At 42.1% G+C, this 111,851-nt stretch overlaps 3 protein-coding genes across 8 annotated transcripts; 1 reads left to right on the top strand and 2 right to left on the bottom strand.

Moving 5' to 3' along the window:
* Positions 1 to 334: 334 nt before the first annotated feature.
* On the bottom strand, positions 335 to 22,648 carry RGS10 (regulator of G protein signaling 10). Of its 2 annotated transcripts, none has more exons than XM_055721223.1 (5): positions 22,483 to 22,648; positions 16,424 to 16,542; positions 14,861 to 14,947; positions 7,973 to 8,116; positions 335 to 3,672 (listed from the first exon to the last, which is right to left on the bottom strand). In XM_055721223.1, exons 1-5 carry the CDS (start codon positions 22,529 to 22,531, stop codon positions 3,526 to 3,528), a joined length of 546 nt encoding a protein of 181 aa, XP_055577198.1. In that variant the 5' UTR covers positions 22,532 to 22,648; the 3' UTR covers positions 335 to 3,525. The 2 variants fall into 2 exon arrangements, with proteins under 2 accessions (XP_055577198.1, XP_027667971.1); XM_027812170.2 differs by lacking the exon at positions 22,483 to 22,648 and adding an exon at positions 21,226 to 21,382.
* An 8,936-nt stretch (positions 22,649 to 31,584) lies between these two features.
* TIAL1 (TIA1 cytotoxic granule associated RNA binding protein like 1) lies at positions 31,585 to 54,192 on the bottom strand. Of its 5 annotated transcripts, none has more exons than XM_055721221.1 (12): positions 53,852 to 54,192; positions 46,707 to 46,803; positions 43,266 to 43,415; positions 42,900 to 42,954; positions 42,502 to 42,589; positions 40,528 to 40,603; positions 37,219 to 37,327; positions 36,836 to 36,931; positions 36,665 to 36,749; positions 36,249 to 36,372; positions 35,632 to 35,771; positions 31,585 to 34,690 (listed from the first exon to the last, which is right to left on the bottom strand). In XM_055721221.1, exons 1-12 carry the CDS (start codon positions 53,878 to 53,880, stop codon positions 34,573 to 34,575), a joined length of 1,167 nt encoding a protein of 388 aa, XP_055577196.1. In that variant the 5' UTR covers positions 53,881 to 54,192; the 3' UTR covers positions 31,585 to 34,572. The 5 variants fall into 5 exon arrangements, with proteins under 5 accessions (XP_055577196.1, XP_055577197.1, XP_027667989.1 ...); XM_055721222.1 differs by having other exon boundaries at positions 43,266 to 43,364; XM_027812188.2 differs by lacking the exon at positions 53,852 to 54,192 and adding an exon at positions 49,939 to 50,033 and having other exon boundaries at positions 43,266 to 43,364.
* A 15,988-nt stretch (positions 54,193 to 70,180) lies between these two features.
* BAG3 (BAG cochaperone 3) lies at positions 70,181 to 88,266 on the top strand. Its single transcript, XM_027812174.2, has 4 exons — positions 70,181 to 70,440; positions 81,751 to 82,107; positions 84,198 to 84,578; positions 86,888 to 88,266. The coding sequence occupies exons 1-4, from the start codon at positions 70,255 to 70,257 to the stop codon at positions 87,656 to 87,658; spliced, it is 1,695 nt and encodes a 564-aa protein (XP_027667975.2). The 5' UTR covers positions 70,181 to 70,254; the 3' UTR covers positions 87,659 to 88,266.
* The last annotated feature ends 23,585 nt before the right edge of the window (positions 88,267 to 111,851 follow it).

Below are 111,851 nucleotides of genomic sequence, written 5' to 3'. Positions count from 1 at the left end.
CAGTTTTTCAGACCCTCCTTCTCCACATCAATGGGTTAGCAACTTGAAGCAAGCACGATGCAAAAAATGCAACAGGAACAAAGAAATGGGAGGAGATGGAGGTACAAGAAGCATCTTCTGCTGTGCAGGTGACTTTCTGAAATTCAGACAACAGCTCACTCGGAACTGAAACCCATTGTGACATCCCATCTTCCTGTCTTCCAAGAGAAAAACGGACCATGTATGATAGAATGTAAGCAACTGTGTTAACAGGGACTGAAAGCAGAAAATGGGATAACTAAGTGATCTTGGCCCAAACTCTGTTCAAAACATAAAAGAAGTGCTAGCACGTGGATTTGGTGTATTTGAGAATATTTTAATTTTTAGCTGAGAAATACACAAAAGGGTAGAGTTTAAGGCATGCAGTCAGGCACGAAACTTCTCTTGCTTGCTTTTTGTGCACATACCTTCAGTGTAAGTTCTATGAAAAGGAGTAGATCCTATCTTTAATCTCTACATAAAGCAACTCCGAGTACCCACTTACAGCCTGAGGTTTGATGCAATGTTTACAGTTGTTCCTGGAATACAGGATTTGCTTACAGGGAAACTCAGTTCTTTTTCTGTCTGTGCGATTTGTTCTACGCCACACAAAGAAAATGTCATATATTTCACAAAGTAAGTTTGATCAGTGATAATACCAACAGAAGCAAAATAACCTTCTCCACATATATACATGCTGCACTTACAGACATCTGCTTGCACGGTTTTACTTTGATTGCTCTTTTACTGGAAAACACATATAATCTAGGACAGGAAAAAAACTTTGATTTCTGCACCATGCAAGTCTAGTTGTTGGTTTTCTTTTGAAAAACAAACCAAACTCAGACATCACAAATAAGACAGCCAAATGGTGCAATGAACTTTCACTGCTGAGGCAAAAGAGCAATTCAAAGATTAAGATTTTTGTGGATTTAGGCATATTATCTTTGAAACATCATAGGTATTGAAATAAATATCATAGGCACTGAGATGCTGCTTAAAAATACATTTCTGTTTGAGTAGCTTTTGGTTGGTAGTAGTTTAAAGCACCTTTGTGTCTACTCCTATGGGGCATTTGCTCTTAAAAAGCAAATCAGACAGTACCTGATAGGGAGCATATTCCCAAGCGAAATGTTGTTTATAAGCAGCTACAAAGGAGTGCTTTCTCTCCTTAATGCACTACCATTGTTCATACAGCTTCTGGTTTTATTTTTTATTATTATTATTTTAAAACATGATAGTCAAAGACTCTTCTCCCTTACTCATGCGTTTTTAAAATCAATATGATTAAAAATGAATCTACTGCGCATCCATGTGATGAATGTAAGAGCTCATTCTGCATTTTTCCCACAAAGGTCCCCAACCTGCATTTTTCAATATCACTTAGACTTCTGCTGCAATTACTGGGAAGAGACAAATCCCAACTCCTAAATGTGTTTAAGCTGTGCACTCCCAAGGACTTCAACGGTATCAGAAGTTCCATCCTCTGCAGGTGTATTAAGAGTTCTTTATTACAGTGACTTTTCAAAACAGGTAATCCTGAGATTACAAATAGTTGGCAAGTCCAGAACAGGATGGTCCCATTTCCTAGGCCCCATCGCAACAAAAGGGTCCATGCATGTGTTTACTTTGTTCCTATCCAGCAAAACATTGAAATACAACTTAAGCATGAGGTCAAATATCACTGAAAGTGCCTCAAGCAAGATTATTACTTCACCATTAAATCTTTTGAGAGCATAAAACGAAAAGTAACTCAGTGTGTAAGAATTAAATCTTAAAAACATGCACACGGAGGCAATGACATCTTTGATTTTCTAAAAATGAACAGGCCATTTAGCCCTGGGGGAAGAATCAGAACTCCCATTCCCGCTCTTACTTCTAACTAGGGAAGAGCCTATGGAAACAGTTTTCTTTACACATTACCTGCAAAAGTGGCTCAGAGTTAAAAGAAATAATCATGTCTACCAAGTGAGTCTGCATCCTCAAAAATTACAATCTAGAACTTAGTTTTAAAACACTGATAGCAACCATAATGTATAAAATATATCTGGCCTTTCTGACAAAAAAAAAAGAACTACAAAATTATCAAAAGCTAACTGTGCATTTAGATTAGCCAGCACACAAACAAAAGTTCAAGAAAAGCAGTGCGAAAAATGAAAGAGTAAATAATGAACGTGAAACAGCTAGGCTACACACTGCGAAGCTTGTAAATAAGAGCATGTAGCTAATATGAATTCCCAACTTCAACTGCAATTTAGTAACACTGCAGTGAATTAATTACAAAAACATAGGAACACATGAAAAATTGTATGCCAAAGTGTGCTTTTCAGCTCTGACATGGTCCCAGGACATATGGAAGGCTCATTGGGAGCATCTTCCTTTACCACCCTGACATTTCATCTTTGATTGCTCTGGCCAGAAATAAATTCCCCCTCCCCTCAAGCCTGATGTGAGAATGGCTAAACCACAATGTCTACCCCCTGTTCCACTGCAGCTATCGAAAGTTACAATTAGGAAACCCTGAAATACTTCTCCAGGGCCAACAAAATTAGGCAGGGTGATTCTAGTAGAAAGACTCCGGTAAAACAAAGCCAGACTTTGCTGGCTGGTCCTTTGCCAAAGTAGTCTCGTCACACAGAGCAGGATTGCTCAGAAGACACAGGAGAGATCAGATGTTTCTCAATACCACCACCTGACACCGACATTATGCTGACATGCAGGACATGCCCTGGTCAAGCTTTGCTGAAATCAGCGTGCCCAGAGCGGTTTATTAGCTGTCAGGTTTCCTAATGGCTGTTAGAAGTTCTTCAGATACTCTATCTTAGAGCTTTTGTTCCCAAGGGAATACAGATTATCCCATCCTCTGAAGAAGGTGATTGTCTATTGCAAAAAAATGGGGGAAATTTAAGAAATACAGAAACAAAAATCATGACTAGACAAGCATTGTGATTCAACAATAAAGGCAAAGCAAAACACATTATCACCTTGAAAGAACAACGTTAGATAGGAAGGGATCGGATTCTATTGAGCTGAACCCTGAAAGACACTGTCCGTTCATGATTAAGTTTGCTATGAATGACTCATCCACAAAGTAACGTGTAATGTACTCTTCAGCAGCTTCTCCCAGCAGTTCAGAACATAAAAGCCAGTCACAAATAAAAATTATAAGGCAAAAATAAAAAAACGACCACCCTATCTCCCATTTCTCATCATCATGACGCCTCACAAAAGAAAATACAAAACCTGAAAGCATTTTAATTTGTAAAATATGAAATGCAATTCATGCTATGGAGGAATACCTCAGCCTTTTAGCAAGGAAACAGTCTTCCCATGGGTGTTTGGTTATTAGCTATCATGCAAAAACAATTAGTCATTCAAGCAATTAAGGTAAGTATCTCCTAAAAAGGTTCTGAGCTTTTCAAGCCCTAAATGCAACTGCTATAAACCTAGACTGTTCCTGAGTGTGATTTAGTTATTGTACTGGCTCTCCTGAAGAGATTAATTGTATCATGTGTTGTAAATTCTTGATGCTCTTTTAGCTGCGGTCTGAGCCTCTGGTGAATTCTCCTCTTGCTCCTCGCACTTCTTATGGTTTAGGAATATGTCTGATTTTAAGAAGCGGCTGTAGCTGTCGTATTTCATGAGATTGAATATCTGGTAAGAGGTGGAAATAAAGATAAAAAAAATTACCTAAGTAAAACTAGATTTTAAATGAGAAGGATAGTATATGAATTATAAGGTATTTTTCTTCTGTTAGGACTAAAGCATTACTGAAAAGCATGACATTAAAATACACTTCAAACTCTCAAAAAGGGCTGAATGTAGCAAACAATATTGTAGGTTCCATGGTCACTGTTTTGCAATAATGTCTTTAATAGTTTAAGAATCAGATCATGGTTTTCACAACAGCTAATTGTGACAACCTAATACTGAAGGTGGGAGGTGATATACCATGGTCAATACATAGGATTTTACACCTGATGATCAGGTAACTGCACATGCGGACAAGCCAAGACATTACCTGGTCCCCTGCCACAGCAGCCTCAGGCCTGCAGAGCCACCAGCAGTAAAACCTAGTGAGGGTATGCTTCTGGCAGGGTGATTGGAAGATACTCAGAGGGACAAAGCAGAGCTGAAGAAGAGGTACCTTTTAGGCACCTTTCTGACTGCAGTTACTCTTATACATTACAGAATAGCTCACTATAAAGGCAGAGCATCTGGATCACAGCATCACAGAGTGGCTGGGGTTGGAAGGCACCTCTGGAGCTCATCTAGTCCAACCCCTGCTAAAGCAGGCTCACCTTGAGCAGGTTGCACAGAGTCGTGTCCAGGCGGGTTTTGAATGTCTCCAGAGAAGGAGACCCCGCAGCCTCTCTGGGCAGCCTGTGCCAGTGCTCCGTCACCCTCCAGGTAAAGCTGTTCTTCCTCATATTCAACAGGAACTTCTTGTGCTGCAGTCTGTGCCCGTTGCCCCTTGTCCCGTCACTGGGCACCACTGAAAGGAGCCTGGCCCCGTCCTCTTGGCACTCGCCCTTGAGATGTTTGTAGGCATCGACGAGCTCCCCTCAGCCTTCTCTTCTCCAGGCTAAGCAGCCCCAGCCCCCTCAGCCTTTCCTCATACAGGGGATGCTCCAGTCCCCTCACCATCTTGGTACCCTCCGCTGGCCCCTCCCCAGCAGTTCCCCGTCTCTCCCGAACTGGGGAGCCCAGTATGGACCCAGCACTCCAGGGGCGGCCTCGGCAGGGCAGAGCAGAGGGGGAGGATCACCTCCCTCCACCTGCTGGCCATGTTCTTCCTCATGCCCCCCAGGGTCCCACTGGCCTCCTTGGCCACAGGGCCACTGCTGGCTCACAGGCAACTTGCTGCCCCCCAGAACCCCCAGTCCTGTCCCCGCAGAGCTGCCCCGCAGCAGGCCAGCCCCAGCCTGTGCTGGTACAGTAATTAAGAAAAGCCTCTAAATAATTTACACAAATACTGAAACTGCAAACTGAATCCAGACTGAAATAACTGGTTTAATCAATGTTTCTTAAACTTCTGCCAATTTTCCGATCCTTTTTAGACTACTACACAACCAAATGCCAAGACTGGTCTTGGGCAATATCAGATAAGTTGCAGGTTCCTGCCTCAAAGAGCTGATCGGGTACAGGTGTAATTTGCCAGTTAAAATGTGGTTTAAAATTAGTGATGGATTCAATTAGGCTTTTCGCTGGCCCAAGACCTGCCCTTTTTCTCATAGCCAGTATACAGCTAGCATGGAAGAACAACATCAGCGCCGAGTATAGCTTTTCTCTCCCAGGGCTTGAGTTTAGGCTTATTCCTCGACGTAACTGCTTTCTCTTCTATTTATACCCATTTAAGACAAAAAAATCTAGAACTCACTTGGAGTTTTCTGAAAACAAAATGGCTTGGGAGAGGAGCCTGGAATCTGTTCAGGTGTCAAGGTCAGAACTATATTTTGCTTGGTCTCAAAACAGAGGGGAAGGAAAAAAGTAAACCTCAAAACTGTAATTGAGGCAAAACCAAAGCCTACATCACCCTCTGCCTATTATTTCACTGGCAGAGCCTCTCTGAGTCATGCTTCATGACTGATTACATTTTATGGTACTCAGAGTAACTAAATTTCCAAGACAAGTTTCTGGATTCTGACCTGCATGTGTGGATTACTAGAGCTTTACCTTTACATGCCTCGTTTCTAACTGATAGTGCAAACACGTAACAAAACTGTTTGTTAGGGGTAAAAAAAAATAACAATCTCAAACTGCTTTTTCATTTCACATCCTCAAGGAACCTGGACAGATAAAGGCAAACACACAAAACTTCAGTGTTCTTGTCTGTGTGTTTGCTGAAATAGCTCCATTGCAAGTAAATTATATGAAGCATGTTACTAACCATTGTTCGTTTACATTCTTAAGTATTTAAGTTCACATTTAAAACAGTGGAAACCTTGCTTTATAAGCTACATATTGGAAGACTAAAATTCCCAAAATACTCTCTCAGTGTAGACCCAAATCAATGCAGTTAAGCAAAGTTAAATTACACCTCCTGGCACTGGCTTGCTACAATATAGTGAAATTTATCCAACCAACTCAAGGGGGAAAAAAAAAGTAAGGAAGACATTGCTTGTTAAAACTTCATAAGTCAGTGTTAAGAACTTAGACCCCTCTTGCTCCTCGTATTATTTAAAGCATCTCCCAGAGAGAAAGAGCTCTGTAAAATCAAAATCTTCTGGAGTCTGGTCAGCCAAATGCGCAGAACAGAAAGATTTTATAATCATGTGCAAAAGCAGAATTCTCTTTTTCCCTCCTCTCATCACCTCTGTGGAGCAGGAACATTTACCCTGTAAATATTTGGAAATCTAGAGATTTCTAAGACCCACTCTAACACCATTTCTTTGTTTAGCATGAACAACTGCCTCCAAGTTACTTATTTAAGGCCATCCCATGAGCACAAAAACACACCCCGCAAGCAGCCCCATTTAAATCAGTAGGTCTCTAGAGAACTGAAGTGCTAGTTACCAGCAATGCCATAGACCAGACTGGCTTTCAAGCTCTGCCTTTTTATACTTCAGACACACAGTGCCAGCAGTAGTTAACACTGTTCTTTAGAGAACGAATTATACCACTCATCATAACTTTATAAGGATGAAAAACTAGAGAAAACCATAACTCTTCCTGAACTATTATCTAACAGCAATAAACAGAAGCTTCAAGCAGTGGAAACCTGCAACAACCCATAAATGCTCTGCATTTGGATTTAAAAGTTCACAGACTTTCTTCCCACACTAGTGGGATTCCTCTACCCCTGATCTAGCATGTTTCCAGTTCAGGTATTACTATTCCCATGCTGTTCATGTGCATACTCGCTTGCAAAACCGCAAAACCTTTTAACTTCAGTAGTCTCTCTAGCTTCACCCACCCTGAACCGCACCGCTTAGATTTACCAGAACATTTTCTTTCCCCTCCCCCAAGTCTGAAGTTCTTCCACAAAAAACTTTGCTTCTTCACATAGAAACTGGGTTTCAGACATTTCCACTGCTAATGACTTAGAATCTGCTTGAAAGACAGCAGAGCCTTTGCTTCTCAGACCACTTCAACTGACCCAGTCGCTGTGCAAGTAACATATTCAATGCCTGATGTGAAATGGGTTGAAAACACTATTTAAATCAGTGTGCTTTCTCCACAAAAGACCCAAATGGAAAATACAGGTAGTCCTGAGGATGGTACAGAAATTAAAAATAGTACAGACTACAAGTGCTGGAAAGCTGCAGATAAGAATGACTCACTTGGTAACTTATGCTTCAAAATAAGCTAAATATCAAGAAAATTTACCACCAGAAGACATGCCTGCAAAATGTCATCTAATTTCTGCCAGACCTCCCAAGTTCTACAGAAAAAGGCAAAGCAGATACTAACTCCTCTTTCGAGTTTTGTGGGCTACAGAAGTGGAAGCTTTTCAGAAAATTGCATTATATTTAAATCAATACAAATACCAAAACAAAACAAAGTGAAGAATCTTGAGCTCTCAAGGAAACCAGTGGCAACGACGGAAACAAACATCAGCAATGACTCAGTGCAAGTGAATACACAGGAAAACGTAGGCACAAAGTTAGTCAGCTGGGTGATTCTCAAGCTACTGGCAGAGGAACCCAGGAGAAAACTTCATCCCATTTTCCAGGAAAGTCCTGCACTAGGAATTAGCATAGTTGTGTTGAGTCTTTTAACTAATTGGCGCCAGTTAGACAGGGCCAAGAACCTGGGGTATGGTGCATCCACCCTCAGAGCAGCTGCACTAATATCCCAAACACGGAAGCAACCCAGCTCTGTGCTTACCTGTTCCCTCCATACCACAGCAGGCAGATTCTCAACTTCCCTACACTAGCTTGGGCTTAGAAAGCAGAGTCCATTAAAAGCAGATAAAACCCAAAGAAACTGTTCTTGCAGAAAATAATTTTACCTGGTCCTGGAGCTTCTGAAACATGAGAGGGTGAGGTGTCTCCAAAATGGTCTCATTCAAACGGGACTGCCCTTCCACATTGACTTGGGAGGAAGCTTTACTGGACAGGAAAGTCATATATATTTCTTTAGCTTTTTCTTGCATCTGCAAAAGGACATATTTATTTAAAGAATTATTTGCTGTAGGAATATTCTCTGTATTTGCTATGTTTTGTTGGAGACTGCTCTAGGTCACCGAGTTTTTCAGGTTCACATTCTAAAACCAAAAATTAGTCTGAATTAAAAATGAAAAGTAACAAAACAAGTATATATCAATTAGCTTATTTGCGTACCTTCATTTGAACTGGAGGAAAAACACCTCTGTAGGCCAACTCCTGAACTGGCAACATTAGTGGAAGCTATCAGTACTCAGCACTTTGGTTAAACAGTAGGTTGCAATGTTTGAATCTGAGTATCCAGTGTAAAACTGCCCAGAATCATCAACTGGGCTTTGTCTTTACTATTTAGAAGGCTATTTTTACTAACAGATAATCACTATGTGCAAGGAACCCAGAGGAAAAAGCACTGTGAAAACTTAGTCTTACTGCAAGGCAAAACCAAGCAAAGTTAGCACGTAATCCATACTACTGCTAGATAACCTCGTCATACTGCATGCTTTGTCCTAACTATGTTTTTACCTCAGTGCAGCTCACGTGCAACACTGACTAGATGATTAAAAAACCCAACAACTTTGCTAATAGTAAAAATAAGACTCTCAGGAGCCTCTGAAGGCTAATAAATAAGGGTAGGTGTGACTTGCATTAAGCTGTTTGTTAGCTTTTGCCCTGATTTCAGCAATCGTGCTTCAGTGTTCTTTTCTTGATAAATCAGTAACAGTGATAACGTTTTGACCCAGCCCAGCATCTTTAGGCTTCAAAGCAGTAAACGAGTGGTCACAGTCTCAGAAATTCAATGCAAGCTCCCCCTTGACCAGAAGGTTGGATAAGAGGATGCCAGTGGGGGAGAAGAAAGACAAGCCAGGCAGGAGGCAAGCCTCCCTGCTGCAATCTGCATTCTGCACACCGAAAGCAAAGCCCATGCAGCAGCAGGCGCTGTACGATCCCAGGACATGGGTACTCATCAGTGCTCCCCACTGCACATCTAATGAGCAACCACATGTCCAGATCAGCACCAACTCAAGGGCTGTGTCTTTGATGGGAAGCGAGCCTGAAGAAGGAAGCATTTAAATCCTTGTCCATGAAGGAGTCACAGAATTTCTTTCATGTTTTACAGCTGAGAATCAACATTTGGGGATAATTAGAAGAAAAGCTACACATGTTTGACAATTCACAAGACCTAAAGAGTTAACTCTCACTGCTGAAGGGGACACACATTTTTCAGGAGTATTCCTTTTTAAACCAGATTATTAATCTGATAGGTCATGTGTCAGGTGCATTAGGTCACAATGAAGTGTTTTTAACATTTTCCAATCTTTCCAGTTTCACAGGCCAGCCACATCTGTTCTAAATGAGCAATTAATCCAATTATTCAGAGTTGCGACTGCTTTAACTAGTAAAGCTAATACCCTAATGCAGAGTAAAGGTACCTTTAGCTATTATTGCATACAAGCAAGCACAAGTGATTGTACTGACTCAGTCCTACCTAAATAACTTTTGAACCTGCTGTCCAATTTCAACCATATTTAAGAGACGGGCAAAGGACTGAGAAATAATTACCCTCCTATTGATTCAATGGAAAAGAGCAGCAAGAGAAAGGAAAGGGGAGGAACAGCAGCACATGCACCAAGGGAAAAGCTGCAGTATAGGACCAAAAGTTATGTACTTGAACTGCTAGCTAATCAACGCACACATAGCTCCTTGTCAGCCACAAGATGCTGTTCGCCCATGGAAAACAGGAGCAAGCTGGGCACTGTAGAGAATGAGTAGAGGAAGGCCTGAGGGGAAACACAAAACTAGAAGTACTGTGAGGAAGTTTAAAGAACACGGTAGAGGAACAAGAGGATTGTGTGGGAGGTTGGTGAAATGGGGAGGATCTCTGGATTTTGTGGGGAAGAATGACAAAGAAAGGAAGTGAAAAAGCTGTGGTAGGGAGAGGGGGTCATTGGAGAGACACAGGGGACCTGACTTTATAGTAATGGGGAAATATGGCAATGCACAGCTAAACTTCACAGGTCTGCTGCATGGGGAACAACTGTTACGCTAAGTCTGTGCTTTAGTGGCAGAACATCAGTTTAACTACATTTAAAAAAAAAAACAAAAAACCCCCCAAAAAAAACAAAAAAAAAAAAACAAAGAGAAGACAGTACGGTTAAAGTTGCCAGTATGTTTATACATCCCCAAATGACATTCAGGGAGAGCTGGGTTCAAGCAGAGGAGACAGCGATGTTCCCCACTCAGTGGGTGGCATTCTTTGTTCTGCGTCAGCCTGAAACTAATGCCTCAGCACAGGGGACTCTACTCTGGAATTTAAACAACACTTAAACTGGGATCTTGTTCACAGGTGGTTATTAAAGGATTTCTGGCACTTTTCACTTACATCTGTGTGCTCACCCCAGCATCCGTGCCAAATTCCCATTTGGAGAACAAAGTTCTGTCTACAGAAACCCCCCTCACTATTTCAAGTGGATACAGTATTTTTTCCCACTTCCTTTCCTAAGGTCAAATTCAGCTCTCAAGCACGCGTGGCTCCCAAATGAGGTGAATGGAAGTCCCAGACGCTCATCAGAACGAGCTCCAGCAGTTAGCAGCTGTGCAGCATTACCCAGTCCTGCTTAACCATTGCCACATTCCACATAGGAAGTGGCAGAAGAAACTCTTGAATAGGTACACTTTGTTCTGAAATTGTCCTCTACAAAACTTCTCAACACAGGCATTTTGGTGGGTTTTAGCAAAAGCTGAAAAGATTTCCTGTTGTTTGAAGCATTTGTTACAATCCGTAATTTACAAGCTGCAAGAGAAGAAACATTTAACCCTTGGGAATTAGCGCAATGGACATGTTTATTTCATTGACAGTCACAAATGCAACAGCATATGACTAACTCCAATAAAATATTTAAAGTTCAATTTTATTCACTTATCCCCACCACTCCCATTTCAATAATTAAATGTGGCCTAAGATGAGAACCATATGGGTGGCAGAAGAGATCACTGCTACAAGTGGACTTGACCTAATTCCTTCCTCAGTCTTTGCTAAAAATCACTTTTCTATTTTAACTTCAATTTTAAAGGGATATCCTTTTTTTTTTTTCTTTAACTGCAGAGATGTGTCTTGAGTTGAGGGGAGGAATTTGTGCTTTTCTGCTGCAAGAAGATAGGCTGAATTCAGCCCATCTAAAATCTGCCTAGCCCAAGTATTTCAGTCTGCTTGCTGCCCAGCTCCGCAGATGCTGAAAACCTCCCCTGCTCCCTGAAACACGCCTGCATTTTGTATAGCCCACCCAAACAGGAAAACAAATACAAACTCACAGAGCAGTCTGGTCTGAATTCCATTTCTGCCTGCTCCTGACTAAGCATCCTCACCACTAGTCTAAAGCCAATACAACAGCCAAGAAGAGCCTGGCTGACCCTTGCCAGCCCTCCCTCCGGTCCGGTGATCTAGCAATCCTGGCCACGCGGCGGCTCACATTCAAGAGGAAGGGGACAGAGAAGATGTATCTGCACGGCATCTTGCAAGATCTGCCTGTGTTGGCTTGATATAAGTCAGCTTCTAGGCTGAGCCCACGTGACTGTGGTTAGAGTAACAACTGAACCGAATTTAGTAAGTCTTGAGGAAGGGCCCAGGATATTTTCTTAGAATGGCACTAAGGCAGTGAGACAGTTTGCAGCCAACAGAAAGCCGCAGAGCGAGCCTGCACCTACCTGCAAAGACCAGAAGGGAGGGAAGGGCAGAACATTTAGTGAGCCAACCACTCTGACGACGGTACAACAGCCTGTACAAAACCAAACACTGCTCCGGGCTGACATCGAAGGGATGACAATAACACTAGACACAATGAATACTTAATCCACTGGCCAGGTGTGGTGACTTTTGTGCAAGTTTAAACCAACCAAGAAAAACTCCACGCTAACACTCTCACATCAAGTAACAAAACATTTATCTTATACTTTAAAAAACAGAAAACAAAAATCCCATTCAATCCAGGTTAAATTGAAATCGGCTTCATCTGACCAGAAGTCTAAGTATCTATGAGCTAGTTTCTGTGGTAAACCAGTTTTAATGAGAAGCAGGTTATAAAACAAGTAAAAAGTTGGTTTTAGAATACTTTGCTCACATTAGATACAAAATGATTTCTGCAAGAGTCACTTTCAGAAGACAAATTCGTGCTTCATGCTATCATAAACACTGGGAAGATTTCTGGGTTTAGTGCTTTTTCTGGCTTTGTAAATGATCTAAACAAATCCATCCATAAGCAGTAGCTCTAACTGTAAGTCTGTGTCATTCTAAAGCACATTTATTCTAGCCAGCCATAACAGCTTTGGCAGTAGTAGATTCCAGATTGACCATACTGTGTAATGATCAGTACTGCGTAATTTAGCTAAACTTAAGTCTCTGTCCATTCATTTGGCAATTCATTCAAGAATTCACTAAGTTACTATCTCTATACATCAGTTTACCATTTCCTGTACTAGCATGTGCAATCCTAAAATAGCTAAAAAGACGGAAATTATTTAGGAAGGGAAAATACAGTTATTATCCCACTGCAAATGCGGGACCTTACAGAAGGATTTTCCACTTTCATTTCCATTTCAAAATGCAGTTTGATACCTGTCCAAGGGGTATCAAGAAAAGGCTACATACCCCCTGGCAAGGACACTGTACAGGGTACAAAGAAAAAATATCTGCCCTGTACAAAGCAAAGGGTTCTTCCTATTTGGTCATGGACTGTTATGCTGGCCTCTACTTCACCACCTCAGAAAGCAAATGTTTTTAACAGAGTAGAGAGATCAAGAACACCTAGATCCCCAGCCCATCATACTGAACACAGCCGCCAAGACGCTGCATGGACATCTGGGGACAAAAGAGAGGAAATGCTTTGTCACAAAATGATAATAATGAGATCTGCAGCTTGTGCCGAAGCAGAGCCAGGTCAGTGGGAGCGACGGTACCACATTTGCCCAAGCAGGAGGTTGGCTTCCAGTGCAACCCAGACAGGCAGCAGCTGAAACATTCCCTTACAGGCAAGGGGAGAGGATGACTCCCAGCCCCACTCTACCTGCTGACACTGCTGCCATCATAGTGGCATCCAGCACAGTTCTCTCTTTTATCCCATATCATTTACTTCCTTTCCCTTTCTCCTTACATCTTACAGAAAAATAGCCTGATTAGTTATTCTTTTCTGAAGACTATCTGCATTTGTGGACCTTAACGAGGAAGGGAAGCAATGAAATACACAAAGCTGAAATACTGCTAAATATTACAAAGTGCACAGTCAAATTGAACACTTTCCTCTTCTTGCAAATACTTGTCTTCTTTTTTTTATGGATCTATCAATATACAAAAATATTCACAACTGAAACAAGCAAATTGTTTTAAGGGGAATGCTTTTTCAGTGCAAAATATAGAATATTTACAGAAAGTAGACTCCTCCCTCCCCCCTCCTCAAAAATATGTTTTGTTGAAAATCCAGGGAAATTTTTTGTTGAAAACCTGCTGGAAACAGTTTTAGCTGACAATATTGACTGAACTTAAGAGAGGAATCCTGCAGTCTGGATACAGCTCTCTTATGCCTGCACTCTGTAATACCCCTAGTAACACAGTCCTGCCACCTGATTCCTATTCCTTGACATTTATGACGTTACTAAAAGCATGTATGGTCCCATTTGAACCAGGTTTAACTGGCATTTTCTCAGCCTCACCTGCTCATGGTACTCTACTTTGGCCAGAAGATTGCAAAAGGGGCTGTACATTTGTACCCGTTGCCTTCTAAAATGCTCCCTTTGGCAACAAGAGCTGCAGACACGTGAAAAGCGTAAAGGTGGGATTTCAAAAAAAGAGCTTATGGGATTTAGGAGTCTGACTCTCAAGGACAGCGATGCTCAGTTGGAGTTTTGAAACAACTTCATTTCATGTTCACGGAATCCTCATCTCAAAGATTAAATAAATTTGGAATTTCTCAAAAAAAAAAGAAAAAAAAAATTACAAAACCTTTTCCAGAAAGAAGCAAACAACACACGGTACATATTTTAGGCCTGACTCTATAGGCTTCAAACCCTAATTGTGAAAGTGGATCCTGTGTTCCTGGTGGGTCTAAACACAGACCAAGACTCAAGCAGTGAAAAAAATTCAATTGACATAGCTGACTGAAAAATTTCCAATAGAGTATTTTCTACTAGAAAATTATAGCTTTCATGAAAATGAAAATGATCTGTAGGTATCAATTTGAATAAATACTTAAATGGAAATGTCTAAATGGATCCTCAATTTCTTTTGTTTTGCAACTTGTAATGTGATAAGGCAAAACTTTTCTTTTTGGCATCATAAAACGTTTTGTTTGTGCTGTTTGTTATTTTTATGTCCTGCTAAAATATTATAATGGTATATATTCTCATGTAATGAATTTTCTATGCTTTAAAAAAAAAGTCCTGAATTAAATATCTTTATATTTTCAAGCAAGATGGTGCAATATCACTGAATTAAACCTTTTGCTATTGCCAAGCAACAACAAAAGTTCAGTTTTCAAAACATGAGAAACAACAATTTCAGCATTTTGTTTTGATTCGAAATAAAACCAGCTTTGTTTCCAAACAATTCCACCACAATGATTTCAGCACAATTCCTTCAAATATATTTATTTGCACCCACATGAAGCATGTTATACAACAGAAACATTATAGCTCCAGCTCTGCTACGGAACCTTTGTTGAAAAGTCAAATTCATTTCAGAAACATACCTGTTTTTTTCCCTGTGTTTTCTTAAATTCTTCACATGCTAGCCAGAACAAAACATTTTCTTCACTAAATTCTTTCTTTAAAAACTCCTAGGGAAGAGAGAAAACAAATAAAACTTAGGATCCAATTTCTCAGTTGTTTTTCTCTCTTCCTGCTATAGCCATTAAAACTAGAAGCTGCCTACAGCTAGCTTTACCAGGGTGTGAGTTTACATAATACGGTGTAACAGAACTACTGCATTAGTGCATCTGCACACTACCAAGACACAAATGTAACAATCAGATATTTAGCACTTTGAAAGCACATTCCAGGAGAATGATGAGCCACATTTAATCTCAGAGCATATCAGTAACTAACAAAAAGGGATTCTTCAGTCTCCCCTAAATAACTCAAGCAATGTTATGGTCATTACTCAAAGGAAAATCCAAAAATATATGAATTAATTAGCAGGTGAGTATAATGACTATTCTAATAAGAGTCACAGATCACTTTAGATTCTCATCTAGTATCTTTCCGGGGTTTTTTTGAGTAAAATCTCTACAAATAAAAATTTCTAAACATGATTGTCATTGGCAATAAATTCACTTCAGCAAACTAAAGCAGAAGATGTATTTGAGTTCTCTAGACAGTGTTTAAACAAAGCACATTCCTCCAAAAGTGAGGCGTGTTTTAAAATGGGGAAAAATGTACACTAAATTTCTTTTTAAAATGTAAAAACCGAAATATTTACAGCTCTGAGATCAGTTTTCTTAAAAGTGTTAGAAAATAGAGACTAAGTAACGCCAAGAATTATATAGCACCAAGATTTTTATTTTTTTTTTAAATATTCTAAATCACAGTGTTTTGTAATTCTAATGTACATCACATTTCCAACCAGTCTGGCAGGAAACCATTTTATCCCAGGGTATTTTATCAGTGCTCGGTATAGCAAAACCATACTCAAGTAGGTAGTTCCCATTCCTACAGCTAATATGGCGAGAAAGCTTTGCCTTGAAAAAACAAATTCGCCACCCTCACCTAATTAAGCCTCAAGCCTGCATTTTGAGCTGCACAAGCCCACACTCTGTAGTAAACTTAAAGGGAATTATTTTCAGTACAGCTGCTGCAACACAGAGTAAGAGCCACATGCAGTTATGGGGCTCAGGAGCCGTTAGTGGTAACTCACTGTTTAAGTAAGGACAATGTATGAGAATAAAGAGTGCAGGATCAGTCCTCAGTGATAAATAATGCTTGGCAAGAGAGACCAGCGGCTCAAGGACTGTAGTTTATCCAACAGTAACTTAATCCTTGCAACAGCTGATAGATCCGATTAGAAAAATGCAACCAAAAGTCTTCCATGTGCCTTACGAGAGCAAGCTGCAGTGGTAGAAGGCAAAAGGCACTACTTCAGAAGCTCAGCAAATGCCACAGCTCCAGTTCTGCCACCTCTGCTCAGGGTACGTATCTAGAAGGATGCACGCCTATGCGTCTACAGCACTGCCACAGCGGCACCATTCATGCTGCGACTCATTCAGCTTTAAATGCTAATTTCGCTTTATAAAAAAATCCATAGTTAATATAGCAACCCTAAATCGTTTCACTCCTTCTGGATCTTCAAGGAGGTTCTCCAGTGATGTAGCCCATTTTGAGGTTCCTTTCAAGGTTTGGTGGCTGCTGCTTGGGTGACCCTCACTGTCATTTATCTCTGGAAAAAAATGAAAAAAAAGCCGTCTTAGTTAGAAGTGATGAATTTCACATGCATTTCTTCCCCACTGCCCTCTGCATCCTTGGATTACAGCTGCTCTCTTTAAAGGAAACACCATAAAATTGAAAATAAACACACACACATACTTGAATTGTGCTTTGCCTGCAAAGAGGCAAAAATGCCTTGCAGTTATATAATTCATGAGCATGTAAGCAGGCACCGTCGCTGTTTTATAGGAGTTCAAGCACCTTTTGCATGTGGAACACAATGACCGCAGCCTGTGTAGTAAAAGGACCATTTGCCTTTTTTTCTGACACTGTCGGCGACATTGGCTTCTAGAAAGCAAATCCTGGTCAGTCACACACATGACATTTATTTTTAAGAAAGGAATCACCACTGGAGGTTGGGAAAAGGCAAAGAGAGAAAGAAAAATAATGTTTTGTTTAGCAGAACAAGTCCAAAATGTTAACCTAGTCTAACGGGAGGAAAGACAGCTGGCAGAAGAGCCTCATTCCAGCTGAGTCAACCTGTTATTGGGTAAGTGGTATTTGGGTGTTTTTTCTGTTTGCTTGTTTGTTTTCAAGTCTGCCGAAGTCCTGCTTTTATAAGGTGTACTGGACTGTACCCACATCTTATCTGCCAGCCAGCCTTCTCACAAACAGGAGAGATGGTATACATTTTTGAATGTTTTTATCCCAGGGACAAGTACGTTACATCCAAGGCTGGTGATGCCAAAAAAATTGTTTGCTGGCTACTCATCAGAAAACCTATTACTTGGGAAGACTCCAGGAATTTCACTGCTGATCTGAAAAACTCTGAAACAGACATAAAGCACTTGGCGTCCCTTCCTCTCACACACAAAATGCCCAGAGAAGACAGCAGGAATGCAGGCCATGAGAAGTCAGGCTAAGAGCTTTCCACACACTGGAAAGGTGCACAAAACTCTTACTGTAATCAGTACAGTTTCTATTTATTTTTATAACTCCTTCATTTCTCCCTATCAACTTATTTGAAATATGGATCTTAGTAACTTCTGCTTAAGTTCCGTCAAAAAAACCCTTTTTCCTCCACCATGAAACTAAACCTCAGCAAGTATCTGAAAAAACTATCTATGCAGATATCTATGCAGATGCCCTTTTCAGCTGGTAGCTAGAATGATAAATGCTAAGGCTAAAGCCCTACAAAATATTGGCACGACAGCAAAGCCTGTTGAGTTTTGGTTGGTAGCAACCTGTCGATTCCATTTGTTTTTCTAACAGTGAGAAGGACCACTGTTTTAAATGAATTAACATCTCCTCCCTTGATAGCAGTGGTTTTTTTACACAGGAGAAATTACAAGGCTGGAAAAGAGGTAATGGAGCCACCAAGAGATCTGCACTTATGCCCCAGGTAAATACAGATGTAAAAGAAAAGAACGTTTCTGAAACGATCGAGCAAACAGTCACTGCAGGCTACATTTTTCATGTGTAAATCCTGTCTCTCTGTTGTCTGTCCTGCTCTCGCTCTGTGGTGCAGTGACAGCACCAACTTTAGACTTCTTACACAATGAATGCATGACTCCATACCTGCACTAAACCTTCCAGGATCAAAGATGATAACCAAGTTGGGTAAGCACTGTGACAGATTGGTCCCCAAAGCAGCAAGAATAGCTACAGCTCTGTGTGAGACACAGTCTGCTAGTTAAAGGTCAGGAGTCAGAACCTGAGGATTGTCTCCAAACCACTACACTGCAGGCTTCATGTATGACACAAGACTACAGTGAGTTAACTCTGCCTCAGTTTCCTCTCCCCTCATGCAAAAGGATGTGATTCTTGATTACTGCCTGCAAAATTTATTTTAGGAACCTGACTCAAAGTATCTCAGCATCTAACCTCACTAAAATCTGTGAGATTTAAGTGGGAATAACCAGGTACATTGAAGCAGAACACAATTGCCTCTGAGGAGCTTGAATCTTTTGTTATCTGAAGCTCTTGTTTTCTGAGGAGCTGCAGAATGGCAGCTCTGTGTGTACGGGTGCTAACGGCCTGAAGAACCAGGCCATTCCCCTATTTAATATATGATTTAGCACAGAACTTATGGGAGTGAGATTTTATTTCTAAGGGAGGATGTACATGACTTCTTCTTATGCCTGTTCTGCTACACCTTGTGGTACACAACTCTGTCATTCGTTTCCTCACTTAACCAGCTCCCCGCAACCCAAAGAGTACTGTGATTCTGAGATGAGGCTTGCCCGTCCATTGCTTGTACAACGCAACACTTTAATTTACCCTTTGCCTCGCTTTTATTCGAGCTGGCCGTTCCCCAGCACAGAGGGTTTGGGAAGCTGCAGGTGCTGGGCAGCTCTGCTGAGCCAGCATGGGTGCCACCAGCAACCATGATCCCAGCTCAGCCCAGGCTACAGCTCCCAGCATCAGTCCACACTGAGGCAGGGGACACCAGCCACAGTGTCTCAGTGGAGGCAGACGCTCAGACCGCCTGCACATAATCAACACAAGGTCAGAGAACACTCCTGGACCCTGCTATCAGGTACTGCAGCACAGCTCCTGTGCTGGGCAGTCCCCCCAAAACACAGTTACTGCATCCAAACAGGCTGCTGGGGACATCACCTGCCTGGTACCACCCTGCCAGCTGTGCCTGGGGCAACACAGCTGGCAGGGGCCAAAGCCACGCCAGGGATTGTGCCAACAGCTCTGGAGAGCTCAGGTCTGTGTGCATGGCACTGATCAAGCTCTCTCCCTCCAGGCTGACCATTCATCCCTGTGCTCAGGATCCCTTTGCAACCATGATAAAACATTAACACTCCCCTTCAGTGAGAATGTAAATACGCTGCATGTGACACATGACAGCGAGAAACACCCTGAAGTTTACGGGGATATTAAAACCACTGGGTATTTTTATTATACCCCATCAAATATGCCATCACAAATATTTTTTCTAATACAAAAGCGACCCCACCTCCACATGCTGTTTTTATTTACCCAATTTGATGTGAGATTTCTAGATTTTTTAAGACCTTAAAATAGGAAAGAGGTTTTCCCCACAAATGACTCAAGAAGATAATGCCCACATGCACATTTCATAACGTGTTACTGAATTACCTTAAAAATTATACTTCCGCTGAAGTACTATTTAATGAAAGTCTGAAACAATTTATTTTAGAAGCAATACTGCAATAAATGTAATTACATGAATGACCCTCCTGAAACCTATTTATCTCTGTTTGCTATTTATAAAGATAACTTTCGCCTATTAAAATCACCTAGCCAAAAATTTATGTAAGATACACTGGGAAACAAGCTCAATACCAATGTTTACCAACCAAAACATATACATCAGCATCATCATTTAAATGAGGAAGGCAGACATTTTCTGTTACTGAAAACCAGGAGGCAATTTTGTGCATCAAAAATTATTACAAAATGGCAGTTCTTCCACCAATATTTCTCTAAAAGTAACACAGAGAATGTACAACAGATGATAAATATGCTAACTACATTTCTTGATATCATAGGAGAGTGCTTGCTATCTTTTATACAGGTCAGAAACCAAGAGGCAGAGAAAGCCAACAACGGATTCACTGCGGAGCACAGTTGTAGAGTCTCTGCTGAAGCAAACCTTCCACTGAGCATATGACCATAACACAACTGCTAACATGATGTGCAGTGGCCAGCTGCTCCTAAAAGCACAGCAAATGATTAAGTGCTTATTTTAACAGCACCGTTAATTTAGAGAAGAACCCTGTACTTCTCTAAATTAATGTATTTGGAGCCAACTAATAGGCACTTATATTAGCTGGAGCATTACTTCAGAGAAGAGTCCTACAGAAGCTGCCTTCCCCCATCACACAATAGCACTGCCACATTAAGAGTGTGGATAAAGGCTCTTTGTAAGCGACAGATGTAACAGTAAGTGCAGCACTAATAACACTGTAATTATTAGTTGAAGTGTGGTATCAAAAATGGCAAATATTTGCCATTCTCCAAACAAGCACTTGGACTGAAACCACAGAAAGCATCAAGAGCATCGAATTTACAACTCAGGTCAAAACTCATGGTTTTGGCCCTTGCTTTCGACAAGCACAAAAAAAATGTGGGAACCCATCAAACTTTTAGAGACTCAGCCACAGCTAATTGAGTTAGACATGCTAATCCGTCTGCCTTCCAGAAGGGCTACACGCTGCAACGGTTTCCCAAGCTGCTGTCACTCTCAAACTGTTGATACAGTGGCCTACGTGGCACCATATCAAACAGCACAGGCTCACAGCCTTCACAAAAATCCTGCTGAATGCATTGCCTACCTAACTGCCTCTTTCCCACACACACTTTTCGCAAACTCTGTAACAAAAGACAACCGGCACACACATATGACAGAAGCACCAAGTCAGCATATTCCCTATTGTGTATTTAAATGTTAATAAACAAAGTTAAGAAAAACCTTCTCAATTTCTTCTTGAAGAACTTTGGATTGCACCGCCTGCATTTTCCCCTTTTTCACCTGGATTGTAAAAGCTGCGAGCCACAAACCTTTATTATTACTTTAAAAGTACCCGGATACCTTGTCTTTTCCTACCGTCACCAGAGTGCCTGTCCAGCAACAATCACCAGTCCAGAATTAATACATCCAAGGTTACGAAACAGTGGGAAATTTCATAAGCAAGCAGCTGAAAAGGGAAAATTCCCTTACTTTCCATGTATCCATGTGCCACTGGATGGATCCTCACACAACAAATTTTTCCTAGTAGCAGCTGAATTGTAGACCTTTTCGCTAGAGAAAGGCTGTCCTTCACATGCTTTGGTTGTTCAAAGCATGAACCTCAACATCCTCTTTTGTCTGTCTCTTACCAACAGATGGCTACTGGATTCCACTTTTAACTATAAGGAAGGAAACTAAAGGGACGTTCCGCTTTTGTAGCATCTCTGGAAGTGTTTGCCAGACATACGTCCCTTTGAAAAAAAAAAACCAAAACCAACAAAAAAACAACACTAGACAAACACAGCGTTTGGCTTTTCTTAGAAAGACTGTAACTTCTTATTGCATGTTATAAAACGGGGCGTTGTTTTCGGGGGGTTTGAGTTTGTAACTTCGACTCCAACTGTTTTAGCAAGTTCCCGGCTTTGAGCCGGCCGGCGCGGAGCACCGGGGAGCGCGCCATGGGTGCCCGTACAGCACAAAGGCGTTACGGCGCCTGCTGCGGGGCGAACGGCGAAGCCCTGCGTTTGCCGCTCCGTGGCGATCTCCGCTCCGGTTTGAGGCGCTCCCTCCCAAGGCAAACTCCTCAAAGCCCCTTTAGAGCTCGAACAACCGCGCACTGCCGTCCCGGGCTATCGCCTCGCTACCGGTAACGGCGACAGGCAGAAGCTCGCCGTGAAGATCTGGCTGACGAGGCGTCAGCCCCGGCAGAGCCCGGCTCCCCCCTCCGTGCGGCCGCCGGAGCGGGGAGCCCGGCGCTCCCCCGCGGGCACGGCCGGCCCCGCAGCGCCCCGGCGGCAGGCCCCGCCGCCAGCCCGGCACAGCCGCGCCCGCCGCCATGGAGAGCCGCGGGACAGCTCCGCGGCGCGGCGGGACCGCCCTGCGGGGGCTGCAGCCCGCCCAGCCCGGCCGGACGCGGGCTCCAGGGAGCCGGCGCGGCCCAGGTAACGGACCTGGGCGGCAGGCGCTGCCGGGGCGTGCTCCGCGCTCCCCTCAGCCGGTGGGGCCGCGCCGGGGGCAGCCGGGCTGCCAGGAACCGCCGGGCCGCCGAAAGGGCGGGAGAGGCGCTGCCGGCCAGGCCCCCCCGCCCCGCTCGCCGCTCGCCGCCCTCCGCCCCGGGAGGGGGCTCGGCCCCGCTCTCCTTCCCCGGCGCTCGGTGGGAAGATGAAGCGCAGCCCTTCCCCTGCCGGCGGCGCTTCCTCCGGCGGGAGCGGCCGGGGCCGGGGGCCGCGGGCACCCCCCACCCCTTACCTGACGGCGGGCGCTTCCTGCTGAGCCGGCTGACGGCTCGGTTAAACATCTCGGGGGCGGCCGCGCGGCCCCGCGCTGCCCGGAGCCGAGGGGGCGGCCGCGCCTTCCCCGCTCCCCTGCGGGAGGCGCCCCGCGCCGCCCCGGCCCGCCCCGCTCCACGCTCCCCGGCCCCGCCGCCGAGCACGGGCCGCCCCCCGCCGCGCCCCGCCCGCCGCCCGTGAGGGGAAGCGGCGCCCGCCCCCCGCGAGGCCGCCCGGCCGGGGCGCGCTGGGGGACGGGGTGGCCGCCGGGCTCAGCGACCCGCGCACGGAGACGGGGCGCGCAGGGCCGGGCCCGCCGCCTCCGCGCTCCTCCCCGCGCCGCAGCCCGGGCTGAGGGGAGCAGCATGTCCACGGCACCGGCAAACTTGGCGACGGCGGGTCCCGCCGCGCTGCCCTTTTCCCAGCCCAAGGCCCTCCGCGGCCGGGCCTAAGGGGCTCCACTCCGTCATCGCCACTGCCACCTCCCTTCCCTACGCCCCCCCGGGCACCGATACTCAGGTCACCCACGTCCCTCTCCATCCCGGCTCCTCACCCTCCCCGGACCCCAGGCAGCTCTCTACCCCCAGCACTCGGCCACCAGCCACACTCGGGCTCCGCCGAGCAGGTGCACGAAGCAAAAATAGTCTCAAAAACACTCCCCCACGACAGTCACCTTCAGGAACTGGTATACTTTCTTACCAAAAGGGCCAAGTTCCCTGTGCTGGAGTGACTCCTTTGCTCTTACCCAGCCACAGAAAATTACTTCTCAACCAGAAAAGCTAACTTGAACACAGGTATTTGCACCTTCAGAAATAACTTTTTACTAGAATACCTAAAAAAAATATGCAGCACTGTAGCCAGCATGAGAAAACTGTGTAATTCTGAAAAAATCGTTAAGCCGTCCACAGACAATTATCTCAGGAAACACAGAACAGCAGCAGTGGGAAGCAACGAGTGCTTAAATCCCACGGGAAATAGCACCAACACCTAAGATGTCCCCAAAAGCACTGCTAGCAGACAAGCGAGCACTGGTTTTATTCCCACCGAAGGCAAATGCCATCCTGCACACACAGCGACACGTTTACAGCTAGCTCTGTTCGCTGAGGGAACATGGATGGGCTCCCCGTCTCGCAGAAATGTATGGATGTTTTTCACTGATGTGCATGAGGCCAAGATCTTGTTCCTGGGAATTGGTGACACCAGAACACTGAACACAAGAATAAACTGCATCTGCATTTCCAAAATAAACAGCAGCACAATACCTTCCAGCTGAAGTGATCTGGCCTGCGCACCACTGGACTTCTGCCTTCAGTACCAGGGCCAAAAGCTGTGTTCACTGGTAGAGATTTCTTGGCCCTTTGTGTGGATAAAAAAAAAAAAAAAAAAAAAACACACACCAAAAACAGGGGAGGAAGGAGGAAGAAAAGTTTGCTGTGCTGCTGGGGGAACTGCTCAACAGCTGCACGTGGCATTTCCAAGCAGATGTGCGCTCTGGGACCCTGTCAGGGTCGCTGACCACGACGCCTGTTCTGTGTGTTCTGCTCTCCTGTTTAAGACTCAGCGCTTCGTTAGGACATAATGACATGAGGCAATCTTCCTTCCAGGTGAATCCAATGGAGATATTCAGGCATGGTTCACTTGCTGGGGCTTTTTTCGTCTTTTTCCACCAATAAGCTGCAATACCTGTATATAGCCACATGCAACTTTAATTACAACTTTATTCATACTGTTCCAGCGTCCACATGCTGCATCTATACATTAAGTTGGTTTTTTGACCTTGCATCACAACTCTTACCGACGTTTCCTTGATTTCACAGGGTAAAGCTTAAAAATTAAGCTGAAGTAACCCACAAATTCATTTGTTAACATTTGGCTGTTAAACACAAGTTCCCCAGACAGCAGCCATGCCAGGCAATATGAACAGATGCACTCTGTGTACCTACCAAGTCATTGTACTTACATCTAAAGAACTGTGTACCATTGAGACTGAAATGTACTGAAATTTAGAGATACATTTAGTTAATGAAATCACACCATCTGACTATTTTATGTTCAGCTTTTATACCCATTTTCAAGACTACTCAATAATGGTCAAATAGTAAAGTACACAAAACTGAAACATAAAAGCTTTTATGAGACTTGTGTCTCCTGCTCCATTCTGTACACACCTGACTCGTTAGCATACTGTGTAGCAGCAAACCTGGGACAGTTTGCAATCCTAAATGAGGGCAAGTTTTAACAATTTGGAGAAATTTCAGCAAATTTCCCACTGAATGTGCAAGACATCCAAAAAGGCAGAAACACTTGCTTAATCTGTGATTTCAGGCAAAGATATTTTATTTTAAAATTGTACTTGTATTGTGAAGAGGAACTGGTGGACTTAAGTGTAAATAGCTGGTTTGGAAAAGAAATGGAACCAGTCATGCTTAGCTGTTGCCACTGCAAAAATCTGTTCTGGAACATAACAAACTATGAATAACACCACAAAAAATTTGTAAAACGCAAGGCTCAACACCAAATTGCAGTTGAAAGACTCAAAGCTGATCAGCAGACTATGAGAAACCTGACTCATGACTTAAAGCCCTGATTTAAATTTACACCAACACAATGCAGCGACTGATTTCAGTAGAGGTGGTAGTCAAATCTGAAATGTTAACAATAAGGAGAAGCCTTTCAAAGTAGGAAACTCCCATCCGCTATACAAAAGACCCTTTAGAATCTAGTTTTAGACTTGAAAAGTTTATTTTCCAGCTATTCTGCACATTTTTCTAACACCCTCCAAGAACACAGCCTTGCATAGGTGTTACTATATACATTAAGAGGCCAGACTCACAGACCTTGGTTTACACTCTACTGCAATCACCTGTTCTGGAGATGATGCTCACACCAGTAAAGTGTTTTCTGCTGCCAAGTTTCCTTCAGTTACCCAGGAACAGCTCTCCTACCAAGCTGCAGCAGTAGGAGCTGCTGATTCAGCATGTTCTCCAGCTGCCATCAGATTCATGTCCCACCTGGAATCATCCTCTGGCTCACACAACTTAGTACAAGACTTACACCACCACTGTCCCCAGCCAGGGCATGTAGTAGAACAGACAGTATGAAAGACCAGAGCTCACATGAGAAATCTGAGTAGTGTGATTCAAAAGCCCATACGCTGGGATTTCTACTGGAGGTTTCTTGCTTGTACTACTGAACCCAAAGCATCCTTGCAAAAAATTTTTTCTTCCCTTCTAACAATCATGGCTCATAACTGGCAATGAGATTTTAAGAGCTGCAAAGACAGAAGACAAAATGTTTGTTTCTCAAAAATCTCTACAGCAAATTAGCATGGTTTTGACTGTATTCATATCTAAGAAAGTGTTTTCACCTGAACCCAAGGACTCTAACCACTTCATCCTTACTTCTGTAAGAGTCAGAAAGAAAACCCCAAACAGTACTATAGTTTTACAGTAATTTTATAAATTTCAAAGGACTGTTTGAATATGGGTAACAGTTCAGCATTTTGCCCAAATATTTTTTCACATGAATTTACACAGAAGTGATGTGTTACTATACATTCTATACCTGGGCAAACCTAGCCTCATATAACGTGACAGTACAGGCAACAGCAGAAAGTAAGACTAGATGCCACACTGCAAACCATATGCTGGCCAGAAATCACAAAGCATTTTAATCTGTAAGAATACATGCATAAAAATCACAGACCGTTCAGAGTATCATAGGTTCATAAAACCAGGTTTCAAACGTCATGAACATTCATCTTAAGTGCTAATGATGGGTCAGCAAACATGGCTTTAAAGTGTTTCCTTCCAAATCAGCCAGTATTGAAATGTAGAGTATCATGAATGTAGACACAGAGGGACTCAATTTTGGGTTTGGGTTGGTTTTTGTTTTGAGGGTTTTTGTTTGTTTTTTGGTTTGTTTTTTTTTAATGCAAGTATTTCAGCCTCTGTTTTCACAGTTTAAACAAAGAAATCAGTGACAGGCTCACTGCTAGAATACATTAGCGTGGTTAACCCTGCTCCTTTTGGAGAAAGCAATGCGATTTGATGTTATTAAGCTCTGGGCTGGTTTGGCTTGCTGATTTTGTTCTTCAGTTCAAAGCCGAAAGTTACTTTTTAGTTATATTAACCTTAAACCAGCAAGCCATTTTTAGTTTCAAATCAATTCTTTTAAGTCTTAGCTAAATGCATTTACTAGCTGAAAATTCACAAATACCAGAGTGAAACAGCAGATAATAAAACATGTTTTAATCTTTTAATGAGATACACACAGGGAAAAGATAAACATATCCTTCCTGTAAGGTACAGAGCATAAAACAGCTTTGAAGAGAATTCTCACGGAAAACTATTTTATTTCAGGCTTGCCTAAATAAATCAGGGGAATTTGTCCAGCACCCTTCACACAGAACTCGAAAGAAAGCTCTGACTCACTCCTTTGTAATACTTTCTAGTACAAGGAGGTTCACAGGGTCAACTTTTATCCCTGATCTTGTGGAACATTCCTCAATACCTCCAACTCCAGCAGCTGCATGCATGCCAACACACAGGCTGCAAAACTCCAGCAGCGACATTTAAACATGCAGAAACTGAACTACAGGCTAAGTAATTCCAGTAGTGCTCCTACCTCATGTCAGTGATACCTAGACCTCTCCATAAATTGCACTGAGAAAAAAAAACAAGACCAAGTATTTCACAGCTTGCAATTTAAGTGGGTAATTTTTTTTAAAAAGCAAAGTTTTATGTTCTTCTTTGCATCTGACAGGGAAAAAGTAAAACTGTTTTATTATGTTAGTATTTAAGTTTGATGAAACTTGAGAAGATTAGCAGTAAGGTTTTTTTCAACTTTGTTCTATAAAGAAGAATTACAGTGCATTTTATTTCCTTTTATATTGCCTTTAGATTAAAAAAAAAAGGGCAAATGTCTTTTTTTTTTTTATGCACCAGGATACCTTCAGAATTTAAAAACAGCTTTCAGAAAACAAAGTAGCCCCACAAATTAAAACTTGAGATGAAGAGCTATGGTTTTCAATAACAAATTTTAAAGCAATAAAAAAACCTGACTTGGTAAAACAATATGCATATGTTCAACCAGAAATAAATGAAGAAATCGTCATCAAAACCTTAAAAGCATTCTAAGCCCCTGTGGACTATATGTATTCAGGATTGATCAGGGGGGTGGGGCGCAGTAAAGAAATCTCAGTTTTTGTGAATTATGTCCAATCTGGTATGAACCTGAAGATACAAAAAAAAAAAAAAGAGAGGTACTTAACATGCTTTCAACATCCACCTGTAAATATTAAAACATGCATAGAGTACAGAAATCAAAGATTTTTCCAATACAGGGAAATATTAAAAATTATACCTGAGGTCAGTGTGTGTTTCTGCTAAGAACCCGATGCAAATGCAACAGATTGGCTTCTTGTGCATGAAAAGCAAGTACAACTCTGTTGACTAGAAACATACATAAAGTGAGAAACACAGCAAAATAGAGCATGAAAAATGAGATATACAGGCTTGACAATAACCAAACTACAGCCCACAATTTAAGTATGTATATGTATTTTCTACAATTAAAATAGTGACGAAGGAATGCCTGTTTCTACAGCCTCAGTAAACTAAGATTTGGACATACCTGGGTACTTCTAATGAGACTGCCTCTTGCCTTCCTTTTATTTAGACAGACAGAAAAAACTTTGGCAATACCTTCCAGTAAGATTTTGCTGTAGAAGCATTTTAACAAAACGTCAGCTTTCTAACCTATGCAGCTTGTCAGACACTTGTTGCAAGATGCTGTGACCTTGTAAAACGTACTTAAATCTTATCACATACCTTGCCAAATTTCCACGTATACATCTCGGAAGACAGGTTCTGTATTGTTTCTTAGAAGGCCATAAAGCAAAAAGATGCTGGAAGGAATGCTCTCAGAAGACAACGTGAACACAGCACCTTGTACACCGGGCTTAAATCTTCTTCGAAATGCAACATATATTCAGCAATACATACTGGTCCTCCAAACTCAGGTATTGACCATTTCAAAATGTATTGGCAATACATTATGAACAGCTGTTACACTTCTAGAACAAGATCTTGTTATGTGCACACTGCAAGTCTATAGTAAAATGCTCACTTCAGAAAATGTCCCTTCTGGGCGATTTGACAGACGTTTCATAGACTTCCATATCCTTATTCCATGGCATACATAAATCCAAGTAGGAGGCAAGAGTCATCTAGGAACAGTGTCCTAAAAACACTGGTCTTTTGTTTTTCTTGAAGTCTGTCTGAAATTAGCCATTTTTTAGATAGTCACAAATACAATGTGTCTCCTACAAAAACATAGTGTATACCTGTAAACGAAAGAAGCCCTATCTGATGCTAAGATAGCAAGAGTTGAGAAAATGTTGGACCTCAGCCTTCTCTGAATATTTGTAAATATACAGCACAGATTTACTCTCTACAGAGCACAAGCTTTGAGATTAAACTAAAGCAAGCAGCAAGGCATAAATATTTCCAGTATTTGACTGTAGAACAGCGATCCAATACAGTAGCTGTAGCATGTAACAGCAACTCAAAGAGGCTGATTCCATCTTCACAGTCTAAGATTTATTTGTGTAGCTTCCTTGCGCTTTCAGGTGCAAGTAAAACAAGTAGGAATTATTCTACACATGTATACTGTAAAATCAAATGGTCCTTTTAATAACTATGAGGATTATCTTCCCCATAAGTCAGTATCTGAGCTGCAAGATCTGAACTAAGCAATAAATTCTATCAATTGATCTTTCCCATCATGCTTGATAGCCCAAAATTAAAGAGAACAAATAACTTCTGGAATGGAAAAGATCTGCTTCTTTGCAAGGACCAAAGAAACCGCAAGAAGCAGTTTTCATGGAACAGCACCCCAGTAACAATTCTTCATTTATTAAGGTCGAAGAACTAGCTACTCAAATGGTGCATGGCAGCTTTTCATCATCACCTAAGTACTTGAAACTTCTACTGAGCTTGCTCTAGTAAGTCAATTTCCATCTAGGAAATGTAAGCATTATTAGTGTTTTATGTGGTAGACTTGTGATTTCTATTCAATTACTACCCACCTCTGCTCCTGAAATTATACATTTAAAGAACGGGAAGACATTCAACAAGCAGCTGTGCATTTTCCAAACTATTTCAATTATACAAACAAAAGGGTCAATACAGGCAAACAGCAGAACACCAAGCGAAGAGGTCTACAAATTCAGGTGCTTAAAGCAATTTCCTCCTTTAAGTTTTCTTTAGTTAACTTAGATATTCGAGCTTGGCTGCTCAATGTGCATCTATTCTCTCAGAAAACAAAGAGAAAACAGCCAGAGGTTATGTGTTCTCTATTTTTGTAATTTTAAAGCAACGTTATTTTAAGCAAGGAGATAGAGCAAGCTTGTATCTGAATGGTCACAATCCTTTGGATACTGCCGCAGTAGCTGTGCAAGCCTGTCATGATTTTATATGTGTTTGACAATACAACTTGACACTGATGCTGCTGCATCACACGCACTAGTCTGGCATGCATACCATCTAGTGTCACCATTTTTCCCTTTCCTTCTCTTTCCATCCCTGCAAGTGGCTGGGAAAGATAGCTGCCAAGTACCTGGGATCAGTGAGGACCTGGTTTCATACAAAGAACAGTGACCGATCCCTTGTTTTCAAAGGGAAACAGTCAAATGTTATCAGCCATCACTATGGAAAAATCAGCTTACACTGACTTCCCCGACAGACCTCTGTAAGTGTTTTTCTTCTACATGAAAAAACACTGCCTATCCAACTCTGATGTCTTATTGACAGCTTGAATATTAAGATACAAGGGTAAACCAATGTTTCTTCCCACAGCCTACCAGGAATATTTTAATAACCAGCAAGATTCAGATTAGCTTTAATCAAAGCATGAGTGGCTGTGTATTTAAGCAAGAATAACTTGTATTCAAATAATTATTATTGATGTCAAATTTTTGAGTCATGACACTTTAAATGTCAGTGAGCAGAGCATGTCAGTCACACCCATGATCTAGATCAGCATACATCCCCTGAAACATGACACAATCAATATTCACCCATCAACATAAAGTCCTGTTTCTTTTTGAAGTAAAACATTCAGTAAACACTTCACCATTTTCTTTGAAGTGGTGGTGGAAATTTTATCCATGTGACACTGAAAAACACTCTTCTTTTTTTCAAACAATCAACTGGATTCACAAAAGCTGGCTGAAATGAAACACAACAAAGACCTTCCCAGCAGCTATCACCTTGCAGATGCCTTTTTATGAACAGAAATGCCATTACACAGTGAAATCCCTACATCTACCAATGTTCAACAGGCACCACATGCAATCAGAACAGAGTCTCACTGAAGTTTCAAAAGAACAACTTCCTTTTGCTACTACAGCAGCAATCCAGATCCAAAACTGTACCTATTCAAGCTGGAACAAGGCAGTTCTTTACAAACCCCATGCATTTTTTTGAAGTATACTGAATAAAAGATTGCCTGTATCTTGCAATGTAAGAACAGTGCAACAAAATTGTTTATTGCTGACCAGGAAACAGTTCCATGTGATTAAAACAAAGACTTGTGCCCTTGTTCAAAAACAGTCAGATAATTAAGAAGATCAGACACTAATCATGTCCACACAGTTTGAGTCTGCTTCCTTGTGTACAAACACAAGAAAAACAGATCACTCATTTTCTGCAAAACTAAGCCTTATTCACTGTGAGACTTTTTTGGCGAGTGAAATGAAGGAAATTATTCTGATACAGTGAATAGCTGTCTCATGAAGTTATCTTAGTAAGGAAGAAGGTTCTACCAGAAAAGTATGTCTGAAAACTGTTAACAAATATACACAAGGAGGCAGGACTGATGAAAAGCTACATGTAACCTTAGATTTACAGCCTTACTACTGCAAGTCTGCAAAATACAAAACTTTTTTACGGAAAAAAATTAAATAAACCATCTTTTACATGATTGCAAGTGCATAGTTTACAAGTTCAGCCTTGTATGCCTGTTGTCAGTTTTACAGCAAAGAGGGACAATGTTTTGACAGATGACAATACAGGATAAGCCCTTTATCATGTTTCACTTTTATTTAACATTTTCTGCAAATGCAGATTACAACCTTGCTTCAGGTTGCACGCATCAACTTAAGCATTGATAAATCAATACTTTTTGAAACCCAAATCCTAGGGGTAAGGGGTTAGGTAGTGGTTGATTTCTGTAGTTAGAGAAATTACAACAGTGTTAACAGTCACTCATAAAAGCAGTATGGTGCAAGAGGCTCTTTGGTGCCAAAAAATTGTCAGTGATGTATTTATGAACGCTACTGAGCAGAAAGCAATCCAAATTACAACCGTTCCTCGCAGTGCTATAGAAACATTAAAGGACACTGGAGACTCCTGTATCTTGAGCAGTCTATGAAGAAACATCACCATTAAAGAAAAGCTGTATAAAAATCAATGACAGAAGACTTAAATGAAAAAGTATATCCTAACTTCCATCCTGAAATACATACAGGTCAGGTACGGCCCAGCTCTACAGCAGGCATATTAAATAATATAGATTTAAGGTGACCTACACATTGAGACCTGAAAGATCACTGCCTTAATCCTACACCCATTTATATGGGCATTTATGTGGCAATGTACTTGCATCATCTTCAGTAGCGCGTAAAGAACATACTGCTTACAAACCAGCATGCATCCAAAACGTAGTCATATGGCAAACGCCTAGAATTATGTAGAAACCTCAATTTTCAAGTGAAGTCTAAGAAATCCTAAAGTAACTTGCAATTCATATATCTACTGACTCGTGATTTTTTTTTTTTAAACCAGGTAAGTATAACAAAAATGCAGACTTACTTGTGGGGATTTTTTTTCCCCCCAAACTACAATGTATAGGCCGATCCTCGCGTAGATATACACATATATACAAAATTTATAGAAAAACAAAATTCCTGTAGACAAGGTTCCTAACTTGAGGAGAAAAACATTACATATACCATAAAGGAGAAACAGAGATAAAGGGCCAATTCTGTCATCACAAGCACTTATGGTTCCACACTAACTTCAGTCATTATTGCATGCATTAGTTGCCCAGAGTTATAAGTATCTCTGGGTACAGTTGCACCAACGGACTAAACTGCTCTTCCAGTACATCTCACTTTCAACCTCATCTAAAAGTCAAGGTACTATTTTGCATGTCAAGTAGAAGAGGAGGGGGAAAAAACCTCATGTGATTTGCTACAGCATTAAGTGTAGTTATTTGCACAACCTGGCTGGGTTTAACAAAACTGCAAGTTTCCATTTCAAAATCTATTCTAGCTTGCAACACCTGCATGGTAAGAAACAGAAAAGAGAAAATATACTCATTCAGAACTATCATCTCTCAAATCAAACATTCTGTTTCTTCTAAAATGCAAGTTTGCTTCACTAAACTATCACTGCAAATCCTACATCCTTTTTTTAAATTGTGCCTGCCTCAGCGTATTTCAGTATACAGCTGAAACATCTGCACCCCCTAGCTGTCACAGGTAAGACACAGTACTTATATCTAACTTACATTCATTTTAAACTTCAAATTTATTGAGGCAGTTTATATCAATGTATCCATAAAATAATTCAGAAATAACCCAAGTATACCATTTAAACATCTTCATGACTTATCCATTTACACACTCAGTACACAAACAACCCAGCCTCTGTACAGGTTCATCACATGCAAACCACCCATAAAGACAAAAACTTTAATTAAAAATAAGTCACAACTCAGTGTACTGTTTCAACTGCATCTCCATTTACCAAATGGCACATTGAATATTCTCTAAAATAAGATGTTTTTAACAATCTTGTTAAAAAATTCTTGGGCAAAATATTTCTAGACTTAAAAAACATCAAGATTTTTCAAAACACTCAAGATACTATACAACTTACAATAACCTTGAAATAGGTTTACAAGGTTGTTAACCAAGGTATTTACATACCAAATAATGTAAAGCAAAAAATTTGTATTTCTAATGACAAAAAGGTGATGCATTAAAATTTATGAAATTAAAATTAAGGCTCTTTGTTATAGTTCTTTATGTAACTTTACATAATAGCCAACTTTGGAAATGTCAGTCTTGCACATTCTTGTCAATCCACTGCATTTAAAGCAGTAGAGTATATTAAGTATTACTTTGAATAATTACATTGCTACTTCTATGTTTGAGCATGCTTTTGAAACACTGTAATTATGAAATATTTACAATGTGTAGCCTTCAAACGTTATGTAAAAGCACAAGTATGACTGTCTGATTTGAATACAAACAACATACTTGCAAAAACGTTTTTACTTCTCAAAATTAAATGCAAATCACTACAGTCTTAATAAGCAAACCAGCGCCGTAAAGTTTTAATGTGTGCCTGAATGTGGACAGTAAAAGTTATGTGAAGTTATCAAGACAGTACTGTTTTTCATTTTAGACTGAACTACTCTTTGTATCAGACTGTTTTCTTTAAGCATGTAGAAAAAGTATTTTTTTAAAAATTATTCCAAGACCTACACATACTTTCTGAGCTATGCCCATAGGTTTCTTGAAAAATCAATACTGTCTAGCAGGTTGTAATGATTGGTCCACAGTTTATTTCAGGATGTTATGTTCAACTAAAAGCAACTTGCTGCTTTTCAACGTCATTTCTCTTAAAAAGCACAGTGATATAAAACACTGAAGACAGAACCAAAAAAAAAAAAATGGAATGGTAACCTAAAGATCAAATCCATTAGCCATTTCTCCTACTATATCAAAATTTGTAGTCAGAATTGTCTTTATTGACTTTATTTTTAATTTTTGTACACAAAGAAAAACATGTCCATATCCATCATGAACAAAAACTTAAAAAGGCAGAACTAGAAGACATTTGTGTCCTTCACCAAAGCAAAGCTGTGCTAAAGGTTCCAAACATTTCCATTTTTAAAATAAATATTTTCTTTTTTCATTGTCTACATTCCAGTCTTCAGAATGTCACTGGAAACTGCAGCCTATCATGAAATACACACTTTTAAACAGAGTCCCAGCTCACTGTGTTTGGTAGCTTGCCATACCATATCCAGCTTGGTTAGGTATTACAGGAGCACCTTGTCCCTGGGCAGGCTGAGCACCAAATCCACCCATCCAGGCAGCAGATGGAGATTGGCTTAAAAAGAAACAAAACAGTTAAAAAAAGGAAAGGAAAAGAAGAAGCAAAATAATCATGCAAGCTAGTCAAGTTGTTTACACAACAGACTTAAAAAACCCCAAAACACAAGAACATACTTCCTACACTACTATTCATACCAAAACAGAACAATTTCTTCTTCTCTTTAACGAGTAATTCAGGTTAAGTGCTATAACATGTGATTCTTGAAAATATCATAAGCTTTTTAAGAACAAAAAACAGCCCCACAATCCTTGGGTACTACTCGCATTGGACAACTGCCTCCAAAGGCAAGTACGCAGGTGGCTATAAGTCAACATCAGTGATGCAGAAATGCAAAAAAAAAATTCAACGTCTAATTGGCACGAATACCAGCGATAGGTTTAGCAGGGCTTAATGTGTTTAATTGGCAAGAGATTATGAAGAATTACATAAACAAAGAAGTTATTTTTAAAGTATGTTAAAACAAAAAGTTGTTGTACAGACTTTAGTCTTCAAGAGATCAAGTATAAAGCCCACCCAAATTCTGAAACTGCACAAGTGAGTGTCAGTATACAGTTTCTTTCCTCCAGGGTTAGGAACCCTTTAGGCAAACAGCTGGGCTCCCGGGCTCACACTCTCCAGTATTCACCATCTCAAGTCAGAAACCAGAAAGTTTTTAGGTATCAGGCAAGACCACCATCCAAAACTCTACTGCTGAAAGCAGCAGGTCTTTGTGCCTTCAAGTCTCAAAATACCTATATACATAAAATGTGCAATCGAAGTACAGGTCAGAGTGACTCACCCCATTATTTGGTCCATGGAAATCATTAAAACAAATTTTAAGCATGTGGGAGTCCACCTAAGGCTTGAAACCTCGTGCAAACCTTGAACCAAATGAGCTTGAAACTCAGATATAACATTCTTGGAATATTCTAAAAAAATTAAATACAATTACTCACTCTACTCCAAAACCCTGTTGATTCCATGCTTGGCCATACATTCCATATGATGGTACTTGCCACCCATTAGCCATATATTGCCCATACTGTTGTGGATTTCCATATACTTGGCTCCATTGCCCCCACTGACTGTAATCCACCTATAGAGAGAATAATTCATAGTACTTCAGGTTCTAGAGATGACTTATGTTCCTTTTGTGCTGCTGAAGGCACACTTTTTAGCTGTATCAATCACAGGGCTACAAGCAGCAATAATGAGATCAGAAAAATAACACATCCCCGGGACTTAATTAGATCCTTGTACTGAAAAACACAGCTGTGTGTGTTTGAAATACTAAAGAATATATGGTTGGATAGTAACCTCATCCGCAGTTAGTGAATGAGCAAGAATCATTACTTCACAGTTTCTCCCTATCTTGAATCATATCCAGAAGACAGTAACAGATATTCCATCAAAATTGCTAGCCCAATTTGATGAACAACTGGAACATAACTGAGGCAGAACATGGAATTTCACAAAACTCTACCACAAAATATAGCTATTGTAACTGGGAAGGCATTACAGGTATATATATAACTGCTTTTGCAATACGATGAAAAGGTTAAAGTGCAGTTACCTGTTGGAAGTTTTTAGTCATATCAGGGGATTCTTTACCCCAATAACATTTAACAACATGTCCTTCAATTGTGGTTCCATTAACTGAAACAATAGCATGTGCTGCACTTTCATGGGTTGAAAATCTAAAGGATATAAAAACAAACTAATGTTATGTTTTATAGTACTCTCACCTGATTGTTAAACAAACAGTAACTCCATACATACAGGAAATCCAGAGAAAAAGATTTGCTTTCACAGATATTCATCTTCTCAGGCAAAAAGATTGGTGGCCACTTTTAAAAATTCCAAATTTTTCTATGAACATATGGTGACAGCTTTTAACATATCAGCAGAAGTTCAATCAAATAAAATTACAGAAAGATGAAACACTACTACATGAAGAAAATCACAGATTTTCTTTTCCTCTGTCCATACCTGACAAATGAGTAACCTTTTTCTGGAAAGACCCTTATTTCCATAATCTGTCCAAATGGTGAAAAAGTCTGTCTCATAAGCTGATCTACAACATAAAATGTTTTTGAATTAGTCACCATCTTGGCATCCAAAAATGCTTCAATAATAAAAAAGAAATATAACAAATCATACCTGTTAGCCCAGAGGCAATTCCTCCACAGTACACAGTACAATTTTTTGGACTTGACTGATTTACTACATCTTCAAATCTCAATTGTTTTGTATTATCTATAAAGAGAGAAGGCTGGTTTTAAGCAGTAGGCTAACAGCAACCACAGAGTCCCAGATACTTACCTTGCACACAAGTATGAATTACACATTTAACAAACACATCCAGTATGTTATGCTAGACCAGTAGCACCACCACTATGTTGATACAATATACCAAAAAGTCTATTCCTTAAGATCTGGAAGTCAAGCCAGATATGTAATTAAGTGACAATTTTGGCAACATCATGCGTTATTCCTCCATTGAAAGACAGCGAACACAACATAACATTAAATGAACGTCTTACTTTCTTGTGTACTTTTGGGGGCTGGTGGTTTCCGTGTCGCCCAGTTAGTTCTGATCTGACGGCCTCCCAACCACTGGCCTCCCATGTGTACAATAGCATTTTCTGCATCCTAAAGAGATTAAAATAAAGATTGTAACACATCCAAACAAGCAGTATGTACAAGTCTACTTCTAAGACAGACTGGTTGTCAGTTAACTCTGTTGACAAAACCAACAATAGCACTAAGAAGTATATAAAATTCTGAACAACCACAGTAAGCAGCCAAAAATGAAGTAACATAAAGCCCACCAGTTACAGAGAGGGCCCTCGCAAGTGATTTGGTAAAACCTTCCTCCCATCCCCATTTCCTACACAGACATTAGAAGCCAACCAGTCATATCTATACTACCTCTACACAACAAGCATCAGCATTAAAATATTTGAAGGCAGCGCAAAAAGTACGAATTCATACAGACGTCAGAAGCAATTACCAAAATAAAACAACTATAATTTTAGTTGTATTAAAAAAAAAAATCAAACAATTTTGCCAATTGATTGTATTAAAAATATAATACACAAAATGTATGTAACAGTAACAGATGAAAAGTCAGGAAAGACTTTAATTATCAAAATCCTTCACTGAACAATTTCTCAGATGTAACCCAAGTAACACTTAACGATGCAGTATGTGTTTGCAAAAGACATTGTATAGTTTTTTCAGAATCTTAATATGCACTCAACACAATACATCAAGTTTAGGCAGAAAAAACCTAAGTTCAGGAAGGCTGAATGGTAGTTACTAAGAGACTGTAATGCTGAGATAGAAACAGATTGAGCATGGAAGTTTTCTTTTATTTATTATTTGCACACACACACCCTGTCCCATCCTCTCTTCTGCCCTCTGGAGGCATACAATGTATGTCTGGGAACACTGCTTTGTAAGTTCTCTAAATATTAAAGTCATTGTATGAACACACACATGTACAAAAGAGTCCATGGTCTGCGTGGCTTAACTTCTTATCTTAAGCACAAATTAGAAGACGATCTTTAAGTTCACATTGTAAGCAGCAACATCTAGAAAGCAAAGCAAGGGAGAAGTTTGCTAACACTTGCAAGAAGCAGGTTTTTCCCCAGTCACTTTGAAAGAAGAGAGGCAGAGCAAATAGTATTGTATGTTTGGAATGCTTTCCCAAGGGCACAAAGCTTAAGAAAGAAAACTCCAAGCACAAGGGACCAAGAGAACATATGGACAAGTTAAAGGTGAGGAACTAGCATCGTCCTGCCTCACACCGAAGGCTTCCAGCTGTAACAGCCTGGTCTCAAAACTCAAATCACTCAGGACCTTGATCCTCCTAAGTTGTAATTACACAGGGTATACTCATTTTGAAGACAATACATAAATACAAAGAAGAAATTATGAGAGATGACCTATAAGAAAAAAAAACACACTTAAAAGACAAAAACAAACCACCAGACAAAAAAAACCCCACAAACCGACAAAAACTTATCCAAGCACCCTCGCTCCCAAAACCTAACGAGTAAGTTACAAACTGACTAGGAAAGGAAAACTAGCTCTAATGAATCTTGCTGCCAGTCTTGAGGATCACTGCTACAACAAAAAAGGAATGGAGCTCATGCCATAACTTCGGGTTCCACGTAGGAGCTTAATTTTCTCCTGTGGTGTGCATGAAGACCTGAGGCTGAAGCACCTAATGCCAGAGTACCTGAAGCCTGGGAACATATCCCACTTCCCCAAATCTAGCAGGATGACAATAAATTCTGAAAAACGGGCCTTAAAACTATCAGCTCAGGATGGCTGTACTGTAACCCTATAGGTGCAGGTGCTGTTTGAATGAACATCAATCAGGACATACATTTTAGAAGCACTATTTAGTATTACATTTAGAACTCATCTGTTATTTTTGCCGAAGAAATAGATTTTAAATTAGGAGGTTTTATGGCTCAGTCTTAAAATAATCCAGTACTCTGCATTCTGTATGACGGTTACAACATTTCCCCTACAGTCACAGAAACCAAGCACAACTCTGTGATAAAGGGAAGAGGGGTACAAAGAACTAAGACATCTATTCCTCTCGTCTATTTCAACTGCAACACACTCTGAAACAAGGCATCCAATTATCTTCTGACAGTTGCAAGTCTGAAGAAAAGGAATTACAGCTTGGTCTTTTAAGATGCATTTCCAGATAACTGATGCAGAAAACAGAAAGTGTCCTGACATGTAGGCCCTTCTGACCACACAAACTGGCTTATACACCCAAAATCCTTAACCGTGTGTTTTTCCTATACAAAATACTTAAGGGAAACAGTTTACAGTTTCCCTGTGTTATCCTAAGTGTACCCTTAAACACATACCACTCAATTTTCCAAATAATTCTCACAAATTTCTTATGCTGTCAGACATTTAAGTTCAAATTACCAAGAATTATTTCCTGAGTCCATTGTATTGTTATAAATGATAGGGCACAGCACTATACTAATTACATTCTACAAACATCATCCTTAAAAAAGGGATACTAGTCACTTGTCAGAAGCATTTTTTCCTAAGCATATGTAACGTTACCCATTACGTATCACCATCCAACACAAAACCAAGAACCACCTTCAGTTTTACAACACACATAAGCAAAATGCTTTAGAAGTACAGAATCAACTCCTAGTTGCAAATTAATTACTCAAGACAAAGAACCATCTTAGATTTCAAAATGTTCTAAGAAAGCAAAGGACCAACCGAGGGCTTTACTGCGATGCAGAGCTCAAGCAGTTTATGACACACTTGGTTGCGTTACGACCCCAGGAAGACTGAGCTTTGGCATGAACCCCAAACCTGGCAAACACCAAACCCTGCTGCGCAGCATGGCACCGCACTCCTTCGGACTGAGGGCTCCAGGATGTCGTTTTGCAGGGTCTCCTACCTTAACACAGGGAAACGCACTGGACCTGGCACAATGCCTCTCCGCTAAGCAACCCAAAGTGCTACTGAGCGGACCAGGCACCCAGCTCACTGTAGGACAGACAGTTCCACAGACTAAGCTGAACTACCCTGACACACCTAAACAAGCTCTCCGCATTCAGGAATCTTCTTTCACAATGTTCTCTCATCTTTTTTCGCAATATTCACACAGCATCACCGTCATCTGAATTGTTTCAGCCCTTAACCACAAATAAGTTATGGACTAAAGTCAATTTGTCCCATACATGCAAATTTATTTCCCTTGGGGAAGTCTGACACATAGCGAACACATAAACTGAGAGGCAAAACCAGAAGTGGGAAACAGGCAATTATTTTAAATCTACATCATGATTACTCACCAGTTTGTTATAAAAAGATACAAAACCATAGCCTTTTGACTTTCCAGTTGCCATATCTTTAACTACCCGTGCATCCCTGTGAAAAGAAGCACAGCTATATGAGGGTAATATTAATAACCTGCAAAATAAAAACTAAAAGGAACCACACACACTGTATTGTGAGCATAATTTTTTCTTATAAATTCAGTTAGCCCTAAAACTACAGTCATTCCTGAACTCTCCCTATTGCTTCTTTACCTGTTAGAAAAAAGCAGTAGGACAAAAAAAATAACATGTAATAAACATGCAACCTATCCACATAACCTATACTGGCTAAAACTAGAATGTTCAAATTTGAAGTATAAGAGAAACAAAGTTTCCTTTTCTAATATTCTATTGTCTAGGGTCCGCTAAGGTTTACTGTTCTATAAATTACTGTAACAATTCTATCTAATTTACCATGCATTTTCTAAATAGTTAAATGTCTTCTGCCTAGTGATACAAAATATATGAAATATTTAAAAAATCGAAAAAGAGGAAAAAATAGGAATTAAAAGGCATACATGGCCTGTTAACAGATTTCTTTATTTTTCTTGGTCAATTCTCTACCATCATTTTGGAGTTTGGGTAGCTGTAAATTTTGAAAAATTGACATTTTCAGAAATTTAAGAAAGGAGAATAAAACTAACAACAATGCTAAGCACACCAGTACGAAAACAACAAATTTACACAGAAATTTTAGTGAGTAAGTTAAAATGATTGGAAATATAGAACTGCACTGAATATAGAATGTTAAAATGTAAATACTAAAATATGTATATATAAATAATGTATAATAAGAATAAATAGAAATGAGAAAAAATCTACAACTGAGTTCCAGTGTGCACAGTTCCTTGCAGTTAGCCTTCAAGATCCTGTCCATTCTTATGAGCAATTCTGCAAAATAACCAGAATGCTATTACTTTTAATTGTGACTTGGACTTTAGAAAAACTGCAGGTCTCAGGTATAAATATAGATTGAGAAACAGAAACCTGAATTATTCTCTTTAAATTGATTTTTAAAACAGTACTACTTACCACATTAAGAGACAAAAAAGCAAAGTAAATAAAATAGCAGAGGTAAGAAATAAGATTTATGATTCATTTAAAAATATGCGTACAGAACAAGAGAAAAATAAGAATTTTGTTCTTAGAAATACATTCCTGTAAAGTAGTACAAAAACATTCATGTGCAACTTTGAAAGATTTTAATAAACTGATATAAGATTTAACAGACTTATGTAGCAGTACTCTTAAGGATAGACATTCTTTAGCACTCAAGGATTCTTGTAATGTTAAATATGTTCAATTAAAACACCAGGTGATGTAGTATCACCTCCATTATCTATTAGAAGTTTAAAGAAACATTCTCTTAACTGGCAGAAACGTGCACATATTGTAAATCCACCATTCTTTCATTTAAATACTATAATCTTAATTTATCCCCTGTTACCATCCAAAAAATATTTCATTCTCATAAGTATTAGCTTTTTTCAAAACATTCACAAGTTATTCAACTAGAATATGATTTTAAGTAGCTAATTGCCCATTTTCTGTACTGCCTATGAAGTGCAGTATGCATGCATACAATACACACTGAGGATGCAATATACACCAGTTGTCAAGTCACTACTCTGTACACATTCTGAACAACAAAAAGTCACACTTAGGAACAGTAATTAAATATTAATAAAAAGTTGAAGTACATTAACATATAATTAGGTTAAAAGCACATTGCTTTCAGCAAAACCAGAGCATAATTACATTACTGCATTTACAATCATGACAGATACTGATATGAAACAATAACCCCTCTTTACTCCCCACCCAACATAAGGAAATTAACATCAGAAAAATGATCTAAATTTTTTTAAAGAAATAACATTTCAATTCAGAAACAAATTTTCACTGTAATATTTTCTAACTGATACTGGAAATGTTTATAATGATACTTACGATATTTTACCAAAAGGAGCAAATGCTGACTTGATGTCTTCTGTTGTTATTTCTGGACTTAAATCCCCAACGAACACATGGAAGTGATCTGAAAATAAATAATTTACTAATCAAATATTTAACTGCTATCTAAAATTTCAGCTCCTGAGAAAGTGATGCTCTGCACACAGCACTGGGAACCAGGAACACCCAGGATTCCATTTGATGAGTAGCAGCAATTTAATCTGTCCACTCCAGTTTCCCCAGTTGTAAAGCAGAAACAGAAGAATTAGTTTGTAAAATTCTATTAAACACAAGATGGGAAGGAGAAAAGTTATGTTTAAATGCATTTAGGACTAATTATTACCACATTGTGAAGTATTTGTGTAGAAGTTATACTGTGGCATTACTTTACTTACTGGATGTATCTTTTTTCTGGCTACTTGGTGTTGTTGCCCAGTTTACTTTGACCTCCTGAAAATAAGTATAAGATTTAGTATAAATTCACAAAAATTCTTACATTTCGTAAGTTCATTCAGGGGTGGGTTACAACCGCCAATGTTTACAAATCATCATTCCATACAAAATGCTGTTGTAGTTAGAACATCACAAATGATAACATTTCATAAACAAGACTCACTTTTTTAGGTCAGTATTTTAAAAATATTATTCTAACAATATTTAAACTTGGTAAACATCTTCAAAACATGAATGGCCCACAGTTCTATCATTTTTTTTTACAAACTATATTCCTTAAATCTAAGATTACAGTGTAAGCAACTTACCTTTCCCAAAATTTTTCTCCCATTCATAGCAGCTAATGCAGCAGCTGCATCTCTGTGTTCATAAAATTCCACAAAGCAATAAGGGTCATTGCTTGTATGCTGCAAAACAGAAAATCCAACAGAAGAGTTGACCCTTCTGCTATCGGGTTGCTGAGAAGAAAATCCAGGAAAATATATTACTTATAGCTAGAAACTTTAAGAACAATTTGCATTAGATTTATGAAATAGCCTTTGACACTACACTTAAATGCAAGAATGATTAAGATGGAATTTTTATTAAAGGTCTAGTAATTGCTGAAGTATAATTTACTTTGTATGAGGGCTCAGTACTTTTAAGTTTAGTAAACTAACAGTAATTCTACTAGAAGAGTGATCTGCAGACCGGATGGAAGGAGGAAAAAGGGGAAGAATGGAGAGAACAAACATGATCTTCTGACTCATAAGTTTGTTCCCCAGGTACATTTTCACCAATTTCCTCTCTTCTCCTCCTTACGAAGTCTTTCCTTTTATTTGCCTGAAAAATTACTAGCAGACAGCAAAGTTGCATATTCTCAGTCTCAAGTGAAAAAATGTTATACCCAGCAACTGGGAAATATCCCTTTAGAAGGGCTCAAAACAGTTTGAGGGAAAAAGATATTCATCAATTGATTATTAATTTTAAATCTTGGGTATAACCTGTTTTTGTAGGATGGCCTATCAAATCACTAACAAAAATACTAATTGACAAACCTCACTGACATTAAACGTACCACAGCATTAAGTGCAAGGAGCATAAAAGTTTTCAGGTAAGTTGATCAAGTGGAAATGATTATTAGAATGCCAACTTTAACACTGGATTTAATCTGCCTAAAAGATGTAAAAGACTACAAAACCTAAAGCCTTACACCAAAATAGCTACATTAACTACATGTACATGGACCAAAAGATGATAAACACCAATATTAAACTAAACAAATTATTTCTTCAATGGACAGGAAAGGCTCTAGCACATAAGGAAACTGCTTTGCCATCAGTATTCTTGCACATCAGCCTCCCCCAGTGTCAGGTAAAGCACAGCTCTAACACAAGAGTAGGCCTCCACCAGGTTTAACTAGTTAACTTCCGAAAATTCACACATGCTTACGTGGATAAGAAAATTTTAGTTCTGCCTGGTAAAACTGGATTTTACATCTTCAAACATCCTTCTATCGACATCTGAAGAAGGGAAGCTATTAAGATCCAAGAGCTGAACTGATCCTAAGACCTTTCTATATCTAAAATGATCAAGTAGTCTGAAGTCATCCTTCTAAACACTGTCAGTTAACTGATGCAAAACGAACATGAGAGAAAATACACCTGAGATCCTAAAAAAAAAAAAAATTGTCACAAGAGCCATGAAGTGCTCTAAAAGCACATTCATCCCAGATGCCCCAGAACAGCAAGTCTTAATTCACCCTGCTTCCCACACTACTCTCCTGCTGCAATGAACACAACATTCGCGAAACACATTTAAAACCTTAGCAGATTTAGTGCAGTTTATGCTTCAACTGAAGTGCAATTCTGCTTTTAGATTGTGGGGAGTTCTCCTTTAGCACTAAGAACTTGTCTGAACTTAAGGGCCTCTTCTGCAGATGCCCAGATCTTTACCTGTAAATGCTTGTCATACTACCCCCTTGAGTATTACATACCCCCAAAATAAGCTCTTGAAATCTCTAAACATTTGGCATGTTCATGTCACGTATTCTACAAATGAGGAGTGAGCAAGCAGTTAATACGCCTGGCTAAAGGGGCAGAGGGATCACAAAAGTTTTGAAAACACTCAGTTATAAACCTGACTGATGGTGGTAGTAACAATGGACAGGTAAGAACCACTTAAATATAACTCAGTACCTATGAAAAGTTTACAACACACTGATAAGGACAGACTGGACAGGTATTTTGACAGTTAAAAAGTGCTGTAGCTAGAGGCCAGTTGCAGTCTAGAATCCAACCTGATCTTGCTGACTGCTCGGTGACAGGTGCTAAGGTCAGCCCAGTGCGTTCACCTCCATACAACCTAATATAGCTGCAAGTAGCTTTTTGTTTATCTACTTATTTCACAAAGATCTCTCACTTGTTATTTCTACAGTTATGTGAAATCTTAAAACCACAATGCCTAGCTGAAGGTAAAATGAGTGCTGAAATTTCTTATCTGGTTCTCAGGAAATCAAACTGCTGCTAACAACTCTTGATCAGCCAAAGGTTGGAGCAGCAGTACCTTATTTCTCAAGTGTATGACAATCAAATCTGTTTCTTCAGAGAAAAACTAATAACCATGCTTTGTTATCCTTCTGTTATCTTTCTCCAGATAATGTGGCAGAGCTCTTACCTTCACCAAAAAGTTTTAATAGAATGCCACCAGGCAAATTATTAGTTAAGACAAAGATCAGAGTGATTAACAAGCATCAGGTGGATAATAAGCAGCCAAAAGCCAAAAAAGCAGTGGGTCACACTGAAAGGAATAGACAACCACAGAGGAGTTACTAGTAGTGCTCCTAAAGAAATCTGGTCACAAGACTTGCCTTTTGATACCTTCATTAACAATCCTGACCAAAAAAAATACGTGACTGTACTCAGGAAATCTGTAATTACAAGTTAGTATGAAGCACATGAAGTAGTAAAAAGTAGGGAGAGCATACAGAAAACCAGAGTTGAAGAACCAAAAACTAAACCTAGCAAAAGTTCCAATTAGTCCCTGCCTGCTCAAAGTTTATCAATTATAAATGGGCACAAGGAAGGAAAAATATTAGGGAGCAAGAAGTTGCCTAAGATGTGTGAACAAGATCACAGAAATGGCTACCAACCCTAATCGTATCAGAGTATTTACAACAGAGGGAAGAAAGTATTAATACTTACCAACACTTTGTAACAAAGACCTTATTATCTGGAATACTATGGAAATTTTGTCACTTTGTTTCAAGAAAAAAATTAAGGATAGGTGAAGAGAAGAGCTATTCACACTGGCACAGAAGAGGCTCAGGAAGAGCAAAACTTATTTTGATGCATTTTTTACTTTTCATCCATGGTGACGAAGCATTTATTCAAGAGGGAAGATTACTGAGGCTTATGTTAAAATAAAAGTGAAAAATGTACAAAATAACCATGAATAACACTTGAAGTAGTAAGGTTTCTGATAATCAGAACAACATGGTTCTGAAAAGAGGGATAACAGTCACTTAAATAAAGTGGACTCTCATCATAAGCTAATAAAAGGTATGTCAGGGCTACAGGCTAAAGTACAGGACTATACACAACAACAGGTCTCTTCTGCAAAAACTTGTCCCCAAAGCCACACACACAATCAACCTAAAAAAAACCCCACTACCAGTAACGTCAAAAGCAGCACCCAACTCCATTTATTTTGCACAACTTTATCCTAAGTTACATTATATTTGCTACCCCCCTGGATGTGGAAGGCCTTACCTCTGTTATCATTTTACAGCTTTTGCATGGTCCAATCTGGCTGAATAACTGAAGTATGAGAACTTCAGTCACATCTCTGGAGAGGTTTCCTACATAGCTACACAAGGAAACAAAAAACCAGCATTTTAAACCAGTGATTTTCATCTTTTCAAATGTAATTATGATTTTAAAATCTTAAATGACAATGAAAAATCTCCCTTTAAATATCCCGGGTATCTTAAAAACAGTATTTACAAATTATTTCATGATATGGTTTTAATGCAGTATTCATGTGGTTTCTAAATTATAAAGCTGGCCACAAAAATGAGAATATGAAGCTTGAGTCAGACATAATACTGGACACCAATATCTAGTGCCAATCATTTCTTTGGCAAAGAAATGTCAAAAGCATGAAGAACATTGCTCAAGAATGTTGGGTAGAACAAGCAACCAACTGGGAAAGACGTTTTAAGTTTCACTTCCCACTGAGCATCTAATCAAGACTACTTCTGAATTTGGGTACGAACCCACATCTAACTCCTATTAGTTCAGTAGTAGCTATCAGACATTGACTGTGCTGCCTTGCAAGCGGCCAACTCGAGTTTTCTGTTCTCCTGAACATTTGGAAAACCAGCCCGCTCACCAATAGGAAGGTAATTTATGCAGCATTATGCCATAGAAATATTCTGCACAGCATCTATCCCAACAGCTACCAACTCTGTAAAACTCCCCAAAATTTTGGCAGTGTTATGTCAATATCACCCCTGTTGCCTGACATTTTTATTTATAAAGCCTTAGAAATAATTCCAAGTTTTGAAATACCTGTCAAGTTTAGATAGAGCCCTAGATTTACCCAGACAGTCAGAAATCAAATAGAGTTTCAGAACTACTTCTAGATACTCTGCTACATTTCACACATAAAAATTAAAACCAAGTCACAGAGATGGCTGACAAAGTCATGAACGAAAAACTGAATTCTTAAAAAAAAAGTGACTAATTTGTAACCAACTTGTAAACAAAGCAATCAGTTAAGAGAAAGGCTTCTGGCAGCAACAAAACTCAAAAGTCAACAGCACAGGGTCATTCATTATCTTTACACGTAAGCCTGTCAAGACATTAAGTATTCAAATGCAACCAATAACATGAGCAGAACTTTTTGTGATTTAGCTGCTGAAACAATATACATTTTAGTCATTTTACTCTGATCTACTACAGAATGTCACAATACAGTAAACTGAAGTCAGTCTCAGCTGTTCATCCACTTTGATGAACATAAATGTAAACTGGCATTTCTTACATCTTACATAAGGCAATTTTTTTAAATTATTTTTTTTTTTTGAGTACAGCAATTTGCATACTACTTTTTCTTAATGATACTACTTTTGCTTAATGGGCATCCCTTTAAAATTTTTGAAAAGCAATTTCTGTGTTTGACAACTGGACTTTCACCTAGCTTCAGCAAAATTAAAATGGACATTATTTGTTTTCATCTGAACACCACACAGTGATATCAACAGATTTTTGGTTTTGTTGTTATTCTTTCAACAACTATGGAACAGTTCCGCACTTTCTCAGTCAGGACTTAAATGCTACACAATATTTAGAGTGAGCTTCTTATATATCACACCACCTGAACATAGAGACACCCATTAAAAGCTTTCAGGTACTCCTTACTTTCTTACTAAACATGTATGAATTAACAAAAGTCATTAATAGAAGCCTGTATTGTTATGAAGCATTTCAGTAAAGAAGTTAAGAACTACAGAATCCTCTAAGACCCACTGCAGGACAAATTGCCCATCATGTTTTAATTCTCTATTCTGAAAACTTTGCAGTTAAACATTTATCCATACCTTCTTTCTGAAACCTTAACTAAATTTTTGTTAATCATTCACCAAGATTAAACTGTAAATCACTCATAGTTTGAAACTGAAATATTAACCTTTGTAAATACTATTAAAATTGGATGGAAAATGCAATTACCAGTAGGAATTTCCACATAAAGCATCAGTACTGCTGTGAACTTATTACTAGTACTTGCTTCCTTTGTATGTCATAGAACAGTTACTAGTTAACACTATGCCTTAACAGCATGCTGATATACACACCTGTACGGCAGCACTGACATGAAATTAAATACAGTGAAGTCCTATTAACATTATTTCTAGTGCAAAATCAGATACAGTAAGGAGTACAGTTAACAAGCCTCTTCTGCATAATTTTAGTATGTACTTTGGAAATGTAAGAACTCTGAAAAGCAACCTGAAGAATTCCTCTTGGTCTGACAAAAAAAGCCAGGAAATCCACTCCTCAGAAAGTTATTCCATTAGCGTAAGATAGATTACACTAACTGCTAGGAGAGATATTAGGTGGTTTTCCAACACCACTGTGTCTTCATCAAGATAGCTGTGAGCAAGAACGTTGCACTATAAACTCACGGCACTAGAGATGAAACAGGGTGCCCCTTCATAAAAATCAGCAGTGTGGTTCTGGATGACCTGATTGATAGATTCAAATGGGATGTAACGTCCTAATGATACACTTAGAGATTTAATGGACATGATAAACACTGCCTTGATGTTGATTATCACCATAATCAGAAGGCATTAACACCTTTCACAAGTTGCTAACACTCAAACTTGAGCAATACACAGGCTAAAAATACTTCACAATAAAAGGTTCAAGGTAACAAGGACAACATCCACAGAGACCTAAATCTCTTGAACTGCATATAAAATACGGGAATACAAACCTCTACAAATCTGAAATAATACACTAAAAAGTCGATGGTTACTTTCATGTCATGAAGTACAGCAGGTTGCAGAACCATTACCTCCTTCAGTACAGTTAAAGATGACTTAAAAACATACAAGCAAGCATCTTCACTGTACAGTGTTTCAACACTATATAACTAAGGAAAGAAATATATTCAACACATTAGGAACAGAAACCTTACCTTTCTGGAAACACAAAGCTTCCCTCAGCTGATGCTAATCATCCACCACGTATGGTCAGCCTATTGGTGCACACAGTTTTCCCCTTTCTATCTATATTTATACATGATATAACATAGCACAGTATTTTCTATTCTACTTAATGAAATCAAAATAGGTAGAACCACCCCTAAAAAAAGCATGGCTTTTAACATGCTATTGCATGGTATTTCAACCTTCTTGTTTTGTAACATTCTAGAGGATATATTACTCAAACTTTTAAAAAAAATTATAAATCCCAACAGAGAAGAAGCACTTACTATACTTTTATAGGCTGTTGTCTTGGTTAATGTGACAGGGCAGCAAAAGTTGTGGCTTTTTGCATACAGGCAATAGTGTTTGTTCCCTTCTGTAAGTTTGAAGCACTTAAATACCAATTAATAAACACATACAAAAAAACCCCAAACCATATATATAAATATATGTCCTGATAAAAATTTCAATATATTACACTTCTGCATACTGCTGACAACACAAAGAATAACAAACTGTATTTGAAATTCAGAGGTCTTGCAGAATTATCTAAAGAATAAAAGAATCACGTATCAGCAAGTAGCAAGTTTTAGAATTAAACTCTTCGACTTGAACAGAAAAATCCTCTTTGTGAAGGTAAACAGGTTTTTATTGTATCATAGACAGGTAGGGAAGAAAAGGACATTTACAGCCACTACTTTAAAGTCCACAGAACTCCCCTACATACTCTCTGGAGGAAAGATAGTAAACAGGTTTTAAAACTCACACAGACAACATACAAGAAATGGCAGATTCATACTTAAATGACGAAAGCATGATAACCAATTAACTGATGTGGTAAAGAGCCCACTGAAATTCTAGCAGCACCTCTGTTTAGTGGTAGTGAACTACTGTAAATAAAATGATACCAAGAAAAACACACTCTGTAGGCTCCACTAGCAGACAATATTCCTCTACAAGAAAGCTGAACTGAAAGAAAGTATAAGAGAAGTGAACCCAGCTCCCGATTCACAGCTGAAGTCTTACTTCTGCACCCTATCCACATTTCATGACATCCAGAATACACCATGGCAAGGCTAAGGATATAACAACTTGTAGGTATCTGGTGACTGTTAAGGTTTTTTTCTAAAAACCATTAAAAAGAAGCACACACACATTTTAAACTTTTCTCTGAGTTACCAGCAACAGCTGATAATATTAGGAACACATTTGGTTTCTGATAGTTTAGTTTCCACTTTAAAGTGGAAACAGGACTTTGATACAGTTTGGGATGGAAGGAAACCCAACAGCACTCACAGAAAACTGAGCTTTCAAGTGTTCTATTAAAAAAACCCTAAACAATAGAAGCCCACAGCTCATTTGAGGACCATCTAAAAAGTTACCCCTTGTGAATTTCATGTATCATACTTGAATTGAGGGGTGTGACAAATCCTACAAAAAGGTCTCCCTTTCTCAAGTTATCTTCAAATTGTTTAGATCAGCAAGAAAAACTTTTTGGCAGAAAATATTGCATGTTATTCTTCACATTTCTATAAAGGCCTACTACTTACGAAATGTGAGAAATAAAAATGCAAATGGTGTCTATTTTCTACATCAAGCCTCAGAAAATATTTTGAATTCTTAAGACCTATTATGACTGAAAACAACATAACAGCTCTGTAAGTACTGCAAATTGAAACAATTATTACTCCTGAGATATTTAAGATGGGCATAAATGTTAGCTGAACAGTGGTTAGGTGGGGTTTTCCTTTTAAAAAATGGCTTGCAAGTGTTAAATAAGAAAACTCCTTCCTACCCTACAGGTTTAGTGTTTCTTTCCTGAAGGAGTAAATGAAATACCCAACACATTCATAAAGTATCACTTAAACTATCAGCCAAGTGCTTAGGCAGGTGGTCAAATAGCTACTGAAACAATTTGTTCTTCACTTACTTGCCTCCCCAAAACAAACCAACCAACCCACCCACCCCAAGGAGTTCAACTTCAGTATTATTAGTTGTTCTTACCCCAGGATCAGTGAGTTTTATTTACAGGAGAGATCATAACTGCTGCACATGAAAAGTATTACCCAGGATAAAAATTTTTAAAACAAAACTTGCAATGCTAAATTTAAAGATATTTCAGATAAAAGGAGGGACAAGAGGGCGATGCAAGAAATGCCACAGCAGAATTTTTGTGTTCTATGAAAAAAAGCCCTCAAATCATCATAAGAAAGTAACCTTACATGACTGTGTTTACTCAAAAACTACTAGGAAATGAATGTATATGATGTTTATTAGTTTGACAAATTGAAGAAAGTCACATGTGTGCAATAAAACATCTTGGGCAGCTGTAGAGACACTATTTCAGAAATCTTAGTACAAATGTATTCTTTTTCCCTTGTCAGTAACTATGGGCTAAGTCAGGTCATCAATGGATGCATTAACCACCACTCACTCCCAATGTAGTATCAAAACTTGTTAGCAGTAAAAGAACATTTTAAAACCTAGTCTGCATCTAAAAGAACATTTTAAAACCTAGTCTGGATAGAGCACTTTTTTTTTTTAACAAAAAAATAAAAGGTGCCAATCAGGAAAAGAGGAACCTTGAAAATAAAGCTGAGTAAAATGCTGTGTAACTTTGCCCCTTTTCCCTCCTCTCATTCTAAAGCAACACTCCAAAAGCTACATCTACTATCGGGGCCAAGCAAACTCAAGACCATTTGGGTAGTCAACACAGAAAGCATTTAAAATATGCCTATTTAAGCCATGCATCTCAGGGAGCAAGGGCTGGATAAGTACTTACACTACACCATAAACAAGTTAAAAGAACTTTTACAGGCATAGGAAGGAGAAAAAACACCAATTGCCTTGAAAAGCTTTAAATGCCAAGTCATCATTTTGGAAGTGGAAACAAAATTCAGAGGTATTTTACTCTGTTTCAGTAGTTTCTTTCAAGTGGCCTGTAGTCCAAATTACCATTGAAAGCCTTTCTGAAGGCTACTGTCCCAAAAACTAAATAGACAAAGATTTCATCTGCACTGCCTTGAGCTGCGTTTCTTGTATGGGCAGCCTGCACGTTGCACTGTTGAGACTGCCTTTCTTACACAGGCAGCCTGAACACTGCACTGTTCACACTACACATAACACCCCTTGGCAAGTGGAAACTCAAAATCTATGAACTAGTAAAAATAATCGACAGAATTATGTGCTCTCAAGTGCTTAACCATACATACCAGCCCCCCTCATATAAGTCAACAGGACAAAGAAAACTCATCAAAACCATACCTGCAGAGTTGAAAAGAACTCAACCACCAAAAAAAGCTCAAGTTTATATTTTTAAACAGAAAACAGATGACAGCCACCAACTGATTAAACACGGCCTAGAGAGACACGGCCAACATACAGTTATTTCTTTGCCAGGGCCCACGAGACTGTTATTAAACCACGCTGTAAAACACCGGAGGGAAAAACAATTTTTCCTCTCTGCCCACCATAGAGCGTCTCCTTTTTACGGCGTTCCCCGTCCCACCCGCCGCAGGGAGAACACAAAGAACTTTCCTAAGGCCGGGACGGCTGTGAAGGGGGGACCCGAGGGCAGGCGGCCCGGCCCGACCCGCTCCTCGCCCCGGGAGGGGCTTGTGCCCGCGGGCCGGACAGCGGGACTGCCCCGGGCACTGCACACAGACCTCGTTAGGCAGCTCCGAGTCCCCTGGCCGCCGTCGCCACCACGGCGGCCGCCCCCGTTTCCCCCCTTTTCGCCCCGAACCGGTACAACGCCAGGCTGCGCCCTCCCCGCCTCCCCCCCGCCGGCAGCTGCGCTCTCCCGTGCCGCCCGGGCCCCGCTCCCCTCCCTCCGCTCCGCGGCCGACACCCGCTCTCCCCGCCCGCCGCCGGCTCCGGTCCCCGCTCCCATCCCTCCCTCACACGCTCTCTCCTCCAGCGCCCGCCGCTCCTCGCCCGCCGCTCCCCCGGGACCCCTGCGCCCCCCGCGCCCTCCCAGCCCCGCGCTCGCCCGCCGCACGCACCCACCCGGGCCGCGCCTCCCCGCCCCCACCGCGGCCCGGCCACGCACGCCTCCGGGAGCGCAGCCCCCTCCCCGCCTCGCCCCGCCGCCGGCCCGGCCCTCTCCGCCCCTCCCCGCCCAGGGCCCGCCAGCGCTCGCTCCCCGCCGCCGGAACGCCTCGGCCCCGCGGCTCCCCCCGCGGTCCCCGACCCACTCACAGGGTCCTGGGCTGCCCGTCGTCTTCCATAATGGTGGGCGAGCGCCGCTCTCAGCTGCACCCGGGGGCAGCGCCGGAGGGGGGGCTCCGCCGCGCAGGGAGGCGAAGCGAAGGTGAGGGTGAGGGCCCCGGCTCCCCCCGCTCCGTCTCGCCCCCTCGCCAGGTCCCGACACCGCAGCCCGAACAGGAGAGGGAAGAAGCACCACAAAATGGCCGCCGCCACCAGACACTCAGGAAGCCGCGCTCTGCGCAGCCGCGCCCCGCCGGCCCGCTCCCTCTCGGACCGGATTCTCCTTCCCGGTCCCCGCCGCCGCGCCGCGGGGCGCGCTGGGGATCGTAGGCACTGCCGGGGACGGCGCGGCGGGACGGCGGGCGGCCTCCGCCAGCCTTCTGGGTGCTGTAGTCCCTGCGGCCGCGCTCCGCGCCGCCGGCCTGCGGGGAGCCGCCGGGTCGGAAACTACCGCTCCCAGCGTGCCCGGCGGGAGCGGGGCGGCGGGAGGGGCGGGCCGGGCGCCGGGCGGCGGCGCTCCCCGCCGCAGGGCGCGCAACCGGGCGCCGCCGATTGGGCGCCGGCAGCCCGGGAAGATTCGCTTCTCAGCGCCGCCGCCTCCCGCCGGCGCCGAGCGGGGCAGGGCCCGGGTCCAGCTGCTGCCCCGGCTGCGGCCCCGGCCCCGCGGGGTGCCGCCAGCCCTGGCCGCAGGGGCAGCGGGGGAAGGCCCGTGCTGAACCGCAGGCCCCCCGGGGTTTCTGCCCGGTGGTGCGGCCGTTCAAAGGCCGCGCTGCAGCGCGCTGGTAAATGACAGGCATGGCGACCTGGTACACCTCAGGGGGCTCGTCCCGCCCATGGTCAGTGTACTGCCGTGTGCTCGCCTGAGGGGAGGCTGATCTGTATTAGAATGTGTTACTGTGCGTTGTGTTCGCTCACAGGCGAAGATTATGGACTGGTATAGGGTACCGATAGCACAGCCCGGCCGTCTTCAGGCAGCACAGTGCGTCAGTACATCATCAGTTAACCGTAAAGGTCATGAGTTGTGTAATGCTTGAGGGGCTCACCCAGAGCAGAGATGATGGGGAACGGGGCCAGTCCATCCCGTTTCGTTCCATATACGCCAATATGAGGTGTTTTAGAGGAGGCATGCCATGGGCCATAATCTCTCAGTATTGCTGTTTGGGACCACGAAACCAGGCTCTGTTGCAGTCGCAGAAGAAACCACCATTAACCAGCACTTAGAACCGCAAAGACAGATGGTACCACAAAGCAGAACTCAGTGCCGGCAACTGAGACTCAAGACAAATGACAGCGGAGCAGTGATGATGTCTCAGAGCAGAGTTTCAAAGGAAGAAGCCTTATGTGTTGCCATCCTTCATCAGCAATTTCAGCAGAGGCATCAAGCAATGGTTTCTGGAAACTCTTCTGGAAGTGCTCTCCTTTTTACATCAAAGATAAAGGTCCTTGCTAACATCATTAAACTGTTCTCACTATAAAAATAAAGGTTTAATAGATGAATTTTCACGCTAACTTTCTCTTTAGCCTAGTGAGCAGTTAGGAATTGTCAGGGAGGAAATGGATCAGAATAGCTCTGCATAGGTGGAGTACAAGTGTTCTCACACACAGTCACTGCAGAATAATCACAGCACTCTTACTCTGGAAGAAACTGAATTTGTATACATACTGAATATTCAAGTACTCTTAAATACTCTCCCTCTTCCAAAATAGTAACATCATGCAGAAAACTGCCTATATACTTACCAAACTAGATATTTTCATGCCTGCTGCTCACACAGTAATGTTTTCCTATCTTGAACTTAAACACAGAAGACTGTTGCCAGGCGTATATTTCTGGAAGAAGCTATTGTAGCTCATAGATGCAGATATAGGTGGCTTAAGTAACTTTTATAAATGTATTAAGAACACAGAAGGTTGAATACATAAGGAATTACTGGAATACTCTAACCATGAGTTTTGAATAGCCAAAGATCTGCATTTCCAGGAGGGATCAAACACCTTTTTTGTCAGATACTGCCACTGGCAATGGCAGTGGAAGGAGGCCTGAACCACAGGGAGAGAGGTGGTGGCTACCAGTGGCAGGGGCAAAGAACAGCTGCATACCACTTTGAAGTGGTCTGCATAGTGCCCTGCATATGCCTGAGTCTGAGACCTGATATAAAATAATAATCTCTATAGCATGGACAAAACTGTCTCCTTGATGCACACCATCTGTGTGGCATTCAGGAATGACTACATGCAGAGCTGCAAATTAACCAACAGTACAGCAGGAGTTTGCACTGCTCTGTAAGTCCCGTAAAATTTGCTACTGGATCTGTGTGATCCATACCTAGCAGGCTGAAGTCTTGATGCAGCATATGCGGGTGAGCAATGCCTGCTGGTAAAAAGTCTGTGGGCTAAAAAAGTGAATGAAACTGGAGTACGCATCCATACAAATAATTCCATATACTACTCTGAGAAGAGACGCTTAATTTAAAGCAGCGATGTAAAAGTCATCTTCTCTTTCAGAGACATGTAATTTCTTAAAGATTGTTACCAAAATATTTTAAATGTTCTGTCAGATGCAAAATGACCAGCTACTTCCAAAAAACAATCAAAACAGCCCTAAATGTTATTCGCCTCCTCCCTTAAAAAAGTGCTGCACTAGAGCTTTAATAGTTTCACACAAACAGTCCTCATTTCAGCCCTCTTTAAACCTTGTTTTTCTCTGCTTTTCTTTTCTTCAGCATTGCCTGGGAAGCTTTTTAAAAAGTAGGAAATGAGAAAGGTCATGTCAGAAGATATACTTCTGGATATATAGATTTTATATATATATCTCTCCAGATCAATAAGTGAAATTACTTATTTCATGTGTTTGGTTATTTGGCCTATAGGCAGTAAATCACAAGAATTCTGTGAGTGTTATGGTAGTTTCCAGTGCTTATAGCTGTAAGAGACACTGCAGCGTGACAGATGAGGTGCTGCGAGACATTATGGTGCCCATTACTGACTAGCATCAATAATGCGCATCACTGTCATAACTGCCAAGTCTCTGACAGTGCAAGTATTTTTGTTTAATGCAGCTATAAAAAAAATAGGTTTTTTAAATGCAGAAAAAAATATTTCCTGAGTTCAATCTTCCCAGATGGTATTAATCAAAACTTACAGCACTGGTGCTTCTGTTTTATTCTGTTAGTCATTTGAGAGTATAGGGATGGTATGAAGAACTAATAATGGCCAAACAACTCCAAAATTAATGACTACAAAATTGCATAAGAGATTTTTAAACCACATCATGCTTTTCCATCCATGAAACCAAAGAGGCCTTTGGTAGGAGCCCACATTGGTTCCTTACACCAGTCCAGGCTGTCATAGAAAACCTTTGTCAAAGCTGATGAGAACAAGGTCAAGGAAATGGCTGGACAGTTTACTAGAAGATGGAACATCAGTTGACACAAAATTGGTCTTCTTGACGTGACTTTAAAAAGCACCTAAGGTTTGTTTCCATTTCAGATATGTAAGGTCCCTGCAACTTGTAGACAAAAAGTGGGTATAGATTTAACTACATCAATAACCAAGGAATGAAACACTTAATAAGGCAATTATACACTGACTTAGAAATCTTCTCAAAGTGCACACTGAAAGCTAAGGGTTTTTTACAAGGTTTAAAGACTGACAGATTTGCAGTATTCAGTGTTGGATAGCATCAATCCCAGGAGAACTTCTCTGGAAACATTGCTATGTGATTTTTTTTTCCCCATTAACAAGTATCTTTCTGAGATTTGTTAATTAGCATGTCTTAATCTGCTTGATATCTACCTTGATGCCTTTCTGTAGCTCTAGTTTTCTAAACAGAATGTCATTTAGTGTTATGGAAAGACAATAATCCATTAAGTACAATGGCTCATTTTACGTCTGCAGGTATTTTTATCAACCAAAGCAGCAATCTCCTTAAGAAATGCTGTAAGGGCTATTGACTGGGCTTATGTTCCATACAACCGCTTTTTAGGCACTGAATCCTAAACAGCTGGGAGAAGACTCACCATCGCTAGCCCCTGTTCTCACAGGGCAGTTCAGCTTGCCAGACGTCTGCTGGAAACGAACCCAGCGGGGAGGAGGCCGCCGAGGGGTTCTTGGGGCGTGCGGCGGGGACCCCCCCAACAGCCGGTCAGTGCCAGCCAGGGAAGGCGCCCGCTGGACCTGTGGTGTGGGGACAGGGAAGGACCCGTGGGCGCTGTGACGGCTGCGGGATATGAAATGGTGGAGGGTTTGATTCTGGGAGAAGCAAGGGGGGGGTCAGCAGAGCTCCCGGAGGGCCGGCAGTGGCCTGCTGAGGGGCCGGGCTGGCAGAGCCCCTTGCGAGGCAGTCCTGAGGGGCACGGGGCACCAGGAGGGCTGGGTGGTCTTCCAGATGGAAACCTTCCAGGCACGGGAGCAGCCCGTCCCCTGCACTGGCGGGGAAGGAGGCCAGCCTGGCCGAATGGAGAGCTTTGGCTGGAGCTCTGGGATAAAGGAGAGTTTATGGCCTTTGGAAGAAGGGGCGGCAGGCCACTCAGGGGGACTGCAAGGAGAGGTTATGCAGGGAGAAATTAGAAGGGCCAAAGCCCAGCTAGAACTTAATCTGGCTATAAAAAGACAATAAAATACAAGTTTCTATAAATACATTAGCAGCCAAAGGAGGGCTAAAGAGAATCTCCATCCTTTATTGGATGTGGGGGGAAACAGTGACAGAGGATGAGGAAAAGGTTGAGGTAATTAGTGCCTTCTTTGCCTCAGTCTTTAAAAGTTAAAACCAGTCGTTCTCAGGGTACCCAGCCCCTGAGCTGGAAGACAGGGATGGGGAGCAGAATGAAGCCCCCACAACCCAAGGGGAAATGGTCAGTGACCTGCTCCACCGCTGAGACACACACCAGTCTATGGGGCCGAATGGGATCCACCCAAGGGCACTGAGGGAGCTGGCGGCAGCGCTCACCAAGCCGCTCTCTATCATTTATCATCAGTCCCATCCTGGCTGACTGGGGAGGCCCCAGCTGACTGGGAGTTACCAAATGTGATGCCCGTCTACAGGAGGGGCTGGAGCTTGTCAGCTGGGGAAAGTTATGGAGTAGCTCATCTTGAGTGCCATCACATGGCACATACAGGACACCCAGGTGATCAAGCACAGCCAGCGTGGGTTTGTGAAAGGCGGGTCCTGCTTGACTAACCTGATCTCCTTCTATGACAAGGTGACCTGCTTAGTGGATGAGGGAAAGGCTGTGCATGTTGTTTGCCTGGACTTTAGTAAAGCCTTTGACACCGTTTCCCACACCATTCTCCTGGAGAAAGTGGCTGCTCATGGCTTGGATAGCCATACTCTCTACGGGGTAAAAAACTGGTTGGGTGGCCGGGCCCAAAATGTTGGCTGGTGGGCAGCTGATGGTACAACAACATTCCCGCTAACAGTTTTCGCTAGTTATAGACTCTAGCAAAGGAATTGGTTTGGACTACTCTCTTGATTTATCTTTGTCAGAGCAGCTTATCTAATAGAACTTGTTAGCTTGCATACCTTATTCTTAATTGCATACGGCAAGTCTGGAAGCTGTACTGTGGCAGTGAAATTTTGCAGAGATGGTTTATTAACTTTTCACTTCAGCTCTAAAATCAAAACACCTTTTTTTTTATTCTGCAGAACTTGCATTTACAGATTTATGGAGGAAATCAAGACACAACAAAGGTTCGAGTTTCTAATCATTACCTTAGACCACTGGTGGTCTATCTGGAAGGTAGTGCAAGCTACCCTAGGAGGGCAATGTGGAATTAGGAGTAGGGACACCCCAGGAGGCAGAAGCCAGTGCAGCCTCTGACACTGCTGCCTTCACAGAAGTGATAAAGAAGGTACAGGGCAGGAGGGGAGAAATTTGAGGCACAGCACACTTCCGTGAGTTCAGTTTGTGAGAGCATCTTTGAGGGGCTGTTCCCATCCAGCATAACACAGAGCAGCAGCGACGCTGTAAGATGCAGGACAACTAGGTCAGAGCCCTGCTGAGAAGCAGGGGGAAGGAAACAAGACTTAAATACAATCTTTTCTTGCTTTTTGTCATCCTGGCTTCAACAGCAAGAGGGTTAGTCTCAATATCCAGCCTCTTTTAAATCTAATTAATTTGTCTTCCTTTATGGATCAAATTCTCCTTCCAAAAAACAGCAGGTGCAGTGAGACTTAAAATAACTCTTCAAATATGGAAGCTCTCAGATGTGTAATAGAAACACCTGGGGCAACACGTGGAGGTCTCCTCACAACTGTTACCCAGCCCTTGGTCAGACTGGTCAGACTCCTGTGAGCTAAATGGGATTTAGCACAGAATTACAGAGTACAACCAGGGAAGGAGTCTGAACTTAAATCATGTCCTGAGAACATGCTTTCCACTCTGACCTTGGGGTGGTGGTGTTTGGTTTTGGTGTACTTTTTTTTAATTTCTCCCCAAAACCTCAATGCGTCAGCTGAATGAAATATGTTTATGTTATAGCTGACTATAGGTGAAAGGTTGGCGTTTACAAGGAGACAGGGCTAATGATCTGAGCTATTTGAATTTTGCACCTGCTAAGCACACACATGTAGACATACTCCAGCCTTTTTCCTCACAGCAGACAGGTAGGAGCTAGGTCAGGATGGGAGCTGAGCAATGTAAGCTAATTAACAGTAATGTGTCAGCAAATGGAAAAAAAACAGTCAAATGATCACAATTTTAGAAAATAAGAAAACAAAGAAATCTTGGTTTGCTGCATTGAAACATTCTTTTATTTTAGCTGCACCAAAATGTTCTTTTAACATCAGTTACCTTTTTCTAAGAGGAAGAAATCTTAACTACAGGTCAAACCCAGAAGAGTCGGTTCTGTTTTTTCATGTAACTCTTAGACCCCATCAACTCTTCTGAAACATCTGGTTGTAATAACAGACAGCACTAGGAACTGCAACTAAGAACATGTAACTTACATTTCAGCTTTATGTTTCAGGTAAACGTGTCCCGCCCTGCCCTATTTATCTTGAAATTTGAGCAGGAGGCTTTGAGAAAGAAGAAGATACCTTCATCAATTGTTCCCACATAGTTCCGCTGAGCTGAAAGTGTTTTTCACATGGAAGTAGAACTTAATCAGGAAGCATCTAGGGCCTTTACACATCGAAAGGTCATTCCACCAAAAATAAACATAAAGACGCTGCCAGCTTGATGAAAGTTTAGTTCAAATGCCATTCAGAATTTGTCATCTATTTGTCAACTCTTAGTTTGCAACAAGAAAACACGCACGTATCCTAAAATAAAATTAAACCTTCTGTTATGTCACACTGTTCCTATTTGATCATAGTTTAAACTCTGAAAATACATTGGATGTGATCCCATGGCGCTAACAGGAGCAAAATGTGATCTGACAAAATCAGTGAGCTAAATACACAAATAGACTGATGCAGCTTTGCTTTCCTGAAGCTAACAAAAAGAAACTTTGAAGACTGTATCTCTGTCTTAACTGGAGCTGCTTTCAAAAACTAGGCTGTTCACAGCATCTTGATTTCTGTCATTAAACATAAAGCAAAAAATAATCTGAGAGAACATGATTCTCTGGACATTTAACAGAAGACATCTGCTTGATGAGCAGTGAGCGGAAGATGGACCAGGTCCCAATGCCCCTTTTGTTCACCTGCAGCTCTGGTAATCTTAACCGGAGGAGCCAATTCCGATACTCTTTTTTACTCAGGACTTCACAGAACATGAAGTTACAGGACTTAAGTTTCAACAAATTCTTGCCAGATGTACTGACACCTGTTACATTATTTTTCCAAACCAAACACATAGTTGCTGTAACTTCAATTGGTTGAAAATTTCCTACCCCCTGGACTACATAATAATTTTCCGACATCTGCTTATCACAGTTACCCCAAGCTTTGATTCTTGTGTTTGATTCTTGTTCAAGAGTTTATGATGCAGAACTGTATAAGATATACCTTTATTTGCCTGTTCAGAACCACAAGGAACGTTATTCCAAACTACTGACATAAGACATAATATTTTTTTAAATGTGTCCATTATGCATATTTTCTAATCACTCAACTTTTTTGTTCAATTATGGTAAATGATGATGAACAAGAATATTATACTAAGTTCCTGTGTCTTCTTTACACTCTCATTGACTGTGCAGTTAAAACACAATTTCCTGTCACATGAATACACTGTGCTATGAGTGTACAACCTTGCATCAAAAACTCTTAGGAAGATTTTGTTTCTAAGACTTTAGTCCTGGAACGGGCAGAAAGAGGAACCGTGTGCACAGACAGCTGCGTAGTATAAAAACAGGACAGGGATTCTGTGCAAAATTCACCTGGATATTCTTTGACTACTGAGCTTTAGGTATTTTCCTTCGGGAAATCTTCTAGCTACATTCATGTTAGAGAAGAAAGGAAAATCCGTAAGATGTATTTGTCTAGACACTGCTAGATTACAGTATTGCACACCAAGGGTGTATTCAGTACAAGGGCTCAGTCATGCAAGCTTCTATCTTTTATTTTAAACTGTTTATTACTCTACTGAGTCTTGCTGCCTGCTTGATATTGCTGTGGACTTGGTGTGCTCAGTTCCCTTTCTTGCAAGTTCTTCCTGGATGTTCAGATTTGGCATTGCTCCCAGTGAAGATGTGGAGCTAAAAAGCATGGTGAAGCATGCAGAACTTCAGTCTCAGGACTTGGTTCTGCTCCGGTTGATTAAAGCAGCAGAGGGTAAAGGCTTAATACATCATTTTCAAAGCAAAAATTTGTACCTAATGCAGGATGGACTTCAGCAAACACACAGATACAGAGCTAGCTTTTGGCATCTATTTCCATGTTTCGATGTCTTGAAAAGAAACTAATCAAATACACACGAAGCATACTCACCTTCTTACAGGAGATAACTTTACAAACACCATTAATATTAAAAATATGGCTGTGCTTGAGTTTGTCATAAGAAGGATTGTTTGGTCACTCTAGTCTCTCTTCCTCTCCCAAGCTCCTTTAACATCTCCACTGAGCAAAAAATACCATATTGTGTGGCACGGCTGATTAGCCAGCAACTAGCTGTTGAGTAGCTGGCTTCTACTCATCTTTCCTTTGCAGGAGATGTTCACATAGGTTTCTCTCTCTGCCCAGCTGTTGATGCCCATGGAGTGTATTGCGATGTAATTGCTTTTGAAACATTCTTCCTGCTCAAATTTATGGGAAAGTGGCCATGGATTCAAAGGACTGACTGACAGACAGGCAATAGGATTGCATCAACAGCTTTTCGTTGGAACCAGGCTGAAAAAGAAGCTACTTGAACCACAATCCAGTGACTGCCCTAAGCATGGGATTATTCTAGAACAATAGTCTAATTTTTCTAAACAAAGACAAAAAATTAAAGCTTTCCTTCACACTGAAAATCACCAACTATTAAGAAATCTCAAAATGTTTTCAGGGATGGAAGGAGAGAGCAGGGCAGCAGACCTGTTCTCTTGCTCACACACCTTGTCAAGGCAGAGTGTTTTGGCAGTTTGGGATTTGCTGAAGACTGGAAGTGATCTACTCCAGCTAATTGCCAGGCCATGATCCCAGCACCAGGGAACAAAAGGAGGGCTGTGCTGTCCTAAAATTTAGCAAGAATCTTTCCATGCCAGCATAATCCTCTGGAAATCAGATCCACTGGTACTGTGTTTTGCACCGTCTGTAATTTTTTTTGAGTAGAGGTGATATTTAAACCACAGATGAATACAGAATAAATTATGTTCAGCCAAAAATAAAATAAAATATGAGACTATAGGAAGATATAAGAACATTTGCAATATGCACTGAGAAACAAAAATCTAGTTTTCCAGTGCCCTGGACTATTTAGAAATACAAACACTGGGAAAGGAAAACAGCCTTGTTCTGGTTAAAATAAGCTGAAGATTAGAAACAATCTTTTTAGCTGCTACAGACCAGAATTTGGGGGGGGGGGGGGGGGGGGGAAGGTTTTTCACCATTTACAATAACAGCAGTTCTGCAAACTAAGATAAGCAGCATCTAATCTTCTGTTTCAGAGAATTGATTAAGTTTGGAAAGTATCTCCCTACCGCTGCAAGGAACTACAGGGTTTATGCAGACTTTCAGTCTTCCTCTGAAACTTTGGAGATGCAGTTCTGACTCAGCCAGCTGAGCAGAAGCAGAGTCCCAGGTTTCCTACCTCTTTGCCTTATCAGGCATTACTGACCCTCGAGCGGGGATGGCAGAGGAAGATAATATGTGATCAAGAGCTGCAGATTACAGTCCTCTGTTCTAATTTAAGAAGGAAATTAGTTCAGATTAATCTGCAGGTTGTGGACTGCAGCATTGCGGAGATGTTTCATTCTCTGTCCCTGTTGCAGGGGCAGGATGCTGCAGGAAGCAAAGCTGATAGGTATAAGCGGTAATCACTGAGCCATCCTATCCAAATTCACATACAAACCAACATGAATCGGAGCTACTGCTAGAGATGGGATGTTTACCCAACTCCATTAGCAAGGAAAATAGAGTAAAATTGTTACAATGGGTAGGATTCACTCTTCTGGTCAGGGGAATTTTATAACTGCCTCTTCTGAATTTTGTTTTGGTTTTTTTTTCAGGAGTATGCGGACTAAGATTTTCTGCTTGGATTTCCTTACTGCTAAAGAATCTGTATTAAAATTCACCATGGAAAAACTCACTTTTTCATGAATATACCTATAAACATGATTTTGTATATAATTTCATCTTCTGAAGTTTATGGTGCAAGTGAAGATTTGTTCTGACTTGTTGGCTAGTTCAAAGCTCAGCACAGACTAGGTCCTCCATTAAAATAACATGTCTATTCTGTGCCACCCAGAAGTTTTAGTTTTACATGCTTACTTTTTTGCAGCATTGAGTTGATGTGTAGATGTCTATGTTGATCAGATACACTGATGCAACTAGTAATGCTGTCCAGAAACTCTCCACCTCACATCTGCCTGTCCTGCCGATATGACTGTTGAACCCCTGAACAATGGATTTCCTATGTAGATAAATGACAAAAATGGTAGTGCAGCCGTGGTGTAGCTTTGGTGGGTGCCAGGAGTGAGAGCGCAGACAGACGCAGCTCCCAAGAGAAAGGAGAGGGGAGGCACCAACGCTTCTTCCAACCCTTCTCAACCGTTCTTACCAGTGAGCCAGCCTTGAGCAGCCAGCTACACTCCTGGAAATGGAGATGTTGCAGTCCTGGCATGGACCCAAAGAGCTCTTTGGCTAGGAAACGCTAGCACTTCCAAAGCTGAATTCCCAGGCAGACACTGCTCCAAGAGAGCCAGAAGGAGCAAAGACTGAAGGACATGCATTTGTTTATTTTTTCCTCTTAGCCTACTGCCTCCTTTGAGACTCCAGTGTGCGAGGGAGAGAGACAGAGATGCTAACAGCTGTGCATCCATTTCCTCAGTTCAAGGGAATAAAAATATGTTGAAGGGATGATTAGGGAAAGAGCACCAATATCGTTAAATCAGTTGGAGTATCCACAGAAAGTGGAGAAATGCTTCTGCCTCCACATGTGCCATATACTGCTACTGCTTATAAAAGGATCCACTTGTGAAAGAGGGTTTTCAAGTTCCCTTTCCAGTTGTTTTTTCACAGCCTCTGTACTATGCCTGCTATTGGGCACACTCAGCTCTGGAAATGGATCTTTTTTTGGACTGAGATTTGCTAAATCTTGCTAACCTTGAAAAAGTAACCCAGATGTCCCGATTTGGGTCACTGCAGCCCTGAGTAGAGCAGAGCAGTTCATCCACTAGGTGGAAGCCTGGAAATACTAATGGATGATGGCCACTGCTGCAATTAAAAGAGCTGGCTGAGATTGACTCTAATTCATTCTCCTGATTTCTAACGAAGTAAGATAAGGTTATCCTGCTCCCGGGGTAGACTCAGACACCTCTTACACCAGAGCTCTCTCCTTAGGCTTCTGTTTGACTGACTCAGGAAGAACAGGGAACGGTCAACCAACAACGCTTACTTCGTAAATACTAATTTAGCTTACATGTACCATTCATAACATATTAGGAAAATGGCAGAAATTAGAGCTGCTTTCACTGAGCTCACAGCCAGATTTTCTCCCTGATTTAAGGCAAGTTGCATTCCAGATGGAAATAAAAAGGGGGGTGGGTGTAAGTTTTGTACTGGACTTATCTTCTGGAGGGATTTTTAGGTTAAAAAATCTGAAATTTGGAAATCTGAATATGTTGTTTGTGAATACCTAGATTTAGTGTAGTTGCACTGTGATTGCAACAGGTACATTTAAAAAGCTTTGTTGCATTTAGACAGTACACTTAGTGCTCTATTTTCTCATTAATGTTTTGCATTTTCTATTTGAGTTCATAGGAACTACATTTATCTATGAAATAATTCTCATATTATTACTGTAGCTCCAATAAGCAGATGATATGACCAAGCTATATGAACCACACAATGTCTGTCCCAGTACAGCACTGTGAGATAAGACCATTTGTGGATGGCTGTCTACTACATCAGCAGTTACACTAAATTATACACCAAACAAACATTGAAAATCAAGTCAAAAGTGGTCTGTAGCCTCCATGGCAGATTTGTACAGGATTATCAATCATTTTGCATCTTTAATGTTCTGAAATATGGAGCTCGATTGTATCAGTGGCTTTTTTTTGTACTGTTGATACAAGCAAATCCACAGTTCTGAACAACTGTGAAGCCAAACATCTTCGCTTCTCTGGTTATGGTTAGCAGAGAACCCATAGGTGAAACCTTTTTGCTTTTAGCTGAAATGGTTCGTATACCTGGAGCAGGATATTCAAAATGCAACCGGAGGAGTTCTGGGCTATTCAGTATTGATACTCTGGATTTGGATGAAACATCAGGCAATGGAAATCACGCTGGTGAAATTCATCACATTTCTTGAATCTGAAGATTGAGAAACTCTGTGTGCTTGCTGCATTTATTAACAGAGCTTTCATATGACTCAATCTTAACTGCATCCAGCAGAGAACTTGGACTGATGCCTGCTTAGAAATACAGCACTAGACATGTGCCATATGCATCACTTGCCCACAGGTTCATCAATAACAGCTTTCTAAAACACCCGATCCTGAACAAGCACTTCAACGTTCAGCAAGTCCTGAACAGCAGCACCTTTTCTGTTCGGGTGATCTGCTAAATTGCCACGGATTCTCAGGAGGTAGAAAGCCAATTCAGAGCTTACTGCAAGACGTTTCCTGACAGACCAGAGATTTCTACTTGTTCATACAATGAGTAACAATCATATTGTTACAACAGTGCTGCTTCATACAACTTGAGCTAGAGCTGGAGTGCATCTACGAAGGAGCTCTCTTGCAGCAGGACAGTCCACACAAACATGCCTGACCATCTTAGACAGATCTGTAATGAGAGACCTCGTGTGAACTGTAGATGAAGGAGATCACCTATGCAGACATCTACTGATCCATCCGCAAAGGGAGGTCCGGCAGCACACAGTGACTCCCCAGGGCAGTCCATCCTCTGTCTAGCTAATACACTGTCCTGAGATTTCTGGAAAACAGCCATACCTACAACTCAAGTAACCACAGGCCATTGTGTAACTCAGAAGCTGAGGCTTTTCTCCACAGTTCTAAAGTTAAAATTGAGAAACAGTGCAACTGATAGCTTGAGGAAGGAATGTCTTTGCTTTGCTTTGGGGTCCTGGGTTATTCCTTGGAAATCCAGTTGTGCATACAAGCCTAATAGCTTTCTAGCTGGTTTACCTAGAATCAGCCCATGTTCAAGAGAAACAAACATGTGAAAACCCTGTAGATTTTACTAATCCTGGGTAACTGCAATTACACAGTTTCTAGTTGTATTAGAACACTGGAGCAAATGCCTAGATTGGTATTCCTCGGTGTGCAAATCACAGTGCAGACAGCACCTGGAGAAATGAGGAGTACTGTGGTTGCACCTATATGAAGATGACAAAAAATAGCAAATGCTTCGTGGTTGTTTTTCCTTCTGAAATGGAATATATAGACCTTTAGCTTCCAGTCTCATCTGAGATTAGCCAGACACAACAGAGACCTACTTATCTTAATAACAAATTGTCCTGAACCCAAGATTTTTGCTTGGCAGTATTCCTTACATGAACATTTCCATAAATCATGCTGATCTGAAATATGGCTAATGACAGTATAAAAACTAGAAACCATATTGCCTCAGGGCTGCAGTTACGATCTGGCGACAGCACAATACAAAAGAACAAGAAGTGAACCCCTGTACCGCTATCCTGTATAAACTACCTAGCTGGGAGTCCTTTAACCTTCACGAGAAACCAAGCTAAAAGCCACCTGTCAAGAAAGACAATTTAATTAACAGAAAAAGTATGAGGTCTAGCCAACTCAATTCAATCACTAAAATGCTTTTCCTTCTCAGCCCAGACTGCTCTCTCTCCAGCTGGATGTTTCTCCACCTATGGGTTTCTTTCCTGCAGCAGCTCAAGTGAATCCCGAACCACTAGCCCATGCTAATTTCTGTGAAATACAATCCCCTCCATTTCTTAGGAGGGTGTGCCCTCACAAAAATGTCTAATTTAAGCCTCTTAGATACCCCTTTGGATTTTCCTTTTTCACCTACTTGTTGACCTTACTCATTACCTCTGTGGAGTACATGGTTAGCTGCCAGCTGCAGCAAAACAAAGGAACCCCATTCTTCACATCTCTCTTTATCAGCTACAAACCCCATCTGTATCACTTCCTCAACTTACAAGAGCAATTTTCCTGCAAGACCTTTTAACATCTGTGTCCCCCCTGCCTGAATCAGCTGCTTTTGTTGATTTGGCAAAGACTCTGGCATATGCTACACAGACCATATGGTCTAAGCATGCCTTTCTGTTAGGAGACAAGAGTGAAATTCCTCTGCAGATCTCTACAGATTGGAAGTGGAGTAATTCTCTGATATTACATCTTTTGAGGCAACTGCTGACATTCATGAGGCTGGGCAGAGAGGCCTTATGTCACTGAGAGAGCTGGAGAGGTAGCAGAGGTAGGACATGCGTCCAGAGACAGGCACTGCAGCCCAGGGCTGCCTGTGAGATGCACGAGGTGTGTGCCTTGTTGCTGCAGGGAAAGTCAGTAATGGTGATGGTAACACAGGCATCTGAAAGGAGATGCTAGTTATGAGTCAAAGACACACAACAACCAGGCCAGGAATCCAGGTCGGTGATGGACCACAGCGTGGCTCCGAAGGTGAGGGATATACAGGATGGAAGAGCTGCAGGACTGAAGGAGCAAGTTTGAGCAATTACCAGGGTTGTATGATAAGCAAAAGTCACTCTGTCAAAAGATGAATAGTGATCAGTGTCAAGCAGTATCGAAAGATCTTTCTTTGATCCTGCCCCAAGGAGGAGGAGATCCTGACTGCCCTCGGGGATGTGAACAGGCCAAGTAGGCTTTTCTGAAGTAAGAGATACTTGGGGAATGAGCAGCTATCTCCAAGGAATGCGTACCCTGAATTCCTTGAAGCAAATAGCTTTGTGTCTGCACTTGAGGGACGCTGCGCATTCACTCTTCTAAACTAACTACCAACAGGCATCTGTGGCTGTTCCTGTGACTGTCAGATGACTGACGGCAAGTGGTGTAGTGGTGAAGCACAAGTTACCTCAAACCAAACGTGCCGAGTGCGTGTCCCGCCGGTGCAGCACCCACGGGGAACGGGAGGCCTGTACAGCTCGCGGAGGGTTCCCTGCCCTCAGATGTGCTCCCAAGGGAAACTGAGGGCCGGGGCACCCACCCGCAACGCGCTGAGAAAGTTCAGACCAGTCGGACCTGCAGCACAATGCCCGCCCGCGCCCTTGTTCGGGAAGAAACGTGATTTAGTTGTTATTTGTCAGCGATCACCTCGAATCGCCAGTGACAGGGCGAAGTGCCGCCGGGCGCGGCTCCGGGCTGACGGGGCGGCGGGACGCGGCGATCGCGCCGCGGGCACGGGCCGCCCCACACCGCGGCCGGGCCGGGGCTGCCGCAGCAGCTCGGGGCGGTGCAGCCAGTGCCTTGTGCGCCTTCCCCAGCGCTGTCCCGGGAGCGGCCCCGCCGGGCTCCTCCACAGGGGACCGGGGAGGCGCGTCCCGCTGCTGCCCGGTGCCGCGGGGCCGGAGGGCGGCCCGGCCCGGCGAGACGCGTCCGGTAACCCGCGGGACGGCCGAGCCGTGCCGGAGACACCCAGAAGTTTCCAGCCAGCCGGCCGGCTCGCTCCGCAGCCCGTCCTCCTCCTCGTACGCGGCCCTCCCCCGGCCCTCGGCCCTCCTCCGCCGCCGCCCCCCGCGCCGCCGTTTCCAGACACTTCCAGCCCCGCGCCTCCGCCCCCCCGCCCCGCGGCGGATAAAGCCGCCGGGCCGGCGCCCCCGCCCGGCACTGGGCACGGCACGGCACGGCCCGCCATGAGCGCCGCCGCGCACTCCCCACCGCCGCCGCCACAGCAGCAGCCGCAGATGGAGGGCAGCGCCGAGCCGCTGCCCCCGGGCTGGGAGATCAAGATCGACCCGCAGACGGGCTGGCCCTTCTTCGTGGATCACAACAGCCGCACCACCACCTGGAGCGACCCGCGGCTGCGGGCGGCGGCGCAGGTACGGCGGGGGGGGCCGGCGCTGCCCTTTGTCTCTGGCGCACTGCGGGCCCCTCGCCGGCGCGTCACGGCGCCCGGTACCGCGGCCCGGCCGCGTTTGCTTCGAAGTCGGTTAAGCCCATCTGGCCTGTGGGGAGGCTCTGCGTCTGATGGGTCTGGTTGTCAGCTGTGAGCAGCCCAAAGAATGAATACCCTTAAAAAAATACGAAGCCCAGCCTGGACTCTTACTTGTCAAGGGTTTTTTTCTTTTCTATTTTTATCTTTATTTTTCCTTTTTTTTTTGTAATCTTTTTTTTTTTTTTTTCTGTTCTTTTCCTCTCCCGCTGTCTGGTAACAAACTCTCAGCAGCTGCCCGCTCTGGTTTTGCTCTCAAGCATGCTCAGAGAAAAGCCGTATCTTAGTCCAAATATGTCCATGGAGGGAGAGGCGGGAGGGGAGGGCGGCTGCGGCCCCGCCGGGCCCCGGGGCATGGCCCCTCGGGGCAGAGCCTCCCGCTCCGGGCCGCGCAGCCCTCGGACCCCCGCCGGTATTTCGCAGTGCAACGGCTGTGGGCAGAAAGTGCTGGAAACTGGAGCCGAAGTAGAAGTTGCCCGGTGGGAACAGGATTCTCGGCGGGGTTGCCGTGCCACTTGGCTGCGAGCGGCGTGGCCGCGGGCGGGGCCCCCCCGCCGGGGAGGGGGCTCCGCCACGTTACCCGGGCGCGGAGCGGGGCGGCCGGCGCCGGGAGAGGCGGGGGTGGCGGCGCGGAGCCGGGCGGCTGGCCGGGAGCCCGGGGCCGGCTGGGCCCGTGCTGCGCCGGGGGAGCCCCGGGCCGGGCGCCGCAGCCCCGGCTGTGAGCCGAGCCCCCAGCACACGGTGGCGGGGCCGCAGCGGCCCTGCGCCGTGCCCCTTGCCGCTATTCTGCTCCGCCCTCGCGTAGAAGGTGCGGGTCGAAGCGCTCGGCATAACTTATCATTTTAAGAACGGACTGCGTCTTAAAATAGCAGTTGCCCGGTTTGCGAGTGCGGGCTGTGAGCAGGCGCCTGTGCGAGGGCAGCCACGGGCTCTTCTGCCACAAACTAACCCCCACTGCAGCTTGCTCAGGGCTAGATCTATAAATAAAGGACATAATTCTAGTAATAATACAGAGAGGTCTTAGAAAAATGTAACGATAATACGAATATTGAGGCTGGCATAGAAAAAGGGCTTTAACTCTGTTTCAGGGGCACCATTTTCCTGCTGTGATGAGGCACCTGCTAACGTGGGCTGTTGCGGCAATAAAATAATACCTAGTATGGGGGGTTTTATAGCCATAAAACATACATGAGAAGAGTGCAGTGTTCACTCAGAGCTTCTGTTGTGGAAATACCGCTTGAAACTAACCTATTTAACTGAAAGGTCGTATTTAAGCTGCTTTTAATAATCTCAGCTACTCTGATGGATCAGTACTCTGCTTGAGTGGGTTCCATGGAAAAAAAAGCCCCAAATATTTTCACCCCTCTCTGATGTGAAATCTGTGGTAATGAAAAGTGCTTCCTCTTTTGCTGACTTGCATGGGTTATTACAGGTAGAGTTGCACCTTGGTTTATGTGGGATACACCTTTTTCCAAACAGGAAAATCTTATTCCTCACTATAAACAGAAATGTGTGTATGCTTTGGGATCATTCACTGAGAGAGACAGAAGTGCTTCCAGAGATGAATGTTGGAGAATTGTTGATTTTTTGGGTGTTGTTGAAAGGAATAAAAGCTCCAGTTTATGGTGATAGAAGTTGTGTGTAACTGATCTCGTACAGCCATTCGTCAGAGCCTTGAGTTAAGAATATCTGCTGGAATTAATGGACAGCTTCTGAAATCACTTGCTTGTTAAGTACCAGTGTATTTCATAAGGACATGGGTACTATTTAGCAAAAGAATCTTGGAATTGGGCTCAAGGAAATATTTCTCTTCCTAAATATTTCCTTAGCTAGGCAATGCCAAAGAAGACAGCTTACCCACTGATACTGCAGTTCAAATCCAGCAGTGATTTTTGAAGGCATTACTTTTTTTAAAAATGGAAACGGTTAGAAAGGACAAAATCACAGATGCAGGGAGGGACTAGGTATGAACAGCTTTCTGATTTTCCTTATTCTCAGTCTAGCTCAAATGAGAACTTGGGAGCTTTTGAGGTGAGCTGAGAATTGGAAAGGCTGACTGTGTGTAAGACTTCATGTACCTTCATCACCTTCAAGGGTGATGATACAAAGCGCAGACTTGTACAGAGTTTACTGATGCCTTGCTTTCTCTGAAATCAGGTGATTTTTTTTAATCACCTTTATGATAGTCTTTAAATAACCTTCACACTATGGCTGTCAGTATTCTCTCTGAATATTTGTTCCCTTTCTGAAGAGATCTTGGCAATGAAATGAGGTATTACACTGTAAGTGGGCAACGAATGGAGCCACAGGTCTAAAGCCAGCTGGGCTTTTCTGGCTAAGTAATGTAGCCGAGACAGTATTAATAATGAAGTTCTGCTTTTCCCAATTGGATGGTCTTGATCTTCCCATTACTCTAGGCTTCACATCAGTGTAACTACGCTGACTGCAGCAAACCATACCAGATACATAATCAGGTAAAATGAGAAATGGCTCTTCTAAAATTTTAACCCATGACAGAGCCATTTTAAGTCAACAGAACCAGACCTTGTTTTTGCATTTAAATATGTATTTTACATGTGTTCATAGATTCAGGTGACACTCTTGTTATTTTCTTGTTCAGTCTGGCCTTTTTTTTACTCACTTAAAGGATGGGTGTCCCTCCTCTGCGTGTTTAGTTTTATGACTTGTATGAAATGACTGCAGTGTAAGGCTGGACTAGGGAGGCCTTCCAGAGAAAGAAAAGAAAATCTCTTACCCTACTCCAGTGAGAAGTCATGACTTTGCAAATTACTGAAAAACATTTATTAACCAAACCTCTTGGTAGACTATAATTACTTTCTTTGAAGTGTGTAATTAGTTAATAAGACAGTCAAAGGAAAAGGTACAATCAATATCACTAAGTGTGTATATGCATACTTCTACTGAGCATTTAGTAGCACTGTCACTCTGCCTGTCTTTTTTGGTTGAATTACTGTTTTCCTGTGCTTACCTGTTGTTGGTGTTTTCTGTGTTAGCTTATGCCATCACAGCTCTGCATACTTTCTGCAAGTTTGCCTTAGTGTTAAATGGTTGTTTTCGGTATTCCCCAAAGTGTTGGTAAAAATAATTAAATTTAAAGGACAAAACAGAAAGAGGCTTGTATAAACATTTATTGATGCCCCTTCCATATGTTGTTTCCACATGCAGTAAACCCAACGGGAAATGCTGTAGCTAAAAATAGACCAAAGGAATTGACTGTGCTGAGCCTCACTGGACTAATATTACAGTGATCGATAGCTCACTAATGCTTTAGGTTTGAGATAAAAGCTGTAGCAGCCAGCCACAAAGTCTGGGAGCAGTCAGTGAAGTGATGCATCTGTTGGTTGCAACGATGACTGCACAGGCCTGAAGGAAGCGAGGAGCAGCCATGGATGGCTTCGTTGGTATTTGGGGAGCAGCTACCTACACTGTTGGCATGTGGGGAACAACTAACTACACCTCAGTTTCTGTCCTCACCCTTCATGACTCTTGTGTCTCTTTTCTCTCTGCTTCCCCAAATAAGTCTTAAGTCACTCGATTCCCATCTCTTTAGCAGTGAACTTATTTTTGAGCACTGACTTCTTGCGTTCAAGTTGACTGAAAAATTCTTGGTAGACTAAATTAGAAATTGCACTAAAAGTTCAATACAGCCTGTCTGAAAACTCTGCGCCTTCTATGGCGCTCCACACCAGCGAAGGGAATGTAAGACTAGGTAACAATTTAGGTGTCTCTTACCTGCAGTTCTTTTACATTACTTATGCTGATGTGTGTTCTGTCACAGTCAGGTTAATGAGTTAGTTGCAGGATTAAAAAGGTACTATATATAAAAGGCATAATATGTATGAGTGGTAAAATTATCAGCAGGGAATTTTTGGAGGCTTGTGTACTGGCTTTGTCCAGATTCCTTGAAGCTGCTTTGTGTAGTTTTTTCAAGCCCCCTTTGATAGAACATGGTAAGCAGGGAGTTAATTTATGGAGATACCGATTAATCTGAAAACCAAGGGTGGATCAGATTGGAAATCAGAGAAAGGAACACAAGGAAATGGTGCTAGAAATAAGCACTGTCTGGGCAAGAGGGAGAAGCAGGGAGGGTTTTGCATGTTTCTGTGTAACTCCTGACACAGTGTACCCCTTACCTAAAGGAGGAAGGAAGAGTATTTGTGCCAGGGGGCAGCATTCTTACCTATGAATCATATTTTTATATTTTACAACATACACACAGGCAGGACTTATGCTGTGTGGTTTTGGAAAAATAGAATTGTTACCACTTGAACAATGATAAGGCAGGCAATAATCTTAACAGGCTTTGGGGTATACAGACAGTATCACTCTCTGGGCAACTCCACCTCTTTCTGTGGCAGCTATGCCCTCTCCTTGCCAAGTGAAACAGAAATATGAAATGGAATAAATGGCTTGTTCACACAAATTATATTACTTAATTATAGACAAAAAATGTATCTTCAGACATGTTGTAGAAGCTGTTGGTTTGATTCTTTATTTTTCCTTCCTGGTTTTACAGACAGGAAAATGAGACGTGGAGTGGGGAAGCAACTTGTCTAACATTGCCCAGTAGGTCAGGTAGCATGAAAGTACTTTTTTTTTTTTTTTTTTTTTTGTTTTTGTTTAAATGGCTGATGGCAAAGCCTTGTAATGGATAAATAGGGTGCAGTGTAGCAGGTGTTTTTATAGTGCTAGAAAATGGTTGTTCAAGGAGGTCAGAAAACTTCTGTGTGCGAAATGAAATATGAATGAACATGTAGATCCTAACAATAACCTGTGCAATTCACAGCCAACTCTTCAATTGTTAGCTACTTATTCACCTTTTTTATGCTTTGGTGTTTTGCTAGTTCTTGAGGCTTGTACTTTGTTCCATGTTCCACATTTCTGGCTCGCAGCTAATAGCAGGAAAGCAACAGGTTGACCACCTGCTGCTTAGGTAAGCAGGCAGTGAACTGAAATAACTGAATAAAGTGTGTCATTCTCATCACCCTTGACAAGGATATTTCTGTTGGCGCTCTAAAGAGCTTTTCTTTAACCCCGTCCATTAAAGCTGATAGGATGGGTAGTGATACCAACTCTCTAAGAGTGCTTACTCTTTGTAGCAGTCAGTGCTGCTTTCTCTGAACATGTTCAGTTTGGCCCATCGGATTGTTTTGGTGCATGGGCCAACTTCCACTCATGGGCATAAAGGGCAAGTTTTGTCCTGTCTGCACCAAGGCATTTTAGCCAAAGAAAGAATGGTCTTAGTGATCAAAAGAAGAACAGTTTTAGTTTCTGAAACAAGATTGGCCTGCAAGATAGCCAACGTTACTTGCTCCAGTAAGGCTTTCTGTTCTGGAAAGCTTAGGAATAGATTTCTCCTCAAATTTTTAATGGTGTTTATTTATTTCTAATGACATCATTGTGCTTCATCATTAGAGCATATGTTAATGTAATACGTGCATAACACAACATGATGATTACAAGAGAGAACAAAAGGCCTATTTGCCTATACATGTGTATGTTAGGAAATAGAGCTCAGCATTCAACAAGGGAAACATCAAAAGCAGCTTGGCATATAAATGGGTTACATGATGTGACCAACAGAGTTCTACTGAGACAGCTCATGCGACTGAGCTTATTCATGGTTCCTTCAGTCATTAGCTAATGATATCTTGCTTAAATGCCTATGTGCTCAGTATATATATTTAAGCACAAATTATGAGTAAAAGAGTGAGCATGTGAAAACCTTCAGTAGCTGAAGCACGACAGGAGGAAGTCAGGGGTCAGCGCTGAGAGCAAATCACTCTCCACCTTCCCACTTGTCTACTTCTCTGGGAAGTATTAATGAAATGTACTTTATGCTAATGTTGTACTATTAATATGCTTAAACAGAAAGCAGTGTTGAGAAACTTTTTAGGAGTACTTGGATATGCCGATTTCTGTCGGTGGCAAAGCTAGTGTAGTAGTTTAGATTTATTTACTTAGTACAACAGAAAAGAAAGAAAAGGTCTGGCCAAAAGTAAAATACAAGTGGATGTGAAATCTAGTTCTAATGGCTAAAGTTTTGCCTTTCCAAGACATAAAATGGTGAGGGTTTAATAACTGGAATTGGTACACCATTCTTGGATACAATTGTTGGGTACTGCTGGCGGTTTTGGTTATTATGGCAGCGTCTGATAAAAAAATAATTTGAATATATGTGTAAAGAAAACTTACTTGTGGTATTTTGGTCACTGGTTTTAGTTACCGTTGTATTCTGTTGTGGAAGAACAGAATTGTATTACTCCCTTCTTGCTGAATATGTAGGATCTGGCTTAAAATCACAGGAGCTGTTCTCTCAAGTCACATTTTGTCAAATACTGGTGTTTTCTCAGTCATTTGAGCAACCAGAGTGCTTTCATTTGCATGATACTTTATAGCAGCAGCTTAGAAGTTCAGAATGTACTGAAGTCAGTAGACCTTCTGTTTGCATACAGAAAGAGATTGTTCATCTCTTGGGAATGTTAGTGAAATTTGTGTTCCTTTGCTGGATCATATTTACAAAACAAGCACAATTTAAATATTTGCATTGCTGTTTTGCAAGAGCTGCAAAGGTGCTACATGTGTGTATAATGCATAACATGCTTTAGAGAACTTAATTCACTGTACTGCAAATAATATCAGTACAGGTCAAGAAACATGGCAGTATGATGGCAGCAAAACCAGCTTTTTAACTTTTTCTATAGACCACTTCAGTATAAGAGGAAGGAAAAATGTATTGTGCAAGGAGTCTCAGAAAGGAGATTGCAAGTTTGGCAGAACTATTCAAGTAATCTAATTTCATTCCATTAGTACAGCCATCTGGATGACTCCAGTGGCAGTTTGCTAGCATCAGCAGTGACTGAATTTGCAGGTTTCTGCGTTTCAGTCTGGAATAGCACTTAAGCAGCCACCAGGACCCATTAGGAGTTATGCCATTATCTACTCCGGATAGATAGTACAGCTGTACCAGGAGTTCTTTTCTGTGGTTTTTCTCTTGCTGTCAGTGTTCTTCAGTCTAATGCCACACAGTGTCAGAACTGACTTAAAATCTGAGCAAGTTTGAGGATTTTAGCGTCGCTCCTGACCGTGCCCTTCCCATGGGAAGCCAAGAGTAGGATGTGGGGGTATGAAGTGTTTTTTCCAATTGCACAACTTGCGCTGGCTGCACCTTTATTTATCATGGTGATGGCCTCACAACAGAAACGCATGTCCTCGTCCTGAGAGGTGGGAGCGCTGTCATTCCTGCTGAGCAGATCTCCCAGCGCAGCTTGGCTCTCCCGCTCGCAGCTTGTCCAAAACACAGCGATGCTCTTCTTTCGTTTGACTGGCCGTGGTGACTCCTTGACGCTTGCTGGGCACCTCCTGAAATGGTGGATGGGGCCTGAGCTGCTGGCTGATTCAGGCCTACGTGCAGTGTAGGCCAGGACTGTTGTTAACATTTCTGAGCTGCTAGAGGGAGACTTCTGCATTTTTGTGCTCCGTCCTTTTTGGGGATTCTGTCTCTTAAATGTAAAAGAAATGTGTGATCCCAGCCAGGATTCCGGCGGTGCTGGTGGTCAACCCTGCTGCTTATGGGGAAAATTCATTGATACTCTGAGAATAATACAGTTTTTCTCGACTTCATTGTCAAGAACTTTTTGTTTCCTTGGATTGAGGGCAGGAGAAATTTACTTCAGCTTTTTAAATGCAGTAATACGAGGTGGTTTTCTGGTCTTTGTGCTTAAACTAGGAAGGATGATGGACTAAGGCTTGTCACTTGTTTATTGGTCATATCTCTCTGTGTAGATTTGTGTTAAATGTGAGCTCTGGGCTTTTTCGGATAGCATGTTTGTTAATATAATGAGCAAGAACTATTTGATAGGAGGCAAATGAAAACAAAACACAGCCATTTTTGGTCTCCTGCCTACCTCTTCTGTGGGATGGGAATTAAAGTATTCAGAAGGAACCCATGAATCTCTGCTCTGTAGTGTTAAGACTAGAGCATTCCAGAGCTCAATTCCATTCCTCCTCCTTGGCTGCAGTGTCCCCAGGCACACCTGAGCTTCTGAAGCCTTCCAGAACCTGTTTGTCCAGGCTGGAAATGCAGGTTTCCATGCACCAAGCAGAACTGAAAAGCTTGACTATGGGGGAGTATTGGGATCCACATGCACTCACTGTTCTGCTGGATTCTCACTAAAAATGAACTTAAACCACTTGCAGCCACCTTCCTGAACCCAAGGCCTCTTTTAGTCTTCAGTCGTGGTGCTGTGGTGTCATTCCTCAGTGCAGGGCGTTTCAAAGTACACGGGATTGTGCATGTTCATGGACATACCAAATGGTGGGAAGAAAGGGAACAGGAAAGAAGGAATGTTGAGGATGTGGTGATTAGAACAGTTGCTTGTGCGAGCCAGTTTTTTAGAGTTACATACCAGTTCAGTGTCGAAGAGAACAGTGTGGGTCAGGAAGAGCAGTTGTGATGAGAGCACCTTTCCTAACTATGAAGCAGAGGGATCTGAGCTACTGATGATGGGGGGGGGGGGGGAGGGGGAGGGATGCTGCACTTCTTCCTTTGCTGAGAACTGCTGCAGTGTGACTGTGCTGTTAAGAGACACACACAAAAATTGGTCTGTGGTTAGCAGACCTGACTTCAGGGGAGAAAATGCCTGGATCAGAGGACCAGTTCAAAATACTGACTTTCCCCAGGAGCAGCACAGCTTGTCTGAAGCTGTAAGAATAAATGACAGGTTATGAGACTATAGTTTATGCTGTGGCTCTCACAGGGGTCGGCGTTTCTATTAAAAAAAGCATTAAACTTGCCAGAAGTTTAACCTTGGATATAAACTGAATGGTTTGAAAAAGCAGTCCAACCTGATTTTTCTTTGGTTTTGGGCTGGCTCTTTTGTATTTCTTACCAGGGCTTAAGTTGCAGAGGCAGATTTCTCAGATAGCAAAGATAAAAGAAAAGGGTTCAAAACAAGGGCAGCCTGAAGGGTCTGAAAATTAAGCCAAGGGAGGGGAAGGCCCATGGTCAGACTCCCAGGAGGGTGTTAAGGGGGCGGGGGGGGGGGGGGGGGGGGGGGGCAGGAAGGCAGTGGGACACTGTCCCTGTTGAAGCCTTGGCAAGCATTTGTCATTGTGGCTTACTCCAGAAGATGGAAGGTCTTATCCCCAAATGGAGCAGTTCAGAACATTAGACCCCTAAAATGCCAAGAGAAGAGCTGGCAGCTAGGGCAGATCTGTCACCCACCCAGGTGGAACGGAGCAAGCATGGCAGAGAGCCTTCTCATGTCAGGGCATCTATAGGTGCTGCTGCCCCGACCCTTTCTGCAGGGAGTCTGGCAAGGCTGGAAGTGAGTGAATCTCCTTTTTATAGCCGGGGGAGCCGTGCCTGTAGGTGGGGTGGCTGGCAGCCTGTGTCCTGAGAAAACTCTCGTGTTTCACCCGCCTGCTCCCTCCGTCAGGGAGACTGTGCGGAGCAGCTGGGGCACGCTGGGCGCAGAATGCCGGAGTCAGCACCGGGCGAGCAGCAAGGTGCTTCTTCCGACTGTCGAACCATCAGTTTCCCTCCCAGCTCGGCAGCCTGCTCGGCTCCACGCGCCGGCAAACATTTGGCTCTGGCTCTGCCTCACATTGTTGCTAGCTGAGCGCACCTCAAATTTATTTTCCGGCAAATGCAGTTTGCTGGCGTAACGTTGCATCCCTCCGGATCCTGGGAGAGATGGCTGCCGGGAGTGCTGTGGGCTCAGGGCCGTGCTGGTGAACTGGGAAATGGTTGTTGGTGCCTGGGGTCCTGAAGCCCCCTGACAGCCTGTGTGGAGCAGAGGAATGCGGTTTCCTGGTGGGGTGAATTGAAAATGACTCATCGGTCAGCAGTGGATCCGGTGCAGACCTTGGCATGAGATCATCCTTTTTCTGCAACTGGAAAAGCCAATTGAAGATTATTTCTCTGTGCGAACTTTCTAGGCCTGGCTCTCCTTTGTGCCTTCTCCAGAATTTTTCCGTTGTTTGTGGAGGGTTTTTTTAATGAGTAAAAGGAAATGCAACATCAGGGCTCTGACTTTGAACTTGGTCCTTTGAGTACTTGCTACCTTTATTTTAATAGCTTGCCTACATAATAGCCTTTATTCTCTGCAGTTTCACTGCTTACAGGAATTCTCAGAAATTACTTTTTAAGGGGATACTGTCATACAGGAAGAACACTCAAAATCGGGTTGGTAAAATATTCTTAATGAATGAGTATGTTAATGTGTACAGAAGCAACATAAAATATTTTTGCCGCTTAAACACCTCTTTAAAAATAGGGTTTCCAACACTTGCACCATATGTCCCCTTATTAAATTCTCCTCTTACTGAATAATGACATTACCCTCTGAATGACAGAGGTGCTTGTTATATGATCTGACTTAGAGATACATCTGGAACTTGGCCCTCGTGGGGCCTCAAAATAGAATGACCGATGCAGGAAGAACTTACTAGAGGACTTGTGAGGGCTCTTAGTACAAACCACTTCCACCCTTGCCAGAGCTTTGACATTGTCTGGTGAACATACTCGGGCGACACAGGATTTCAGCTTGCTTTTCAGTGGTTTTCCTCTTCATTACACTATCCTGTCGTCTTTTCCCTCAGTATTTGCTGAACTGGATCCTCACCTTGCTGAAAGTGAATATATTCTTCAGTATGCAGCATCATACTGCTCAGATAGCCAGTGGGAAGAGCAATACCAACATACATTGTGCTTCTGGTGGGATTAGGCTTCCTTGGAAGTACCTTTTCAGATGTTACCTGTAGCATGGGTGAGTTCTGAGAGGTACTAAGGAAATGCCTCTGGTCCCACACACACTTTGTTGAATTGGAAGAGCTCCATCTGAAGGGGTGGGCTGTTGGCTAAATGCAGGTAATGCGCACTAAGTAAGAGATCCTGCTGTAATTAGGCAGGTGTTTTAAAGCCAAAGTTGGTAGTTATGAGAAGTGGGGGTAAAAGCCTCATATGTAAGCAGATTTATTTTTTTTTTTTAGCTTCGTCTCTTCTCTTGCCTGCAGATCTGGGGTGTTAGCACCTGCTGTTAGCTGCCCTGCACAGACCTGAGAGAGTCAGAGCTTCTTATATGCAGCTGATATTGGGACAGACCTTTAGGGCAGTTCTTTCTTGCCAGATGTATTGAGCTACCAAGTGCTATGTGATGTTTTTAACTTCTAGGAAGGCCAGTCATCAGCAAATGGTCCATCTCGTGATAGCCCCAAGCAGCTGCCAGCAAGAGAAGGAAACATGGGATACCCCAAGCTCCGGGCTGGCTATATCCCTATTCCTGTCATCCATGAGGGCATCGATGGCAGACAGCAGCACCCGTGCTTTTCTGCTCCACAGCCTGGTGTGCAGCGATACAAGACAGAAGCTGTGCCTACTACGGTGCAGGCACAGCCACCTCTAAGGGGGGCCTATGCCGGCCCCGAGTCCCCTCCGAGGGGACCGCCGGAGGCTTCTCAGACAGATAAACAATGTGGACAGACAACAGCAGCTGCAGCAGCCCAAGCGCCGGCCGCACACGGACCCGAGGTAACTTGTCAGTGTTGCTGGGGTGTGTTTGCATTGGTCCTTGCAGCATTTATGGCCTGAATGTCACGCGGGTAGTTTATCCTTCAGAAAGCCAAACTTGCCACAGGATTGCATTTTCCCAATACTTCCAGAGTATTAAAATGCAAAAGTGCACAGTCATGGCAGCATAAATATGTAAGGTTTTTCTAGCATAGCTTGCTTTCATTCTAGAATGGTTCTGCAGAAATCAATGCATGTAAATGGCTTCTGCAGAAAGGGAGCCTCAGAGCTGCCCAGGGCCTGCAGCAGGGGAGGATTGTTTATACTGGTTCCCCCACAAGCGGAGGATATAAAGTCTCTGTTCTGCACCATGAGTCACACCGAAGTGATCAAAGCAGGAGAGACAAAACTGAAGTGGCCAGTTGGCTAACAACCCAGACCATTTCACAAGTCCTATTGCTGTGATCTTTACTTTCCAATTTAATATTTCAGGTGTATTCAGTGTATAGATTAAAAATACTTCACAATTAACTTTTACAGCCATATGGATGTTTGTCCTTCAGTGGCATGTTAGAATATTTTCAAACTGTGAACTCTTAACAAAAAGCAAGCAGGGTGACTTTTCTTTTTTCGGAAGGCAGGATTTTGGTTTGCCTGTTCTCTCTAGACATTTTACAGAATTGGTATTCTTGCAATATATGGAAATACCATCCTCATTTTTATTCAAAGTAAGATGAGCAGGAAATTCAGCCTTCACCAGGTCTGTAATTCAGCGGTGGTGGCTTTTTCTGAACCCTGTCTGGAGTCTGAGGAACATAATTAAAATTCTGTTAGCAGGTTTCTTCAGTTGTCTTGATTAACGATGCCTTGTCCATGCAGTACCAGGACAAGAGGCTCAGCTTTTCCTTCTCCCAACACTGCACAGCTTTGCCTTGTATGTAGAGTGGCTTCAGGAACATGTCTTCTGTGCCTCTTACTGAAGTCCTCTGAGGTAACTACTGAGGACCTCAGAACTTGCTGTTACAAGCTTTAGGCAGCACAGTGTGGGTATCGGCTGACCAGAGCCTGTGATTGTACCTTCAGACCCCATGTCAACAAGGCTACCAGCAGTGGTAAGGATGGGTACCATAATGCAAACCAGCATTTTCACAGGCAGCTGGGCAGTTCACCAGCACTGAAAGAAGGGTCATGTTCCCCTTCTGCCTTGCCTGCCCTTTTCTTGTCTTCTGGCTGTGTGGTCCTGTTCTCTCCTCTGCCAGCTCCAGGCTTTCACTGAGCTGTGTAACAAACCCATCAGGAAATCATTTTTTTCCTCTTAGTGAGTGAAACTGGTCAGAGAATAGCCTGGCAGCTGCTGGCATTGGTGCAGAGTAGGTGAGGTGATGGATTGGCATAGCAGGCGGTGGGAGGGAGCTGTGAGCAAACAAACTGCCTTTCCCCAAACTGCAGACCCACAAATTGGAACAGGCTGGGAACTGGATTCTGCAGTGAGCCCAGTGCTTACTTCTGCTAACAGCAGGTTGAAGCTAGTGTGGTTTTTGCTGCTGGTGCCAAGGGGCTAAGGTGTTGGGAGGGCCTGGGGGGGGGAAAGGGAGCATTAGCCATATGTGCATTGCCGTAGCCTGCTACTCAATTACATACTTAAAAAAACAAACCAACCCAAAACCAAACAAACAAAAAACCCCAAACAAACAAAATCTGTTAAGTGTGACTGGGATCAGAAGTCTAGATGTTGTATGCCTCTGTTAAGGGGTTGGTTTTTTGTCTCTAGCATGTAATTTGTTTGCTTAACTTCAGTTTACCTCAAATTTAACAGGCTTAGACAGGAACAGCCATGCAAAAGTAGCAAACATTCTGACTGAGCATCCACTCCCTGCTCATTTGAGGGCTGGGAATGCTGTAGCTCAGGTTTCTACTTGTTATAATGATGCTCTCAACTTCTGTGGTTTTATCTAGTGAGGCCCTTGGCCAGAAAACCAAGGAAGTGGATCCCTTGTGTGCTGGAAACATGAGTTCAGTTTCTGTGACCATCTCCTTTTCTCTTTGGAAATTAAAAGTACTGTGAGAACAAAATGGTTAAAATACAATAATGGATTTTGTTTTTGTGGCAGCCTCAATCTCCTGGAGCTTCCGATTCTTCAACCGCTTCCCCTCAGTCCTCTGGCAGACCCAATGCAGGAAGCCATCAGCTTCCTCGTGGTTATATTCCAATTCCTGTGATCCACGAAAATATCCAACGGCAACCAACACAAGTCTACCATCAGGCACAGAAGACCCACTACCCTGCCCAGCAGAGTGAATACCAAGCCCACCAACCAGTGTTTCATAGAATTCAACCAGATGAGAGGGAGCCCAAGACGGCACGAGCGCAGTCTCCGTTCAGAGTGTCTCAGAGAGGCTCGTCGAGCCGTGAAAGCTCACCAGCCAGAGTTACCACCCAGATACAGCCCCCAGCTCCCATCCGAGTGCAGACAGTTGTAGACAGACCCCAGGTATGTAGAATGGGGAAGGGAATTACCTGCCAGGTATTTTGTTCAGTGTGGCTGGAGCTGAAAAATTAACTTGTACTCACAGGTATGTGAAAGCACGTAAAGCAGTCTCTATTTCTGGCTTTAAAACAAACCAGGAGATACTGAGATAATGTTATAAGCAAATTGCCTTTCCACCTATCGGGAGTGTGGAGTCTTTAGATTACTGAAATATGATTTAACACACAATTTGATTTTCCTCTCGTCAGAGTATAATTTGGTGTAATTACACTGAGGTCACTGATGTTGCATTATGTTTGTGAGAAGAAAATCAGGTCTCTGGGATTTATGACATCTGTGTAAATATACTTCATTGATGTCTCAGAACCATTTAGGATAGCATCAGACGAACCAAGTAATTTTAGTCATGAAGAAAGAGGATCACCAAAATCTAGTCTGAGCTTTTTATTCTTCCTACATAAAGCACGCTCTTGCTCATAGAACATGTTGCTCATCAGACGTTTTTTCCATGTTAAAATTCTTACTAAAACTACAGCTAAGGACTACTGGGAATTTGACAACTGAGTGTGTGGAAGAGGGTATGTACGAAAACAAGACTTGATTTCCTCTCTGGAGAGATTTCACATTAAAAATGTGAACGAACAAAAAAAAATGACAGGAGAAGTATTAGGTTGATACCTTTGAAAACCCAGGTGCTAGGACAAAATGATGAAGACTTCAGATTTAATGGCACGTTCTGCGTTATGTTGTCTCACAAAGGGAGTTCTTTAGTCAGTGTGCAGAGTCAAGATACCATTTATTGCATGTCTGCGCAGAGATGGGAGCTAGCTGCTAAATGCACAAAGCTAGCATTCCTCTTCACACATTGTAAAACATTTTATACACTTCGAACAAGGGTTTACAATTACATTTAGTAATTAATAATTTAACTCTCATTGGTTCTTACAAGCCTCATTTCTGTTTAAAGGTACAGCATTATTTTCTTTCACCTTGCATGTTCTGTGGGGAGGGGGCTTTGTTAGTAGGGGGCTTTCTTTGCTGGAGGGTGGATGTTTTAGTATGCTAATTAGAGTAGTTCATGCCTAGTTCAAGTAATTCTTGTTTGGTCTCATTAACCATTCCATTCTCTTGGAGCTTACCTTGTTATGCCCCAACTTGAGGTATTTGTGGTGTCTATTCCTTCTCCCAAGGCTAGGAGATAGTTTTGAATTGGAACTATTTGAATTTGAACTATTTATTAAAATAATAGTTTTATTAACTATTTGTAACATCCTCATTTTTACAACGTCTTTCTTGTTTTTATTATAAATATTTACGTACTTTTGTCTAAATTTCAAGTTTGATCTAATATTGAGCCAGCTGATTAGGGAACTCAGTTCACACCTGTAAAAATAAGTTAGCATTGTAACTGTAATCAAATTTTGTGCTTGAAAGCAGTAACAGCTTGTCAGTGTAGGCCATTTACTTACTTGGTTTAAATGTAAATGTGTAGGTAATTTTGCTTCAGCCATGTTAATCCGTGAGAGCTGGATGTAGTACCTTCCCAAAATCACGGTATATATGCACAAGTAAGTGGAGGGGGTGGCAGGGGAAGGAGAATACAGGTCTCGCTAATTCTAGTTTTCTGCCAAGATTTCAAATATAATCTCAATTTCAAGAAACTTCTGATTTGATAACAGTTAGATTTGTAGTAACCCTAGGGATTGTCTCTAATCACTACAGTGTAATAAGATTGACATAGTAACCTCTTCATGTAAGTACTGTAAAGATAGAACCAGTAGAAGTGAAAACAAGCAGTAAAAAAAGGAATGTCCTGAAAATGGGAACAGGATGAGAATAGCCCAAAATGTGATTAAAACTCAAAAGTAGTTAGTTTTCTGAGAAACACAGCTCTTAGTTAGTGGTGCACTGGGGATGAAATCTCGACTGTGCTGCAGTCAGCTGCACCAAATCTTACTGGCTTAAGTCAGGTGAGGGCTTTGCTCTTAAGGTGATATCTTATAAAACTGCTCATAGGGCTGATTTTAGTGAGCATGGGCAGGATTTGGTGGGTTGAAATTTAATGTCTTAAGAGTTCATTGGTGCATGTAATCAGCAATGGCTTGGAAACGATAACTGAACTCTTAAGCACAGTGCTGTTTTATTTTAAAACAGTAAAATTCAGCAATGCACAGGAAAAGTTAATCATCTGGTGTGTGCAAAAATTGCACTTCTAGAAGTACAGAAAATTGGATGTTAGATTTCTTGTTCTTTAGAAGGAAATAAGGAGTGCTGTTCACTGTGTCTCAACACAAACTTGCCTTGCTCACCAGGTTTCTCAGCAACAAGCCCCACCTCAAGAACCACTGAAACCATCCCCACCACCTGAAATCAAACCTGAAAACAAGGCAGTCCCACCCGAAAGTGAGGCACCATCATCTTACATCCCAATTCAGGTCACCCACCAAGAACCAGATTCTAAACTACCACCCCAGAAGCCTCCAGCCCAGGCAGAGAAAGCTGACAAAAAAGTTCCCTGCCCAGCTAAGATTGTTCCCCCCCAGGAAAGGCCACCTCCTGAAGAAGCAGCAACACCGAAGACGATGGAAACAGGAGAACCTGAAAAGCATCCTGGTGTTTTGAAAGTGGAGGCAATTCTGGAGAAAGTACAAATGCTTGAGCAGGCAGTCGACTCCTTTGAAGGCAAGAAAACTGACAAAAAATACTTGATGATTGAAGAGTACTTGACCAAAGAGTTGCTAGCCCTAGACTCGGTGGACCCCGAGGGTCGTGCGGATGTGCGCCAGGCCAGGAGAGATGGTGTAAGGAAGGTCCAGAACATTTTGGAAAGACTTGAACAGAAAGCAGAAGATGTCCCAGAACCTGTTCAAGTTGATGGACTTCAGCCAAACTTGCCAGAGCCTAAACCACCACAGGAAATCATGGAGATTGAGCCTGTGGTAGTCAAGAGCAAGGGAGATGCCAGTAACAAAGATGCCAAAGAGGAACCCAAAGTGGAAAGACATCAGCCTGAAACTAAGGAGGAAGTGTTTACCAATCTCACCACTACAACAAACACATCTAATAATCCAACTGAACCATAGCCACGTGCTGGAATTAAAATCTCTCAGACTTTATAACTTGAAGTGTGTTTAAGTGAATTTTAAGTTGCATGCATTTCCAGAGCTCTTTTCAACTGGTTTTTAATCAACATAGCAGCTTGGGACACAGTAAACACTCTGTTGGGGGAAGGAGGGAGTTAGAAAGTAATGCATTTATCCTTTATTCTTACACTATGTAAAAGACATGTTTCAAAAATAAACCCTGTACATTAATCACTTGTAGATCAGCTGAGTGGAGGAAAAAAGCCAGCTACTTCAGGGTTAATATTGATGCGTGTTGTTTAGGGTGTATTCTTTTGCAGGTGATTTTTGTAAAATCAGTGGCCTGCATAGTCAGAATACCAGTCCTTTTAAGTATAGCCACTCTTAACAGTAATGTTTTTATTTTTAATGTTCACAGTTGGGCACTTTAAGTAATGATGGATAGAAAGTGTGTAAGAAACTGTAGGGATATTTATATGTGTGCAGGACTTCAATGCTATATTTTAAGAGGGAAATAAAATAATATAGAAGCCTAATTTAGTCCTGTGATTTTATAAGCTGGAAATGTAAGGGCAGTATTTGGTTTCAAATACACTCTTCTAAACACAGATATTTTTTTTTTTCTTTTAGCCCATCATTGTAGTTTGTCTGATAGCTGCTTTCTCATCAAGACCAAAATGTGCCTTTCTTCTTTCACTTGCTTCCTTTTAATGTTGTTTCTGTATCACATACATGAATTGAGGAAAGAATTTGGCTTAGTATTTCCTTTTACTTCTCCCCCTGGCCTTGGGAGTTTCACCATTTGAGGTACCACTCAAAACCATTTAGCAGAAGTGTTTATAACATTAAGAAATCTATCTACTGCTGTTGTCTTACAGAAATATACTTTCCAGCATCTGAACTTGTTCTGCAAAGTCAGTAGTCTTTTTATTAACAACTACTCCTGAATTTCCAGCCAAACACACTTTGTATTCATAGAGCAAATACAATTAAGAGGTAGTCTTTTCACTTTGTGAACTATTAAAGCAATACTTCGTGGTTGCTCTAAGTGATTGGCAACTTAGGCTTAAGCAAGGGACATAAAACATACTTCAGCTACATCCTTGTAAAATGGAAGCAGCAGAGTCAGACCAGTGCAGAATGAGTGCAAAGGATGAAGGGGTCATGAACAAACTCCAAAAGTTACCTTTGACTTGCATTTGTAAAATGAACAATTTTTTTTCTTTTTTCTTTTTTTACATGATAGCATATGAGGAAACTTAAGTATAGCTGTTTGAAGGCAACTGATTACTTACCGAATTATACTCCGAATCATGAGATTAGATTGGTAATTAGGTTTAAACCCATCTAGAAACCTTGTTTTAAGAGGCAAGTTGAGAGCAGTCGTCTAGAACTGTCACTTGTTACATTAAAATAACAATATAGCATGTGACTTGCAATGCAACAAGTGTTGTGAAGTAACAGTTGGGCTGTGACCTGTCTGTTTAGCTGTAAGTAGAAGGTTGATGCTTCTTTTAGTTTCATTTTGATAGTCAACAATGCCATGTAAGAATACACAATGTCTTGTAACTGTTTGGCTACTCTAGCTCTTGGAGCAGCATGGTAGGCATTCTAGCAGAAGAGGTGTGAAAGTTCATCTGCCTGCATAATTCTTGTATGAACTCACTTCAGTGACACATTCTCCTGCAGGGTTAAATTTCAGTTGAGGACATGCATCTCTGACATCATGTAACAAAAATATTTAAATCAAGGAAAATCAGCCATGAGTTCGTGCAGTTAAGCTATAAACAAGGTCTGTGGGAGCTGTGAGGCTCTGTCTCCTTCTGGTTTCTCTTGGTAGCCCAGTAAACTAACTCAGATCAAAACCACCTCATTAGTTGAGATGGTAATGTGGAAATTCAGATTATAGTCATAAAAACATACCATTTACAGGAAGTTAAGCAGGTGCTATCCTTGTAAAATGTGTCATTCACTGCTAATGGAGCCTGATTCATGTTACACCATTCAGTGCTGGTCAGAGTAGGTGGAGTCAAATTTAATTACAACTTTTTTTTTTTTTTTTTTAAAGAAGCAAAGTTAGAGGTAGAGTTACACTCCACTAAGCGGTACTTTAAAAGTTGATTATTTAAGTCCGTGATGATACTGCAGATTAGGTACTACTCAAAATGAAGCAAGGTTTCATGATCTGGCCTAATAAGGGAAAGCAGATTTGGCAGTCCTGGAGCTGCAAGGCTGTTGCTCTGAGTCATAGTCTCTCTTTGTTTCCTCTGTTGCTCAAGAGTAAACTACACCCAGTCCAGCATATATGTCTTGACGCATCAGCATAGCTACAAATTCGGCATGTGGGCTGGGAGGAGGGAGTTGTGAAGGAGGGAACAGATGGAAGATTCCCTCCCATTCCCTGTAAACATCTGAGCTGTGCTTTGCAGAGCTTCCTTGCATCGGTACCAATGATGTGGCTATCTGGCAGAGGAGAGGAAAAGGCTTCTCTATTACCTGCTGTTTTGGCAGTGTGTTACTAGTTGGTTTGTGGTTTGACCCTGGATAACTAACTGGAAACTTGGCTTTGAAACTGGTAGAAAGTAGAGTTTTAATACTAGGGATAAGAATTATGTTACATTGTATCACATAACTTTTCAAACACAGCCATGTACAACAAACGTCAAATGTGCTGTGGAATACAAGGTGTTCAAATACACACACTGCATTTGCAGTAGCCTTTTAAAAATATGAAAATACCCTAAAGATTTTAATTAAAAAAAAGAAACTGTGTTGCTCATTTTGAGTAAATGTCAAGCATTTAATTTATTCAAGAAGCAAATAATCACCAAGTCAATGAAAGACACTCTTCAAGTCATTTAAAAGTAGCAAGAGGGATATGAAAAGCCTGTACATGGAATCACTGTAGAAGCTTAGGCTATTTTCTGATTGCGCTATCTTGTCCAGCTAGTGATATTTTAAATACCAGTAGTGGCCTGTTCCCTATATTTAAACTACCACAGCAGCGAGGCATTGTGTTTCCTATAAATACAGCGTTTTGGCTATTTCCACAGGGCCAAATAGCCATCTCCTGAGGAAGGGGCAGCAGATTGTGACATGGCCCCCAAGGGCATGCTGAGGCAGACCTGTGGCACTCTCCGGTGTCCGAGTCCTCCCTTTCTCCAGGAAGAGGCAAAGCCCTTTCCCTGGGATATGTTTTACTTCCAACTTCGTGTTAGCTCAGCTGTGTTTGCAGACAAGTTGAGGAAGGAAAGAAGCATGTGTGAAACTCCACCCAGAAGGCAGGGAAGCAGCAGGGCAGTGTGCAGAGTCATGCCACTGCACTCTGGTAGCAATGTCAGCCAGCCCAGGAAGCCCTAGTCTCAGTATTGGTATCCTCTGAGGATATCACATGGCGCTTCTTAAAATGATAGTTGAAATAATAAAAAAAAAAGCTTCTGGTGGCTGGCATATCGCTGTTGAAGAGAACAAAGATTAATCAAGGTATGCTTACGAGATTTTAATTGGCTAGGTTTTCAGTCGCCCTCCTTAGATGTGCATGTATTGATCTTTTAAAATACGCAGGTAACCAAATAAAAGACACTACTGCATCATGAACTTAAGACGTACACAAACATGAGGGCAAAACGGGCTCAGACTAAAAGACTAGTTACAGGCAGTAACTGCTGTGCTTTTAGTCCTGTTGTGTCCGAGTAATGAAATGCAGATGTCTTACAAAACTGCAATCTAAATCATTACCTATAAACATTTAATATTGGATCAATTTTTGGTATTGTACAGAAGCTCATATTGATCAATAACAGTTTTTTTCTGACAAATTCAGCCCTTTGAGGCCACTTGGGTAAAGGAGGCTTTCAGAAAAAGCTTATCTGAGCTCAGTAGCACTGGCTGCAGAATACAGATTAAAGCCATGTTAACTATACAAAATATGATTTCCTGGGGTCTTAACATAACTATTAAAGATTCAAAATGCAAATTTCTCTGGATATATAATGCTATTGTTAATGAAATGTGAACACAATCATTTTAGCAATAGAATGAACTTGTCCGTTTAAACTTTTTAATCTAAAGCATTTGCTTAAAGATAAATGGATGACACTAAGGTACGCCTTGCTGCACAATGGAAGAACCTTTCATACTGGATAATTCGGATTTCCTAGCTCTACACAAACAACGCATCCATAGTGTTGTGTATGATACCAGTCCACACTCCCGTGTTCGCTAAGTGAATGTGAACAGTCTGTCCACGCTTTGTAACACTAGATACAATCGAAATGGTATGCCAGCCAGTGTAATCCAAAGCAAGAGTTATTTTAAGGTGGGCAGGGAGCTGCTTACAAAGCAGTGGAACATACCAATTCTCAGTCAAATACCTTTCCAGAATTTATAAATAATCAACTTGTAAAAAATAAAGAGGGTAAAAATTGGAAGCTAGTTTAGACGTTGCCTACCATAAATTTCACTGCAGTCTCCAGAAGGTGGGAATCTGTACAAAGGGAGGGAACAGGTCCAGCCTCCAGTTTACATATGCCCCTGCACCAGCAAACTGGGAGGGGAAGCAGAAGTAGAGGATCTCACATCAAATTTCAGATTATGAAAAGTGCATTTGACGCATATTGCAGAAAAGAATTCTAAAAGGCAACGATCTGTAAAGACAAACTTCGCGTTTCAGAATTAAATATGGAGTATGGAGTTCTTCATCTATGGTCCTTTACGTTTGACATCTACAGACGGACTGTGCGGTGTTCTGTGATGTGTTCCACAAAAAACCCAGAAACCACTGTTAGAACTTGCACCAATTCATAGCGTTGTTGGAAGTCTTGGTAAAAAGGCTGGAGACTGAACAGACAAGAAAACAAGTAGCTTCTCCTAATGAGAAATGGTACCTCTTCTAGGAATGAGGTGAGCAGGCAAGAAAATGTAACAAACTTTGAAGCGTTACTGCTTCTGTTATATCTACTCGGTGGATACAAGATCTGTCTGCAGGGCTGTTCAGCTGCCTTCACAAATATAAAACGGATTTTAAAAAATGGGGGGTTACCTCAGTTTTAAAACAATACAAGAGATACACTGAAATCGGCAACAAAGGGGTATGGAATTTTTCCTGGCTTTGCTGTATTTCTGCAGCACCTGACAGTGAACAGATTAAATTTGCAAAATCACCTGCATGGATTACTTGAAGCCCTGATATATTGCTTATCATCATTTGGTACAATTTGAGTTCCCGTCCATTTCTGTCCTGTCAGGGAAGCTCGGCTCCTTCCATTTACACAAATGAGCAATGTCTGGAGTTACGCTCTTGTGCGTTTCCCCAGGGTTGGCAGGCAGATGATGGATGTTTTCTGCAGCCCATATAAATCATATAAATCTGTAGCAAAGAATATGAGTCAGTAGTCTCTCTTGCCTCTCCAAGTGCACAGCTCAGAGTAAAATCTGCTAGTAAGAGCTGTAACATTTAATGCAGTGCGAGTTTTTCTATTTTATTTAAATACAATCAAGATTAAACCAAGGAAAACCTAAAGCAGTGTTGCCCAGCAGCAAAAAATACAGAGATTTTTACTTCCAAAGGATTGATGAAATGCTAACACATACCCCTAGTTAAGCATTGCAGTAGGTATTGGTGGTTATTTGGACCCCAGGACCTTCCCTTAGTGTCATCATTTCTGACGAGCTCTTGTGTCATCTCCATTCCTGCTCTCCACTGCTTTTCCAACTACTGTGAAATTCTTTCCCTTGTCTTATTACCTCTCAGAAAGGATGAGATGGAGCAGACTGGCATGTGATGATTTAACAGTTCAGAGACCTTGGTCAAAAAAAGTTGTGAGTTCAACCCTTAATTCATTTCTCCAATTCAAGGTGATCTTGATCCTCAGCCATGAAATTCCAATGTTTATCAAAATTTCTGCGTGCCTGGATACCAGGTACAAAGCCAACTCTTAAGAGGGAACATGCCTGCAAGCATGAGGACAAAGATGAAGGTAACTAATTCAGTCCAGATTGGGCTTCTCTCCACCCAAAATACTGAAATCATGTAATTCACTTTAAAACTTCAAAGTTTTGCACTTTTGAAATGTGGAAGCATCTGCAACAGGTGCTGAAAGCGTACAGAAACACTACCAGCTTTTAAATGGCCTTATTTAAGTATGTTACTCAGTTTTGAGGGTTGTACAAAGAAAGAAAAAAATACTAGCAGTGCATCCTGACAAAGAATAAAACTTCTGCATCAGAGATATTTTGTCATTCTTAACAACAGCTACTTCAAAATGCTACTCCACGAAAAAAAGCATCAGTACTGAGATTTAACTGTATGGCTATATTAGATTACACTGAAAAAAAGATATAAGGTAGAAAGGGTTGTATAACAATATCATAAACAAATATTGCTGCCTAGAAACAGCAGGCATAGACACATTAAAATATTTAAGGTACCTTAAATATTAACTACCTAGCAACAAGTCCCTGATTACTTCAAGGAAAATATGCACTACTAGGGAAGGCAGAAATCACAGTGATCATTATTATTATTACACTTTTTTTTTTTTTTTACAGTACCAATTAGACACGTTGCTCTTGTTGCATAACATACAATTACATGCATAGGGAATCCCTGCCTTAAATAGTTTATGCTTGACTACACTAAGAAGCAATATATGGCTATGAAATTACAGCATACGTATTTGATGGAGCTGAGAAACTGGCTTTCTGCATCACCGAGTCCCAGTTCCTCCTCTGCCTCTGCTCTACAGTGTGACCAACCAACTCACCGATGTCCACGCGCTCCTATTTTGGTGTTGGCAATTATAACGTTGTCCATAGCACAGGCAAATGCAATCTGAAGAACGTTACATGACGCCCTTTGAGAAGAGAACCAGGACGGGCTGTGAGTCTTACTTCCCTCACCGTTGCTCATGTCACTTAACGTGCCCGTATGTCACTCCCGCGGTGACTTACGGTCCACTCGCATGAGGAGCTGCCCAGGTTGCAGCTCAGCACGGGTAAGTCTTCCTGCACCGCCACGATGCGTTCCAAGCGTATGAGCCCGCAGGCAGAATTTCCTCTTGCAGCATTTGTAAAACAGCTGAAAGCACTGTGATGGAAAATGTTTCCAGTGATAGTTAAACACACTTTCTAATCTTGCATGTGTTCATTACGGCAGTGAGTAAACATGTTGGCAAGATGGTTCCATGCTGTGGTGGCAGGCTCTAGTAGATGCCTACGTTCCTATGATTTTTTTTAAAGCTTATAAAAGGTGTCAGGTTAATGCGGGTTTGCAGGGTGTTGGAGGCCTTAGGTTCCTGCAGTTCTAGTTATAATAAACAACGTTGACATATCCAGTATTTTAAAAGCCAGGATACTTTCAGATTTGGCTTCCAAACTAGGTTTTGTAGAACCCTGCTTGCACACGACATTCTCAAGCTTCACATAAACCCAATAACAGTTTCCAATCTGGGAGCTACACGAAGATAGTAATCCCCTAGCAGAGGGATTACAATTTGGTTTGCAGTTTATAAACCAAAAAGAAAGCCGCTGGCTGCGTTCTGCACCTCTTTATTCCGTAACCAAAACTCCAATCCTCACTCCAAAACTTAGCCCCACCAACAATCCTAATCCATCAGTCTCTACCTGCCTCAAAAGAAATATAAACCCCCAGACCTGGGCAGAACAAGCCCTGAATTTTTCCAGCAGCGCTTGTGGTTTGAAAACTAGCAGCAGTTCATAATTCCCTGCAGGCTTGAAACAGCACAAGTGAACTGAGGGAAAGGGTAGTAAATTAAAGCGGAAAAAACACTGAGCAAAGATGAAGTTTCAAATGCCAAATTTTTCTCAGTGACACCGACGTTTGAGATTATTTATCAGGTTAGCGTCTGTATGGTAGGCTTGGCTTTTCAACAGGGGGGAACAAGTCAATCCATTACAAAATCAGCCCCTATATCAATGTTCATCCAGGAAAAGTTTGCAACTTTTTACTCATTCACTTGGAATTTGTACTTTTATTGAACGAGGGATGCGGAATTGAGCCACATCTTTATTATTTTTGAATGTGTAGTGAGCTTTCTTCCAACAAACCGGTAGTTTATTTCTTTACCGTAAGTTATGCTTTCTTGGTTTTATCCTTGAAAAATGCCCTACTGCATGGCTCACGGGGGCTCTCGGACACCTGGATCAGCTGCGGCAACAGCCGAGAGGTGCCAACTGCCCTTCTTATGCCTGCGGCTCCTCAGCGCTGGGACACGCTGCTTGGGAAGACGCCCTCACACCAGTTTAGCCGAGGCTCTGGATCTAAGGGGTGGAGAAGGAGGATGGAAAAAGAAAACTTTGTGATATTGGTTCTGGTTGCACCACTCTGAGCAAATTACTCTAGATTGTCTTAATTCCATTAATATAAAACGTGTTCTCAGATTTTTACAGGGAGGCTTAAAGCATTAATTTTTATAATTGATTGATTCAGATCTTGCACCATCCAAGCTCCATCATCTAGTGAGTGAAATTCTCCCAGTGTCACATGGTGATATTTTTGCTTTTTGTCCCTAAGTTTTCAGTCCGCAGGGGTCTCCCGTTGTTGACAGAGTGTGACCCTCAGTGCAATCTGCTCTCGCTGCCCCCCTCCCGGGTGCAGGGCAGGGAGGTCAGGGTCTCTGTGCTTGCCATTTTCCCTGTGCCCCTGGTGGGTTTTCTGTCCCAAGGATCGCACGGCCGCAGCTTCCTTTGGGGCTGGAAGTCGGAACAGAAACTGGGCACGTTGACGTGAAAGCAGAGGAAGAAAAGCCGGATCTTTGTGTCGGTTCCTGTGGACGTTCCAGGTGTGATCCAAGCGGGTGGTGCGCGGGAGGCACGCCTTGAGCTCCGGGAACCCGAGGCCGAGCTCCAAGAATCTTTCACGTTTAAAATCTAAAAAACCTGAAGTTACGTGGGCTTGAGCCCAGAGACATTTTTCCAACTAACCCTGTTCGCCACACGGCGTTCCGCGAGGGCAGACACGCAGGCGGCGGGCGGCATTGACGCCATGGCGGGCGCCCAGCGCTGCCGCTGGACCAGCACGCGGCGGGCCAGGCCGTGCCGGGGCAAAACGCGCCCTCGCGGGGCACGCGGCACACCCCGCCCCGGCGCCATTCCCGCACCTCTGACGTCACACGCGCTCCGCAGCTCCCCGCGTGACGTCAACGGCAACGTCACGTCGAAGGCGGGACGCGGCGGGTCCGCCAGCGGCCAGCAGGGGGCGACGGAGCCCGGCGGATGGTGCCGCGCCCCCCCCCCCCGCTCCCCCTCGGTGCGCTGCCTCCCGCGGGTGCGCTGGTGGTGCGGCGGAGGGGGGGTGCCGCGGAGCTGGGGACCCCCGGCCTGTACCACGGCAGCTCCTGGCTCGCGTCGCGGGCACCCACCAGCAGCCTCAGGTTTGACTGGGTCTGTTCGGGTTTGTTGTAAAAAAAAAAAAAAAAAGCAACAAAAACCAAAAATATTTTTTTTTACAATAATATGAAAGAAACACAACTCCAGGTTTGACTGGGTCTGTTCGGGTTTGTTGTAAAAAAAAACAAAAACAACAGAAACAAAAAAAAATCTTTTTTTTTTTTTTACAATAGTATGAAAGAAACACAACTCCAGGTTTGACTGGGTCTGTTGGGGTTTGTTGTAAAAAAAAAAAAAGCGACAAAACAAAAAAAAAATCTTTTTTTTTTTTTTTTTTTTTACAATAGTATGAAAGAAACACAACTCCAGGTTTGACTGGGTCTGTTGTAAAAAAAAAAAAAGGCAGCAACAACAACATCAACAAATTGCTTTTTTTCTTTTACAGTACCTACTATCACTACAGAAAAAATGTATGAAAGAAACACAGCTCCTTCGTTCCCTTGACTTTACCTGTGTCCGCTGAGGCACTAAGGAATACAGGTTCTTGTTCTATCCTCGCGGTTTGGTATGAATCCGACAGGAAAACCCCCAGCTGAGCCCAGCACAGCAGGCAGCGCTGGGCCAGGCAGGTGATGCTCACATCAGCCTTAGAGCATCATCGCTCTCAGCTCGGCGCAGGTGTTGCTCTTAGGGGCGCAGACCAGGCCGAAACCCTTCGGCCCCCCGGCTGCAGCCCGGCAGCAGGAGGTAAGAGGTTCCAGCGCTGCGGACCAGCCCCGGTTCTCCTTGGAAAGCCCTGGGAGCTGTGCTGTGAGCTGCTGAGGACCAGCACCGTACAACATGTCAGCTCCACTTTTTCGTAAAGCGCTGCTGCAAGGGGAAGGTTGGACCCGTGGTCTTCAGAGGTCCCTCCCGACCAGCATTGGTATAGCTACACTTTTAACTTCCGAAAGACTCATTTTAAAAGAACGAGGCATTAAAATCACAATGAATTATTCAGGAAACCTTTCTTTTGTCGAGGGTGCTATTTCTCAGAGCCAGGCCAGGCCAGGGTTCATATAAGCCACTTTTTTCCCTGAGATGGAGTGACTGCATATCCTATTTTAAAGTCAATTATGTCAGCAAGAAAAGCAGCCAAGAAGTCACAACCGTCTAAGGGTTGCTCCAATTTTTTTGATACAATAGCTGACACAGCCTCCTCTTGAACAAATTGGACTGTAAGAAGAGGACATGTAAAGCGTAGAGCAAAAATTGGTCTTCGCATAATGGAGTGCCGTCCACATAAATCCATCCTATTATCACAATGGGGATTATTTGTCACCTAATTTCCATCTCAGAGAACTTTGCATGTGTGTACTTACCTAGGATTTTAATTATATGATGCCAAAGTGCTTTTCAGTCATAAAATACTCAACAGAGATAGGTCGTATGTCTATTATTCCAGTTTACAGGTGGCACGGTAAATTATTTGCGGTACCAGTAGCACAACCCAGCGGTGCTGATTCGCACTCCTTCCCAAATCCTTTTCCTGTAGGCATTTACTGCTGTGGCAGGACCTGATTTTATTTTATCTTTCATAAGCTGAATCCAACTACACTGAACCAAACTGAAGGATACACAGCTACTTCAAATGGCACGTCCCAACTGAGAATCAAATCTGTGACCACAGCTGGTTTTGTTAGCATTAAATTGGATTTGCCCGTGGATGCTGTGTTTGATTAAGATTAGGGTAGTAGCATCTATTTTTAAGATTGTTAGCAAATTTAAGTAGAGAGTCTGTATTTATCTTTTTCACTATAATTAACATTGAGGCTTGAGGCAAATCAGCCAAACAGAACAATTGCATGCCTAATGCACTAGCTGGTCTCAGAAACCTCATTTCAAACCCTTTTAGTTGAGCAGGAAAGTTATTTGGGGACTTGGTCATGTTTGTTTTCTCATTTCTGGGGGTTGGGTTGGTTTGGGGTTTTTTTCTCATTCAGAGCTATTGCTTCTGTAAAGAAGTAAGCATGGCTGAGTAGGGAAAAATGGAATGCCTTTTTCCTCCATTTTTTTCCTGTTCTCTGTGTGAACTTTGTTCTTTACATTGCTTATTCATTGTTTTTTTGGAAAACACTGAAAAAAAATCTCCTGTAAGTTTTAAAGGACAACAGATGCCTAGGAAAAAAAGAATCAGTAAACAGCTCAGAAAGAAGCAAAACTTTTGTGAAGGAGACATTTTTTCTTAATTAAAACAGTAAATTGGGAGGCTATGGGCCAAACTTTCTACTGAAGTATCTACAGCCTTTAAGAAGTGCTAGAATCCATTGGCCTGAAATTTGAAAATCCTACCATTTCTCGGGTAGATCTAGATGCTTAAGTTCAATTTGCACATTATTTATAATGAGGCAGGTTTAAATGAAGTAGCTTCGGAAGACCTGAGCATGGGACTTGACCCTAAGACCATCGTTCTGAAGACTCAGAACCCATCCAGAAGCAGCGCAGCAAGCAGAGAAGGTTAAGCAGGATGAACAATTTCTGCAATACTGCAAGTATTTGCAGTTTTGTGGTGTTGCTATGTCTCGACAGGAGCTTCTGCTACTACTTGATAGATATATACAAAAAGAAGAAAGGGTGGGATGGATGAAAAGAAGGATATGGATACGTGGAAATGGGCAAAGAGACCAAGATTCAAAAAAATAAAAGTACAACAAATCATCGTAGGCTGTGAATAGGAAGAGATCCCATTTCCTCATTCCTGTCTTGCCTAACCTGTTCTTAAAAAACACTAGTGGTGGATGTTGCCCAGCTAATTTCAGTGAGCAGTCTATTCCCATACTTATTTATCCTAATTCTTTGTTTCTGTCTAAGTCATTCTTCCTGCAGTTATGGTCACTACTTCTTGTCTTATCCGGGATAAGACCTGGGATTCTTTAGCCCCAGAAAGAAAAGGCTCAGGGAGGATCTTAGAAAGAAAAGGCTCAGGAAGAATCTTACCAACGTGTATAAATGCCTGATGGGAGGAAGAAAAGCACATGGGGCCAGACTCTTCTCAGTAGTATCCAGTGACAGAACAAGAGGTAATGGGCACAAACTGAAATACGGGAAATTCTACTTAAAGTTAAGAAGAAACTTTTTCATTGTGAGTGTGGTCAAACAGTGGCGCAGGTTGCCCAGAGTGGCTGTGGAGTCAGTGTTTGGAGGTACTCAGACCCCCGGGATGTGATCCTGGGCACCCTGCTGCAGCTGACCCTGCTGTGAGCAGCGGGGCTGGGCCACGGATACCTTTCAGCCTCAACCCTTCCATGACTCGGTGACAGTGGACAAAGAAACCGGTTATTCTTGTCCTCTTTCCAGCAAATTTTACATATTTCAAGACTGTTTTCCTGTTTCCCATGAGAAACTAATCTAAAGAATCCTAATTCAAATCATAAATCACGGCTTCTAAAATTCAGCTTATCCTTGATTTCCTTTGGCCTGTTTTCAGCTGATAATTCTTGAAATGGTTGTATCAAACCGAATATAGTATTCCTACTGAGGTCTTAACTCAGAATAGAGTAAAAGGATTACTGCACAGGTCTTACATGTAATGCTCTTGCGTATTCATTTTAGTATAACTGGATATTTTTTTTACTTTTTTGCTACTGGTTGGTTGATCAATTTATGATCTAGGATTACCCCAGAACTCCTGATTAACCTGCTGTTCCTGAGCTTGTATTTATACAGATGATCATTCCTCTGTGATGTTTTTCTCTTGCCAGTCATTTCATTCATTTCAGATAATTTATTCAACTTGCCACAATAATCTCGTAATGGAATCCTGACACCCAGTGGGCTTTCAGGCCCTCCTAGCTTGGTAATTTACTAAGTACACTTCTGATTCCATTATTTGGGCCATCGGTAAAGATACAGGATAGTACCAAATTTGTGAGTTAACCGTTAGTAACCACTCTACAGGAGAAGCTTCCCAGCTATTCAGGACTGTGGAGGTTTCGTAACTGGACCATATCTTCTTAGATAGTTATGGGAAAATCACAAGAGACAGGATCAAAGGTCATATTAAGTACAGATATGCATCATCACCCAGGACTGGAAGACTGTCATAAGGTGAAAGGGTATTGATTAAATCTTAAATTTATTACGTTGACTTTCTGAACACTTTGCTGTCTTGCAGCTACTTGAAAGTATATACTTTGATTGTTTTTTTCTATTCTTCTTTCGTTTAAGAAAAGGGTCTGACTGATCTAAAATTCCGAGTCTTCCTTCTTCCCCTTTGTTAAGGCTCAGGCTGGTGGCACACGTTCATCAAGATATATATATATGAAGTTATAACCTCCCATTGATTTAGCAGACATTGGAAAACACTAGTAAATTAGAAGCTCAATTATTTTTCCTGCTTTCTGGGGCCTTGCTCATCCTCTGTTTTCAAAGATCAGTACTTACTTCACCAAGGTCATCATGTCTCCACCTGGTCCTACTGGATCGATGACATAATGTAGACTCCTGCAACAACAACACATGCTTGTAATTATTCCCTTCAATAATTACTCAGATAGAGCTATTTCCTCCTACAGTCTATATGGTGTAATGGTGTATATGGCAGGCTTATCACGCCTTAATATGGAATGGTGCCTTGCAATTCTTTTTGTGCTTCTTCCCCCAAAGAGGTATTTGACTAATTTATAAGCAGTTTCTAGGACATTTTAAAATTTTGTTCAGGAATGGCTTTGACCTTTTCTCAGAAACACCTTCCTGTGAAGCTGAGTCATCCGTGTAGCAACGTATCAGTCATAGTGTTGTAGCTCCCTAATTTATCACACATAGGCATAGATCTAGGGTATAAAGCTTTTATAGATATGAAGTATATATATTGTTCAAATATATATATATATGTTGTAACATAATTAAAATGTCAAACAAGTGAGAAGCATGTTAGTAACTGCCAAGTGTTACATGTGGCTCTGATTCCACCTCGGCTTCTCACTGGTGTTCCCCTTCACAAATGCAAAACCTGACTGACGCCAATGAAAATACAGAACTTCCCTGATTTGTCTGAGGTCTAGTCTGACATAATTTTTTTGTACTATTTCCTTAACATATAGAGCTTGCTTTCATTTATCTGCATATAAATATGAGTGTAAACTCTTTCACCTAGCAGTTTGAAATATTTTACATGTGTCAATATAGTCAGGCTATAAAACCTCTGCACAGTAGGGAAATACAACCTTTAGTCATATCTGTCAAAGCAAGATACAGAGAGATGAAGTCATTTATCTAAGGCCCGGAAGATAGGTCAAGGATTCAGGTTTTCTGATTTTCAGTCCTCTTTTTCAGTCTCATGTCTATCTTCTTTTCCTAGGTTTTACAACGACCTATATGTCACTGCACAAGAAATGCAAAGCCAGCAATAAACACTTTTAGCCTGTATATTGCAAGGATCATCTATCCTAGTTTTTCAAGTATAGAACATATAATCTCACAGGAAAATAAAGTTCTTTAATCTTCTGGTTTAGCCCTTTGAGAGTCATAAAATTCTAATTACCGGTACAGTACTGAGCATCAAGAGCTTGTGGATTGCAAATTCTTTACAGGACTTTTTTATCCACATGCCACAGACGAAGGAAAAGCTGACAGTGTTTTTTTGACCTAAATTAGCGCCCAGCAGCTAGAGATTCTGCTCTCGGGAGAAAAGGATTCAGAGGATTCAGTGTCACTCTTAGAACTTCATACATGCCTACTCTTCTCTTAAACACCGATGTGTTTATCTGCAGTATAAATGCAGCTTTATGTCGAGGCTGCGGTTCTGTAAACGTGAGTTCTGTTAGAGTAGTTTACGTGTGTCAATAAGGTTTTATTATGGCTTTATATGTCTGCTAGAATAACTTCACCAGCAGTGTTAAAAATAATGACCTATTGAGCCAGCACCTCTGTGCTAGAGAATCTGCTTGAGATACAGCAAGGCTTGCAGAAGACCACTCTAACTGTTCCAGCTCATGTCATTTGGGAAGGTGATGTAGCTGTCGCTGGAAAAGCTCCTTTGGGTGGCACTGTCTGTGTCTCATCACAGGGCTCTTCTGCTCTAAGTACGCGTGAACATATGAATTAGACTCCTTACAGTTTAAACAAAACCAGAAGATGAACTCCAGGACTGCATCTGATGTGCTCCAGTTGCTGAGGGGTCTGTCAGACAAAACTAGACGTAATCTTAAATAAAGCTCCCGGAATGTGCATAGTGCAGATGCTGGATTCTCAGCACTAGCTGTTTTGTTTTCCAAATCCTTTCCAGTTGTACTGCTCTGCTTGCTCATGTAGCCATGGACAGCATTAGTGTATTCATAATATAGGCACGGTCTGGTTCTACATCGCTTGGCTACTCAGAATGAATTGTTAAGTGAGTGACACTAAAGGAAATCCTGACCCTAAAAAATCAGGATGCTTCTGTTCAGGAAGGGCCAGGTAGGCTTACTGTTACTCTGGTTACTTGGAGTCCAGTTTCATAAAGGTTATTTTAGTAGGTTATTCTGCATCTGCATTAGTTCCCTGCATTCAGTTCACAACATGCTGCACAAATGCTTGTGGCTATGCAGTGCAAGCACGGTACAGGAATAGAAACACACAGCTGGGAAGGAGGAAATGGTTATTTAAGCTGGCTTTAGCAGTATTGTTGCTGAATGTCACAGCATGTCAAACCTTCCTCGGAAAAGTTCCCTCTGGAACCTCTGGGGTAAGGAAGAAGAGACTTTGACCCCAGATTAATTTATGGCATAGGCTTTTGCTGCAACTATACAAGTACATACGCTATTTTAAAAGCACATTAGTCATAATGTAAAAAATGAAGTCAATTAGAGTGATCGAATATATATATTTTGTATTAAAATGTAAATTAAATGGAGTACCACAGTATGTTTTCCATCACAATTTGGTAATCCTTAAATCCTGGAGTGGTGAGACCACTGGCTTGCAGGCTTATCAATAGTGTCTCGTTATCTTATATTCCTTCCTTTAGAGATCTCATTCTGTTATTGTTCCTTGTCTTTTGTAATTGTTCTAAATCTGTGGAATCTGGATAGACATTATGCTCTGGCTTTGCACAGTACGTAGCACAGTGGGGGTCCTTATCTATACCTAGAGTTCTTGTGCATGACAGTAATGTAAAAAATGCATAATAATTAATAAATATTGTATAAAATAATAAACACCATAAGAATGTGGAACAAGAGGAAAGTGATTTAAAAAAAACACAGTGAAAGTTAGACTTTTCCTGCATTTCCATCACATTCAACTGACAGAGATTTTTGCACTGAATATCAAATACATTCATTTTTCATAGGACAGCCAAAACCAGGGTAAAAAGCAACAAAAAGAAACTTATAACACTTCAGTACTTGGCAACTATTGCTGCTCTTCAGGAGTTATTTTATGCTCAGCCTCAACAGTATTCACAACACATACAGTTATGCAAAGAATGGAATACATACATTTTGCTATTTTTGCTATTTTAGTATCAAATTACCACAATACTAAGAAACAGAGTAGTCATATTCATAGAGACAGAAAGTATGATAAATCTTGAGGAAAAAAGCTAGAGTCAGTGAACCCTAATAACATTAAAAAAAATAACTGGATGGTTTTTGTTTCTATAATATTAAAATAGAAAAAATAAAAACCAGGGGAAATAAAGAAACTTCTAATAAAGCTACTTACAGAATTGATTTGAATTGGCTAAATATCAGAAAAAAATAGACTTTAAAAAAATAATTTCTAAAAGACATATTAAATTCCAGTTATCCCAAAAGTTTACTTTTCATCCTTTCTAAAAGCAAAAGTCTTGGGTATTTTTTTTAAATGTGAACTATTCTGCTCTTAGGAAAAAACAACCTAAATTAAAAGTAAAGGGAGGTAAGCTCTTCCAAAGGATAAAACCATTAATGTGCTCAGACTGCTTTTAAATCTTATTTTGCTGATCACATCTTCAATGAGTTGCTAATGGATTTCCATTCATTGTGCTCCCAAGACACAGAGTTAAATACTTTTTTGTCCCTAGAACCACCAACAAGACAAAAGTCGTCTGAAACATTTCCATAGAAACCCAAATTATGACCTCATGACACTGTAATAAAGACAAATATGGTTGTGAGGAAGCCTGTTTTAGAAACAACTACACTGAAACTTCCTTTGATCGAACATAGATCTAGAAAGGAAAGCCTCTCATAAGGCAAATGAGAAAAAGCACACACTTGGAAAAAATGAATCTGTTGTATAGACTTCCTTGACGCTTTCTGGCAAATGGGATTAATGCTTAATCAGCCCTTAATTAATGAAAAGACTGAAATGGGGCTGTGGAACAAAAAATACAATCTACTTGAGAAGGACTTTCTGTGACTGAACTTGTCTACTCCGTACACTTACCAAACCACTGGAAAAGCAGCATGCCTAGGTGATCAGATGAGGAAAAGCAAGAAGAATCTGTTTTAAATTAGCTTTGAATTTTATTACAATGGCCATGAAGAGCAGCCAGTCATTTACCTTAAAGAAATTAAGAATTAAATATGGCCTTGGTATACTATAAATAGTATTTTAACTGATGAAGGCAGACCAACAACACAGTAAGGAATCTTTTTATGTGTGATTGTGCTAGCTTGGTAGTCTGCAAAATAAAATTTGTAATTTAGAATAAAAGAATCAGAGGCAGTCAAAACATTCTCATTTATTTTTGCAAATGGTCTCATTGATTTGATCTTAACAGTAAGTGCAACAGAGGGAAATCAATGCATTACCCATAAGCCATATAGTATTTTGAAGATGTTAACCATATACACATTGCTTTGAATGCAAAATGTTATTGTTTTCCTATGTGCTCAGTGAAGCTCAGTGAAGTCAGTGGAAATATTCCCATTGGCAATAAAGAGGTTTTCATGGGCAAGGAGGAAATACCAGAGTCCCTCTTCCTCTGGAGATAACTACAGCTGCCATATGAAAATGCTATTTCAGTGGAAAGAAAGCTAAAAATAAATTCAGGCAAAAATTCTTATGCGGAACTGCTTTCCCTGTTTTTGAGAAAGTCTTCATTTTCTTGCCAAAAGCTAATATTCATGGCAGTGGTTTGGTATTTTTCAGAGTATTTTCAGAGTACTTAATCTTGGAAGTACATTACAGGTACTTTAGAACTGTTCTGGTGGCAACTGTTGGCTGTCACAAACAAATCTATCTGCTGTATTACCAATCAGAAGAGCCTATTCTGTTACTATTATTGTGATATTTCTTCTCAAAGCAGGCTTTTCAGAGTGTGTTTAACGCATAATATGACCTCTAAAAAGCACACAAAAGCCTTTTTAAAAACTGTTTCAGAAGAGGAAAGTAACTCAAGAGACCGTCTTGTTTCATAGTTGATTAACTGTCTCACACAGTTCGGGAGCTATCATGTTAGTAAACACGTGATGAAGAATTAGGTAAGTTAAAGAATCTGATTGGAAGTGCTGATCCATGGACGTGATTTAAGACAGTAAGGGTATAGTATCGTGGATTTATTATTCATATTCCTGTATTAGCAGAAAAAATTAGAACCATCTGAGTTACAGAAACAGGCAAAACAGTTTGTCTTGTCTGCAAAAAAACAGCTTGCAAGAAAATCATCAGGTATAACAGGCAGCCAGCCCGGCTGAATGGGGAGACCTAACTAAGCTCCATTGCAAAAAGGGAGCACATGGAAGGCATAAGTGGGTATGGACTACCAAGGAGGAATACAGATATATTGCCTGGGCACACAGGGATGAAAACAGGAAGGAAAAAGCACAGCTAAATTAAAAACTAGCAAGGAGTATGAAGGGTAAGAAGAAAGGCTTCTATAGTTACTTTGCCATCAAAAAGATAAGCAAAGAAAACTTAAGCCCACTTCTGAGTGGGGTAGGCAACCCTGTGATGAAGGACACAGAAAAGGTCGAGGCCTTTTTTGCCTCAGATTTTGCTGGGGGATCTGCTTTCGGGCCTCCCATGCCTCTGTGTCTAATAGCAAAGTTGAGGTACGGAAGTCCTACCAGCGATAGAAGACAACAGAGTTAGGGACTGCTTAAACAAGCTGACATACAAAAAGTCCATGAGACCTGATGGGATGCATCCAGAAGTGCTGAGGGAGCTGGCTGATGTCACTGCAAGACTGCTCTTCCTCATCTTTAACATAGCACTTGACAATCCTGTAAGCAACTAGACTGAATATACCTTGAATAAATAAGGCAGCAAACATTATTTCCACTTGTTGGATAGCCAAGTAAGTGATGGTTCAACCTGTCAGTTGAAAGCAAAGCAGCAAATGTCCATACTGCAAAATTTCCGCAAACTGTACCTATGAACTGCTGTCTCTAAGAGCGAAAGAGGAATGAGCCGACTATAATGCTATCATGCAGGCAAATAGGAGTGCTTCAAATATGTCACTGCCAAAGAAGATTTTTCTGATGTTTGTTTGGAAGCTACCAGGAGCATGAAAGCCAAACAAAAAAATGTTCCACAACTTCTTAATCACAGACATTTAGAAATAATTTAGAAATCAAGTTCCTCACACCCCCTACAGTGTCATTTCCAAAACTGGTATCATTCGTCCTAGAAAGAGTTGTGTGTTTGTCTGTCCAGTCAATTGTACTTCCAAGTGTGGAGTGTTATCATAGTACTTTCTGTTAATCAACATTTACCCTTGAAATCAAACTGTGGGTAATCAGGTAATACTGAGAATGAATGACTAATTGTCAGCCTATGCATCTCCTTCCCATTAGCTATTGATAATGAACTGCACGAATGCAAAATTCCTTTCCCAATTATTTTTCCTATGCCAACTAAAGCTGACAGGCTCATAAAAACAGCTGTGAATCCATGGAAAACACATGGAAAATAAACAGAAAAGTACCCAAGGGGAAAAAAAACTTTGATTAAAGGATGAACAAGGGTGAAACAAAGTCTGTCCTTAAAATCCCTGAGTTATTTTAATGGCAACTCTATGCATTGCACTACAACACTGAACTATTTGGGAAATGCATGCAAAATACAGATAATAGTGCAAGTGGCAGTGATAAATATTTAGCAAATGATAGTGCAGGCAGCCCAGTAGTAGAGGAAAGAGATGGGCGCAAAAATAAAGGGTTATGGTTTGACCCTCGAGATGTTCAGTTCCTGGTCTTAAACCAGAAAAGTTCTGAAGCACATGCTCATTTTAAAAGATGTTGATGTCCAGTCAAACATACCTAATTTATACATCAAAAGTCATGCATTCACTCAAATGCTTTTTTAGACTGGACACTTAGCACCTTCCAAAATCAAGCTCTTGCCTGGGTCTGGAATGTTAACATTTAATAAGGAGATTTCTCATTTCTTAATGTCTTTTACTCACATGTTTTGTAGCGTAACTAGTATGTATGAAAAATACAGTAATAGAGAAACATCGTATGAGAAAGAAACCGATCTTTTCAAAGAATGGTTTGAAAGTAGGGCTATTCAGTGGCAGGTAGTTTAATAATAATTGGTAAATCTTAGTCTTTGTGAGTCGAGGAGGCTAACCTTCCCAGCAGCCCATCCCTGGGACGTCAGGCGCCCACCGGAGCCGTTCCACCCATCACCGCCCTCCTCAGCTGGAGAGGGGCGAGAAAACACAGCGAAAGGCTCATGGGTCGGGATGGGGGCAGGGAGAGCTTGCTTACCAGTTACTGTCATGGGCAAACAGGCTTGACTTGGGGAAATTAATTTTTTACCAATCCAAATAAGAGTAGGGTAACGAGAAATGAAAACCCAATCTCAGGACACTGCCCCCGCCGGTTGCGGCCCGGCCTCCCCCCGGGCACCCCCTGGGCGGGCAGGGGCCGCGCTCCGCTCAGCGCCGCTGCCGCGCCGGCCGCTCCGGGCAGCTCCTCACACTCGCCCCCGGCCCGGCCCGGCCTCCGCTCCCCGCGGCGCCACAGGCCCTGCCGGGAGCCGCTCCAGCGCGGGCTGCCCGCGGGGCACGGCCCCCGCCCGCACCCCCTGCCCCGGCGGGGAGCTGCTCCCCCGCCGGCTCCGTGGGCCGAGGGGCGCCGCCTGCCCGGCCGGGGGCTGCCCTGCCCCGCGGGTGGGGGGAACCGCTGCTGCGGCGCCGGAGCTCCCCCGGCCCAGCCTCGGGTGCCCGCGGCACCGTCCCTCCCCCGCTCTCGCCCCGCTCCCCGCCGCCGGGGTCCCCGGGCGGGTTGTGCCCCGCTGTGAAACGCGCCCCCGCGGCGCTGGGCTGGGCCGTGGCCAGCGGCGGGCCCGGCTGGGAGCGGCTGCCGGGGGCTCCGCGGGCCGGGGGGAGGCGCCGGCAGCCGCCACCCTGTAGTCCCCCTTGCCATGCAAACCCAACACAAAGGTAGCGCTGTTCAACGGTAGGCAGTTCATTAATAATTGGTAAATCTTTTCCTTTGCCAGTTGCGAAGGCTACCCCCCCAGCAGTCCATCCCTCTCTGTCAGCAGAGGCTTCAGTGCTCCCAGCTAGAGTGTGCCCAAAGGAACTCTAGATTTGGTATGACAAAAGGGAAGCGGAAACCTCTGGCAGGGGAGGGAAATAGCTAAAACGGACCTGCCGCTGACAGAATAGACCTCAGCACCCTCAGCTGCTAGTTCCCATGTCCCAGCTGGAGATTCCCACTGTCCTGTTGTGTGACAAACGCCAAGTCAACCGTTCATGGAGCCACTTGAACTGAGTGGGTGGAGTCCATAGCAGGAGGCAGGACATTTCTTAATGTTCAAACAATCAAACATTGATTGTTTGTTCTTAAAATATTCATCATCTTAGTTAAAGTCTTTATGGGTTTCTCAGATAATTAATACAATGTGTATGTAAAAGTCACATGTTTACATTTACACAATGAAGGAATGGCAGCACTGAATATAATGTTTATTTGCACTGCCCGGAAAACAACGACAAAATATTTCAGGCAGGCAGCTGTGTACAACTGACAGCTAAAGGAGATTCTTCTACCTATGGAGAGTTAACTTCTCAAAAACTGGCCTCACCTCCCATCTTAGCAAATCATGGCCTCAAATAATTCTCAAATTTATTTCTTCACGAAGGTTTTACACATTCCTCTGTGAAAAGGGGAATGTTGCAGCTACTGCCACTAAGACACCTGCTGCCTGTGACTCATCATCTAACTAAACTGCTGTCCCTCTGCCCTGCTTATGGTGCAAGGCAGGGAAGAGGCAAAGGAGAAAAACAAAACTCAAGAATCTCTTTCAGCTGTCAATTGCAAGCTTCCTTGCAGAGACACAAGAGTGACTTCTTTCCAGGAGAAGCTGCAGCAAGGATTTACTGAGCTGAGCATTTGAAAAATCTGAGACTCTTGGTGCTCCTCACCCTTTGCTTTAGGCAGCTAAAACCGACAGACACAGACTTCCACACACCAGGAGCTTTCAGTTACAAACAGAAAATAAGTCCCATTGGAATCACAGCTCTGCTATCTATTCATTTGACATGAAATTTCACAGTTGCCTTCTCCGCCTGGGCTAGGCTTCATTTTATGGCATTATAAATGTATTTAATTTACAAGTGAGAAAACAGCACTATGTTGTTCTGCTAGGAAGCAAGCTGTGGAGCAATCCATCCCTGTGCTGTGTTTCTGTGTACATTTCATATGCCTTTGAAAATACTTGACATTGTCCTTATGGGAAAATTAAGAGGGAATTCAAAAGAGATGTATTTATTGAAATGCTGAGAAGCCATTTAAACCCCTGTCTTTTCCAGTACCTGCAGGAGTGATCTGATTGACTAGCATTCTGCCAGTGGCTTTGACTGTTACATACAAGAATTGGGCAGGACAGCGCTACGCTGGAAGCTGCAGGGCATTCACAATGCACAGCATTTTCAAAATTGGGATCTGTAGCCAAGAAAGAATAGTGCATCGTTTTGCATAGCTGCCTTGGGGAAAATGTTAAGAGACACTAGCATCTGTTATCAAATCAGATAGAGTTCAGTTCCATTCATAGAATTCCTACACTATTTAAGTGTACTTAAAAGAAAAAAACCAACATGAGACCTTATAAGATCAGTCCATATATTTGAAAGAAAAAATAATAAACTTCATTCAAAATTAATACAAAGGCTGCCTAGAGACTTAAAAAAACCCCACCACCCTGATCATTCTTTTAAGAAAGAAGTGTAGATGGAAATAAATAAAAAGATGAGAAAATTGGTTTTCTGGTACTATGTAAAAATACTTACTTGCATGCACCATTGATTTTCAAGATACACTGAGGACCTTTCAACAAACCAAGCAGCCCTCCAAATGGCTGTACGCACGATGGGATGCTTTTTGTTTATGTCCATTTCTACTTCAGTTTTATAGGGAGCAGAACTTCAGTTTCTGTAAACCAACAAAAGCTCTGGAGAAGTGGCTGGTAAGGGTCTGTAGCAGTGGGAGTTTGCTGGTACACTTCCCAGTGTTTCCTGGAGAGAAGAGAGAGGGTGTAACTAGCCGTGTACCACGGGGTGCTCCTTTCTGTGACAGTACTTAACATCATAACGAGCCCTGTGCTATGGTGTCGAGCTCGCCTTTCCTCACTAGCTGCTATGGTGTATCAATTCCTGCCTGCTTCCACCGATTATTAGAGTTGTTCCCTTGGGGGATACAGGCTTGGCTGCCACCGCTTCCTCTGCGGCCGCTGGCTAGAACCTCCCGCGGCTCTGCAGCTTGTGCTGCTCGAAGGCTTCCAGGCCCCCAGGGGCCCGGCGCCCCTCCAGGCCCCAGCAACCGGCGAGCACGGGCCGAGGAGCGCCGGGGCCACCCGGGAGCCAGGCCGGGCTGCCCTCACCCCCGGCGGGAGAGCGGCGAGGCTGGGCAGCGCCGGCGCTGAGGGGACGGTACGCGCCTCTCCCACA

This window comes from Falco cherrug, chromosome 9 (genome assembly GCF_023634085.1).
Source record: "Falco cherrug isolate bFalChe1 chromosome 9, bFalChe1.pri, whole genome shotgun sequence".
Classification (NCBI taxonomy): domain Eukaryota; kingdom Metazoa; phylum Chordata; class Aves; order Falconiformes; family Falconidae; genus Falco; species Falco cherrug.
Note: the sequence above shows the minus strand (reverse complement) of the source record. Positions and strands in the feature narration are given on the sequence as shown.

Coding starts and splice junctions, on each gene's coding strand:
- RGS10 (XM_055721223.1), bottom strand. CDS start 22,531: ATGTTTAACCGAGCCGTCAGCCGGCTCAGCAGGAAGCGCCCGCCGTCA. Junction 16,543..22,482: donor CAGGAAGCGCCCGCCGTCAG/GTAAGGGGTGGG, acceptor ATTTTTTTCCAG/AGATAAATGACAGTGAGGGT. Junction 8,117..14,860: donor AAACACAGGGAAAAAAACAG/GTATGTTTCTGA, acceptor GTCCTTTTGCAG/ATGCAAGAAAAAGCTAAAGA.
- TIAL1 (XM_055721221.1), bottom strand. CDS start 53,880: ATGGAAGACGACGGGCAGCCCAGGACCCT. Junction 42,955..43,265: donor GGAGAAAAATTTTGGGAAAG/GTAAGTTGCTTA, acceptor ACTTATTTTCAG/GAGGTCAAAGTAAACTGGGC. Junction 35,772..36,248: donor TGACTAAAAACTTCCAACAG/GTAACTGCACTT, acceptor TTCTCTCTATAG/GTGGATTACAGTCAGTGGGG.
- BAG3 (XM_027812174.2), top strand. CDS start 70,255: ATGAGCGCCGCCGCGCACTCCCCACCGCCGCCGCCACAGCAGCAGCCG. Junction 70,441..81,750: donor GGCTGCGGGCGGCGGCGCAG/GTACGGCGGGGG, acceptor TTTAACTTCTAG/GAAGGCCAGTCATCAGCAAA. Junction 82,108..84,197: donor CGGCCGCACACGGACCCGAG/GTAACTTGTCAG, acceptor TTTTTGTGGCAG/CCTCAATCTCCTGGAGCTTC.